General features: G+C 49.4%; 1 protein-coding gene across 1 annotated transcript; it reads right to left on the reverse strand.

The window, feature by feature from the left end:
* Positions 1-45,234: 45,234 nt before the first annotated feature.
* LOC140386750 (eosinophil peroxidase-like) lies at positions 45,235-108,332 on the reverse strand. The gene is made up of 14 exons (XM_072469403.1): positions 108,260-108,332; positions 100,609-100,702; positions 92,988-93,163; positions 91,253-91,385; positions 82,709-82,838; positions 78,574-78,780; positions 76,620-76,974; positions 74,715-74,875; positions 68,813-69,071; positions 66,116-66,286; positions 58,057-58,294; positions 49,349-49,554; positions 47,572-47,733; positions 45,235-47,288 (listed from the first exon to the last, which is right to left on the reverse strand). Exons 1-14 carry the CDS (start codon positions 108,330-108,332, stop codon positions 46,825-46,827), a joined length of 2,829 nt encoding a protein of 942 aa, XP_072325504.1. The 3' UTR covers positions 45,235-46,824.
* Between the last annotated feature and the right edge of the window lie 35,847 nt (positions 108,333-144,179).

A 144,179-nucleotide genomic window follows, 5' to 3' on the forward strand; every position in this document is an offset into this window, starting at 1 on the left:
CTATGTAGAAGCTTTAACAACACTGATAGACAAAAATGATGACCTTTACTCTCAACTTTTTCATGTCAGTCAGAATACTTCACATACAATTAAGTAGTCATGTATCGTCAAGGCAGGTTGATCCCCTATCTAGTAACATAAATCATTTTAAGCAACATACCTCTTTTTTGTTCATTATTAATTTGAGCAATGTTGAATCTTTATATTGTCGCGAAGACGTAGTAAGAAAATGTTAACATTCATGTATAAAAATCAAAGTGAATCCAAACATGACAAACTACAAGACTCCCTTTATCATGGTTTGCTGGGGTGGAAGACCTTGCAGTTGATAAAATGAAAGGATGCTGAAAAATCTGCAGAGATTACTAGACTCCATTTGGGAAGTTTTGAGCCAAACTGTTGCACACAATGTAACATTTTCACGATAAAGCAACTTATCACACCTCTGACATGATCCTAACAACAGAAATAGCTGGAAATATTCAGCAGGTCAGGAAGATTCTGTGGAGAGAGAAGCAGAGTAAATGGGCTGGAACTTGCTGAATCGCCTTTGGCTCTGAGCAGGGCCCAACTTTCCAATGTTGAGTCCCTTCACCAAGCACTGAGTGCCTTTGATCGAGGAACCCCCACTCCCCCACCCCACCCTTGAGGTGGCAAGCCTCTCGTGTGCATCGCATGCCAACAGGCCTCGCTGCAGCTGGATTTATGCCAGTGGTGCTGGGATGAGGCCCTTAAGTGGTTTGAGTGGTCATTAATTGGCCACTTAAGGGCCTCAATTGGTGGCAGAGCTGGAAGCTTGACCATGGGCCTTCATACCCAGAGCTTAAGTCGGGCAGAGGTGGGAAGCTGGTGGCGTTTGGGTACGTCACTATCACGTGTAAGTAGATGCTCTGCCTGCCTCCAAACTCACCACCAGTTAGAGCACAGCTCCCATCCAATGTTACAGGTTGATGACCTTTCATCAGAACTGCGAAAAGTTAGAAACATAATCGAGTTCAAGCAACTTAAGGGGAAGAGATTGCTTGAAAAGAATGACATTTCTAAATTTTCCCATGTCTGATGGGAGGGTATCGACTTGAAACAGTAATCCACTCCATTGATTGACCTGCTGAGTAATCCTTCATTTCCTGATTTCAGATTTTTGACAGCCACTGTCCATGTTGGTTGAGGGAGATTATTTGGCCAGATCACAGGATAAACTGTAATGGATTCTTCTACATCCATGAGGAATGCATGAACTTGGCTTAAACATCTCATCATTAAATATGTCACTGGAGTGTCAACTTAGACCATGTGCTTAAATCTTGGCATGTATAGACCCCACTAGTGGGATAACAAATAATGAATCTGGAGAGTTCTGTTGCCTCTTGTTTGAGATGCGTCTATGATTATATTTATTTATTTTAAATACTAGCAGCTCCAATTTTTTATAGGAATGCAAATTCGAAGCAGTGCTCAAACCATTGAACCTTCAAAGCCTTGGCTGTTTTGTGGTCCTTAAATTCGTTGACTTAAAAATTCTTCCATACAATAAAATATACTAAACTGGACAGTTGGATCATGATGCCAGATTTATGTTTTTTCAAGCACTTGCACAGAATGTTACACCTACACATGCGGGAGCAACATTATCCAGCTAGTCATCCCTCTGTTTCTATAGTGTTAGAAAATGACTATGCAGAAAGTGAAGTGAGAGTAAATTAGTTACAGAAAACATGCAAAGCATTCGAAATGTTGATCTTCAACCCGAATTGCAACCCGCTGAAATTTATTTTCCTACAAATCTAATCTGTGAATATCTGAGTTTGGTGCTCAACTCAGTCACCGTTGCCGATATTTAAATAAGGCGTTCGGTGCAAAGTGTCAAATGTACCATTAGAAGTATATTGGTTTGACTTCATGGAGTGGGCCTCGGGGCGTGTTGGAAGCCGATTGCACGTTTCCTGTGGTTTTATCACGTGCGAATTTGGAGTTAAATACAGCAAAGTGACGGTTGAGGTTCTGCTTACAGAGACAAGAGACCATGGGTTGGTAAGATCTTGACTGGAGCTGGGTAACTGAACATTATACATACCCTTGTATAATGTTATTGCGTTTCGTTCAAACTGGTTAAGATATAATGTTCTTTGTAATTTTTTTAAAGCAGTTGTAACAAGTTGTGACGTTATGCAATTGTTGAAAGTGGTATTTTTCAATGCAATTTGGTATTAATACGAGGAAGTAGATCGTCTGCTGATAATGCTGTGTGGGGGATTATATATATGTATGCAACTTTGCGTGCTTCGTTTGTTAAATTTCGATTGTAAAGGGGCATCCGTGATATGGGGTATAATGTATATCAGTGATAATCCTAAATGGGAAATAATATATATATGTATGTATGTAATTTTTCATGCTTCATTAGTTAAATTTCGATTGTAAAGGGGCATCCGTGATATGGAGTATAATGTATATCAGTGATAATCCTATATGGGGAATAATATATATATATGTGTATGTAACATTTCATGCTTCATTAGTTAAATTTCGATTGTAAAGCAAGAACTATGTTGAACCGGCCCAGTTGGAATGTGCAACAGTCAACCCTAACTTTCGGAATGTCTCGGTTTCTGTTCGGTGATCTTGAGTTCTGCCATTCAATGTTAACTCGGGGTTGCTGTCTAGAGGTCGATGGCCCATCAGTTTGGCGTTGGCTGGGTTCCTGGCAACCGGTTGATGAACTGTTTATTTTCAATGAACATGTTTAATAAATTTGAGATTGGGTTGATGGTTGATTTTTTGGGGGCGGGTGGGAAGTTTGGCCAAAGTTTAATCTGCATAATATAAAACCTAGTAGTGGCGGGTACATTTGAGTTGGGGTTTCGATTCTATTCTGCTCGAACACGTGGAATTAAGCTTTTCGTTTCCAGTATTCAAAAGGTAAATATTTTCTGTGTAAATGAACGAGTAACTAGATGGAAATGTTTTAATGTAAAATGTATGGGGGGGGGGGGGGGGAGGAGCGGAAGTTCGAGACGGCGCTGGAGAGAAGCGGAAGAGGACCTAATGATAGACAGTGCAGTCATCCATAAAGTAGAAAGCACTACTAAACCATTCAACCCAGTGTAGTGTTTCCTACTTTATGGATGAGTGCACTGTGAGCTTCTGAGAGAAGACAAGAACCGGACTCAAAACCAATCAAGAACTTTGAAGAATAATGTGGGGAATTAACCCACGGGTTGTTCAGTGTCTTCCTGTTTCAGTGATGTGTCCTAATGTATTGTCTTTGAAGCATTTTTTTGTTGGATTCTAACCTCTTCAATTTGGCAAAGAAGGAACTGGAGTAAAGATTGTTGCACTTTGCTGGTGTCTTTGTGTGACTTTATTTGGGGAGTGGGTTATCTACACTGACCAGGCTCTCGCTCAGGCACCGCCCTTTAATCAGATTATTCGATGTTATCCATTTCACAGCAACTCACCCTTAGGAAAGATTGGGACCTTGGGGTCACAAACCACATTTCATAGAGGGTCATTATCATTGGGACAAGGGCGACTCCAGAGGGGGAAACGGAGAGAATCTGCTGTTGCCCCTCTCGCCCCCCGCCCCGCTGTGGCAAACAATCCTCCAGCAATTTGGATTTTGACACATAATCTCTTTACTGAACAGAGACGCTGTCGTCTTTGACTTTGAACTCCTTAACACGGCTTCAATTCCACCGGTTTGTTTTAAGTAGGGCGGTTCCACCTCTGCTGTCCCATGACTGGCGGACTCACTGTCTGGGCATTTGCCTTTGATCCCAGCCTGGATTCAGCTGTCACCGAGGTTGGAGTTTCCGAGCTTATACCTGGTCGGTACCAGACAAATTTCTCCCACCACTCACATAAACCACTAGTCAGTCAAACTTCCCTTTACTGGCGGGATGATGTTCCGATAACCAAAATAGTGGGATTAAAATCTGCGAGCTGGAGGGATTCCTCAGGCATTACCTGAGTTCCGGACCTATCCGACCCAGAAATAATGAGTATACAATACAAACCAAAAATAACTGGAATATTGGCCGAGTAAGCCAGGGGGTGCACTTTCAATCTTGGGGACCAATTGTCCCAAATCTTCCAGTCTCCAGAGAGTCGCGGAACAGACGTACCCTGGAAGATGTGCGATGGATGTCCAAGTCCTATTGCAAGAACTCTGTGGACATTGCCCGGCAAGTTTCAACGTTCGACGGACAATTCCGCTGCCCATCCAATAAAGTCTCCAATTTACCTGGATTGTGACCCAGGAAACGTTCTTAAAGGAAACCGGTCTAATTCCTGGGTAACAATGCAACTGATCATCTCCGAGACTCAAATTCCTCCCCGACTATCCAGTCCTGGCTTCCCTCTGACTCGCCCCGCCCCCCACAAACAGCCCACCCAACCCACTGACCTCGCACTCATTCATTATCACAAGTTGATTTAAATTGTCCCAAAGCCTTACAATGTGTTAGTGAGTGAAGCCTTACCAAAATACGGCAGCTGGTGTCATAAGTAATAATAATAATCGCTTATTGTCACAAGTAGGCTTCAATGAATGGGCAGCACGGTAGCCTTGTGGATAGCACAATTGCTTCACAGCTCCAGGGTCCCAGGTTCGATTCCGGCTTGGGTCACTGTCTGTGCGGAGTCTGCACATCCTCCCCGTGTGTGGGTGGGTTTATTCCGGGTGCTCCGGTTTCCTCCCACAGTCCAAAGATGTGCAGGTTAGGTGGATTGGCCATGATAAATTGCCCTTAGTGTCCAAAATTGCCCTTAGTGTTGGGTAGGGTTACTGGGTTATGGGGATAGGGTGGCGGTGTTGAACTTGGGTAGGGTGCTCTTTCCAAGAGCCGATGCAGACTCGATGGGCTGAATGGCCTCCTTCTGCACTGTAAATTCTATGATCTATGAAGTTACTGTGAAAAGCCCCTAGTCGCCACATTCCGGCGCCTGTTCAGGGAGGCCAGTACGGGAATTGAACCCGCGCTGCTGGCATTGTTCTGCAATACAAGCCAGCTGCGTAGCCCATTCTGCTAAACCAGCCCCTCAAAGGTGGGCATGGCATGCCTCCCCCCGACGATTCTGCTCTATGGGGAAGGAGTCCGCGAAGAGGCATGGTTTCGAAATCCGGGCCATGAGGAATGAGGAATGAGGAACTTCTGGGTGAAGGAAGTGGGAGTGAAGGGGCAAACCGGTGGTGATCGACACTCCTTGGAAGATTCAGCCCATGTGTGGCGAGCTCTGCTTTGCACCTAGCTCGGAGCAGGGGCATCTTGACGAGGCAATAAAAAAATATCTGCTGGAGCTGAAAGAGGAAAGTGAACATGGTGCTGAACCAGTTCATGGTCTGGCAGTGAGGTTCTGAATGAGACATTCTGTACTACCCGAATAGGGCCTTGCAAGCCCCTTGATTCAGCAGATAGAACCACAAGAAACGTGATTCTCGTTGAGTTACTGGTAATATTTCAGTTCAAAGGTAAAAACAATGGCGAAACCGAACTGAATTTGTTAGGGATAAAAGTTAACTCCAGGTCTCATCAGTCTCAACCACCCATGTTAATCTCGTTGGCAGTGGAGTCAGGCTTCATGCTTTCTGTCAGCCAGTATGTCCAATTCAGTATCGTCTCCATTCATATTTCACCACCAGATATCAAAGAACGCAAAAAACATGTTTAATTTGAGTTACAAATATAAATTTCAAACTTCTAGCTTAATATTTAAACTATTGTTATCACTGCCCAGGATTGGCAGTGTCGCCACCTAAATTGGCCAACTCCCGATTTAAAATGGCGAACGGCAAAGGCTGAAGGGAAATTCAGCCAACACAGGCAGAAACCAGCAGGTGCAGGTTTGCTGTGTATTTAACTTTGCAAAAGCCCAGACAGCATCGATACCAGCGACCATCAGCATAATAATGTAGCAGCCATCTACATACCATTGAGCAATCCCCGGGAACAATAGCAACATTTGGGACACACAAAACTAAGCCAGACTCCCCGGCACCAGCGGGAGCCAACACAAACAAGGTTAATGAACACCTCAAGACCGCCCATCGATCAGGGAACCGCTCCAGTATTGGAGAACTCGAACCAAGCGATTGGAACAAAGTCCAATCACCTAGAACCAGGTACAGGGTCCGCCCCGAAAGGCGGGAAGCCTCTGGGGACTATAAAGTTAAGCCCCCAAGTTCAACTCGCTCTCTTCTTCCTGCCCGGGTCACCCAGCAACGCGAACCAACCTTGACCGTGACCGGTGCAGTGACCGCCGAAAGACCGTAAGTCTTAATTCAATGTCGCTACGAGATAGGTACCAATCCGTACCAACTTCGAATCCCGCAGACTCAGAATCCGGACAAAAGGCCATTTGTTCCCCATACCTGGTGGGCCAGTCCGAAGCTAAGTATAGGCCTGTTAGTTGTAGAAGTAGCTTAGACGTAGAATTTGTGCATTAGTAGCGATTACTGTGTATAATAAATGTGCTTTGATTTGAATCTTACTAATCGGTGTATTGAGTTATTGATCATTACTTGGACTTGAACCTCGTGGCGGTATCATAAAGATACCTGGCGACTCGAGAGCAAAGGTAATAAAACAGAGCAATTGAACCAAGCGAAAAGTTAGCAACAGCAGAATTCATTTGGGCATTTATAAAGCAGTTATTTACGCTCTTTCCATCCAATTTTCTGATAGACAATGGACGTGATTTACCGACCACACCCCGCCGGAATGGGGATTTTCCACAGCCAGTAAATCCCGCGAGAGGCCTCTTCCGGGATTCCTAACGGTCGTTCTGAGCTGCGAGATCTAAGGAGATCGTGCAAAGAGGTTGGGAGCTGGACCCACTCACAATGGGCAGGATCCAGACTTGCACAGTTAAGTGATCTTACCTGCTCACCAACTATGTCTATGCCTGAACCAACCAGCCCCCGGATCTATCAGCCTTGCTGAGGAGAACCCAGGCAGGCGCCGTTTAGCACTGCTCTCCACAAACAAGGACCAGGCAGAACGGCACTTTTGCGGGGGGAGGCGGGGTCGTCTCCCAGGCAATTGGAGGCTCCTGGGTGATTGGTCTTTGGGAAGGGTTGCACCCTGGCACTGTCACACTGGCACCCTGGCAGTACCACTCAGGTGGCAGCCTGGCACTGCCAAGGTGCCCAGGTGTCATTTTGCCCATATTGGAGATTGGGCCTAGAAGTCCTCTGACGTATGAAGTGGGGTGCGCGGGCCTCGAGGACCCCCAACAGGTGAGTTAGAGGATGGGGGGGTCTAGCGGCCACGTCAGGCAATCGAGAGATTGGTGCACCATTTAAAAATGGCAACTGAGTGTGGCCTCAGTGGGGCATTCCCTGCCGAAATGTGAAAAAATAAGAGAGTCCCATTTGATAGTGGGTTAGTTTCTGGCGCTTCCCTGCTAAACCTGCCCAAAATGGGACTCTTTTCGTTCAGTCACACCCTGTATCTTAACTAGATTATGAAGTACTTGCTTGCCACAACCTCAGTTGATTAGTCCTAATGGGTCACTAAGGTCGTGTCCGTACAGTTCACTGCCACTAATGTTTGCTTTGTTTTTACTACGTGAACTATTGCCATCTAGTGCAGCAAGTAGGTATAAAAGCAAAATACTGTGGATGCCGGAGGTCTGAAATAAAACCAGAAGATGCTGAAATCCTTTCTTAGTAACTGTTTCGAGCAACTTATTCCATGAATCAATTGTAACTGAAATGGCATCCTTTATGAGAGTTCCTAAAAATTCAACGTGTCTTGAACCACTGTTCATGTCATTTCCTGAGAACCATTCTCAATGCCATATGTTACCAGCTGCATGCTCTAGACTTCAGCAACACCAACTCACACTATATCAAAGTTGTCCTGCTCTGCAGTTCCTTTTCATCTTTTGCTTCCTCTGCCACTTTAACAAAACCTTGTTGTTTTCCTTTAAGGTGTGAAGGATCATGTGCTTCAGCAACTTGTGGATACCAAGGACCTCCCTTGATTCTTCTCCTTTACTTTCTGCTGACCCCATCACTTCTTCAAATCTTAGCCCTTGGCATATCTCCACTCGGCCCTCTGATCTCCACCCCCACCCCACCCCACCACCTTGAACAATCAGTCCTCAGCCAAAGATTTCAGTTTTATTCAGTGCCGATTTCAATGAATTTCGAGCTCAGCACAAGGCCCAGTCAATGTTTGGTTGCCCTCACCTTAACATCCACTTTCCTAGCCAGGACTCTTCCCCTTCCAATGTGGACTCTGGCCTTCAGAATTCATATCCCACTTGGACCCCAGCCTCAGGTCCTTTGTTAGATCTTTTCTTTGGAAACTGTTAATGTAATATTGATCCTCTCGATTTCTCTGTTCTCCTCACTCACTCTAACCTATCATCTCTTGACCACTTCATTCTTTCAGGTTGAACCCTAATATTGTCATCAAATCTGTGGTCAAACTAGTAAAGACTGAATGCCAACACTGATTGGTTCTTGTTTGCCTTTCTCACCTTTATCTTGAAAGGTGACTTTACATTTTAAAGCAGTTTGTTCCATCTTATTTCAAATTCCAGAATTTCAGTTGAAGATTTTGAAAAATTATTTTTCAATAACATAAAGAGCTGTAGCTTCATGACACCCTTTACGCATAATGTCCTGGGTCTATCTCTTCCCAAGATGCACAAATTGGTCTGCCCTGGTAGACCCACCATTGTAGCCTGTCCTTGTCTCACATACTGATTTCTTGCTAATTCGACACTTCTTTTTCTCCCTTCCCCAGTCTCTTCCCACCTCAGTTAATGACTTCCAGTGCACTCCAGCAGCTGTTTGGTCGCCCTAACCATCTTTTCACCATGAACGTTCAAGCTCACTACACCTCCATGCTTCACCAGGAGGTTTTCCACATCTTCCTTGATGGCCCATCATCACCCTCCTCCGCCTGGCTGAATTTGTCTCATTGCATTAAAGAGAATTAAAACATAAATACATTGTTTTATGTACGGTAGTATATACCGTCGACAGCTGGACAGTGTAAAAAACGGTATGAAAATTTAAATCCCTCACAAATCTTCCATATGCGAGTGTACTTTGGCATGTCTGGAGGCTCCTGACATGCAACTCAGTGAATGCCTTTGGTGTAAATCAGGCATTCTGGGCCATTATGTCAGATGTCCAAAAAGCTGGCAATTGTTTATTCGTTCATGGGATGTGGGCATGACTGGCTAGGCCAGCTTTTCTTGTCCATCCCTAATTGCCCATGAGAAGGTGGTGATGAGCTTCCTTCTTGAACCGCTGCAGTTCATGTGGTACAGGTGCACCCACAGTGTCGTTAGTGGAGGGAGTTCCAGGATTTTGACCGAGCAACAGTATAGGAACGGCGAGATATTTCCAAGTCAGAATGGTGAGTGACTGAGAGGGGAGCTTCCAGGCGGTCATGCTCCCATGTTTCTGCTGCCCTTGTCCTTCTAGATGGTAGTGGACGTGGGTTTGGAAGTTGCTGTCTAAGTACCATCAATAGCCTTCAATGGTGGAGCAATTGAAATTGGAAATGCACAAAGGGTCGGAATTAAACAAGTGCAGATATCTAGGAGGGTGGTGGGGATGGAGGAGATTACAGAGATAGAGAGGGGCAAAATCATGGAGGGATTTGAGATCAAGGATGAGAATTTTAAGATATTTGATTATGCTTGACTGAGAGCGAGTATACGTCAGTGAGCACTGATGTGACAGAAGAACAGGACTTGATGCAAGTTAAAATATGGGCAGCAGGATTTTGGATGACTTCACGGTTATAGAGGGTAGAATGTAGGAGGCTAGCCAGAAGCATGTTGGAAAAGTTGAGACTTAGAGATAATGAAGGCCTGGATAAGGTTTCAGCAGCAAATGAGTCAATGTTATAGAGGAAATATAGGTGGAAAGAGAAAAGGATGAGGAATACTGTGGTATGTGGCCTCCAGCCTGGTTATCTCAACGCTCTGTAGCTTCTTGCTGAAAACTGTGCTAATGTCTTCTTCCAACTCTATCAGGACCCATTTAGTGGGATTCTACCTTCTGCCCTTGTATTCTCTCTCCTATTGTTTGTCAACTTCTCCTGCATGAAGTCTCCTGTTGAAATAATTTCAAGATATCTGAGGCAGCTCAATATTTGAGTGTGAGAATTGATTGAATCATTAGATGCTGTGAAAGACATTTAATCTATCGGTTGGAACAATTGAGAATTGACCAGGTTAGATATTTATAAGAGAATTTTTGTTGCATCTGAACAGATTGGTTGTGACTGACTCGTGCCATAAACTCTCAGGAGGAGATTTCACTACTCTGCAGAGACTGTCAATCGACCACCAACTTCCAACTAAACGTGCTGGCATAGACATGATGGGATGAATGGCTTTCTTCAGTGTTTTGACGGTGTAGTGCACAAAGACTCCGTGAGACGAATAGAGTGAAGTCGATGAGGCTTTATTAAGCGTGTCTGTTCCCCCGCAGCTCGATAGTAGAATGGCCTGCGGGGGAGGACTCCGGCTTCTTATACTCCGCCTTCAGGGCGGAGCTAGAGGTCAACGGCCAACCAGGACCCGGGATCTGTCAGCCAATGACATTAGGGCTTCCAGTCCCACATGACCCCTAATACATACTACCACATTCACCCCTTGTCAAAAATGAACCCTGCGGGGTGATGCTTCGCATGGTGGTAAGGGTTTACAGGGCTGGTCCTGGGAGGAAAACATTCACATGGCAATACAGTATGTACAATTTTGTCCTGTTTCAACTATTTACAGAAGGTATCGGGAGAAAAGCAAAATGTTCTTGTGAAAAGTCCATATATTGATTTAGATCGATGCCACGAGTCGGTCGGGCGGTCTGGTCGTCCGTGTCGATCGCCTCGGCCCCGGTGGTGGTGGTGGTGCTTGCACCGGTGTTGTCGTCTCCGGGAGCCTTACGGTTTCAGCTTGGGCTTTATTCTTGGTCGGGCCTGAGGGGAGGGGAACCGATCCTCCTGGGAAGGGGGCGGTCGCGGGGTGCGGCGGTGGCAGGAAGGGGGGGGTTGGGTGAATGGTGTCGGGGGGGGGTGTGTGTGTTGCCGGCGGGCGCCAGATCCCGCAGGGAGACCGTGTCCTGTCGGCCGTCGGGGTACTCCACGTAAGGGTACTGCGGGTTCGCGTGGAGGAGGTGAACCCTTTCGACCAACGGGTCCGCCTTGTGTGCCCGCACATGCTTTCGGAGCAAGATGGGTCCTGGGGCCGCCAGCCAGGTCGGCAGCGACGTTCCAGAGGAGGACCTCCTAGGGAAGACAAGGAGACGCTCATGAGGCGTTTGATTAGTGCTCGTACATAATAGCGACCGGGTGGAGTGGAGAGCGTCCGGGAGGACCTCCTGCCACCGTGAAACTGGGAGGTCCCTGGACCGTAGGGCCAGTAGGACGGTCTTCCAGTCCGTGCCGTTCTCCCTCTCTACTTGCCCGTTCCCCCGGGGGTTGTAGCTTGTCGTCCTGCTTGAGGCTATGCCCTTGCTGAGCAGGAACTGGCGCAGCTCGTCACTCATGAAAGAGGACCCCCTGTCGCTGTGGACGTATGCGGGGCAACCGAACAGTGTGAAGATGGTGTTCAGGGCTTTAATGACTGTGGCCGCGGTCATGTCAGAGCAGGGAAAGGCGAATGGGAAGCGGGAGTATTCGTCCATCACATTAAGAAAGTATGTGTTGCGGTCGGTGGAGGGGAGGGGCCCTTTGAAATCGAGACTAAGGCGTTCAAAGGGGCGGGAAGCCTTAATCATCCGGCCTCACCTCATCCGCACCATCCGGCCTGAAAAAATGCGGTTTGCATTCCGCGCAGATGTGGCAGTCCCTTGTGACTGTACGGACCTCCTCTAAAGAGTATGGGAGATTGCGGGACTTGATAAAGTGGAAAAACCGAGTGACCCCCGGGTGGCAAAGGTCCTCGTGGAGGGTTTGGAGGCGGTTAATTTGTGCGTTGGCACATGTGCCGCGGGATAGGGCATCGGACGGCTCGTTCAGCTTTCCGGGACGATACAAAATCTCGTAGTTGAAGGTGGAGAGCTCGATCCTCCACCTTAAGATCTTGTCGTTTTTGATTTTGCCCCGCAGTGCATTATCGAACATGAAGGCTACCGACCGTTGGTCGGTGAGGAGAGTGAATCTCCTGCCGGCCAGGTAATGCCTCCAATGTCGCACCGCTTCCACTATGGCTTGGGCTTCCTTTTCCACTGAGGAGTGGCGGATTTCTGAAGCGTGGAGGGTTCGAGAGAAAAAGGCCACGGGTCTGCCCGCTTGGTTAAGGGTGGCCGCTAGAGCTACGTCGGAGGCGTCGCTCTCGACCTGGAAGGGGAGGGACTCGTCGATGGCGCGCATCGTGGCCTTTGCGATATCCGCTTTGATGCGGCTGAAGGCCTGGCAAGCCTCTGTCGACAGGGGGAAGGTCGTGGTCTGTATTAGGGGGCGGGCCTTGTCTGCGTACTGGGGGACCCACTGGGCGTAGTATGAAAAAAACCCCAGGCAGCGTTTCAGGGCTTTTGAGCAGTGCGGGAGGGGAAATTCCATGAGGGCGCGCATACGTTCGGGGTCGGGGCCTATTATCCCATTGCGCACTACGTAGCCCAGAATGGCTAGCCAGTTGGTGCTAAAAACGCACTTGTCCTCGTTGTACGTGAGGACCGCTTTGGCGGTCTGGAGGAATTTTTGGAGGTTGGCGTCGTGGTCCTGCTGGTTGTGGCCGCAGATGGTTACATTGTCGAGATACGGGAACGTGGCCCGCAACCCATGTTGATGAACCATTCGGTCCATCTCCCGTTGGAAGACCGAGACCCCGTTTGTGACGCCAAATGGGACCCTTAGGAAATGGTATAATCGCCCGTCTGCCTCGAAGGCTGTGTACTTGCGGTCACTTGGGCAGATGGGGAGCTGATGGTATGCGGACTTGAGGTCCACGGTGGAGAAGACTTTATATTGGGCAATCCGATTGACCATGTCGGATATGCGGGGGAGAGGGTACGCGTCTAGTTGTGTGTACCTGTTGATGGTCTGGCTATAGTCTATGACCATCCTTTGTTTCTCCCCTGTCTTCACTACTACCACCTGTGCTCTCCAGGGACTATTGCTGGCCTGGATTATGCCTTCCTTTAGTAGCCGCTGGACTTCGGACCGAATGAAGGTCCGGTCCTGGGCGCTGTACCGTCTGCTCCTAGTGGCGACGGGTTTGCAATCTGGGGTGAGGTTCGCAAACAAGGACGGGGGTTGCACCTTGAGGGTTGCGAGGCCGCAGATAGTGAGTGGGGGTATTGGGCCGCCGAATTTGAACGTAAGGCTCTGTAGATTGCACTGGAAATCTAATCCCAGTAAAGTGGGGGCGCAGATTTGGGGAAGGACGTGTAGTTTGTAGTTTTTGAACTCCCTCCCCTGCACCGTTAGGGTAACTATGCAGAAACCTTGGATCTGTACGGAGTGGGATCCTGCAGCTAGGGAAATCTTTTGTGCGCTGGGATAGGTGGTCAAGGAACAGCGTCTTACCGTGTCGGGGTGGATAAAGCTCTCCGTGCTCCCGGAGTCGACTAGGCATGGTGTCTCGTGGCCGTTTATTAGCACCGTTGTCGTCGTCGTCTGGAGTGTCCGGGGCTGAGCTTGATCGAGCGTAATTGAAGCGAGACGTGGTTGTAGTAGTGGAGTGGGGTCCGTTGTTGCTGTCCAAGATGGCGTCGGGGATGAACAAAATGGCTGCCCCCATACATCGCACATGGCTGGGGGGTCACAAGATGGCGGCGGGGTGGACAAAATGGCCACCTCCACACGTCGTACAGGTCTGGGGTGGTCCAGGATGGCGGCGCCCTTCCTCCCCTCGTGGTGGCCGGGACCCAAAATGGCGGCGTCTGCGGGTCGCACATGGGGCGCTGGGGGGGTTGGGGAGCGTTAGGACCGCGCGGGGCTCCCTCATCTCTGGGGACAGCGGTGGTCGGGACCCAAGTTGGTAGCGCCGGCGGGTCAGACGTGGGGCGCGGGGGGGGGGGTTTGGGGGGCATTAGAGATGCGCAGAACTCCCTCTTCTCCGGGGAGAGCGGTGGTCGGGACCCAAAGTGGTAGCGCCGGCGGGTCATACATGGGGCGCGGGGGGGGGGGGTTGGGGAGCGTAAGCGGCGTGCAGGGCTCCCTGTTCTCCCGGGACCGCGGTGGTCGGGGCCCAGAGCGGTTGCACCTGCGGGTCGTACATGGGGCGCTGGGGGGGTTGGGAGGCGTAAACGGCTTGCAGGGCTCCCTGTTCTCCCGGGACAGCGGCGACCTCGCGGGACCGACACACAACCGCGAAATGGCCCTTTTTCCCGCAGCTCTTGCTGATTGCTGCGCGGGCCGGGCAGCGCTGCCGGGGGTGTTTCGCCTGGCCGCAGAAATAGCAGCGGGCGCCCCCGGTGCGACTTGGCGTTTGGACCGTGCAAGCCTGTGGGGTGTCCGGGGGGGGTGGGTTTGTCGCGACGGGTACGTACGGAGCCCAATGGGCTGCCGCGCGGTCAGGGCCGTAGGCGCGGGTATTACGCACGGCCACGCCTCGGGAGGCTGCTAGGGCCCGGGCCTCTGAGAGTCCTAGCGACTTTCTAGAAGTCTTTGGCGGATTTGGGAGGAATTCATACCTGCCACAAAAGCATCGCGCAGTAACATGTCCGTGTGTTCATTTGCGTTCACCGAAGGGCAGCTGCAGGCTCGTCCCAAAATCAGCAGCGCGGCGTAGAATTTGTCCATCGATTCTCCGGGACCTTGCCGTCTTGTCGCGAGCTGGTAGCGAGCGTAGATTTGGTTAACTGGGCGGACATAGAGACTTTTCAGTGCTGTGAACGCCGTCTGGAAATCCTCCGCGTCTTCGATGAGGGAGAAAATCTCCGTGCTTACCCTCGAGTGCAGGACCTGTAGTTTTTGGTCTTCTGTGACCCGGCCAGTGGCCGTTCTGAGGTAGGCCTCGAAACAAGTCTGCCAGTGCTTGAAGGCTGCTGCCGCGTTCACTGCGTGGGGGCTGATCCTCAGGCATTCCGGGATGATCCTGAGCTCCATAGTCCTTTTTAGGCACGCTTAATAAATTGTAGCGCACAAAGACTCCGTGAGACGAATAGAGTGAAGTCGATGAGGCTTTATTAAGCGTGTCTGTTCCCCCGCAGCTCGATAGTAGAATGGCCTGCGGGGGAGGACTCTGGCTTCTTATACTCCGCCTTCAGGGCGGAGCTCGAGGTCAACGGCCAACCAGGACCCGGGATCTGTCAGCATATGAAATTAGGGCTTCCAGTCCCACATGACCCCTAATACATACTACCACAGATGGGAAACAGGAAGCAGTAGCAAATGTAATAATAATCTTTATTGTCACACGTAGGTTTACATTGACACTGCAATGAAATTACTGTGAAAAGTCTCTAGTTGCCTCATTCTAGCGCCTGTTCAGGTACACAGAAGGAGAATTCAGAATGTGCAAATTACCTAACAACACGTCTTTTGGGACTTGTGGGAGAAAACCGGAATACCCGGAGGAAACCCACGCAGACACGGGGAGAATGTGCAGACTCCGCACAGACAGTGACCCAAGCTGGGAATTTAACCTGGGACCCTGGAGCTGTGAAGCAACTGTGCCACCGTGCTGCCCTCATGTAACCATGAGGACAGGAGCAGGTTTTGAGGAAATAAGTGCAACCAGAAGAGATGCGATGAAGTCTTGCGTTCTGATTTGAGGAAAGGCATGGGAAGTGGGGGAGAGAAGGATTGTTGCTGAGACTACATTGGGATAGTGCAAGGCTGTGGGGGAAAGTAAGCGACCCGCAACTGAGCCACTTTTGACCAATCCTTTTTTTAAAATAAATTTAGAATACCCAATTCATTTTTTCCAATTAAGGGGCAATTTTAGCATGGCCAGTCCACCTAGCCTGCACATTTTTGGGTTGTGGGGGCGAAACCCATGCAAACACAGGGAGAATGTGCAAACTCCACACGGACAGTGACCCAGAGCCGGGATTGAACCTGGGACCTCGGCACCGTGAGGCAGCAGGCCTAACCCACAGCGCTACCGTGCTGCCATCCTTTTGACCAATCCTTAACATTTTGTACATTAATTAATTAAATAAGAACAATGGGACAAGGTACAAGATGACAAACAATAAATTTAAGACTGATTTCATCTGTGGTATAGTGAAGGCTAAAATTCTGGAGCAGTCCCAGGTGATGTTGTGATGGTAGTGTATCGGTGAGTTAGAGTTGGGCGATATTTACCTTGGGTAATGTGTCCAACCAGCCATAGCTGTTTTCAACACGTCTGATAGAGCTCCACAAGGGGTCACTGCCTCCTTTCAGTTAAGCCACACTTCAACCTGTCAAGCAGCTCAACACAAAGCAAGAATCACTGTAAATTTGAATCTTGGCAAAGCAGTATAGCCTATCAATAGTGACCATCATGGCAGGAATCCCTCAGTGATTTTTCCAGTGAACAAAGTACAGAATCCCAATACTGAGTTATCTTACCAGGCCTATAGCACCAAGAGGCCTGATACTGGAGCTAATTCTGAAATGAATGACAGTTTCTGATGAACAAACAGCCACTGTCTTCGGAAGGTAAATTGTTTATTTAAGATTTTTGCTCCATTGCCAGATTTTTTTCACTTAGCAAATATTTCAGTACAAAAATAAATATTTGCCTTTAGTTAATTTTGCCTGACAGACATTACTGGATGACAATGGAAGTTTTTGTAATCGCATAGTGACCAAAATGTAAGCCTTACTACATGTCAAACAATAAGGGCTATAGTGGATTTAATACAACTCTCAGATTGATACATTTCAAGATGTGGAGATGCTGGCGTTGGACTGGGGTGAGCACAGTAAGATGTCTTACAACACCAGGTTAAAGTCCAACAGGTTTGTTTCGAATCACTCGTTTCGGAGCACAGTTCTTTCCTCAGGTGAATGAAGAGGTCTTGTTCCAGAAACATATATATAGACAAAGTCAATGATGCAAGACGATACTTTGAATGTGAGTCTTTGCAGGTAATTAAGTCTTTACAGGTCCAGACGGAGCAACATTACATTCACCCCCCACCATCTGGCCTGGGCTTGCGAAATCCTACCAACTGTCCTGGCTTGAGACAATTCACACCTCTTTAACCTGTGATTATCCCTCTCACCAGTTGCTCCATCTGGACCTGTAAAGACTTAATTACCTGCAAAGACTCGCATTCAAAGTATCATTTTGCATCTTTGACTTTGTCTTTATATGTGTTTCTGGAACCCACCTCTTCATTCACCTGAGGAAGGAGCAGTGCTCCTAAAGGTAGTGATTCAAAACAAACCTGCTGGACTTTAACCTGGTGTTGTAAGACTTCTTACGATACATTTCAAGGGCAACCAAGATATCCCAACAGCTAAACTTTACTTCCTTTATCTTTCCATATACATCACAGGTCGGAAGTGCAAGTATATGGATTCTCTCCTAATGGTTCCAAATTCAACAAGCCTCGCTTATGATATTGGTTGTCTGAATAACCATTCCAAATCAGATGTTGATGTTGCTTGGCAGCTCTGAGCTGATGGCTTCAATTTCCTTTCCAAGCTGTGAATAATTATCTTTCTTCAGAAACCAATGACCGAGATGCATGGGCAGAATTCTACACCCGCCGCCCCCCCCCCCCCCCCCCCCCCCCCCCGCCCCCTCCCGCCCCACTCCAGAAGGCGGATTCTGGGGGGAGGGGAGTGGGTGGGGAGAAGGGAGCTTGTAAAATTGAATGGACAGGATTCCCCGCCAGGAACCCACCCACCTAAATCCAGAAGCAATTTCACCTTTGGGCGGGCAGGGCCTTAGGTGGGAAATCCACTCTATCACTAGCTTAAGGGCCTTATACCGCTCACCCTCATTTTTAGGCTGGCAGAGTGGGTGGAAAAGTAACATTTACGCTTTTTCCCATCTTGCACAGGAAGGGGGGTACCTCGCTCTGAAGGCCACAGAGTCAGGGTATATGCCCTCCTCCCAGGGATGTTGGAGCTCTGTGATCCCCTCCACCAAACTAGCCCACCAAGTACACATTCCCAACCAGATCAGGGGATAACTTCACCACTACTCTTAACTGAATATTCATCAACATAGATGCATCAGGCACATCATGACTCACCGAACTAGTTTAAATGTATCCACTAACATGCATGAGGAAATGTTTTGCAAAGTTGCCCCAGGACACCGAGAGATAAAATACCCAGAAGTCTGTTGCAAATCAACCAATAGAGGCGACAGAAGAGGACTCTGGGAGACGTCAACTCAGTCTTCTGAGTTGACTTCACTGTGGGTAGATGAAGAACCCCTCCAGTGAAAAAGCGCGAGGAGAGCGGCAGGAACACAGGATAAAAGAGCTTGAGGAGAGCGACGGGGACACAGGATAAAAGAGCGCAAGGAGAGCAGTGGGGGCACAGTGAAAGAGCACGAGGAGAACGGTGGGGGCACAGTGAAAGAGAGCGAGGAGAGCGGCAGAGACACAGGCTAAAAGAGCGCAAGGAGAGCAGTGGGGGCACAGTGAAAGAGCACGAGGAGAGCAGCGGGGACAGAGTGAAAGAGCGCGAGGAGAGCGGTGGAGACACAGTGAAAGAGCGCGAGGAGAGCGGATGGGGCACAGGGAAAGAGTGCGATGTGAGCGGCGGGAGCACAGGGAATGAGCGCAAGGTGAGTGGAGGGGACACAGGAAATGAGCGTGAGGAGAGCGGCGGGGGCACAGTGATAGAGCATGAGGAGAGCGGCGGGGCACAGGAAATGAGCGCGAGGAGAGTGGTGGGGGCACAGGGAAAGAGTGCGATGTGAGCGGCGGGAGCACAGGGAATGAGCGCGAGGTGAGCGGAGGGGACACAGGAAATGAGCGTGAGGAGAGCGGCGGGGGCACAGTGATAGAGCATGAGGAGAGCGGCGGGGCACAGGAAATGAGCGCGAGGAGAGCAGCGGGTGCACAGTGAATGAGCGCAAGGGAATGAGTGCGAGGAGAGCGACGGGGACACAGGATAAAAGAGCACGCAGAGAGCGGCGGGGTCTCAGTGAAAGAGCACGAGGAGAGCGGCGGGGGCACAGGGAAAGAGCGTGAGGTGAGCGGTGGGGGCGCAGTGAAAGAGCGCGAGGAGAGCGGCGGGGGCACAGGGAAAGAGCGTGAGGGGAGCGGCGGGGGTGCAGGGAATGAGTGCGAGGAGAGTGCCGGGGGCATAGGATAAAAGAGCACACGGAGAGTGGCGGGGACTCAGTGAAAGAGCGGGAGGAGAGCGGTGTAGGCACAGGGAATGAGCGCGAGGGCGGCAGGGACACAGTGAAGGAACGTGAGGAGAGCAGCAAGGACACAGTGAAAGAGGACGAGGAGAGCGTCGGGGACACAGGGAATGAGCGCGAGGAGAGCGGCGGGAGCACAGGGAATGAGCACGAAGAGAGCGGCGGGAGTATGGGGAATGAGCGCGGGGAGAGCAGCGGGAGCACAGGGAAAGAGCGCGAGGAGAGTGGCGGGGACACAGAATAAAAGAGCACAAGGAAAGCGGCGGGGGCACAGGGAAGGAGCGCGAGGAGAGTGGCGGGGGCACAGGATAAAAGAGCACAAGGAGAGCGGCGGGGGCACAGGGAAGGAGAGCGAGGAGAGTGGCGGGGACACAGGATAAAAGAGCACGAGGAGAGCGGCAGGGGCACAGGGAAAGAGCGTGAATGTTGCTTGGGAGCAGCCGGGAATTGCGGCAACAGTGTCCGGAGGGCAGAGCCTAGCGACCGGTTCACAGGGCAGTATCTCAGCTACATTCTGTTAAGCAGGGAGAAAACCAGGGACAATCCTGGGAAGGTAGGTGATATAAAAACCTACCTTGGCATCTGTGGTGAAATTGAAGGTAAGTGGTATGTGAAGGTAAGAATTTAAATTTTAGAAATTAATGTTTAAAAACCAAATTGGTACAATAAGGAGAGATATAAAAATAAGTTTAAAAAAAACAATAACAGGAATATATAAGTTAATTTAAGGGTTAAGACATGTCAGGAGAACACAGACATGTGCCATGCTCCGCATGTGCAGTGGCCCTGACTCCTTCACGTGCAGGAAGTGTGTTCAGCTGCAGCTCGTGTTAGATCGCTTGACGGCTCTGGAGCTGTTGGTGGACTCACTTTGGAGCATCTGCGATGCTGAGGATGTTGTGGATAGCATGTTTGCTGTGTTGGTCACACCACAGGTAAAAATTTCTGAGGGAGATAGAAAATGGGTGACCAAAAGACAGAGCAAGAGTAGGAAGGCAGTGCAGGTGTCCCCTGCCGTCTTCTCCCTGCAAAACAGATGTACCACTTTGGATACTGTTGAGGGAGATGGCTCACCAGGGGAAGGCAACAGCAGCCAGGTTATGGCACCGTGACTGGCTCTGCTGCACATGAGGGCAGACAGAAGAATGGCAGGGCTATCGTGATAGGGGACTCAATCATAATGGGAATGGATAGGCGGTTCTGCGGACGCAATCGAGACTCCAGGATGGTATGTTGCCTCCCTGGTGCAAGTGTCAAGGATGTCTTGGAGCGGCTGCAGGACATTTTGAGGGGAGGGTGAACAGCCAGCTGTCATGGTGCATATAGGCGCCAACGATATAGGTAAAAATCGGGATGAGGTCCTACAAGCTGAATTCAGGGAGTTAGGAGTTAAACTAAAAAGTAGGACCTCAAAGGTAGTATTCTCAGAATTGCTACCAGTGCCACGAGCTAATCAGAGGAGGAATGTCAGGATAGATATGATGAATGCGTGGCTCGAGAGATGGTGCAAGAGGGAGGGGCTCAAATTCCTGGGGCATTGGAACAGGTTTTGGGGGAGATGGGATCAGTACAAACCGGACGGTCTTCACCTGGGCAGGACTGGAACCAATGTCCTAGTGTTTGCTAGTGCTGTTGGGGAAAGTTTAAACTAATGTGGCAGGGGGGTGGGAACCGATGCAGGAAATCGGAGGGAAGTAAAATGGGGACAGAAACAAAAGGCAGTAAGGGGGAAAGTGTAAGGCAGAGAAGCCATAGTCAAAAATCAAAAAGCGCCACAGTACAGGGTATAGTGACTGAGGAGAACTCAGTGAATAGACCCAATAATACTAAAAGGAATAAAACGGGAAGTAAAAACGTAAATGGAAAGCTAAGCAGCAGGTTATTACATGAAGATATGGGTTCAACGATAAGGAAAATTAGGAGAAAAGTTAAAAGGAAAAATAACTTAGGAGAGGTTACTGATAGAGGTGTTAAGATTTAGAACAGAGGTAAAAAAGCCAACATAAGTGTACTTTACCTGAATGCTCGTAGTATTCGGAATAAGGTAAATGAGTTGATGGCGCAAATCAGCGTGAGTGACTATGATTTATTAGCCATGACTGAAACATGATTAAAGGATGGTCACGACTGGGAATTAAATATCCAAGGGTATCAAACTATTCGGAAGGACAGAGTGGATCATAAGGGAGGTGGTGTAGCTCTGTTATTTAAGGATGACATCTGGGCAGTAATGAGGGATGACATCGGTGCTATGGCGGATAAGATTGAATCCATTTGGGTGGAAATCAGGAATAGTAAGGCAAAAAAGTTACTGATCGGAGTAATCTATAGGCCACCAAATAGTAACATTATGGTGGGACGGGCAATAAACAAAGAAATAACTGATGCATGTAGAAATGGTACAGCAGTTATCATGAGGGATTTTAATCTACATGTCGATTGGCTTAACCAGGTCGGTCAAGGCAGCCTTGAGGATGGGTTTATAGAACATACCCGCAATAGTTTCTGAGAACAGTATGTAATGGAACCTACGAGGGTACAAACGATCTTAGATCTGGTCCTGTGTAATGAGACAGGATTGATTAATGATCTCAGCGTTAAAGATCCTCTCAGAAGGAGCAATCACAATATGGTGAATTTAAAATACAGGGTGGGGGGTGAGATTGTAAAATCAAACACTAGTGTTTTGTGCTTAAACAAAGGAGATTACAGTGGGATGAGAAAAGAGCTGGACTTACATTAAAGTGCACGTGAGCTATATAGGAGTGTGAATAAAGAATAAATATTTGGAGTGTTAAGTGAGAGAAGGTTCTGGGAGATAACTGTGGTGGTTCATGTGTGTGAAACTCTAGAGAACAATAAACAGTTCATGGAATTATTAAGCATGTGTGAGACTGGAGAAGTGGTCTGCATGACTACTGAAACACTTGCCCAATAACCTTAGTACTTACGCACTAACCGCATGTCTATACAATCGGTGGAATTTTCCATTTTTTCTGCACATTCTGCAGAGGACAGCAAAAGTGGCATTGAAGCTGCCTGCCCCAACAGCGACTTTCTACACCCAATTGCCCCGGACTTAGTCAAAAATAATTGAAAGGGCAGGTCCCACGACATGGTGAGATGGGCTTTGATTGCGCCTAACCTGCTAGTAACTTAGTTCTTTAAAGATCGGGGTGTCATTATTATAGGCCACCCCATGCAACACCCACTCGGCACTATTTTTGGCACTGCCCCCGGCACTACCTGGGCACATCCGTCTGGCACTGCCAGGGCACTGTCCCTAGCAGTGTGCCTGGGCAGTGCCAGGGAGCAGTTACCATGTAGTGCAAGGGCCCAGTTGCTGGGCAGTGTCTGGTGGCAGTGCCTGGGTTCTGCCCAGTCATGGTCATCTCCTTCCTGAGTGATGCACTTACCTGAGCTCCTTTGGCTGATCTGCCTGCCAGGTGCATGCCACAGGAGACCAGTCACATTGACATGAATGGATAATCTAACTCCAGGGGGGATAGAAGCCCTATTAATTACATTCAGGTATATTATAATGGTGTTACATCGCTGGGGGAGGGACGGGGACAAGGACATCTGCAATGAGACTTCACATTGACGTAAAATGTAGTTTGGGCCTCGCGTGAGATTTGTCGCTCCCATCATTAAATCCACCCAAGAAGAACAGGAGAGGGAAATCCCTCCCAACATCACGCTTATCTTTCATAATTAATCTCCTTAAAGATCCAGCACACCAGGAAGATTAAATAGCGTTGATGAAACTATCGTCAGAAGGCATGTTTTGCAAAGTGCAGAAGCATTCTTTATTGGTATAAGAAACATCAATGTCTTAGACATTACATGTGCTACTGTTCATTAATTAGTAACGTTTGTTAATTGGCTGTTTCCCCAACTCTTGAATCCATGGCTCATGCCATGAACTCTTGACATCTAACAAATGTCCTGAACTCAACAGTGCACACCAGTCATGGAATCTGTCCAATTTCTTTGGAATTAACATGGGCCAAAACTTTCCAAAACCTTTCACAGGTTGAACTGGAAAACAAGGCGAAGTCACCCAACAACATCAAAAAAGCTGGCAAGCTGCCAGGAAGCTGAAAATTCAAGGACGGACCCAATTCTAAAAACAAAGTGTCACATTAATGAATAGGTGGATTTGCAACCATATTATAAGAATTTTTAAAAAAACTTTTAAATCCTGAGGGGACACGTGGAGAATAAAAACCAACATGGACTAGTTGACTTGAACAACTTATTTCATTTTGATGCAATTCTATGGAGGTGGCAAGGAAAATCCATTGGCGAAGGCACAGAATTGGTGATGTATTTCTAATATGGCTTCAGAACAGACTCATATGTTTGGAAATGGTAACCGTATGGGAAATTTATGTTTTCCAGTTAACTTGAGCTCTTCACAAGAGAAAGATTCAAAGATTTATTGTCAATAAAGGAAAACATGGGTGTGTTTTTCCGAAAGGTCAACCAGATCATCACTTATTCAAAACCTTCCTCAACACTCCACCATCTCATGTCCGAACCCTCACAGTCATTGTCGATAGAGGCGCTCCACCAACTCAGAATACACAGAGACACTGCATCAAAATCAAAGACATTCTCTTTTTCAAAACCTTATGGTTCATACCAACACTTTTCTCTCTTTGATAAATAAAAAGAGAAAATGTCATACACTCTGGTCTCTTGAGCTTCGTATGTTTGATGGCTCCACCATCCATGGCCTTGCCTTCAGCTCAGCTACCCAGGGCCTAAGAGCTCTTGAATTCCCTCCCTGAACATTTCCGCCTCTCTATCTCCCTTTATTCCTTTCAGATTCTCCTTAAGACCAACCATTTTGACCAGGTTTCTGGCCATCAACCATCGAAAGCATCCTATTTGGCTGCATCACAGCCTGATATGGCAACTGCTCGGCCCAGGACCGCAAGAAACTTCAGAGAGTCGTGAACACCACCCAGTCCATCACACGAACCTGCCTCCCATCCATTGACTCCATCTACACCTCCCGCTGGCTGGCGAAAGCGGGCAGCATAATCAAAGATCCCTCCCACCCGGCTTACTCACTCTTCCAACTTCTTCCATCTGGCAGGAGATACAGAAGTCTGAGAACACACAGGAACAGAGTCAAAAACAGCTTCTTCCCTGCTGTTACCAGACTCCTAAATGATCCTCTTATGGACTGACCTCATTAACACTACACCCTGTATGCTTCATCCGATGCCGGTGCTTATGTAGTTACATTGTATACTTTGTGTTGCCCTATTATGTATTTTATTTTCTTCCCTTTTCTTCCCATGTACTTAATGATCTGTTGAGCTGCTCGCAGAAAAATACTTCTCACTATACCTCGGTACACGTGATAATAAACAAATCCAATCCAATCCAATCTGCTCTACTATCATTTTAATTATGATTACAATAAGAAGTCTTACAACACCAGGTTAAAGTCTAATAGGTTTATTTGGAATCATGAGCTTTCGGAGTGTAGCTCCTTCATCAGGTAAATTTTGAAACCTGTTTATTTCAAAATGGCCCCTGGACTGGTATTCCCTGGATGAGCTGTGGTTCCCTGTGACACTATCCGTGATGAAGGAGCTACGCTCCGAAAGCTCGTGATTCCTAATAAACCTGTTGGACTTTAACCTGCCACTGTAAGACTTCCATCTGTGTCGAATGGCAGCATCTCCACATCGTGGTTTATTATGAGACTCAGTGTCTAATTTTCCTTTGTAATGCTCTGCAAAGTGTCTTGTTTTATTGTGTTACAGGTGCTATGTAAATACAAGTTAGTGTTGTAGAATTGTTTCACCCTTTTTCTTTTAGTTGCTTTTGGGATGCCTTTCGAATTCTGGTGACTGGAGAAGACTATAAGAATGAGGATAATAAGGTAGATAAATAAGCTGCAACAACAATGTCGAATTTATTGCAATGTGGTGATAAGCATGAGGAAATGACAGCTTTTAAAGGTGGAAGGTTTCACTTATCAAATTAATTGATTTTATCTGTTGTGAAACACGCAGAATTACAGACTGACGTGAGCGAACATGTTTCTCATAATTATCAACGGTCAAAATGTAAAGTTTTGTCTTGTGTCTGATTAACCCTTTTAGGTTGTAGCATCTGGCACTATAAATGGCTTTGCTGAAATATTCTGAAATGTCTTGTTTCTCCAGCATTCTGTTAAAATATTCAGATCATTCAAATTATAATATAATATTCACATGCTGCAATGAAACAATTGCATGAATTTTGACATCTGTTTTTTTCAAGATGGTCCCTGGAATGGTAGTCCCTGAAGGAGCTGCTGTTCTCTGTGACAATAACCGTGGCCATCCTTCACCCACCCTTCTTCCTTCATTCATTCTCTGTACATCTACTTAGCTGCCTAATCCATCATCTAATAATAAACATTTTTTAACTTTATCTACGAGTTAAAGCCAGCTGAGCCAAAACACGTTTCCCATCACACATACAACTTTCCAGATGATACCTTTCCCAGTGAGAATTTCCAATCCCACTGAGATACTGCTGCTCCGCTGCACAGTCTGCAACTTCCCTGCTGTGACGACCCTGCTCGACATGCAGGGGCTATACCTGCCACCAGTCCACCCAGATACTTGTTTGGTGTAGGAGAATCAAGGGTCCTAGTCTGTCACTGTGCACCCTAGGGCCCTATCTTGTTCCTTGGGTGCCTTTCTGCTATAGCTTACCACTGGAGCACTCTGGAGTCATCTCCTGTCCCTTGAGTAACTGTATGCCCTCGGTTGCCACTGGAGCATCATGCAGCTGTAGCTGTCACTGGAGCAGCCTGGGGCTCTAGCCTGTCACAGCAGTACCCCGGGACTCTAATTTGTCACTGGAGCACCCTGGGGCTCTAGCCTGTCACAGCAGTACCCCGGGACTCTAATTTGTCACTGGAGCACCCTGGGCTCTAACTTGTCACTGGAGCACCTTGGGCCTCTAGCTTGTCACTGGAGCACCTTGGGACTCTAGTCTTCCAATGAAGCACCCTGGGGCTCCAGTCAGTGACTGGAGCATCATGGGGCTGTAGCCTATCACTGGAGCACCTTGGGACTCGAGTCTTCCAATGTAGCACCCTGGGACACTCGTCTGTCACCGGAGCACCCTGGGGCTCTAGCCTGTCACTGGAGCACCCTGGATCCTAGCTGATCACTGAAGCACCCTGAGGTTCTAGCCTATCACTGGAGCACTGTGGGGCTCTAGCCTGTCACTGGAGCACCCTGGGGCTCTAGCCTGTCACTGGAGCACCCTGGGGTTCTAGTCTGCCGACGAAGCACCCTGGGACTCTAGCCTGTCACTGGAGCACCCTGGGACTCTATCCTGTCACTGGAGCACTCTGGGACTCTATCCTGTCACTGGAGCACTCTGGAGCTCTAGCCGGTCACTGGAGCACTCTGGGGCTCTAGCCGGTCACTGGAGCTCTCTGGGGCTCTAGCCTGACACTGGAGCACTTTGGGGATCTAGCCTGTCACTGGAGCACTCTGGGGCTCTAGCCGGTCACTGGAGCACTCTGGGGCTCTAGCCTGACACTGGAGCACTTTGGGGATCTAGCCTGTCACTGGAGCACTCTGGGGCTCTAGCCGGTCACTGGAGCTCTCTGGGGCTCTAGCCTGACACTGGAGCACTTTGGGGATCTAGCCTATCACTGGAGCACTCTGGGGCTCTAGCCGGTCACTGGAGCTCTCTGGGGCTCTAGCCTGACACTGGAGCACTTTGGGGATCTAGCCTGTCACTGGAGCATACTGGGGCTCTAGCCGGTCACTGGAGCTCTCTGGGGCTCTAGCCTGACACTGGAGCACTTTGGGGATCTAGCCTGTCACTGGAGCATACTGGGGCTCTAGCCTGTCACTGGAGCTCTCTGGGGCTCTAGCCTGTCACTGGAGCTCTCTGGGAATCTCGCCTGTCACTGGAGCATACTGGGGCTCTAGCCTGTCACTGGAGCACCCTGGATCCTAGCTGATCACTGAAGCACCCTGAGGTTCTAGCCTATCACTGGAGCACTGTGGGGCTCTAGCCTGTCACTGGAGCACCCTGGGGCTCTAGTCTGCCGACGAAGCACCCTGGGACTCTAGCCTGTCACTGGAGCACCCTGGGGCTCTAGCCTGTCACTGGAGCACCCTGGGGCTCTAGCCTGACACTGGAGCACTCTGGGGCTCTAGCCTGTCACTGGAGCACCCTGGGGCTCTAGTCTGCCGACGAAGCACCCTGGGACTCTAGCCTGTCACTGGAGCACCCTGGGGCTCTAGCCTGTCACTGGAGCACCCTGGGGCTCTAGCCTGACACTGGAGCACTCTGGGGCTCTAGCCTGTCACTGGAGCACCCTGGGGCTCTAGCCTGTCACTGGAGCACTCTGGGGCACTAGCCTGTCACTGGAGCACTCTGGGGCTCTAGCCTGACACTGGAGCACTCTGGAGCTCTAGCCTGACACTGGGAACTCTGGATCTCTAGCCTGACACTGGAGCACTCTGTGGCTCTAGCCTGTCACTGGAGCACTCTGGGGCTCTCGCCTGACACTGGAGCACTCTGGAGCTCTAGCCTGTCACTGGAGCACCCTGGGGCTCTAGCCTGACACTGGAGCACTCTGGAGCTCTAGCCTGTCACTGGAGCACCCTGGGGCTCTTGCCTGTCACTGGAGCACTCTGGAGCTCTAGCCTGTCACTGGAGCACTCTGGGACTCTAGCCTGTCACTGGAGCACTCTGTGGCTCTAGCCTGACACTGGAGCACTCTGGAGCTCTAGCCTGACACTGGAGCACTCTGGAGCTCTAGCCTGACACTGGAGCACTCTGGAGCTCTAGCCTGACACTGGAGCACTCTGGAGCTCTAGCCTGACACTGGAGCACTCTGGGGCTCTAGCCTGATGCTGGAGCACTCTGGGGCTCTAGCCTGTCATTGAAAGATAAAACTAATTAAATTTGAAATGATTTCCTTGATCCTGGAATAAATTGCACTATTAAATTGGTTTCTGGACTTTACTTTGTTCCTTCACAACCTGTACTGCAGTTGATCTTGATAATCTCTATTGCCAAGCTGATGTCTGTTATGTTTTGGATGTATTAGTTGTGTAGATAGAGGGGTATGACATAGTTAGGATTATAGAGATATGGCTCCAAGGTGACCAAGGATGGGAACTAAACATTGCGGGCTATTCAGTTGTTAGGAAGGACAGACAGAAAGTAAAAGGTTGCATTGCTGATTAAAGAAAATATTGATACAATATTGAGGGAAGATATTAGCACAGTTGATATGGAATCTGTATGGGTTGAGTTAAACTCCATGGACCAAAAAACATTTGTTGGGGTAGTATACAGACCACCAAACTGCAGTGGTAATGTTGGTAATAGCATTAGACAGAAAAATCAGAGATGCATGTGTTAAAGGAACATCTGTGATAATGGGTGACTTTAATCTGCATATAGATTGGGTAGGTCAAATAAGTCATAATACAATAGAGAAGGAATTTCTGAAGTGTGTACCGGATGGTTTTCTGGACCAACACATTGGGGAACCAACAAGGGAACAGGCCATCTTGGACTGGGTGTTGTGCAATGAGGAAGGATTAGTGGCAACCTTGTTGTGAGAGAACTCTTGGGAATGAATGACCAAATATGATAGAATTCTTTATCATGTGGATAGTGAGGTAGTTGAATCTAAGACTAGGGTCCTGCATCTTAATAAAGTTAACTATGATGGAATGAGGCATGAGTTACCTATGATGGATTTGGAAACATTATTGAAAGGAAGAACAGTGGACAGGCAATGGCAGACATTCAAGGAATAAATGGGTGAACTCCAAAAGTTGTTTATTCCTATTTGGCGCAAGAGCCGAAAGGAAACCGTGGTTACACCATGGCTCACTTGGAAATTAGAGATAGTATTAGATTCAAAGAAGGGACATAAAAGTTAGCAAGAAAAAGCAATAGACCAGAGGATTGGAAACTGTTTAAAATTCAGCAAAGGCAGACCAAGGGGTTGATTAAGAAGAGGAAAATACAATGTTAAAGTAAGCTAGCGTGGAACATACAAACTGACTGTAAATGTTTCTACAGGTATGTAGAAAAAGATTGATAAAAACAAATTACAGTCAGAACCGTGGAATTCATAATGGGGACCAAAGAAATGGCTAAGGAATTAAATTTGTACTTTGCTTCACAAAGACATGAACAATGGACTGGAAGTTCTGAAAAACACAAGTTTTAATGAGGAGCTGAAGGAAATTAGTATTAGTAGACAAATAGCTTTCGGGAAATTAATGGGATTGCAGGTTGATAAATCTTCAGAGTCTGATAATCTTCATCCCGGAGTACTTAAGGAAGTAGCCCGAGAAATAGTAGACCCATTGGCGGTCATTTTCCAAAGTGGTTCTGGAATGGTTCCTACAGATTGGAGGGTAGCTAATATAACCCCGCTATTCAAAAGGGTGGTAGAAATAAAACAGAAATATAGATTTTGGATTTGGAAAGCAGTGGTATAATTAGACAGCATGGATTTATGAAAGGGAAATCATGCTTGACAAATCTACTGGAATTCTATGAAGATGTATCTAGTAGAGTTGACCAGAGAGACCTGGTGGATGTGGTTTATTTAGACTTTGAGAAGACTTTCAACAAGGTCTCACATCGCAGATTACTATGTAAAGTAAAACGCATGGGATTGCGGTTAGTGTCTTGAGATGGATAGAAAGCTGGTTCGCAGTCAGGAAGCAAAAAGTTGGAATAAATGGTTCTTTTTGTGATTGGCAGGCAGTAACTAGTGGGTACCACAGGGATCTGTGTGAGGATCCCAACTGTTCACATTAGATATTATTGATTTTGACAAGGTATTAAATGTAGTATTTCCAAATCTGACTAAATGTAGTATTTCCAAATCTGCAGATGATACAAAGCTGGGTGGGAGGGTGAGCTGTGAGGAGGATGCAGAGATGTTTCAGCGGGATTTTGGCAGGCTGAGTGAGTGGGCATATGCATGGCAGATGCAGTATAATATGAGTAAATGTGAGGTCATCCACTTTGGTAGCACAAATAGGAAGGCAGATTATTATTTGAATGGGTGTAAATTGAGAGAAGGGGATATTCAGCAAGGCTTGGTGTCCTCGTGCATCAGTCGTTGGAAGTAACCGCAGAGATGCAGCAGGCAGGGAGAATATATTAGACATTTTTTTTATTGAACTTTTTCATTTTATACTCTGTACAATAAACAAAGGTATGTGGATTGGATACAAAATACAAGAACTCTCCATTAGCCTTGCGCAAGTGGAGGTGGAGTTGGCCCTGTTCAGTGCTTCGCTCCAGAGTCCCCACCCTATTTCCATCCTGAGTTTTTCCTCCCATTTTTTCCTTGTTTCATCCAGTGGGGGGCGTGCCCTTTCTAATAGTTGTCCATACAGGTCCCTGCAGTTCCCCCCTCCCAGGTTATCCGTGTCAGTAGTTCCTCTAACATGGTGCGTCTCGGGGTCCATGGGTATGTTGTCATCTCCTTGCGGGGAAGTTCTAAACCTGTAGGTGTTGCAGTTCATTCCTGTTGGGTCGCTGTAGTCTCTCTGTCAGTTCCTCTAAGGTCGCTAGCCTGACCTCTATGTAAAAGTCCCTAACAGTCAGTGTCCCCCCCCCCCGCCATGGTAGTACTATAGGTTTGGAGATGTAGATTGGTGTGGATCTGAACTCGAAGAGGGACCTGGGTAACACGGTCATCTTGATCGTCTGCACTGTCCCCAACAGGGAGAGGGGTCCTTCATTACTTCCTCTGCCAGACTGACCAGGTTCCAGTGGTGGGCAATATGGATCCCCCGTTGGGGAATTTGTTTGGGGCGAGTTTGAATGGTAATCCCTCCAGCTCTGCCCTTCCCCTTTCAGTTCACGGCGAAGACTTCACTCTTACTCAGGTTGAGCTTGCAGCCCGAGAAGGCTGCAACCTCTCTCAGGAGCTTTATGATCCCTTAGATGTCGCTCTGCCGGTCCGAGATGTAGAGGAGCAGGTCATCTACATGGAGTGAGACTATGTGCTCTGCCTCCTCTTCGGATTCCTTTCCAGCTTCTCGTTGCTCTGAGGGTGATCGGCCTTGGTCGATTGCCAGGGCGAATAGGAGCGGGGACAGCGGGCATCCCTACCTAGTGCTACGGCGCTGAGGACCCAGGTTCAATCCCAGCCTGGGCCACTGTCCGTGTGGAATTTGCACATTCTTGCCGTGTCTATGTGGGTCTCACCCCCACAACTCAAAAAGATGTGCAAGGGAAGGTGAATTGGCAACACTACAAATTGCCCCTTAATTGGAAAGAAATAATTGGGTACCCTAAATTTATTTATTTTTAATCCCTGCCTTGTGCCACAGTGCAGCTGGAAGTATTCCGAGCTGGGGGTGTTGGTCCGTATGCTCGCCTTGGGAGCGTTGTACAGGAGTTCACCCATGAGGTGAACCCTGTCCCCAACCCAAACTGCTCTAGTACCTTCAATGAGATACTTCCACTCGACTCTGCCTTCTCTGCATCCAGGGAGATGATCACATCTGCTGTTCTCCCCCCGGATAGGGTCGTTATCACGTTTAGCCTGATGTTCACTGTTAGCTGCCTGCCCTTAACAAAAACCCATCTGGTCCTCTGTGACCACCTCTGGTACGCAGTTTTCCAGCGCCTTAGCCAGGATTTCTGCGAGTAATTTCACATTCACATTGAGCAGTGAAATGGGCCTGTATGATCCGCTTTCCATTGGGTCTTTGTCTTTCTTGGGTATCAGCGATATGGTGTTAGTGTTGGAGGCAGTGTGCTCCTCGCTAGTGAGTCTGTGAACATCGCACGCAAGTGCGGGGCCAGTGCTGTCGCAAATATTTTGTAGAAGTTCGTCAGGAACCCGTCAGGTCCCGGCATCTTCCCCGCCTGCTTGGAGTCAATGCTCTCCATTACCTTTCCCAGTTTGAGCGGTGCTTCCAGCCCCCTCCTTCTATTATTCCCAACCACTGGCAGATCCAGTCCATCGAGGAACCGTTTCATCCCCAGGTCCCCGTCGTGGAGCTCGGAGATGTACAGTCCCAGGTAGAAGGCCTTGAACACCACGTTGACCTTTTTTGGTTTGGCTCCCACTCTGCCTTTTTTTCACCTGAGGTATTTCCCTCGTGGCTGCCTGCTTTCTCAGCTGGTGAGCCAGCAGGCAGTTAGCCTTACCTCCGTGTCCTTAGAAGATCCCCCCATGTCTGGCAGAGTTGGTTTACTGCTTTCCTGGGGATAGCAGGTTAAAGTCCATTTCTAACTTTTTCCTCTGCGCCAGAACTTCCACGGTTGGAGTCAATCAAGTGTTGCTTAGCCACCCTCTCTTCCTTGTCCCTGTGTGCCTTGTAGGTGATCACTTCTCCTCTAATCACAGCTTTCAGCAACTCCCAGAATATGGAGGGAGAGCTTCCCATTTCGGTTGTTAGTTATATACTCATCTGTGGCCTGTGATGTTTTCTGGCAGGAGAACTTCCATAGAATTTACAATGCAGAAGGAGGCTATTTGGCCCCAACGAGTCTGCACCGGCTCTTGGAAAGAGCACCCCACCCAAGGTCAACACCTCCACCCTATCCCCACAACCCAGCAACCCCACCCAACACCAAGGGCAACCTTGGACACTAAGGGCAATTTATCATGGCCAATCCACCTAACCCACACATCTTTGGACTGTGGGAGGAAACCGGAGCACCCGGAGGAAACCCACGCACACACGGGGAGGATGTGCAGACTCCGCACAGACAGTGACCCAAGCTGGAATCGAACCTGGGACCCTGGAGCTGTGAAGCAATTGTGCTATCCACAATGCTACCGTGCTGCCCTGGTGTGGTAGTATGCATTAGGGGTCATGCGCTACACCTGGCTTGAAGGCCAGGAGGGCCGTGTCCAACCGCCATCCTGTTCTCCTGGACCTCCAATCTCTTTCCTACACAGTCGAGGGCAATCTGCATGGTGGCCAGCGCCTCCACCACCACCACCTTGATGCCGCCTTCATTTCGGTCTTAATGCCATCCCTCATCTCCTTCAGTTCCTTGGTGAGGAACGTTTTCCATCCATCGCCTGGCAGAGGGGGAGGGGGAGGGAGCTGGTTTTTCAGATCGCTGGTCTTTCTCTCTCTGTCTCTGTCTCTCTCTCTAGAGAGCGAGAGAGAGAGTGAGTGATTCCTGGGATGGCGGGACTGTCATATGAGGAGCGACTAAATCGGTTAGGATTATATTCATAGGAGTTTAGAAGAGTGAGCGAGGATACCATAGAAACTTACACAATTTTAACAGGGTAGATTCTGAAAGAATGTTCCGGATGGTGGGGGAGTCCAGAACTAGGGGACATAGTTTGAGGACTGAGGTGAAGAGAAATTTCTTCACCCAGAGAGTGGTGAATCTCTGGAATACACGAACACAAAAAGTAGTTGAGGAGAAAACATTGTTTAATTTCAAGAAGGAATTAGATATAGCTCTAGGGGATAAATGGATCAAGGAACATGCGGGGGGAGGGGGAGGCAAGATCAGAGTATTGAACTTGGTGATCAGCCATGATCATAATGAATGAAGGAGCAGGCTCGAAGGACCAAATGGCCTCTTCCTGCTTCTATTTTTTATGTTTCTATGTATGTTTTGTTCTTCCTCTGGTTCTTGCGCTGGAATGCAGTGACTGTGGTAGTAGAGCAAGCCAGAGGCCTGGACTCTCAATCTCTGAGTGGCCCGTTCAGATCCTACAATGGCAGCTGTGAATTGAATTCAGTTCATGAACTAAATCTGGAATGAACAACTGGTATCAGTAACCGGAATTAGATTGTATTAAAGAAGAACCAACTGGCTCACGAGTTAGGGAAGGGAATCTGCAACCCTCAGCCAGCCTGGCCTGCATGTGAATCGTGGCCCACAGCCATGTGGTCAGCTCTTGATGGCCCCATGTAGTGGGATAAGAGTGTATACTGCCACCGTCTGAAAGAGCAATTAGGGATGAATGACAAATTCTGACCTTGTCAGCCTGAAAATAAACAGAAGAAAACCTATTTTTCTTTTGTTCAACCTGCGCTCCTTCACTCGTGATCTCTTTTATTTTTAGTCCCATTCATCATCACTGGGGAGGCCCTGACATTACTTATTCATCAAAGTACTATTCCTGAAAGTGGCATTAGTTACTTTGTGGTTTATGTGACTATACGAATTAGTTTAATTTGTGGTATCATTTCATTCCGATCCGCCTCACCTGTTTTCTGATTATATGGAACAATTGGTTTTGTTGATTTTCTCATAATGTCAAACATGTACACCCCTAATTATACAATGGCATTAAGTCACCTCTTTAAGAATTTTATTGTGATACAACATTTCTATGAGGCAGTTGTTTGTTTTCATTCCACTAACTCTATTGTCTGCATTCTTACTACTTTCTCATGCACTTCAAATACCTCCTTTTGTAATTTAAGTATGAGCACAACCTGTTTGGAATGGCCATTGTAATTTAACAGTGACTCAGTGCGTCACCCATCTATTACGGTAGATTAAAGAGATTTTTGATCCAATATCTTTTTGACAAGCTGTGTACTGAGATAAATGATTCATTGGGTTGAAATTCGGCACAAATTTCAATGAAATTCTTTTCTTCACTATTTTGGATCTGTCAATAATCTTCCCTTGCTGTGAGTAATAAAAACACTTCTGAATCTACTTATGTACTCAAATGTTTCTCTGCCCTCCCAAATTATGAGTCCCTGCGAAAATAAGTAGCTGTGAAACAGGCTCCTCTAATGGCTGAGTGAATGTAGACTCCACCGAGTGCAACTGAGCCCCAAGGGTTAGAATGTCCCGGTTTTTATCTTTTTGAGATGGGGCAGGAGCGAGGAATTCCCTATGATTTGATATATCTCCATTGTCTGACGCCACAGTCGAGATTCCTGATTGGGCAAAAAATGGGGAAATGGTTGAGGTGATGCTCTGGCCACAGCGCGCTACCCGACCCATGCTGGTAGGAGGATGCAAACAAGTTGATTAATGGGCTGGAAGTCCGATTCACTGCACCGCCCCCCCTTCCTATCCCATTATGCACCAATCCCCACAGCGGGAGAACCACAGGGTGGGCTTTGTTGTAAGTTTGCCCAAGAGTGGCTCTGACATGGTGCATCCTGAAGTGGGTTAAAGGGGTCAGTGCATAACTCAGGTGGCTTCCCCCCAGGTTCATTGGAGTGAGCCTCCCACAATCCACATTCTGCCTCCCCCTGCTGAAAAGTAGGAGCATCCAGCCCCCCCTCCCCCACCACGGGAATAACGGGTAACCCCCCCCCCCCCCCCGTCACCCCCACAGCATGCATGTATGAGGGTGACCTGAGCCCTCCCAAAACTGACTCCCAGCCAATTTCCCAAACTGCTTCAATTAATTCTCGGGTCTCAGGAATGGTGGTGCAACAAACTACAGTTTGGGGGGAATGGTCTTGGGAGTTTATCATTGACTCTGAATCATATGGAATCTCATAACTTTAGGTCAAATATGTGCAAGGAAAGCTTTGCTGATTATCACCTACTACCTTTGTTCAACATTGCTTGGAAGAAGCACTGAAGGTAGCAAGGCCACAGAAGCTGGATAAATCATTCCACACTCATTAAATTAATTGTCCCAGATGCAACGGCCCATGACAGTATTGGCTGAGTGACCATTCCACAGATCTTGTGAATATTGTGGGTTGAAGGAGGAAGAGAGGCTTTTCCGGCACTTTTCTGGCTATGACAAGATGGAAAAGTATGGAAACGGATCTTGTGGAGATCATGGTGCTGCAGGAGGAAGAGAGACTTGTATTCCGAGGTATAATATTTTAGAGAGGAGGAACAGACTCGGCAGTCCCGAGTGAATTTTAGGAACTGATTTTGGAGGAAATCGATCAGATTGGCTAACTGGCAACTGATGGGTTGGCCAGGTGTTCTGCCTGACAACAGTTAGTAATTTATAATCATCTTTATTATCACAAGTAGGCTTACATTAACACTTGTAGCCATCTGAGATGGCCACATCCCGATTACAAAATGGACACTTGCAAAGAATGCAGGGAAAATTGGACAATACCGAAAAAGCAAGCAGGTGCAAGATCTGTCTGTTGATTAGAGCCTTAGCTCTCAGACAGGAGAGTATGCTAAGCCATCTACATACTAATGAGCCATCCTCGGGAACAAAAGGCAACATTTAGGTAAACAATGCTAAGCCAGACATCCCGGCGCCAGAGGAGACTAAAACAAAGCAAACCAACGGCCACCTAGGACACGCACAGCAACCAAGGAACCCACCCCTCTATTGGAGGAAAATCGATAAGGACGATTGAGAAACGGCCCAATTAATTGGGGCCAAGTTCAAGGCCCACCCAAAAGCGCGCGAAGCCCTTTTGGGGTATAAAAAGGACTCCCCAAGAGAGGTTCGCTCTCTTGGCCTTGGCTCTCAGCGAGGAGAGATCTTTCTAGCAGCTACACCAGACCAAGTAAGTTCCAAGTCAACGCACGCTACGAGATAGGCGCTCCTAGTTGCTATCCTGTAAACAGCTCAACCCAGCAGCCTCAGAACCGAGCAACGGCCAATGTTCCTCTGACTGAGTGGGCACCCGAAGCTAAGTATAGGCTTTTAGTAATAGTGATAGTTTAGGTTGTAGAGTTTTGTGCATGAGTAGATTTGACTGTGTGTAAATAAATGAGCATTGCTTTTGAACTTACTAACTGGTGTATCGAGTCTTTGATCAGTATTCGGTTTTGAACCTTGTGGCGGCATCGAGAGATACCTGGCGACTCTTGAGCAAATGTTATTAAACAGAGCCAAATTAAGAGACAACAGCAAGTTAGCAACATTTACTGGCGACTCTGCTGGGACTCGACTTAGAAGTAGCCTAACCACTCCGAGAGAACCTAATTTTGAATTGTAATTGAATTGGCACAGAAAAACCACAAGTGTAAGAACAGTACTGATCAAGCCTCCGAGATTCGGAAGTGTGTTAATACATGCGTACTAACAGGCATATAAGGTAACCCTGAGAGATTTTGTTGCTAAAACTGCCGGGAGTTTTGTAGGCCGGAAATTAGCGTAAGCCGTATCCGTGTTTACATCACCACTTTATCACCCCCTGTCCCAAATTCAGTAGAGGACCTAGATAGAGAAAATGGCAATGAAGGCAATGGAACGCCTTATGAACCCCCAGGAATTTGAGGTCGCAGCGACCAGTGGAGGAGAACAGTGTCCCGTTTGAGAAGATGAGATCAGGAAATATCTCAAAGGGAAAGGATGGCCCCTTTGGCGTGAATTCTGCGCCAATGACGAAACATGTCCCGGGAGTATAGGACATACTTGGTGGGAGAACCTGTCAGAGATACATAAGAAGAGCTTAGGGAAAGCTCGCAAGCCAATGGCAATCGTGTCCTGTGGCACAATTGCGAGGCACAGAGGAGGTCGTTAGGACGCTCCGTCGAGAGATAGAATCATAGAATCATAGAATTTACAGCGCAGAAGGAGGCCATTCGGCCCATCGAGTCTGCACCAGCTCTTTGAAAGAGCACCCTACCAAGCCCACACCTCCACCCTATCCCCATAACCCAGTAACCCCACCCAACACTAAGAACAATTTTGGACACTAAGGGCAATTTAGCATGGCCAATCCACCTAACCTGCACATCTTTGGACTGTGGGAGGAAACCGGAGCACCTGGAGGAAACCCAAGCACACACGGGGAGCATGTGCAGACGCCGCACAGACAGTGACCCAAGCCAGGAATCAAACCTGGGACCCTGGAGCTGTGAAGCAATTGTGCTAACCACCATGCTACCGTGCTGCCCTCGGAGAGAGACAGAAGAAGTGAGGTAGACATGAGCGAAGTAGAGAAGGAGAATAGAGATTTAAAAGAGCAGTTAGCAGCAAGGGACAGAGAGGTGGATGATGCCAAGAGGGCATTCTAGTCTTGTCTCGCGCATTTGAATAGTTTCCAAACGCAATATGATAAAGCCTACCAGGACACGTAATGTGCGGTCTGGGTAAGACAAGAGACCGAGCAACAAGTTGAGAAATTGCAGAAACAGTGCAATGATTTGCAAGCAGCCCTACGAGCACTCAATACTTCCACGGCGGAACAAAGGCAGAGCTCCGTAGACCACGCAAAGCGCCGTAAGCAAATTGCAGAATTGCAATCTCTGCTTTCCGTTCAAAATGGGTTTCAAAGCACATTTGGACCCCAGTTAGATCGGGAAAACGGCCCTGATTGGCAGGAATTAAATGAGACTGCCCATGGATACGTACATGGGACATGTACACAGGAAAACCCCCAGAAAAGGAAAGCGCCCCAACCCCCAACCGAACAGGTAGAACACCCCCCCCCCCCCATGAACCCTGTAGCCACACACCGCAGGGCCGCAGGAGAAGGAGAAGCAGATTTCCTTTACACAACCCCGTTAACCGTGACCCAATTACGGGACGCGTGTGGAAAAATTACACCGTTCCTTCTCACATCAGACCCCTACCAATTTTTCGCGAAAGTCAAACAGCAGACGACCATGTGCGGCCTGGACGAAAAGGAACAAGTGAAGCTCACAGTTTTAAGCCTCGACCCTTCAGTCGTGGCAGCTCTTCCCAACCCACAGAATGTAGGAGGAGGCACACGCCAAGAGATGCACACAGCGATCCTTGATGCGATCGGCTACAACAAAGGAGACTCTGTAAAAGGCCTAAACAAGTGTAGGCAAAAGAAAACAGAGCACCCCACAGCGTTTGCTGGACGCTTGTGGATACACTTCACAGCAGTTTTCGGAGAGTTAGCCCGCGCCCATTTGTCCCCAGATAATATGGCCAAATGGACTCAAGTCCTAGTCTCTCACGCGACAGAAGCAGGACAGAAAGCTTGCGCAAATTATGACCCCTCAGATGAGGCCCACAATGAAAAATGGGTTTAGAAGAGATTGTCCCGCGTTTGGGAGCAATCAGTCCAAAGCAAAACCACACTTATAAAACCCGATGAAGAGCAGGCAGACATGAATCCAGTTAAAGTGCACCAGAACCCCGCATGGGTAAATGAGGGCAGAAACAGCCCACCCCAGCCCAAAGCTCAAGAATGTTACAATTGTGGACAGCTAGGATACTTTGCACGAGAGTGCAATGTGCCCCAAAAGCAGCAGAGAAACCAACGGACGGGCACCCTAAACAGGAATAGGGTGAAGTCAACCCATAGCGTTAGCGCCCGTTCAGAGAATGCAGACATGAACGGCACCGACTGACGGTGTTCGGGCTCCCCAACTTGGGTCTGCGACACCGTTTGAGACAAGTCCGGTAGACCGGTAGTGGCAGGCAAAGTTCGGGGACACCCCGTAGAATTCCTTTGGGACACAGGAGGGTCCCGCACCACACTCAATTCCTCCACGATGTTTCAGCGAGACACGTGGCCCACAACAGACACCATCACACTCAGCGGCTTCACAGGCCATTTACAACAGGGACACATCAAAGCCCCTGTAGCAGTACAAATAGGGAACATCACAACTAAGCACCCCGTAGTTTTGGTTGATCTGCCCCAGGCAGCAGAACATATCCTTGGGATCGATTTCATGAGCTCCCGTAACCTTTCTTTTGACCCAGTTAACCAGTGTGTTTGGACAATGGCAAAGGCAGCATGAGCTCCCTCCACGCTCACAGTTGGAGAGTATGTAAACAGGATTTGCTCAGTAGGAGACTTCTGGTTTGACCCTCGAGCCATTAGTGCAGACAAACAGGTTAGGGCAGTCCTGCAGGAACATAAAGCAGCATTTGCACAGCACAAGCACGACTGTGGGAAATTGGCTGGCTTTGTGAACATTACAGGTCCCGACCCTAAACCCCAGAAGCAGTACGGATTTCCCCAGGAAGCAGAGGGAGAACTCTCCAAAGTAATAGAGAGTTTGTTGGATCAAGGCGTACTCAGATCAGTAGCCTCCACAGAAAACGCACCAATTTGGCCCGTCAGGAAACCGGATGGATCATGGTGACTGACCATTGATTACCGGGAACTGAACAAAATAACCCCAGCAGCAGGCCCCACCGTAGCCACGAGTCCCGAGACCATGCTCAAACAGAGACTCCAGTCAAAATGTCTTTCTTTTTTGGACATTAGTAACGGCTTTTGGTCCATTCCATTGGCTAAAGTGTGCCAGTACAAATTCACCTTTACATTCCAAGGGCAACAATACACGTGGACGTGCCTCCCACAAGGCTTCCACAACTCCCCCTCCATTTTGAAAGTGAACCCTCGGAAGGCGAGGGGCCCGGATGGGATCCCTGGTCGTTCACTCAGAGCCTGCGTGCACCAGCTGGCAAAGGTATTCGCGGACATCTTTAACCTGTCCCTACTCCACTCCGAGGTCCCCACCTGCTTCAAGAAGACCGCCATCATACCGGTACCAAAGAAGAACCAGGCAACGTGCCTCAATGACTACCATCCAGTGGCCCTGACTTCAGTCGTAATGAAGTGCTTCGAGAGGTTGATCATGAAGCGCATCACCTCCATACTCCCAGAACGCCTTGATCCACTACAATTCGCATACCGCTGCAACCGGTCCACATCAGACGCCATTTCCCTGGCCCTACACTCATCCCTAGAGCATCTCGAAAACAAGGACTCCTACATCAGACTCCTATTTATTGACTACAGCTCCGCCTTCAACACCATAATCCCAGCCAAGCTCATATCAAAGCTCCAAAACCTAGGACTTAGCTCCCCACTCTGCAACTGGATCCTCGATTTTCTGACCAACAGACCACAATCAGTAAGAATGAACAACAACACCTCCTCCACAATAGTCCTCAACACCGGCGCCCCGCAAGGCTGCGTACTTAGCCCCCTACTCTACTCCCTGTGCACACACGGCTGCGTGGCAAAACTTGGTTCCAACTCCATCTACAAGTTTGCTGACGATATGAACATAGTGGGCCGGATCTCGAATAACGACGAGTCAGAATAGAGGCAGGAGATAGAGAACCTAGTGGAGTGGTGTAGCGACAACAATTTCTTTCTCAATGCCAGCAAAACTGGTCATTGACTTCAGGAAGCAAAGTACTGTACACACCCCTGTCAGCATCAACGGGGCCGAGGTGGAGATGGTTAAATTCCTAGGGGTGCACATCTCCAAAAATCTCCATCTTGAGCAAACGTAATTAAACAGAGCTAAATTAAGAGACAACAGCAAGTGAGCAACACACTGCAATGAAGTAAGTGTGAAAAGCCCCTAGTCGCCACATTCTGGCGCCTGTTCGGGTACATGGAGGGAGAATTCAGAATGTCCAAATTACCTAACAGCATGTCCTTCGGGACGAGTGGGGGGAAACCGGAGCACCCGGAGGAAACCCACGCAGACACGGGGAGAACGTGCAGATGCATGGGCCGGGGTGGGGGGACGGGTTTCATATGACTCCACTCCGATGTCGGTCCGCCGATTCTCCAGCTCTACGCGGCCCCCGCCGGCAATTCTCCGCGCGCGATGGGCCGAGTGCCCGCTGAGATAGGCCGAGTCCCGCCAGCGCCGTTCACATGTGGTCCTACCCGGCGGGACCTCGGCGTTCATCCTGCAGGAGGTGGCCTGGTGGGGGGGGGAGGGGGGATCCGACCCAGGGGCAGGCCTCCATGGTGGCCTGGCCCTCGATAGGGGCCTACCGATCGGCAGGCTGGCTTGTCCTGGTGGGGGCCTATGTTCCCCCACGCCGGGCCCCTGCAGCTCTCCGCCATGTTGCGTCGGGGCTGGCGTGGAGAAGGCAACCCGCGTGCATGCGCAAATTTGCGGCATCCGTAGCGCGCATACGTGAATTCGTGCCGGCCGCAGCGCACATGCGCAGAACCGTGGTGCCCGTTTGACGCTGGTATTGGCAGCTGGAGCTGCGTGAGTCGCTCCAGTGCCGTGCTTGTCCCCTGCAGGGCTCAGGATCGCTGCCCCTAAGGGCCTGTTGGCGCCGTCATAAAACGTGACGGCTGGGAGAGCTTGGCAAAAGTGTTTTAGATCTTGGACGTGAAAGGAACAGTCTTGCTGAAAGAACTGCTTTATTGTTCTAAAACCAATGCGTGGCTGGCACATGCTTGCTGTAAACTTGAAATGATCTTGAATCTACAGAAAAAGTAGACAAGCTGACCAGAAGCCTCCAGACCCTCGAAGGAAGAGTAGCTGTGTTATCTCCCTCTCTCTGCTGCTGGTTGCCTGCTGTCTTTGTGAGTCGATAGTGAAGATCATTACAAGCTGAAGGAAAAGAAAGTGTCCAATTGGAGGCCTAACCATCAGACAGGCAGCACGGTGGCGCAGTGGTTAGCACTGCTGCCTCACAACGCCAAAGTCTCAGGTTCGATCCCGGTTCTGGGTCACTATCCACATTCTCCCCGTGTTTGCATGGGTTTTGTCTCCACAACCCAAAGATGTACAGGGTAGGTGGATTGGCCACGCTAAATTGGTACTTAATTGGAAAAAATGAATTGGGTTCTCTAAATTTATATAAAAAAAGAAAGAACTAACTAGGACTCTTCCTAGTGCTTCAAAGAGCCTGGGCGGGATTCTCCGCTGGCCGATGCTGAAGTCGGGAAATACGATTGGGCGGAGAATACCTTCCGACCCCAAGAATGCGGCAAGCACCGATTTGGTGCCAAATGGCAATTCTCTGTCACCTCAAATGGTGTCAATGCGTTTCTCTCCGCACGTACAGTAGACACCGTTTGCATATTATTAGCGAGCTTGACCCAGTACTCTCCTGGGCCTCCGTGATTCTCCGCCTATGGTGGGCTAGGTTCCCGATGGTGAGGTTCACTTGTGCTTTTAAAAATCATGAAACAGGCGTGGCGGCTGCTGAGGGAGAGAGGGGGTATGGAAGGTGGCCAACATCTCCATAGTTTGCTGAAGGTTGTGCCGCTGGCCGGGGGGCTTCTGCCATGGCTGGGGGGAGTAGTGAGTGGTGTCCAGGAGGTGGGCCGCGGGGTCGGCATGGATGGGCATGGAGCACCGTTGCCGCAGCCGGCAAGGTAGTCATGCTGCTGCGCACACCATTAACAGCCTTTGAACCTGGTGCCAAGAATTGTATAGATATCCCCCAGGGCACCCCCCCTCTGGCCCCAGACAACCCATCAGTGGTATGGGCGCTCCAGCACAACCAGTACCATCTTTTTGGCTGGCATATGTGTGTGTGGGGAGTGTAATGTTTATGTGCAGCTGCAGCTTGTCAGCCTCCTGAGTGTCAATCATGGACCCGGCGAATACCGCACCATTTTTCATTAAAATCCATTATGTTCCACGCGGCGCTGGTGCTTGCCCCTCAACCATAACAGAATCGGTGCAGGTGTGGCGCAGACGTTCCTGCGTGAAAGTCCACGGAATCTCCGTTGGAGTCAACACTTAGGGCTGAATTCTCCGGTCGGCGACGCCGAAATCGGTTCGCCGATTGGCCGGAGAATCACAGTTCCCGACTGAAATGGGGGCGGTGCCGCTTTTGTGATGCTCCGCCCCCCCCAAAGTGACGTACTCAGGGAGTATGCTGCGCGACGTATCGACAGCCTCTGGACAATGCCGGAGGCCTGCGCCCCGATGCTCCGCCCCCGACCGGCCGAGTTCCCGACTGTGTGGGTCCCTCATGGACCCATCCGTCGCGAACTCGGCGTGGCGGCTGCGGACTCAGTCCAGTGCCGCCACAGTCAGGGAAGGGCTGATCCGCGGGCGGGGGGGACTTTATCAGGGGCTGGCGGCATTGTTGCAGGGTGGTCTGGGGTGTGCAAGCCGATCAAAGGGGGGCACTATTTCGCGGGCCAGATCCGCGAGGGGCCGCCACCATGTAGCACGGCACGGCTGCTGCGTGGCCACGGACCCGGCAATTCTCCGGGCCATATCAGTAGATAGAGCCAGGTGCTCTATGCTGCAGGCATGCCAGCCCCCAGCCTAACGGAGAATCGGTGGCCGTTTTGCGCCACCTTTGCCATGCCGACATCTCAGAAACGGAGAATCCCGCCCCCTTTGCTCCTTTAATTTTATTAGTTTTTTCTTTACCTTTCAACCACCCTTTGTCATAATATACACCAGGAGATCAAGGTGCAGACACACACTGATGGACACACAGTGGGACCAATCAACACACACAACACCGCAGCCAATCACCAGGGAGAGCACACGCACTATAAAGACAGGGGGCATCAGAGTTCCCGCTCATTCGAGTTGCAGATATCTAGGAGGACAGAGCTCACAGCCTGCAGCACAGACATTCACCATGTGCTGAGTGCATCGACTGGTTAGGACAAGGCAAAGGTCTTTAGTTAAAGCTAGTATTGTATTCACCCACAGTCTGAGTACGTTGAAACAGTTAATGATTCAATAAAATAGTGTTGCACTGTTTCACGTGTTGGTGACCTGTATGTGGTCCAGAACACCCAACACGTCACCCTTTTCCCTCTGTTGTTTGCCTGTGTGTGTAGAAAGTGGGGGTAGTTAGAAAGGGGGACTCAGATAGTCGATAACCAGTTATATTTTTTGCCTATTGTAATTACTGTTTATAATAGAAGGTTAAATTCCCCGCCAGTACCCTGGCATCCCCCTGCCCCCAGCAGTTAGTGCCATGGGGCATTGTCGGGGGGGGGGTGCGGTCTGGAAGGTTGCCTATATCATTTGGAGGGGGGTCCACTTGTGTGTCGGGAGGGTCCCTTCTGTGCATGGGGGTATGGGGGTCTCCATGTGTGCGTATATGTGCAGGTTGGCTTCCTGTGTTTTATATCGGAGAACTGGGCGTCCTTTAAAAATGGTGCCTTGATCTCAGGATTACCGGATTTCTCTGGCCCTATCACACCCGGTGGATTGTGATTTTCTTGCCTCACCCAGCACTCTGTGCACAGAATGGAAAGTTCCGCTCTCTACTTCTTTTTTTTTTGCTTCTCATCTCAACTTTCTAGATCCGCCTGGCTCTTACTGGGGTAACTCATTGCAAATTCCCACCTCTAAAGAGAAGAGAAAGGCAACAAGAAATGAGTGACACTGAGGTTAGCAGCCAGAGTTTATTGTCTATTTCATAGAACCAAGATTTCAAATTTTCATACAATTGAATTTTCAAATGAATAAACATTTTGAAAAGGCAGTTCTGCCAAGATGCTTTAGAATGCGTAGCCACTGATTTCAAAACTGGTTCATTAAAATCATTCAGAATATGAATGAGACTCATTTTCTAATTTAACCCCATAAGAATTATATCCAAATTAATAATTGGATCCAATCATCACTATGCAAACAACTGGGGGGTCATTCTCCGACCCCCCAGCGGGTCGGAGAATGGCCGTTGGCCGCCGTGAATCCCGCCCCCGCCGGTTGCCGAAGTCTCCGGTACCGGATATTCGGCGGGGGTGGGAATCGGGCCGCGCCGGTTGGCGGGCCCCCCCGCTCGATTCTCCGGCCCGGATGGGCCGAAGTCCCGCCGATAAATTGCCTGTCCCGCCGGCGTAAATTAGAGTACCTATTTACCTGCGGGACTAGGCGGCGTGGGCGGGCTCCGGGGTCCTGGAGGGGGGGCGCGGGGCGATCTGACCCCGGGGGGTGCACCCACGGTGGCCTGGCACGCGATCGGGGCCCACCGATCCGCGGGCGGGCCTGTGCCGTGGGGGCACTCTTTCCCTTCCGCCTCCGCAACGGTCTCCACCATGGCGGAGGCGGAAGAGACTCTCTCCACTGCGCATGCGCGGGAAACTGTCAGCGGCCGCTGACGCTCCCGCGCATGCGCCGCCCCTACATGTCATTTCCACGCCAGCTTGCGGGGCAACAAAGGCCGTTTCCGCCAGCTGGGGGGGCGGAAATCCCGCCGGTGCTGGCCTAGCCCCTCAATGTTGGGGCTCGGCCCCCAAAGATGCGGAGCATTCCACACCTTTGGGGCAGCGCGATGCCCGTCTGATTGGCGCCGTTTTGGGCGCCAGTCGGCGGACATCGCGCCGTTTGGGGAGAATTTCGCCCCTGATTGTTGCAAAGCAGAAAATTACAATTCCCGTGCATATAATGAAACAGGATCAATTGTCAAAGTTAGTGAAGGGTCTTCCTTGAAGAAACCAGAAACAATGTACAGTTCACACACTGTGAGGGGTGGAACTGATTGTGGGGCCGAGAGAGTGGGGGCACTGGAGCTTCAGTCGTTCGTCTGGATTTTAAACTAATTGTTTACCTGATGATTGATTATTTATCACATCGTAAATCTCATCTTTTGTACTTCCAATCTTTGGGTTATTGGTGGGCATGAAGGAGAGTTGTCATGGGCCACGAGCTGTCACAGGAATTCATATGACCCCTGACAAAACAACTGCTGAGAAGTTGGTTTGGCGGGATTCTCCGGTCTGCCAGTCACCTGTTTCTAGGTGGCGTGCTGTTAGGTGGAGGCGGGATTCTATCTTCCCACCGCTTGTCAATGGGATTTTCCATTGTACCCACCCCACGGTGCCAGAAAACGCACTGGCCGGGGTGCGCTGCCGGCAGGAAAAGTGAATCGTAATAACCGGAGAATTCCGACTCCCAGCTCAGATTTTAACTCAGGAACAGATCCCTTTAACATTCTATTGTAAAGATCCTTGTTTATGCCTCGAAAAAGGAAGAAGATTAAACTGTAAAGAGTAAATGGCCCAGAAAATAGCTGTATTTGCTTAAGGAACCTCTCCTTAACTCTAACCACACTTGGTCACCAGAATTCAACTGAATGATGGTGCTTCCTGATATAATAGAATTCCCGTATCTATTTGACACATCTGAGATGATCACCTGAGAACGATTCTTTCTGAGCGACAAGGTTACTTGTTTGCTCCCTCCACAGTGATACGAAAATTGATATACTCCTGCTATTTGACAAGTGAATACTCCTGTTCGACCATTGTAATCTCTCTGGCCATTGTAGAACTCCTTTATACATGGAATTGGGTTCCCTCGTTTCAGATTTCTTACATTAAGTTGCGCAGAAAAGGCTGACTTTTTTGGAGCACTGAGAGATACTGGAATAGGTTGACTGCAATTTCCTGTAGGTCCTCCAATGCCATTTTGAGCAACTTGAGATCCAATAGACTGGGGTTCTGAAAGAATTGCAAGAATAGATCATCATGTTTAAATGCACTTTAGGATCTATGATTCATTTAACAATACTGCCTCCCTCATTTGAAACCAAGGCTAACATTTACAGAAAGGGAAGAGCAATGAGAGTCAATGGGGGAGGATTTGATAGGTAACCTCCTCTTATAGTTTAGAGCTCAGATGATGAAGGTGAAAATTACAATTGTAGTGGTTATATTCAACCCTTCTCACCCTATGCCAACCAATGACACTAGCTATTCCGAGGTGCTGGATTTTGGCTCTTACCTTCACAGCCAGGTGGTGCAATGTTCCACTGCCCATTACTCAGACAAGTTAGCGTATCTCCTCCCACCAACTTGAATCCGGACTCACAAGTGTACCTGACCGAGGATTTACAGATCGAGAAATGGCCGTGGTCCACAACAGGGATTGAGCCACAGGGGGTCACTGTAAAAGGTAAGAAAAAAGACACTAATTAGGAGAAAGGAAACCCAAAGCTATGGAGAACATTATGTTGCGTACTTCCAATGTTCTGAGCACTTGAAAATAAAACAGGCAAATTAGTGAGAAGAGAACAGAAAAGTAAATAAATGCAAAGTTAATCCCTGTGGAAGGGTGATGTGGGAAATGGAGACAGCTTCAATTCCACTGAGTATTCCACTAAGAAAAGAAGCAACTGTGAAATTTAAAAAGTCCATCCCGTCAATTAGTACAGAGAAACAAGATTGTAAGGCGCCAGCACACAACCATTCAATCCCCGAGGGAGCAGCACAGGGAAAAATTGAGTGGCCTTTATTCTTGACCCAAGAAAGTAACAAAACACCTCCTCTAGAGATTATTACACTGTCACAGCTGAATAAGAACTTTCTTCTTTCTAATAATAATCAGTTTCTACCTTAGGGTAAGTTGTGCATCTGCACAAAGAAAGTACCGATCATTATTTATTTTATCTAAACTGAGTAAACACTACCATCTGTGTTGAGGGAAGCGATGAAACACTCTATCCAGAGAGAGATTTGCAAACATGTGGTGATTGCCCCTTTAAGGGCAATACAGTAGAGTAAGTGATCAGGACTCAGAGTGGGGAATCACCCCAAGAAGAGAGGTATATTGGAACTAAATGCAAGCATGTCCTCCTGAAGATCGCTTATCAATAAATCCCTTTTTGTTCTACTAACGGAGCCTTCTAAAGTGCATCATTGCAAAACAATACCAGTTAATCCTGGTAACATTCACTCTGTGTGAGAATATTATGGCTCAAGTTCCACTACAGAGCCTTCAGTATATAAAATCTAGATAGACATTTTAATATCATACTGAATAAGTGTTGTACTTTCAAAGATGGGCAGGATTTCTCCCTGCTGTTAGTTGTTCAATTTTCCATTACCACTCATTGGTTACAGCAGGACTGCCAAGCTTTGACCTGATCCATTGAGTGTGGAAAGGCTTATCTCTGTGTACAGCATTGTGCTTACGATGTTTAGCATGCATGTATAGTCCTGTGTTTTAGCTTCACCAGTTTTTAGATATGCCTGTTGCTGCACCTGACATGCTCTCCTGCACTATTTAACCAATATTGAGCTTTGCGGCTGATGGTAAAGGTGGAGTAGAGAATATTCTGTGCTGTGAGGTTATAAGAAGAGAAGATAAAAATGGAGAGCAAATAGGCTAACAGAGTTGTGCAATAAATAGTCAAGAAAATGTGGAAGACATTAATGGGTGCTGGAGAGAAAGGAAAGGATTGAGCGATTGAGTGAGATGGTTATGTAGAAGATGAGACAATGGTTCAGTGTGCTTGAGTAATAGAAGAAGAAGGTGAATAGGTAAAGTGATCCATATTGATAAGTCTAAGTTTCTGGATTCTGAAGATATTGCCCTTAACCCCTCAGAGTTTTGATCCCTGTGCCACGAGAGCAGACAGAAAAGGTTGTTAATGGAGTTTAGCTCGGGAGTGTATTTATGTTCTTTTCTTACAACATCAGATTTGCTTAGTTTTACCTTCAAGCATAAATGAACTGTTATATCAGCATTCTGATGGCTGGAGATGGCAGTAATACCCTACCTTGCACATCCTCCTTCCAGGCACGCAGGTCCACCTTTGGTATCTGGTTGCAGTTTACGTATCCTCGTGGGAATGTTTCAAATTTAAAAGCATCCCGAGGAAGAAATTGGATCCCGGTGTTATCACAGATTATCCTGGACATAGAGATTTCAGCAAGAGCCGAACGTTGGCGAACAGTAAAAATGTCTTTATTTTCCCACCAGAATCTGAAATACAAAGAGAAACGTCATTGGTAATTCTCGGAAAAGTACAGATTTAACCCATTGACTACAAAGAGTCCATCTGCATTGCTGAGTATAGGAGCAACAGAAAAGCCTGGGAGGGGGAAGAGGTTTAAAAAAATGTTTTAAATGCCCAATTATTTTTTTCCAATTAAGGGGCAATTTAGTGTGGCCAATCCACCTACGCTGCACATCTTTTGGGTTGTGGGAGTGAGACCCTCGCAGACACAGGAAGAATATGCAAACTCCACACGGCAGTGACTCCAGGCCGGGATCGAACCCGGGTCCTCGGCACCGTGAGGCAGCAGTGCTAACCACTACGCCACCATGCCACCCATGGGGGAAGACATTTACTGACACCGACATTCAATAAGTTTATGATGAAGTGTGGGATTGGGGAGGGGATTTGTATTTTCTGCAACTTAAGGGACAGATTCAGTTTCTCAGTCTGAAGATCTAATTCGGGTTCATGTCCATAGTCTTGATTAAGGCCTCCTTTTTCCTTCCCTGTGATATTCACTCCTCTCCAGTCCTCCTAATCACTGCCTTGGGCAGTAATGTGTCACAAGCAACAGTCAGCAGTTCCTAATTTTACAGCCGATTTTTAATTTTGTCTGCACTATTTCCCCTCTTTATACGCGGTCATCTGTGAAATTTTCCTAATCTTACCAAAGGCTAACGACCTGAAATGTTAACCCTACTCTCCTCAGTCCACGAATGTTGCCTAAATTGCTGAGTGCATTCAGGAAGGACTGTGTAGCAGAGCAGGTCACCATGTTTGTTTGCTGATACCCGTAGTTAGACAATAACTTCAAACAAGTTACTTACGACCCTGGTTGCTGAAGCCATAACATTTTAGATCAAAACCGTAACAAACTGTGGGTATATTAACTCTGGAGTTCGAAGGATTGACCAGCAGACAGAATGCTTAGCTATTCAAGCTGGCACATGACTGACCTCATTATCGTGGTATGCCATCAAACTGCATATGAATATGAGAAATAGGCCATTTGACCCCTCAAGCCTGCTCCGCGATTCAATAAGATCATGGTCGATCTGTTTGTGTTGAGTTCCACATTTTCCATGTACCCCCTATAACCGTTGACTCCCTTACCAAACTAGAATCTATCTACCTCTGTCATTAAAAATATCTAATGATCCGGCCTCCTCTGCCTTCGGAGGCAGAGATTTCCAAAGTTGCACAATTTACTGAGAGAAAAACATTCTCTGTCCTATAAGGTGACCCTTAATTTTCAAACCATGCCCCCTAGTTCTGGACTCACCCATATGAGGAAACACCCTTTCCGTGTCCACCTTGTCAAGACTGTTCAGGATCATACAAACTTCAATCAAGTCACCCTTACTCTTCTAAACTCTGGTGGAAATAAACCAATCTTTCCTCAAGACAACCTGGCCATTCAAGATATCAATCTAGTAAGCCTCCTCTTGACTGGCTCCAATGCATTTACATCCTTAAGTAAGAAGACCAAAACTACACACCGTATTTGAGATGTTATTTCACCAATGCCCTGTATAACTGAAACATAACAACCTTACTTTCCCTTTCCCTCCACTCCCTCCTACACCAGACCATCTGATTCTTGTTCTTAAGTTTGCTACATCTTCTTGCAATCTCTCACAGCTACAGTTTAATATCTAACACATTCTCTCTCTCTTTAGTCCTGATGAAGAGTCAAACGGACTCAAAACGTTGACTGTTTTCTCTCCCTGCAGATGCTGTCAGACCTGCTGAGCTTTTCCAGTATTCCCTGTTATGGTTTCAGATTCCAGCATCAGTATTTTGCTAATCCTTACTTTTATGTTCAATTCCTCTTCTAATAAAGGATAGCATTCCATTAGCCTTCTTGGTTACATGCTGCACCTGAATACGAACGTTTTGTCACTCATGCACTAGAACTCCTAAATCCTGCTGCCCCTCAGCATTCTGCCTCTCCATTTAGGTAATACTCTGCTCCTTTATTCTTCCTGCCAAAGTGAACAACTTCACACTTTCCCATATTATAACCAGACCAGGTTTTTCTTTTTAGGCGATCAGAGAGTCACCGGCAAGACCAGCATTAATTGCCCTCGGGAAGTGGTGGTGAACCAGCTTCTTGACCTGTTTCAGTCTATGGTTAAGGCACATCCATAGTGCTGTTAGGAAGGGAAAGAGAGAGGAAAGTGTCCCTCTGCAACAGAGTCCTATGCGATCATAGTACTGAGTACTGAGAGTCCCTCCTGAATCTGGAGAGTACCTGGGCTGCTTGAGAAGCTCCTCAGAAAATTGAGGCCGCATGGGATTGGAGCAGGAATGTGGCAGTAACTGCAGCACTGGAACTTTAAGTTTTCTGCTGCCATAAGAACACAAGTTAAAATCAGTCTTAAAAGCTCCACTTTTTCGCATTTTTACTGTGGACATGTCTCACTCGACTTTGATTTGTTTTACCTTCCCAATGAACTTATCTCCAGCCATTTAACGTCAGGTTGTTTCACTTTTGTTTACCTTCAAGCTTCCTCAGGAGATCAAGTGGTTGAGCTAATTGACATCTTTGTGGTCTGGGGACCTTATATTTTTTTTAAAAATATATATTTTATTCAAGATTTTTTGGCCAAACATAACAGTACATAGTGTTTCTTTTAAACAACAATAAAGCAATATAAATAACAGTGGCCAGTTTTAAACAAGTAAATAAATAATATATAAACAGAAACAAAAACCAAACTAAATGGCAACTGCCTTGTCAAAAATAAATACTCTCCAAAGATACAATCCAACAGTCCAATATACATTACCTAAAACAAGTGCCTATACATATACAATAACATCCCTGAGAGTCCGTCCGATTCCTCCCCCCCCCCTCCCCCCTGGGTTGCTGCTGTAGTCTTCTTCTTTTCCATTCCCTCTATCTTTCTGTGAGGTAGTCGACGAACGGCTGCCACCGCCTGATGAACCCTTGAGCCGAACACCTTAGTACGAACTTAATCCGTTCTAACTTTATAAACCCTGCCATGTCGTTTATCCAGGCCTCCACACCCGGGGGTTTGGCTTCCTTCCACAATAACAATATCCTGCGCCGGGCTGCTAGGGACGCAAAGGCCAAAACATCAGCCTCTCTCGCCTCCTGCACTCCCGGCTCTTCTGCAACTCCAAATATAGCCAACCCCCAGCTTGGTTCGACCAGGACCCCCACCACCTTCGAAAGCACCTTTGCCACCCCCACCCAAAACCCCTGTAGTGCCGGGCATGACCAGAACATGTGGGTGTGATACGCTGGGCTTCTCGAGCATCTCGCACACCTATCCTCTACCCCCAAAAATTTACTGAGCCGTGTTCCAGTCATATGCGCCCTGTGTAACACCTTAAATTGTATCAGGCTTAGCCTGGCACACGAGGACGATGAGTTTACCCTACGTAGGGCATCAGCCCACAGCCCCTCCTCAATCTCCTCCCCCAGCTCTTCTTCCCATTTCCCTTTCAGCTCATCTACCATGATCTCCCCCTCGTCCCTCATTTCCCTATATATGTCCGACACCTTACCATCCCCACCCATGTCTCTGAGATCACTCTATCCTGCACCTCCTGCGTCGGGAGCTGCGGGAATTCCCTCACCTGTTGCCTCGCAAAAGCCCTCAGTTGCATATACCGAAATGCATTCCCTTGGGGCAACCCATATTTTTCCGTCAGCGCTCCCAGACTCGCAAACGTCCCATCCACGAACAGATCTCTCAATTGTGCTACCCCTGCTCTTTGCCATGCTCCAAATCCCCCATCCATTCTCCCCGGAACAAACATATGGTTATTTTTTATCGGGGACCGCACCGAGGCTCCCGTCTTTCCCCTATGCCGTCTCCACTGCCCCCAAATTTTCAATGTAGCCACCACCACCGGGCGTGTGGTGTATTTCTTCGGTGAGAACGGCAATGGTGCCGTCACCATAGCTTGTAGGCTAGTCCCCCTGCAGGACGCCCTCTCCAATCTCTTCCACGCCGCTCCCTCCTCTTCTCCCATCCACTTACACACCATTGAAATATTGGCGGCCCAGTAGTACTCACTTAGGCTCGGTAGTGCCAGCCCCCCCCCTGTCCCTACTACGCTGCAAAAATCCCCTCCTCACTCTCGGGGTCTTCCCGGCCCACACAAAACTCATAATACTCTTCTCGATTCTTTTGAAAAAAGCCTTCGTGACCACTACCGGGAGGCACTGAAACACAAAAAGGAATCTCGGGAGGACCACCATTTTAACCGCCTGCACCCTACCTGCCAGTGACAGGGACATCATGTCCCATCTCTTAAAGTCCTCCTCCATCTGTTCCACCAACCGCGTTAAATTAAGCCTATGTAATGTACCCCAATTCTTGGCTATCTGGATCCCCAAGTACCGAAAGTCCCTTGTTACCTTCCTCAACGGTAAATCCTCTATTTCTCTGCTCTGCTCCCCTGGATGCACCACAAACAACTCACTTTTCCCCATGTTCAATTTATACCCTGAAAAATCCCCAAACTCCCCAAGTATCCGCATTATCTCTGGCATCCCCTCCGCCGGGTCCGCCACATATAGCAACAAATCATCCGCATACAGAGATACCCGGTGTTCTTCTCCTCCCCTGAGTACTCCCCTCCACTTCCTGGAACCCCTCAATGCTATGGCCAGGGGCTCAATCGCCAGTGCAAACAATAACGGGGACAGAGGACATCCCTGCCTCGTCCCTTTATGGAGCCGAAAATAATCAGACCCCCGTCCATTCGTGACCACGCTCGCCATCGGGGCCCTATACAGCAACTGTACCCATCTGATATACCCATCTCCAAAGCCAAATCTCCTCAGCACCTCCCACAAATAATCCCACTCCCAAAATGCTTTCTCGGCATCCATCGCCACCACTATCTCCGCTTCCCCCTCTGGTGGGGGCATCATCATTACCCCTAGCAGCCTCCGTATATTTGTATTCAGCTGTCTCCCCTTCACAAACCCAGTTTGGTCCTCATGAACCACCCCTGGGACACTATCCTCTATCCTCGTTGCCATTAACTTGGCCAGAATCTTAGCGTCCACATTCAGGAGGGAAATAGGCCTATAGGACCCGCATTGCAGCGGGTCTTTTTCCTTCTTTAGGAGGAGCGATATCGTTGCCTCTGACATAGTCGGGGGCAGCTGCCCCCTTTCTCTTGCCTCATTAAAGGTTCTCATCAGTAGCGGGGCCAGCAAGTCCATATATTTCCTATAGAATTCAACTGGGAATCCATCTGGTCCCGGGGCCTTCCCCGCCTGCATGCTCCCAATCCCTTTCACTACTTCCTCCATCTCAATCTGTGCTCCCAGTCCCGCCCTCTCCTGCTCCTCCACCTTAGGAAATTCCAGCTGATCCAGAAAGCACATCATTCTCTCCTTCCCATCCGGGGGCTGAGCTTCATATAATCTTTCATAAAATGCCTTGAACACTCCATTCACTCTCTCCGCTCCCCGCTCCATCTCTCCCTCCTCATCTCTCTCCTATCTCCCTCGCTGCTCCCCTTTTCCTCAGTTGGTGGGCCAGCAACCTGCTCACCTTCTCCCCATATTCGTACTGTACACCCTGTGCCTTCCTCCATTGTGCCTCTGCATTACCCGTAGTCAACAAGTCAAATTCTACATGTAGCCTTTGCCTTTCCCTGTACAGTCCCTCCTCCGGTGCCTCCGCCTATTGTCTGTCCACCCTCAGAAGTTCTTTCAACAACCGCTCCCTTTCCCTACCCTCCTGCTTTCCTTTATGTGCCCTAATAGATATCAGCTCCCCTCTAACCACTGCCTTCAGCGCCTCTCAGACCACTCCCACCTGAACCTCCCCATTATCATTGAGTTCCAAGTACCTTTCAATACACCCCCTCACCCTTAAACACACCCCCTCATCTGCCAATAATCCCATGTCCATTCTCCAGGGTGGACGCTGTTCTTTTTCCTCCCCTATCTCCAGGTCCACCCAATGTGGAGCATGATCCGAAATAGCTATAGCCGTGTACTCCGTCCCCGTCACCTTCGGGATCAGTGCCCTTCCCAAAACAAAAAAGTCTATCCGTGAATAAACTTTGTGGACATAGGAGAAAAACGAAAACTCCTTACTCCTAGGTCTACTAAATCTCCAGGGGTCTACTCCTCCCATCTGCTCCATAAAGTCCTTAAGCACCCTAGTTGCAGCCGGCCTCCTTCCGGTCCTGAACCTCGATCTGTCCAGCCCTGGGTCCAGCACCGTATTAAAATCTCCACCCATTATCAACTTCCCCACCTCTAGGTCCGGGATACGTCCTAACATACGCCTCATAAAGTTGGCATCATCCCAGTTCGGGGCATATACGTTCACTAAGACCACCTCCTCCCCTTGCAATTTGCCACTCACCATCACGTATCTGCCCCCACTATCCGCCACTATGGTCTTTGCCTCAAACATTACCCGCTTCCCCACTAGTATAGCCACCCCCCTGTTTTTTGCGTCTAGCCCCGAATGAAACACCTGCCCCACCCATCCTTTGCGTAGTCTGACCTGGTCTATCATTTTCAGATGCGTCTCCTGCAGCATAACCACATCTGCCTTAAGTTTCTTTAGGTGTGCGAGTACCCGTGCCCTCTTTATCGGCCCGTTCAGCCCTCTCACATTCCACGTGATCAGCCGGGTTGGGGGGCTCTTTACCCCCCCCCCCCCTTGTCAACTAGCCGTCTCCTTTTTCAATCCAGCTCCTCACCCGGTTCCCACGTAGCCGTATCTCCCCCCAACGGCACCCTCCCGCCCCGACCACCCCACCCCATACCAGCTCCCCCTTCTCCCCAGCAGCAGCAACCCAGTTAACCCCCCCCCCGCTAGATCCCTCACTAGCGTAATTGCACCCCCCATGTTGCTCCCAGAAGTCAGCAAACTCTGGCCGACCTCAGCTTCCCCCCGTGACCTCGGCTCCCACTGTGCGAGGCCCCCTCCTTCCTGCTTCCCTGTTCCCGCCGTGATTACCATAGCGCGGGAACAAAGCCCGCGCTTCCCATTTGGCCCCACCCCCAATGGCGGGTGCCCCCAGCTCCTCATCCTCCCTCCCCCCCCTCCCCCACGACATGGGGAAGAGAGAAAAGTTACAGGGTCGCAGGATTAACAACTTGGGAAATCATCTCTTCCCCCTTTTCCCCCTCTTCACCCCACATATTCGCCCCACCATTTTGTCCCAAACGTTCGTTTTCTAGCCCGCTTATTCCAGTTTCTCCTCGACAATAAATGTCCACGCCTCTTCTGCCGTTTCAAAGTAATGGTGTTTCCCTTGATGTGTGACCCACAGTCTTGCCGGCTGCAGCATTCCAAATTTAACCTTCCTTTTGTGCAGCACCGCCTTGGCCCGATTAAAGCTTGCCCTCCTTCTTGCCACCTCCGCACTCCAATCTTGATATACGCGGATCACCGCGTTCTCCCACCTACTGCTCCGAGTTTTCTTTGCCCATCTGAGGACCATCTCTCTGTCCTTATATCGGAGAAATCTCACCACAATGGTTCAAGGAATTTCTCCAGCCCTCGGTCTTCGCGCCATAACTCGATAGGCTCCCTCCACCTCCAACGGGCCCGTCGGGGCCTCCGATCCCATTAACAAGTGCAGCATCGTGCTCACATATGCCCCGACGTCAGCCCCTTCCGCACCTTCGGGAAGACCAAGAATCCTAAAATCTTCCTCCTCGCATTATTCTCCAGCACCTCCAGCCTTTCCACACACCTTTTGCGTTGTGCCTCGTGCATCTCTGTCTTCACCACCAGGCCCTGTATTTCGTCCTCATTCTCAGCAGCCTTTGCCTTCATGACCCGAAGCTCCTGCTCCTGGGTCTTTTGCTCCTCCTTTATCCCTTCAATCGCCTGTAATATCGGGGCCAACAGCTCCTTCTTCATCTCCTTTTTAAGTTCTTCTACGCAACGCCGCAGGAACTCTTGTTGGTCAGGTCCCCATATTAAACTGCCTCCTTCCGATGCCATCTTGCTTTGTGCCTGCCTTCCTGGCCGCTGCTCTAGAGGATCCACCGCAATCCGGCCACTTTCCTCTCCTTTTTCCATCCGTGTCCAGGGGGGGATTCCCTTCTGGTTTACCGCACAGTGTTTTTAGCTGTTAAAATTGCTGTTGGGGCTCCTATTAAGAGTCCAAAAGTCCTTTCCACCGTGAGCTGCCGAAACGTGCGACTTAGCTGGTCATCGCCGCACCCGGAAGTCCTGGTGACCTTATATTGACTGACACCAGACACTTATGGAAATTTAAGGAAAGGTAAAGAACAGTGACTAAATCTTTCTGCACAGTGATCACTACAATGTCAACCTGTTCTACTCGACAACACAACTATTAATTGACTGAATCTGTAACCACCCTGGCTAAGAGAGTTCAGCATCAGGTAGCTCCCTGGCTCTGATCTCCAATCCCTTTATGGTGAAGTGTAAGCACACAGCTCAATGGATGTCAAAGCTTTCAATTGTTTTTGTGCTGCTAATAATGTCCATTACCTATCTCCATCTCTCAGGTTCTTGAATTGTTGTCCCATTAGACAGGCAAACAAAGGGCCCACTTTTCCACCTTTCACAAAGGGTTCGGAGATCCCTCCCATCCACACATCGATGTTGTCAGGAGTTCTATACAAGGCCATGAGTTTTCTTGTCAATAAACGATTTTTAAGGACTTGGAAAAGATGATATGCATTCTTGGGTTGCGAAAGGCCACAGAATCTCCGCCAAGCATTGTAACCTGTGAAATTCAGAGGGCAAAATGTTAAAATACACGTGTCAGCTAATGTGTTAGTTTATACTAAAAGATTGTTTTATTGCCACAGAACACCGGAGGTTCAAATGTTTGGTGGGTGATCCATCGCTATGACAATACCTTTCTGAAGCTAACCAAGCAGAGTTTTGTAGAATGTTTGTGAGGGGCTCCCCCTCTCTGTTCTCTCACTCGTTATGGTGAGAGGTGTGTGCGGGGGGAATTAAATGGTTTCTGCTTAGTGTCTACCTCTAGTGGCACTGCCGAGGTTAAAGACTCATTTTGTTTATGGGCATTGCTGGGTCAGCTAGCATCCAAATTGCCCTTCAATTGAATGGCTTGCTAGGCCAATTCAGCGGGCATTTAAGAGTCTCCCATATAATGGTGGATCTGGAGTCAGCCAAGGATGGCGGATTTCCTTCCCTAAAGGGCATGAGTGAACCTGATGGATGTTTACTACAATCGACAATGGTTTCATGACCATCATTAGATTGTTAATTCCAGATTTTTATTGAATTCGAATTTTACCATCTGCCATGGTTGGATTCGAACCCAGGTCCCCAGAGCAATACGCTGGGTCTCTGGATTACAAATCCAGTGGCAATTCAACTGCACGCGTTAGTGACTGCAGAATATACCAACGTTATTCTTCAGTAATCAAGCATATAATAATTGATCTGCAGTAACAGAAGAATGTGCCATTATTTTTCTGCAATAATGAATCCACGATCATCACAGTAGTATTTTGTTCTGCAGGAGTAATACTACATGGAATAGTTACTCTGTATTTTGGATGAGAGATTAAACTTAAAACCTCTCAAGAAGAATCCATGCTATTACTAGAAGAATGGAATTGGACTTCTCCCTTAGCAATATTTATTCCTCCACCAACATTGATGAAAAACTAATTATATAGTCATTTATGTCATTCCTGTCAGACTTTACTGTGAGAAAATTGATTGTCACTATTCTTTTCGCAATATGTGGGTGCCGTTCATTAGGCCAGCATTTGTTTCCGACCCCTAACTTCCCTCGAAAAGGCGGTGGTGAGCCACTTTCATGATTGGTTTCCCGAATTCCTTTTTGTTGACTGCGGTCATTGCCCAGCACTTGTGTTGCATAAATGTTACTTGCCACTTGTCTGCCAAACCTGAATATTGATCGGGTCTTGCTGCTTACGGACACGGACTGCTTCAGTATGTGAAGAATTATGAATGGTGCTCAACATTGTACAATGATTGTACAGTGAACATAACCGGTTCTGACCTTATGATGGAAGGAGGGTCATTGATGAAGCAGCTGAAGATGGTTGGGCCTAGGACACACCCCTGAGGAACACCAGCAACATTGCTCTGGGACTGAGATGATTAACCTCCAACAATCACAAACATCTTCCCTTGTGTTTTAGATATATCTCCAAGTTCCAACAGTGACTGCATTTCAAAAGTAATTCATTTCACAGAATCACAGGAACTACCTTGCACAAGACACCCTTTGGCCCTTAGAATCTGCATCAACACATGAAAAACATCTGACCTACCGACCTCATCCCATTTGCCAGCACTTGGCCCACAGCCTTGAATGTTATGACGTGCTAAGTGCTCATCCAGGTACTTTTCAAAGGATGTGAGACAACCCACCTCTACCACCCTCCCAGGCAGTGTGTTCCAGACTGTCACCACCCTCTGGGTAAAAAGGTTTTTCCTCAAATCCTCCCTAAATCTCCTGTCCTTTACATTGAACTTGTATCCCTTTGTGACTGACTCTTCAACAAAGGGGAACAGTTGTTGCCTATCCACCCTGTCCATGCCCCTCATAATCTTGTAGACCGTGATGAGGTTGCCCCTCAGTCTTCTCTGTTCCAGCGAAAACAACCCAAGCCTAACCAACCACTCTTCATAACTTAAATGTTCCATCCCATAGAACATCCTGATAAATCTCCTCTGCATCCCCTACAATGCAATCATACCATTCCGAGAATATGGCGACCAGAATCGCGCACAGTACTCCAGCTGTGGCCTCACAAAAGTTCTATTCAACTCCAACATAACCTCCCTGCTTTTGTAATCTATGCCTCAGTTGATAAAGGCAAGTGTCCCATATGCCTTTTTCACCACCCTATTAACCTGCCCTTCCATCTTCAGAGATCTATGGACAAGAAACACTAAGGTCCCTTTGTTCTTCCTTCCAAAGTGTATCACCACATATTTTTTGGAATTAAATTCCATCTGCCACATATTTGCCCGTTTGATCATTCTGTCAATATCTCCTTGTAACCAAAGACATTCAACCTCACTGTTAACCACCCAGCCAATCTTTGTATTATTGCCAACTTACTGATCCTAACCCCCACATAGTCACCATGTTGTTTATATAAATGACGAATAATAGTGTACCCAGAACAGATAGATCCCTGTAGCACACCACTGGACACTGGTTTCTAGTCACTAAAACAGCCTTCTATCATCACCCTCTATCTCCTACAACCAAGCCAATTTTGAATCCACCTCATCAAATTACCCTGTATCCCTTCTCTTCTTTATAAGCCTCCCATGTGGGACCTTGTCAAAGGCTTCGCTGAAATCCATGTAAACTGCATCAACTGCACTACCCTCATCGACACACCTGGTCACCTCCTCAAAACACTATCAATTCTAAAGCATGACCTTTCTCAAAGAAAGAAATGCTGACAATCCATGATCACACCTTGCCTCTCCAAGTGGAGATAGATTCTCTCCTTCAGGAGTTTCTCCAATAGTTCCCCACCACTGATGTGAGACTCACTGGTCTGTGGCCCCCTGGTTTATCTCTACCACCCTCCTAAATCGTGGAACCGCATTAGCTATTTCCCAGTTTTCTGGCACCTTCCCTGTGGTCAGAGAGGAATTAAAAATGGGTCAGAGCCTCGGCAATCTCCTCCCTCACCTCCCGTAACAACCTGGGACACAATTCATCTGGACCTGGAGATTTCTCCACTTATAAGCCTGCCAACACCTCCAATACCTTGTTACTCCCTGTGTAAATGTGCTCAAGAACTTCACAGTCTCTCTCCCCGAGTTCCTTATCAACTTCCTCATTCCTTTGGGTGAAGACGGATGCAAAGTATTCGTTCAACACCCTACCAATATCCCTTGACTCAACCCACAGATTGCCACCTTGGTCCCTAATGGACCCTAATCCTTCCATGGTGATCCTCTTCCCATTGATATACTTATAGAATATTTTGGGATTTTCCTTACTTTAGAGAGCTTTCTCATATCCCTCTTTGCTCTCCTAATTGTTTTCTTAAGCTGCATCCTGCACTTTCTTTACTCCACTAATGCCTTCGTTGATTTTCTCCCAATGTACTTGCAAAAGGCTTTCCTTTTCCTTCTCATCACATCCCGAATATCTGGTCACCCATGGTTCTCTGGGCTTGTTACTCCTTCCCATCACCCTAGAGAGGACATGTGAGATCTGTACCCGCCCCATTTCATTTTGAATGCCCCCCCCCTCCCCCCCCAACCCAACTGCTTTTCTGTAGGTTTCCCCACAAGTAACTCTTCCCAGACTATCTTGGTCAGATCCTGTCTTACTTTACTAAAATCCGCTCTCCCCAATCCAAAACTTTTATTGCAACTTGTCTATTTCTTTGTCCATAACAAACCTAAGTTGTACCACGTTGCGCTATCCTTAAAATGCTCCCCTACCATCACCTCAACCACCTGTCCAGCTTTATTCGCCAGAAGTAGGTTGAGTACTGCACCACCCCTTGTTGGATCCTCTACTTATTGAGCTAAAATGTTCTCCTGTATACATTTTAAGAACTGCACTCCAGCTCAGCCCTTAACACTATCCCAATTAATGTTGGGGACATTGAAATCACCTAATATAATTACCCTATTGTTATTATTTTTACACACCTCTGCAAACTGCACATTTACTGTATTATGCTGTGCCCTTATTCTGCTAACAGTCTGTGCCCCCCTCCCCCTGCCAAATTAATTTAAACTCCTCCCAACAGCATTAACAAGCCCACCGGCAAGAATGGTTGTCCGGCTCTGGTTCAGATGTAGACTATCCCACTTGTATAGGTCCCACCTTCCCCAAAAACAGCCCCAGTGATCCAGGAATCTAAAACTCTCCCTCCTGCACCAACTCCTCCTCTGCGCTATTCTCCTATTTTTTTGCGGGACAGCACATGGCACTGGGAATAATCCAGAGATTACAACCCGAAAGGTCTTGCTTTTTAGTCTACTGCCTAGCTCCCGGAATTCTTGATGCAAGACCTCATCCCTTTTTTTTAAACCTATGCCATTTGTACCAACATGGCACCCACATACACCATGACCTCTGCCTTATCACCCTGCCCCTTCAGGATGGCCCTGAAGATGTTCAGTGACATCCAGAAACCTGGCACCAGGGAGGAAACACACCATCCTGGAGTCACATCGATGGTCACAGTAGCACCTATCTGTTCCTCTGACTATGGCATCCCCTATTACTATTGCTCTTCCTCTATTCCTCTCCTCCTGTGCAGACAGGCTGCTTGTGGTGCCAGAAGCTTGGCTCTATCTGCACTCCCGGGAAGAACCAGCATCTTCACCAGGCTCCAAAATAGAATACCGATTTGCGAGCAGGACCCCAGGCGACTCCTGGACTGCCTGGTGGAAGTCCTGTCATCTGCACTATGACCACCGTTCTAAGTGTGCCAGCCACGATGCTCTCGGATGCTCCACAGTGTCCCCAGCCGCCGTTCCAACTCTGAAACTTGAGCTTCCAGGAGCTGCAGCTGGACATACTTTGTTGTAAAGAAATTTGGGGCTACATGAGGTGATGAAAATACTACCTTGATGCGCAAACCTTCAAACAAATATCAGTAAACCCGGTAAACATTCCCAGATGAATATTGTCTGGTAAATGTTGCCAAGTAAATACTGCCTAGTAAATGGTACCTGGTAAATATTCCCCAGGTGAATATGGTCTGGTAAATCTGATTATGAGAGGGATTCTCCGGTCCCCCAGGCACCGGTTTCTCGGCAGCATGCCATTCGCTGTTGGCGGGATTCTCTACTCCTGTTGCGTGTCAGTGGGATTTTCCATTGAATCTACCCCATGCCGCTAGGAAGCCCTCGGGTGTGGGTGTACTGCAAGTGGGAACAGAGAATCCCGATGACTGGAGAATCCCGGCCTGTATACTTTAAAAATTATTTCACAGATGTGTGTGTCGCTGGCTGTGCCAGCGTTTAATGCTCATTCCTAACTGCCCTCCATTTCAGACCAGGTAAGGACGGCAGATTTCTTTCTCTAAAGGACATTAAAGAATCAGATGGGTTTTTATGACAATCAACAATAGTTTCATGGTCATCGTTAGACTTTTAAAATCAGATTTTTTGTTGAATTCAACTTTCGCCATCTGCCATTGTGTGATTTGAACCCAGGTATCCAGATCTTGCCTTGGATCTCTGAATTACTAGTTCAGTGAAAATGTAAGTGCCTCCCCTCAATATTGTCTGGTAAATAATGCCTGGTAAACACTGTCTGGTAAATATTGTTTGATAAATACTGCCAAGTAAATAGGGTGTGATTTAATGGGAGAAAAAACAGAGTTTCATTTTCGGCGTGTATGGCGGGGTGTTTTTCGGCGCCTACAGCACTGGGAACGACTCCGCTACCAAACCCGACTCTGTTTTCTTTGCCCCGCTGAGGCTGCACTTACCTCACTTTTTTTGACCCCCCTCAGACTCCTCACCATGGCCCCCGGACCTCCCATCACCCCAAATGGCCTGTTGGGAGGTCCTTGAGCCCCTCCCATCCCATTTCATAACGGCAGGGCACCTGGGTTCGAACTCTGGCAACAGCTACCAGGCACCCGGGCACCTTGGCACTTCTAGCTTGCCATCCTGGTGTTATATTACTTGGAGTAATATATGTTACTCATTTGTTTATGCTGAGATGTACTTAACTTTGATGATGATGAATACTCAAAGTCGTCCAGTGATGACAAATAATTTATTGAGTAACTAATCAATTAACTTGTGACTTTGATTCTTCAATACTTTTACAAGTAGTTAAATCAAATAAGATAGAATTAGATTAACTATGAATATTATACTTTACACTCTGAGTTAACTGTGCATCTGTTCTCCAGCCACAACAGATTGAGCTTGTATTTATACTCCCTGTTAGTGTTGCCCTCTAGTACCGACCACACATTAACCCTTCATGTATATACATATACAGAGATCACTACACCTGGCAGTGGCCCTGCCAGCCTGGCATGCCACCCAGGCACTCTGGAAGTACCAGGGTGACACTACCATAGTGCCTGGGTGGTAGTGCCAAGGTACCAGGATGCCAGTGGGAGTGCCAGAATACCACACTGCCCAGAGCCCGACCATCAGCCAATGGCCTGGGTGACCCCCCCCCCCAATTGCTGTTACGCTTAAACCACATTTGCGTGGATAAGTGCTAAACTGCGCCACGGCGAGGTCTCCTAGGTGTGGACGTTCGTTCTCCAGCCTCGGGGGCATCAGGCGGCGACATATGTATGTGAGCCTAGCTGCTCACTTAAATATGTGAATCTGGTGAGATCCAGGTCGTGATGTCTCGTGAGATCCCATTAGACCTTGCGAGGCATCCCGAGCATCGGAAAGCATGCAAGAGGGCTCTCAGAAGATTTAACGGCCTCTTCTCCCCGAGTCGGGCACGATGAGGCAGTTTGATCGCGCCCATTGTCTGGTAAACACTGCCTGATAAATACGGCCTCGTAAATATTGCCTGTAATCCAGAGGCACAGGCAAATGTGGTGGAGGCCTAGGTTCATGTCCCATTGTGACAGCTGGTGGAATTTAAATTCAATTATTAATTTGGAATTGAAAGATCACAAGACTATCATCGATTGTTGTAAAAAAAATTCTGCTGTTGTTACCTGTTCTGGCCTACATTTGACTCCAGACCCACAGCAATGTGATTAAATCTTAACTGCCCCCTTTAAAAAACAGATGGCCTAACAAGCTAACAAATGTGGCCTTGCCAGTGACACTCATCCTATGAAAAAAAATAAAGAAAAGAAAAGCCTTTCCACATCGTTTCCAGTCAGTGAGTGAAAATGATCCTGCTGACTTCTTGATAACCTTGTGGTGATATGCCTATGGACTATATCATAGATGGATGGTGTGCGACCTCCAACCAGCAGGTGGCGGTACAGGCACACCATGCGGTTTCCGGACCAAGGTCATGAGACCTGTGACTACGCTATAAGGGGAGACACATCCGGCCATCTTCAGAAGAAGTTTGAGCGGGTAATAAGACATACATGGTGATGCACTATCAATTACGACGAGACGAGAGTAAAGAGTAATCGAGGCTTTATTAAGCAGAGATGTGTTGCCTCCTGCAGCTGCTGCCGAAATGGCTGCAGCTCGGTGAGCACACACATTTATACTCCGCCTACTGAGCAGAACCAGCAGGCAGGGATCTACCCCCGTACCTGTAGTACAGGAGCCTTACCGTATTACCTCTCATATGCATATTATACAAACAGTGGTGACTACCACACATGTGAATGGTCAGTGCGAGGTGCAAGTTCCAGAGGAGTAGTTAGCAGATTGCATGATAACGTGCTCTGTATCAGATTGCTATCTTACCACACGAGACTCAATAAAAGATTCTGGCTTAGACAATTCGCAGTGTTTGGTGGATTCCTTCGTACTGTACAAAGGACCAAACACAACAAGCGTGAATCAAAGAAACTAAATTATTATATTAACTGACATTTTATCAGCTTGTTTTGAGTTAGACTCTACCGCATGTTGGTTTTCTGTTTACCTGGGATTCCGTGATCCCGGGAACGCTGCAGATTCAGAGAACCCAGATCCATGGCCAAATGAGCGGTCAATTTAAACAGCTTCTCCCTCAATTCGTCCGGCAACATCTTGTTCTGTGTCTGCAGTTTGGAGGGTTTGCCCAACAATCCTCGCATGATGGGATCGACTCCACCTAATACACACACACACACACACACACACAAACAAGAGTAAGACAGGAATTCTTAACGCATCTCCTAATTTTTCACCCTACTCTTTAATCTGCAGCTGGTGGTAGGGAGACCGATAGTTAAGGATCTCTAATCGAGCAACACAGTAATATCTGTGACAATGAATTATTACTCAACAAAAACACAATTGAAACAAACTACCCAAGATCACTATGCCCCTCAATGAACTGGAGTTCCAAGACCAACCTCGATATAAGAGTGAACAGCAAAGCTGTGAACAGCCAGAGGAGTCAGAAGTGGTTTGTTGCTTTCCAGCTGTAAACTGTAACTATTTGTTATCAGGTAACATCCTGCAATCACGCCTGAGGGCAGTTGAAGGGACAAGGCAGAATTTCACTCTGAATCACCTCCTAAATTATGACTGCGCTGAACATTGGCAACAAACAATAACTTGTTGCACAGTAAAATAAAGATACAAGCTTCTACACAGTTAAATGCAGGGCAGAGTCCTTTCCTTGCCTGTGTTGCGAAGTGATCATTGATGAACATGACGTCCATTAAATATTACAATCCAAGCAAATCAGATCAAAGGTAATTTCAGACATAGAAACGAGCCAATTGAAAGTTTGAACTAAAAACAGAAAATGCTGGAAATACACTGCAGGTGTGGCAGCATCTATGGAGATAGAAACAGAGAAATGTTTGTTAACTGTTTTTCTCTCTCCACTGATGCTGACAGGCCTGTTGAGCATTTCCAGCATTTTCTGTTTTTCAAAGGGGCAGCACGGTGGCGCAGTGGTTAGCACTGCTGTCTCACGGCGCTGAGGATCCCGGCTCTGGGTCACTGTCCATGTGCAGTTTGCACATTCTCCCCATGTTTGCGTGGGTTTCACCCCCACAACACAAAGATGTGCAGGGTAGGTGAATTAGAACATAGAGTGCAGGAGGAGGCCATTCGGTCCATCGAGCCTGCACCGACCCACTTAAACCCTCACTTCCACCCTATCCCCACAACCTAATAACCGCTCCAAACGTTTTTTTGGACACTATGGCAATTTAGCATGGCCAATCCACCTAACCTGCATGTCTTTGGACTGTGGAAGGAAACCGGAGCACCCGGGAGGAAACCCACACAGACACGGGGAGAACGTGCAGACTCCGCACAGACAGTGACCCAGTGGGGAATCAACCCTGGGACCCTGGCGCTGTGAAACCACAGTGCTATCCACTTGTGCTGCCCAATGCTAAATTGGCCACACTAAATTGCCCCTTAATTGGAAAAAATGAATTGGGTACTCTAAATTTTTTTTTTGAATTCTGTTTTTTGTTCAGATTTCTAGCGTCCGCAGTATTTTGCATTTGTTGCAGCAACAGAAGTGTGTGTGTTCCATAAAAATCAGGACCTCACAAGTCAAATTAAACTGTCAAAAAATTCAGATGACTCATTGAAGACAGCAGCGGAGGAAATCAACTAATTTAGAGCAGATGATGAGCACCTTCGCTTCTTGAAACAAGGTTGAGGGGCTGGTTTAGCACAGTGGGCTAAAAAGCTGGCTTGTAATGCAGAACAAGATCAGCAGCATGGGTTCAATTCCCGTACCGGCCTCCCTGAACAAGCACCAGGATGTGGTGACTAGGGGCTTTTTACAGTAACTTCATTGAAGCCTACTTGTGACAATAAGCAATTATTATCATTATTATTATTATTATTATTGGGTTTAAAACCTCATGTTACTAAATGGAAAAGGAGAAGGCATGGTAGCACAGTGGTTAGCACTGTTGCCTCACAGCTCCGGGGTCCCAGGTTCGATTCAGCTTGTGTCACTGTCTGTGCAGAGTCTGCACATCCTCCCCTTGTCTGTATGCGTTTCCTCCGGGTGCTCCGGTTTCCTCCCACAAGTCCCGAAAAACGTGCTGTTAGGCAATTTGGACATTCTGAATTCTCTCTCTGTGTACCCGAACAGGTGCCGGAGTGTGGTGACTAGGGACTTTTCACAGTAACTTCATTGCAGTGTTAATGTAAGCCTACTTGTGGCAAGAAAGATCATTTTTAAAAAAGTGTTGTTATCCCACAGGCTGATGTTCAAAGCAACAAGGGGAGGATTTTTGTGTTAATATATGGCTTGTACCTAACTGACCTTGTTAGTAAAATGACAGGCAGAAATATGTGTCCATTTACATAATCTCACCAGAACCTGACAATGAATGCTGGAACAAATTCATCAGCTAAGACTAAAGTGGTGCCCCTTGGTCTTCCACCAAAATCCTCTTCTGTCCTCAACCCGAAAACGTGGGAAGGAACAGTTTAGTTTGGACATGCTGCTCTCATCTGTTGCTGAGGCATGTAGGGGCAGAAAAAATGGCATTTTGGTCAGTCCTCTGTCATATACCATATTCACAAGCATTTAAAATCTAGTTACTGCAAACGCCACACTATTTGCCCATTCATGAAGTCGAATGTTGCTTTCTGTATAAGTGCAGTGTCCCAGGATGAGTGTGTTGCAATAATATTAGAGATTGTGGCCTACCTTCCCTGATCAGTCTCCAGGGACTGAAGAAAGTCTGGTGCAGGTCCATGTTTTTGAATTGAGGGTGTTCCTGGTAGTTTGCACCGAAGCGGAACAGCTTTGGCTGAATGCTGAGATGTCCAAAACGGAAAACTGCGGTTGAGAAAACATTGGCAATACTGGGATTTACAGATTCATCGTAGCCTTTGTAAGCTGGGAGATATTTCGCCGTTGCCGCCGGCCCAATTACCAGTGGAAGATAGTCTCTGTGGTTTATTATCTGTGGCAGTGAGAAAAATTATCATTCAGTGCAGTTTGATCTAAAAACAATAAACTAAAAAGGGACCATTAAATCTTGTGTTAGAGAATGGCATGTTCAGCTGTATGCATTGCTTACAGAACTGGCACAGGCAGACAGATTCAAGAGTTCTGCTAAGGTTATGGTTTAAACACAATTGGGAGTGTGCTTGGCAGGAAAGTTCCCTTAAATCTTGGAACCTGGCCAAGTAAAAGGAGTTCAGATAGTAATAATCAGATTCAGAAGGTCCAATCAATAGGTCCACTCCATTCATCCTCCTGTGAGTGGTTTCGCGTTGGCCAGCCTTTTATCACAGAAAGGGGAAATGACTTGAAAATAACAGGTAATCCAACTCCAGAGCTTGGAGATCCTACTGTTGACCCCAGAACAGGGAGATCCCACTGTCTGACCCTAGAGGGAAATCCCACTGTCGTGTGAAGAGTTAATGTCATGTTACAATTGAAGACAGATGGATAATTCCAGTGATGCTGAATGCCACATTAATCAACTGCAAGCTCATCACGGGAAGGAGTGCCTATTTCCTTAGCTTCTCTGATTTGAACGGAGAGTTCAACTGACAGTTTTTGATCGACCAAAACGTGGGCAACACGGTAGCACAGTGGTTAGCACTGTGGCTTCACAGCACCAGGGCCCCAGGTTCGATTCCCGGCTGGGTCACTGTCTGTGCAGCATCTGCATATTCTCCCCGTGTCTGCATGGGTTTTCTCCGGGTGCTCTGATTTCCTCCCACAAGTCCCGAAAGACATGCTGTTAGGTCATTTGGACATTCTGAATTCTCAGTGTCCCCTAACAGGCGCCTGAATGTGGCGACTAGGGGCTTTTCACAGTAACTTCATTGCAGTGTTAATGTAAGCCTATTTGTGATAATAAAGATTATTATAAAATGGCTGATCACCTATAGTGGGAGTGAGATTGAAACTCTAGGAGTATGTAACCTTGAAGCTTGGGCGCACAATCAAAGTCACATTGTGCAATTCGCTATTGTAGACACAGAGCGAGAATCCATATTGGGAGCGAATGCGTGTGAAGCCCTGAACCTCGTTGAGTGACTGTACGTTCAAGACGGGGTAAAGACAGAGACTATTAAGGTCTATCTAGTTTATTTGCGACTAGTGACAAAGTGTTCACAAGTAGCATATAAGCTGTGCAGGACAACGGCGAGACTGACAGATCTCAGCTAGATGGTACAGAGGCTGACAATGGAAGTGCAACAGTGAACACATCAATTGAGAGCATATCAAACATCCAACATCAAAATGAAGACATCTTGGAGAAGTTGACTCCAGATGAAAAGCACAAAGAGCTCTAAGATACGTCAGATAATCCAAAGGGAATCGATATTAAAAAGCTCAAACTACATCTGATAAGCCAAAAGGAACTGATCTTGAGAACACAAAGAATAACTGCAGATCAACAGAATGTACTCAAAGGTATGACTTTGAAACCAAAGGACAACTAACCAGTGTTCCATTGCAATTCAATGGAAATAATGTGTTAGGACTTGCAGTCACAATTGACAAACCATACAGTATGGAAAGCAATCCAAATGGCAACCGAGCAAGGGACTGTAGGACAATGTGTGGAAAACATCTAACATTCGTGATAGCACAGACAGGTGTGTGTGTAGACCATACCAAGTTCAGGTCTGTTGGTGCTGATGCCAGGAAGAAACAGAGAAAGAAAAAAACGTCATTCCAACAATCTAGAAGAGTTAGTCCTGGGTAAAAAAACAGAAAGCAAACAAGCACAGGAAACAAGAAATCGACACCACAAGCACAGAAAAAAGATAAGTCAAGAACCAATATATCCTACCATTGACTTTCGTAAAGTTTTGTTGTCAAATGTAAAAGAAAATTCCAATGACAATACTATGCCATTATGAAGGTCCACAAGGCAAAGAAAACCAGCAAATTTGTAAACATTTCACAAATATAACTCTGTAATTGTAAACACGATGTGTGACATCTTTACATAGGAAATGTATGCACATTCAACACCTTGTATGTAAAAAAATGTCAGAAAAGATTCAAAATTCTTTTTCAAAGAAAGGGGGTTGTGGCATTATAGGAATGCACAACATGTGAAGAGTTAATGTTATGTTACAATTAGCCACTATATGGAGCTAGGGACAGTATCATAAAAGGCACTGACTCTTATGCTTCTAGGAGAGAGAGTGGAATAGGGGAGAGGAGACTGGAGCGAAGTGCATAGTAAAGCGAGAGAGGATAGAATATAGTTACAGTTAAAGTATAGAGATAGTGTTAGTGAGTGTAGTTTAATATAATCTATTTGTTTACTGCAGGAATAAGTGTCAAACGTTAATTTAGGTAGTGTAAATAAATTTAGCTTTGTTGATGAACATTGCTTCAAGTGTCTTTGTGAAAACTACGCCTTCCATCCTGAAGTCAACCTCATTAAAATCGCCACACCACTGCCTGACCCCAGAACAGTGATATCCCACTGTTTGACTCTGGAACAGGAACACCCCACTGTCTGACCCCAAAACAGGGAGACCCCACTGTCTGACCTCAAAACAGGGAGACCCCACTGTCTGACCTCAAAACAGGGAGACCCCACTGTCTGACCCCAGAACAGGAAGACCCCACTGTCTGACCCCAGAACAGGAAGTCCCCAGAACAAGGAGACCCCACTGCCTGACCCCAGAATAGGGATCCCCACTACATGACTCAAGAACAGGGATACCCGATTGTCCATTGCAATTTTCATTTCTGGTAAATTCTCCAATTCCATTCAGTATTTCCCATAGTTCCCCTACTTACTCTTAACTTCATTAGCTTTAACTTGTATCTCCTGGGATTTTAATCTTTCAACAAAACTAGCAACTTGCATGAGTTTTTTCAATTCCATTCATGGTTTTCTTCACAGTCACCTGGAGCAGGCTCCTTTTCTCAAAGTAAACAAATTTAACTTTCTTAATCTTTCCTTTCCATTGTTCTCTTTGAATCTTCCTCCTATGATCAAGTGACTGCTGTTCCCAATATCTTATCTGACCAAAACCTGATACGACAGTATAAGGGATAAGACCATAGACCATAAGACATAGGAGCAGAATTAGTCCACTCGGCCCATCGAGTCTGCTCCGCCATTCAATCATGGCTGATATTTTTCTCATCCCCATTCTTCTGCCTTCTCCTCATAACCCCGATCCCCTTATTAATCAACAACCTTTCTATCTCTCTCTGAGGTACTCAGTGATTTGGCCTCCACAGCCTTCTGCAGCAAAGAGTTCCACAGATTCACCACCCTCTGGCTGAAGAAATTCCTCCTCATTTCTGTGTTAAAGAATCGTCCCTTGAGTCTGAGATTGTTTCCTCTGCTTCTAGTTGTTCCTACAAGTGGAAACATCCTCTCCACGTCCACTCTATCCAGGCCTCGCAGTATCCAGTAGGTTTCAATAAGCTCCCGTCTCATCCTTCTAAACTCCAATGAATACAGACCCAGAGTCCTCAACCGTTCCTCATATGACAAGCACTTTATTCCAGGGATCATTCATGTGAACCTGCTCTAGAACGTCTCCTAGGCCAGCACATCCTTCCTTAGATACGGGGCCCAAAACTGCTCACAATCCTCCAAATGGGGTCTGACCGGAGCCTTATTTGGCCTCAGAAGTACATCCCTGGTCTTGTACTCTAGCCCTCTCGACATGAATGCTAACATTGCATTTGCCTTCCTAACTGCCATCTGAACCTGCACGTTAACCTTAAGTGAAATGTGAACAAGGACTCCCCAGTTACTTGTGCTTATGATTTCCTCAGCATTTCCCAATTTAGAAAATAGGCCATGCCTCCATGTCTCCTTCCAAAGTGCAAACCTCACACCTTTTCACATTGTATTCCATCTGCCACTTCTTTGCCCACTCTCCTAGCCTGTCCAAGTCCTTCTGTAGCCCGTCTGCTTCCTCAATACTACCTGCCCCTCTACAGATCTTTGTATCATCTGCAAATCATGAAAGATCACCACCAATGACTCCACAATCTCCTCAGCTATCTCTTTTAGAAGCCTGGGGTGTAGTCCATCCGGTCCAGGGGATTTATCCAGCTTCAGAACTTTTAGTTTCCCCAGAACAGTCTCCTTAATGATGGTCACTGCACTCACCTCTGCCCCCTGATCCTCCTGAAGCTCTGTCATCCCACTGGTGTCTTCCACCGTGAAGACTGATGCAACGTAACTATTCAGTTCCTCTGCCATTTCTTTGTTTCCTATTATTACTTCTCCAGCCACATTTTCCAGTGGTCCAATGTCCATTTTTGCCTCTCTCTTACCTTTTATATATTGAAAAACTCTTTCTATCTTCCTTTATATTACTAGCTAGCTTGCACTCATATTTCATCTTCTCCCCCCTTACTGTTTTTTTAGTTGTCTTCTGCTCGCTTTTAAACACTTCCCAATCCTCTGGCTTCCCACTAATCCTCACCACTTTGTATGCTTTTTCTTTTGCTTTTATGTTGTCCTTGACTTCCCTTGTCAGCCATGGTTGCCTTTTCCTCCCCTGAGCATGTTTCCTCCTCCTGGGGATAAATTTCTGTTGGGCCCCTCGAATAACCTCCAAAATCTCCTGCCATTGCTGTTCCACTGTTTTCCCTGCTAGGCTCCTTTTCCAATCTCTCTGGCCAGCTCCTCCCTCATGTCTTTGTAGTTACCCTTATTTAATTGTAATACCGTTACACCTGATTGCAGTTTCTCCCTCTCAAACTGCAGGGTCAATTCTATCATATTGTGGTCACTGCTCCCTAAGGGTTTCTTCACCTTAAGTTCCCGAATCAAGTCTGCCTCATTACACATCACCAAATCCAGAATTACCTGTTCCCTAGTGGGCTCTGTCACAAGCTGCTCCAAAAAACCATCTCTTAGACATTCCACAAATTCCTTTTCTTGGTATCCACCACCAACCTGATTTTCCCAGTCCACCTGCATATTGAAGTCCCCCATGATTATTGTAATACTGCCTTTTTTTCATGCTCTTTCTACCTCCTGTTTTATTTTCTACCCATATCCGGATTACTGCTTGGGGGCCTGTACATAACACCCATCAGGGTTTTTTTTACCTTTGCGATTCCTCAGTTCTACCCACAGAGATTCTATGCCTCCTGATCCTATAACGCTCCTTGCTATCGATTTAACTTCATTGCTTACTAATAAAGCAACCCCGCCCACTTTGCCCACCTGCCTGTCCTTTTGACACATATCCTTGGATATTTAGGTCCCAGAACGTGCAGCCACGTCTCTGATGCCCACAACATCATACCGGCCAATATCAATTGGCGCAACAAGCTCATTTACCTTGTTCCGTATGCTGCGTGCATTTAGGTAGATGTGGGTAACACTGACAAGGCAGTATTTAGCATTCATTGCAATCTTTGCCCAAGCACATTTAGAGTTAATAACAGAGTGTGGGGCTTATGTCACATGTAAGCCAGTCCTGGTCAGGGCGGCAGGATTACTTTCTGTAGGCTGGGGCTTTAGAAACAAAATAATCTGGTATTTGCCAAAAATGACTAGGTTTATTAAACTCATGATGTTTCCCAACTTGCATGATCAGTCAGCCACAGTACCATAACTTTATCAATCACATTCTCTCTCTACCTGTTGAAAAGCTCCCAGGATTTTTCTTGCTTCTAGGTATGTTGTATCTCCGCTCCAGTGAGGGTTCAGTCTCTTCAGCTCTCTCGTTAAGCGATTGTGTTCCCGTAGAAATACCGTATGGAATGTTAACACGCCTAACTGTTCATTCACACGGACATCACCTGCAGTGAACATGATGTGTGTTGGTAAGTATTACCATCATACTGTTCAATGAAGGCAGCCAAATACATCAAGAAACATCCAATAGAGCAGACACCTGAGCATGGATTACCGGGTGCAGTATGATCAACAGTAGTTTCATTCAGTGCGCGAATGATACTCACGGAGGATTATGGATCCCAAACAATAAGATGGTGCACTATCCTGGGCAGCACGGTGGCATGGCGTTGAAGACCTGGGTTCGATCCCAGCCCCGGGTCACTGTCTGTCTGGAGTTTGCACATTCTCCCCGTGACTGCATGGGTTTCACACCCACAAATCAAAGATGTGAAGGTTAGGTGGATTGGCCACTAAAATTGCCCGTTAATTGGAAAGAAATAATTGGGTACTCTAATAAAAAATGATGCATTATCTGGTCAATAAAAAAAAACAGTGGATAATCCTTGACATTGTTTATGGGGAATCAAAGCAGCTGGTCTTTCACACTGTGGTTAACTAAAGCCAAACAACAAAGTTGGCTTCCGCATCCCCAGAAAGGTAGAAATCCTTTCTTCACAATGACCAACAATATAGCTCTCTCCTCCTGCTCAGAGTCTTTCTAACTCTTTTTATCGTACACCTCACCTCACAGGAGTTCTCTCCATTTCTTTCACTTATCACTCTCCTCAAAAAGGTACTCTTATTTCTCAATATTACTCATTGAGTCCAGAAAGTATTGGCTTGGAGAATTGTGGAGGGCAAAATTGGATCTTGTTGGCCTATTTTCTGGGTGTAAATAGGGGCTCGAGGGGTTATTTTAAAGGGTCAAACTCACATGTCCAAATAGCATCAGGAACATGTTTGACATCAGATTGGTTGGGCTGTTGCAAAGGTTCTCCTGACACTGGCCTAATTTAGACGTTAGGACCCTTAAATATGCAAAAGAGTTGAATGTCTGTTTTAGGACCCTTCACAAACTAGTGAACACCAAGCAGGAACTTTCCTTCTGAAAGCTGTAGCAATTGGTTGCAGTTTTAATGTGGAAGCAAGGGAATGCAGCATTTGCTTCGACAGCTCTGCCTTGGATCCACCCCCTATCTCCAGTCCCACCAAGACCCAACTGAGGCATCACTGATATCCATCCTCACCTCACTTTTGAGCTGTGCCAGACCTTCGCAAAATGAAGCCCGAGGCCTAATATCGACCAGGCTTCTGTTCTTTTCATTACTTTGTAAATTAATCAATCAACATAATTTTTATCTTTGCACCAATAAGAAACGACCTTATAAAGATGATCTAGGGGTAAGTTGATTTCATTAAAAATTCTGATCAGTCAATGCACACTTGGTTCTGCAAATGATTGGTTGAAGTCTCCTATTCATTCCACGGAGAACTCACAGGAATTCTACAGGGCTTCCTGCGAAACAGGATAAACATCTGAAGATCCGAGTTAGAGCGAGAGATCAGGCTGAACCACTGTGGAATTCTGGGAACAGTGACCTAGAAATTGGCCCCTCTTTCTCAGCCCTTGCTAATATGCTGAGTTGCACTCCTCCAACTCAGAATGTGCATAAATCAGCTATGTTGGAAGCGTTTGTGCCCACTTAAAGTATTGCATTCAATTTGTAGACCAGTATCTTCCAACACCTTTCATCTAAATTCCTGTAATGTGTGTTAAACAGTTGCAAGGGGACACCGTGCAGGTGAAAGGAATGCCCCGTAGGAAGATGACATGGGACACGATTTCTGGATTCAGCCATTACTCACCAGCTATAAAGCATGGAGTTGAATTTTGACCAGTGACACAGCCTTCCTCCATTCTGCCGCAAAGGTTGTTTGAAATGGTGTTAAATGGTAAATATTCTCGTCCATTGTCAGAGAATTCATGATTGACAGCTAACTGGCCAAGCTCATTGGTGAGGTTCCTGAGTTTGTTGGCCAAACAATCTGTGCTGCCGTAGACTTCATTAACATCAATGAAAGAGGTCAGGGCATTGATCTGCTGACGGGTGTTAAAATCTCCGAACAAAGAACCCAGTTCACCGCTTCCACAGGCAGGAGCTGATCGGATGAAAGGGAAGCATTTGGTGCGATCCGTGATTCTGGAATCCCTTGGTGGCATCTGTCAAAAAAGATCAAGAGCATTTCTAGTATTTGTTCACCACTAACTGTGTTACAGACATTAATAAGAGGAATATGAAGCAGATTAGGAGTTTCACTGAATTGGTGGTCAGATAGTAGACTGGTTTGGGATTAGAACATAGAGTGAAAGTAAATGGTTTTCAAATTAATGGGTGTGACATTAGGGCACACAGCAACAGTCTTCCTCATGTTAACCTTCACTGTGGTGAATAGGATGTAGAAGAAATAGGTATTAGACTATCTGCATATGCAAATAAGAGCCCCCCACCCCCGCAGCTCTTAATTAATCTGCTCATAAATTCTCAGGAAACCAGACCCACATTTGGCCTATCAGATTGTTAAACTGGAAACAAGAGTTATAATAACTTTGAGTGGAAGAGTTTGAGGGGAGGTTTAAATGAAATTAATAAACTTATGAGGGCCCCAGGTCAAGTGGACAGGAAGGATTGATTTATCTTATTTGATACATCAATAACCCAGGAGACAGAGGTTTAAAGTAACAGCAAGATCAGAGGGAAGTTCTATGTTCTATGTAATCTATGTAATCTATAAAGGGTATGTTCTATGTAATCTATGTAAAAAGTTGAGGAGAACTTGACTGGCTGAAATTTTCATTGCATTTCTTTAAAAAAAGCTTTAATATGCACTTGAAGTGATAAAACCGACAGAGCTAAATACCTAGAGATGGGATACAGCTCTGGCTTGCTCTTTTTCTATATATTTCTAAAAAGGTTTTCAAAGTTACTTTTCTGATTGAGAAACATCTGTGCACCCTCTGACACCACATCTGAAGGTTACCAGCTGCTGATGAACACCAACTTTCATAGAATTTTCATAGAATTTACAGCAGAAGGAGGCCATTCGGCCCATCGAGTCTGCACCGGCTCTTGGAAAGAGCACCCTACCCAAGGTCCACACCTCCACCCTATGCCCATAACCCAGTAACCCCACCCAACACCAAGGGCAATTTATCATGGCCAATCCACCTAACCTGCACATTTTGGACCGTGGGAGGAAACCGGAGCACCCGGAGAAAACCCACGCACACACGGGGAGAATGTGCAGATTCCGCACAGACAGTGACCCAAGCCGGAATCGAACCTGGGACCCTGGAGCTGTGAAGCAATTGTGCTATCCACAATGCTACTGTGCTGCCCTTAACCTTGACCAACCATCTCCGATCCCTGCAGCTGTCCCCGCCTGATGGACTCTGATCCAATTGCAGCCCCATTCCCCATGGCTAAGGTTGGATGCAAAAGATTCAATGCCATTAACTCAAGAAAAAACTGGGGGGTTTCAGAAATGACCCAAGAGGTCTGTAACTAAACACTTTCCTCCTTAACCAGGCAGGTGGGAATATTTGGCCCATTTCAACCTTCTGTCCTTGGGAACACAATCCCTCAAACCAGCACCATCAAATCATATGATTGAGTCACTTATACATTTCTTCTTTGTGGGATTATTTTGTCCAACAGCACTTTGATAGATTGTTGGTCCAGGATTTCTTTCATTCTATTCTGGGCACAATAGCAAAATCTGAAACACTACTTCAGAATGAAACAGAATTGGGAGGTTTCACCTTTATTGGGAAACAAGGACTTCTCTGAACACACGTTCTCTCACAGTCGATGCCATCATTGAAGGTTTGGAGGCTGCCAGACACGGGACTTAAACTCATGTCGTGATCGATCCACTGACCCCACTGCATAAACAAATTAGTTGTTTCCAAATCTAAGGGCACATTTTCATTGGATGTTTTCAGGATTTTGTTGGACACGGCTCGAACCTGGAGCAGGAGTGCAAAGCATTCATTAGACAAAAACTAGACAATGGGCAAACCTCTCTGTCTCGCGTACTGCAAACATGAACCCCGATCAGGCGGAGAATCGGGCGTCCGACCAGAATCAGAGCCTGCGCCCGATATTGATTTGGGCGCCATGCTAGTCTCCCTCGCTGGTGGCAACGAGGTTCACGCCCCACAGGGGCATGCAAAACTGGCATTTGCATTTTTTCAAATGTATTTAGCGTGTTTGACCCACTATGCTCTGGGCCTCCGCGATGCTGCACCCTCTCAGGCGGGAGTCAGGCAGTTCACTGCAGGTATTTACAAATGAGGACTGGGCGCCATGGCTGCTGAGGTAGAGAGAGAAGGTTAGCAAAGTTTGAAAACTGTAAAAAATTGTAGCGCTTGCTGGGTTGTGGCTGCCAAGTCTGGGGGGAATAGCGAGGAGTGACTTGCTGACGGCTCCGTAGATTTGGGGTCTGGGTGGCCTGTCTCAGGCTCCTATTGCTACAGTATCTGTTTTAAACACACCCATTTGGTACAAGTTACAGGCCCCTGGCTGCTCACTCTGCTGACTTCTCACTGTGACCTGTAAATGTTTACAGAGCCTCTGGTCGTTTGGCAGCTCACCCAGGCCTCCTCTCTGGAAACCTCAGACCCCAGTTGACCACCAATGGGATGGGCGTGGCCAAGCTCAATCAGTGGCACACCAGGTGCTGGCAGCCCTTAGTGGACTCATCAGAAGCACAGCCCCACTGCAGAGGAAGCAGAGCTCACCCCAAACAAAGGACACATGCACCGTGCCAATTTGGCACCCTGCCTGGCACACTGCCCCTCTAAGGGCAGAGGCCTCAACAGTTACACTATTAGATGGCCCACTCCACCAGCTGTTTCCAATCCCTGCCTGTCCACCGCGCCTCTGCTCCCATCCATCCTGCCCCCGGTCAGGTTGTCACAACCTGTGTGTCACACCCAGAACCCACATCACACTGCAGCTACACGCCCAGTAGACGCACACCTCCCTGCCTCACCTTCATCTGTAGAACCTGCCCACACGCCTCTAAGCATGGAGGCGATTGGTGGCACACGGTTACCTTCTCCACCCCACAATCAGGTGCCACCCTACTTGTGGGATAACACATGGCCCACCCAATAAGGACACCAACAGTCGACCCCACTGGGGAGACAGGACAGGGTCCACAGAGCCTATTGCTGACATGGGTTGTGACAAGGAAGAATTGGGCATGGAGACCAGGCTGGCAGAGCAGGCTGCTCAAAGTGTGCTTCAGAGCCGCCGTACCCTGGACAACCTTCTCACCTTATTGCCGACTTGGAGGCTTGACCACCAGCAGCTCCACTACCCTGTCCTACCTCTCCATACTCTTTCCCCCCCTCTATTGCGTCCAAGTGGTGTCCCTTCCCCATAGCTGTTAACATCCTCCCCTGTCATTCCTCGCTTCATTTGTCCACCCCGGTCCCTCCTCCTACCACTCTCATCACTCCAGTTCCCCCTCCCCCATTTGCGGGTCCTACCTGTCTACAGGACGGCGGATGATAAATACATGTCACATCTTCCATCTCACGGACCCAGATATTCTTAGGGGTAGTGGTGGTGATGGAGGGCTGTTATGGAGATGGTGAATGGTAATGTGTCACTCACTGGGTGAGTTGTCCCGCAAGGCAGTCTCACACTTCTGGCCCCGTTCCCTGCCACCTCTGAGGGTGACCCCAGGTGAAATGTTTAATTGTCCTGGGAGTCCTGCTCCGTGCCATCCTCCCACACACCCCTACCCGGCACATCCTCTACACTAGCCCAGCCCACCCATCACACCCTTCAGACAGAGGATTGAAGCAGGTCGGGATGTGGTGAAAAGGTGTTTAATCGTGAATATATACAATTGTTGTGTGCTGACTCTTCCTTCTAACCTGTGCCAACTTAACTTTCTTATCGCTCCTTCTAGGTGTGACCCCAGACAGCACTTTAGACAGGAAGGCGGCATGCTGGATATCTTGCCCTCTGACAGGTAATGACTTTGGTGGTCGTACTCTAGAGGGCCGGGACCTGATTTTGGATGTCACAGGTGATGAAATGTCACCCTGTTCTGCCCACCAGATGTGCCAGTGTCAGGTGTGGGGGGATTCAGAAGCGTTGATGCGTTCCAGCAGCTCCCCTGTGGGGAGCACCAGCATGGTTCCCATCACTTCCTCCTCCCTCGAGGTTCTCAATTTCCCATGGGACAGAGGTGAGGCCGAGTGAGCTCCAGAGGCTCCACCGTTACCTGGCACTGCCACTCCTGGAGGCCCGCTCTCGTCTCAACCAGCCCTTAACCAATGAGCACTGAGACTGGGCCATGTCTCTTAGTGAGTGAGTCATGTCCCTCACTGCCTTACTCATGTCCCTCTGTGACTGGCCCAGGTCAGTAAGCACCCAGCCAATGCTCTCGACGCCCTCAGCCATGACCCTTTGTGACTGGTCCAAGCTCTGAAGCGCCACAGCAATGTCCATGTGGTCCGGGTACATGGCTGCCTGTGACTGGGCTCCTCTGAGCTTTAGCCATTGACTGCACAGTGTGCCCCAAGCCTTGTATGTTTTGACCCATGGCAGTGACTTTTTGACCCAAGGCTTCCACCGCAGATGCCACCCATTCAATGTTTGTCTGGGTACCATGCATTGTCGGCATCATCTCTTGCACCTGAAGGCATTTGGGCTCCTCCAGCTGCACCTGCAGGCACTGGAAATTTGCTGACATCCCCCCCTGTAGATCCTGGTTCTGCATTTGCATCTCCACCAGCGAGGGGATCATACTTTCCAGAAGCGCGATACCTGTCTGGACTACAGCTGTTTCCTGGGATTGGACAGCCCTCCAACTGTCACTCCCTCGGGATTCCCTACATCCACCTGGTGTGCTGCAGCATGTGTGATGTGCACACCAGAATGTGACCCAGGAGCCTCCTCACTAAAATGCCCCACTGAGGTGATAATCTCTGTGATGGTGGAAGCTTCAGGTGAATGCATGCCAAGATGTTGGTGTTGTCCCCGGGCTGGTCCTCTGGGGTGTGCTGGCGTTGTGGTTGGGGGCGAAGTACCCCAGATGGGCCGGCCTCGTCTGTTGGTGATCCTGCAAGACACAAGACAACACATGGTGAGATCTTGGGAAGGAGTGGTCTGGGGGAGAGGGTTGACTCACTTGCTGTAGAGAAATCATTTTGGATTAGGGGCTCACTTGGTTGTCGCACGCCTGGCAAGCGCAGTCGCAGAAAACTGGCTGGCCAGCCTTCATTTGCGTGAAGCCCGTGGGGCCTCATGAAGTAGATCAATTTGCATTGCATTGTGGTGACAGTCTCGCAAGTTCCAGCGCCGGGAAGCTCGTGGCAATTTCCGCTCACTACCACACTTAGAAATCTTTCTGGAGAATTGTTCCCTTAGTCTCCCCAATGGATCTCCCCAATAGAGATTTTCATTTAATATTTATCCATCATAGAGCCACCTTCACTGCATTCTCAGTTGCTCCTCTGTGACATGTTAGTAACCTAAAATGGAAGCGAATAAAGCTGAAGACATAACAACAACAGAAAGACAGTGCAACTATAGGGACAGCCAATAGGAAAAGATATTTCTATCCTGTCATAGTCAGTCATTTCATACACCAATCAGCATTCCATACTTTCAAAAGTGGTGCCGCAAAGCTACAATGTACTAAGGAATGGTTTTGTACTATGTGCTGAACCCACGAGGAACTAGGTTGACTCAATGCAAAGGTAACTCATGGAGGAATGTTAAAGGGTGAATCCTATCTGACTGGGTTGGATTTGCTTCAGGACTCTATAATCCATTGCACTGCCTGTGCTCAGTATTGTGGGGTTCACAACTGATGACAGGACGTTTTTCACAGTGAGTAGCATTTGTTTGTGTTTGATTGTGGACTGTTACCAGTGGCAGAGTGTATCTTGATACTCTTTTGCCTGGAGTCCAGCCCAGTGGAAGTGAAATTCCATCTTCATAGCGAGCTGGGAGCCATCGGGTGAGTGCTGTGTTCGACGATCCGAGTCGAGGATGCATCCTGAAATAAGGAAAACATAACATTCACTTCTTTTCTCCAATTCACCCAAGCCAAATGGTAACTTGATTTGAATAAAACTCACACGAATAGCATCACTATAAGGCCAGGACTGATAGTAACATTTGAATTTCAACTTCTTGGGCAGGATTCTCCGACCCCCGCCGCCGGGTCGGAGAATCGCCGGGGGGGGGGTGGCGTGAATCCCGCCCCGCCGCCGGCCGCTGAATTCTACGGCGCCTGGGTTTTGGTGGGGCGGGAATCACGCCGTGCCGGTCGGCGGCCGCTGGCAGCAGCCACCCTGGCGATTCTCCGTCCCGCGATGGGCCGAGCGGCTGCCCGTTTTCGGCCGGTCTCGTCGGGGTAAATCAAACCAGGTCGGTACCAGTGGGACATGGCTCTACGGGCAGCCTGCAGAGTCCTCGGGGGGGGGGGGGGGGGGGGGGGGGGGGCGCACGGGGGGGATCTGGCCCCGGGAGGTGCACTCACGGTGGCCTGGCCCGCGATCAGGGCCCACCGATCCGCGGGCGGGACTGTGCCGTTGGGGCACTCTTTCCCTCCACGCCGGCTGCTGCCAACCTCGGCCATGGCCGGCGTGGAGAAGAACCGCCCCGCGCTGGGATGACGCCAGCACACGCTGGGGCTCCCACGCATGCGCCAACGCACGCAGGCCGGCGGAGGCCCTTTGGCGGTGGTTGGCACGGCGCCAAGCCCTTCAGTGCCGGCTGGCGCGGCACCAACCCCGCCGACTTGATACAGTTAAGAATTTTTGAGGTCAAAATAAAGGTTTGGCACAATTGAATGAAGTCATTCTTTGTGAATGCAACTTCAGGATTCGAGGCAATATTGGACATCCATCTAAGATGAGAGGACATAGTGAGGTCACAGACGTTAATAGCTGAAGAAGAACTAAGATGAAGACAGCACAGGTAAGATATGGGAACGATTAGTTTGCCTTGTTGGGAATAGGTGATTTTGGGACCTTAAATCTACTGGATTGGGGAATAGCAGGGAGGGTGAAGGATATAGTCCAATGTGTGTGTAGAAAGACATCTGTCTTCACCTCACACTTATAACTAAAGGAATAGAGTATAAAGGTAAGCAAGTGTTGTTACATACTGTACAAGGCATTGGTAAGACCACACCTGGAGTATAGTGCACAGTCTTGGTCCCCTTATTTGACAAAAGATGTGGTGGCATTGGAGGGAGTTCAGAGGAGGTTCACTAGGTTGATTCCAGAGATGAGGGGGTTGTCGTATGAAGAGAAATTGAACAGTTTAGGCCTAGTTTAGAAGAATGAGGGGAGAACAAATTGAGGTATACAAGTTGATAAAAGGTATGGATAAAGTAGACGTGGAGCAGATGCTTCTTCGTGTGGGGCTTCTAGAACGAGAGGTCATAGTTTTAGGATAAAAGGTAGCAAATTTAAAACAGAGTTGAGGACAACTACTTCTCCCAAAACATTGTGAATCTGTGGAATTCGCTACCCCAGAGTGCAGTGGGTGCTGGGACAGTGAGTTAATTTAAGGAAGAGTTAGACAGATTTTTAATTGGTAATGGGATGTGATGTGTTGGGTGTTCTGGATCACATACAGGTCACCAACACTTGAAATAGTGCAACACTATTTTATTGAATCATTAACTGTTTAAACTTACTTAGACTGTGAGTTAATACGATACTAAAGACCTTTGCCTTGTCCGAACCAGTCAATGCACTCAGTACATGGTGAATGTCTGTGTTGCAGGATGTGAGCTCTGTCCTCCTAGCTAGCTGCAACTCGAATGAGCGGGAACTCTGATGCCCCCTGTCTTTATAGTGCATGTGCTCTCACTGCGGTGTTGTGTGTGTTGATTGGTCCCACTGTGTGTCCATCAGTGTGTGGCTGCACCATGATATACTGGTGTATATTATTACATCCCCCCTTTTATAAAAAATGTACATGCGTGGCAATAAATAGTGTATGGTGAATGTTCCTGACTATGTGTGTGTGAAATATTTATAGGACTATGTACATAAAAACTAAACTATTTACATGGGAAGGTACCTGGTGCAGAAAAACAGTGTGTCACACAAATAACGAGATGAAAACTATATACAAAACACTTGAACGATTAAACGGAAGAACAGAACAAATCAGAAAGTCCGTAAGTCCACAAAGTTCACAAATTAAGTCTCTGAGGTGGGCGACGAATTCTGGTTGACCGCCTCAAGGGTGTGTCGGGAGCCGCCGGTTGAGGAGCGGGCTGGACTGCGTCAGAGTGAGGAGGATGCAGAGTGGCCGGAATCTCTGCATAGTCCAGGTCAGGGTCAACAGGTGGGTGTGGCAATGGTGGAGGATCACGTAGCGAGCGCGGAACGAGATGAAGGGCACGTCGATTGCGGCGCAGAATGGAGCCATCCGGTCTCCGGAAGATGGATGTGGACCTTGTCATCTGGAGCCAGAGTAGGGAGATCAGCTGCACGGGAGTCATGAGCCGCCTTGTGCTGTGCACGAGACAGTTGCATTCGTTGAGGGACCAGAACGTGGTCGAGGTCTGGGACATGAATGGACGGCACCGTCGTCCTCAGGGGGCGACCCATGAGCAGCTGGGCTGGCGACAGGCCAGTGGACAGTGGGGCCGAGCGATAGGCCAGCAGGGCGAGGTAGAAATCGGACCCAGCATCGGCAGCCTTGCAGAGGAGCTGTTTGACTATGTGGATGCCCTTCTCCGCTTTGCCGTTGGATTGGGGGTACAGGGGACTGGATGTCACATGCACAAAGTTGTACCTCCTGGCAAAGTTGGACCATTCCTGGCTTGCGAAGTAGGGGCCATTGCCCGACATCACAGTGAGTGGGATGCCGTATCGAACAAAGCTGTCCTTACAGGTACAGATGACTGCAGACGATGTGATGTTGTGTAAACGTACCACCTCTGGGTAGTTTAATAGTCTACAATCAGGACATAGTCCCTGCCCAGCGCGTGGAACAGGTCGATGCCGACCTTGGACCAAGGGGACGTGACCAACTCATGGGGCTGCAGGGTCTCACGTGGCTGGGCCGGCTGGAACCGCTGACAGGTGGAGCAGTTGAGCACTGTGTTGGCGATGTCGTCATTGATGCCGGGCCAGTACACTGCCTCTCGGGCCTGTTGGCGGCACTTCTCCACGCCAAAATGGCCCTCGTGTAGCTGTTCCAAGACGAGCTGGCGCATGCTGTGCGGGATGACAATGCGTTCCAGTTTCAGGAGAACACCATCGACTACCGTCAGATCATCTCTGATGTTGTAGAACTGCGGGCATTGGCCCTTGAGCCAACCGTCTGTTAGGTGGCGCATGGCACGCTGTAGCAAAGGGTCAGCCGCTGTCTCGCGGCGAATTTGGATGAGGCGTTCATCTGTGGCAGGTAGATTGGAGGCCACGAAGGCCACATGGGCGTCAACCTGGCAGACAAATCCCGCTGGGTCACACGGAGTGTTGACTGCCCTGGACAGAGCGTCGGCGATGATTATGTCTTTGCCCGGGTTGTATATCAGCTGGAAGTCGTATCGCCGGAGCTTGAGCAGAATACGCTGGAGGCGAGGCGTCACGTCGTTCAAGTCTTTCTGTATTATATTGATGTGGAGATTGACCAGCGGGCGATGGTCGGTCTCGATCGTGAATTGGGGAAGGCCGTGCATATAATCATGAAACTTGATGACACCGGTCAAAAGGCCCAGGCACTCCTTTTCTATCTGCACGTAGCGCTGTTCCGTGGGGGTTATGGCGCGTGACGCAGATGCAACGGGGGTCCATGATGAGGCCTCACCGCATTGCAGGAGCACTGCCCCAATGCCAGATTGGCTGGCATCGGTCAAAATCTTTGTCTCTTTCGCTGGATCAAAAAAAGCTAAGACCGGGGCCGTGGTGAGTTTGGTTTTGAGTTCTCCCCATTCGCGCTCGTGGGCAGGAAGCCATTGGAAGTCTGTCGTCTCCCTGACCAGGTTCCTGAGAGCCGTGGTATGAGAGGCAAGGTTAGGGATGAACTTCACTAGGAAGTTGACCATGCCCAGAAAACGGAGGACCGCCTTCTTTTCGTCTGGCGTTTTCATGGCTGTGATAGCAGCCACCTTGTCCGCGTCCAGCTGCAAACCCAACTGGGAGATGTGGTCCCCTAGGAAATTGAGTTCCGTCTGACCAAAGGAGCATTTGGCTCTGGTGAGGTGTAGGCCCTGCTCCCATATGCGTTTGAACACGCGCTGGAGGCGACTGACATGCTCCTGGGGGGTGGTGGACCAAATGATTATGTCGTCGACATAAACGCGAACACCTTCAATGCCTTCCATCATTTGTTCCATGATCCTGTGGAACACTTCTGCAGCCGATATGATCCCAAACGGCATCCTGGTGTAACAATATCGGCCAAAGGGGGTGTTAAAGGTACACAGTTTCCTGCTGGATTTGCCAGAATCATTTTGAGGCGTCAAGTTCGGTAAAGAGCTTGGCGCGAGCCATCTCGCATGTGATCTCTTCGCGCTTGGGAATTGGATAATGCTCCCTCATGATATTGCGATTCAGTACCTTGGGATCAATGCAAATTCTCAGCTCGCCGGAAGGCTTTTTTACGCACACCATGGAACTGACCCAGTCGGTTGGTTCTGTAACTCTGGAGATCACTCCTTGGTCTTGGAGGTCCTGCAGCTGCTGCTTGAGGCGGTCCTTGAGGGGTGCTGGGACTCTGCGAGATGCATGCACCACAGGCGTGGTGTTTTGTTTGAGGAGGATCTTGTAAGTATATGGGAGCATGCCCATGCCTTCGAAGATGTCGCGGTGCTGGTCGATGATGGCGTCGAGTTGCGCCCTGAAGTCAGCGTCCTGGAAGGCGGGCGTGTCATCAGGAGAGAGAGAATGAACTCTTTGAATGTGGTTCAACAGCTTGCATGCCTGTGCGCCAAGCAGGGAGTCCTTCGAGGAGCCCACAATCTCGAAAGGAAGGATGGCTTTCCGTGACTTGTGCGTCACTTCAAGTTGGCATGAGCCGGTAGCAGGAAAGATGTCGCCATTGTAGTCCAATAGCTGGCAGGCCGATGGAAGGATGGCTGGTTTGACACAAAGGCTTTGGAAAGCAGACCACGCCATGAGATTGGCGGAGGCACCAGTGTCCAGGCGGAATCGTATTTGGGACCGGTTGACCGTCAGGATGGCACACCACTCAGTCAGGATCGATGCTGTATACCGACAGCGGCTGGTGTCTTTGCTTCGGGCACAGCCTGTTTTTCGTTACGACACCGACTCGAAAAGGTGCCTTCGGGTCCTCGGTGTCACTGCTGTGTGGGAGGTCCGCATCGGACTCGGTGACCATGGGATGAATTGCCCGAACATTCCTGCGAGGCTGGCTGAAGCGATATGAATTGGAAGGCTGAGCTGCTCGACAGCAGGCAGCATAGTGGCCAGGTCTTCCACGTCGTAGACATTGTCGAGATTTTGGGGGGCATTGCCGCTTTAAATGGGCGGAGCAACAGTTGTTGCACGTCGTTATGTCAGCACGTTCGCTGTGCCACCGCGCATGCGCGGTGCGGTCGTGCATGGTGCGCGCCTGCGCATTACGTTCCTCAATGTCACCGTCCCCTCGTTTGGTGCGTACAAGCGCGGGAGTCCGTGAAAAGTGCGCGAAATGGCCGCCCTCATCCAGGCCGAGGCCCTGGAGGTGCTCAATCGCTTGGACCCTTTCCGTCTCGTGGGGACCTTGCCGCGCTGTTTCAGCCGCTTGTATATGGGAATACCGACTTGTGGCGTTTTCATGTAAGACACAGATCTCGATGGCAGTCGCTAGGGTGAGTTGCTTTACTTTGAGGAGCTGCTGACGTAGGGGGTCCGACTGAACACCAAAAACGATTTGGTTGCGTATCATGGAGTCGGAAGTGGGCCTGTAGCTGCAAGATTGCGCAAGGATGCGGAGGTGCGTAAGAAAGGATTGGAAAGGTTCATCCTTACCCTGCAAACGCTGCTGGAACACAGAGCGTTCGAAGCTTTCATTCACCTCTACCCTTCAGTGAGTGTCAAACTTGAGGAGGACCGTCTTGAACTTCGCCTTGTCTTCATCATCTGCAAAGGTGAGAGAGTTGAAAATGTGGATGGCATGGTCCCCAGCCGTGGAGAGGAGAAGAGCAATCTTTCTGGTGTCCGATGCGCCCTCCCTGTCCGTGGCTTCGAGGAAGAGCTGGAAGCGATGTTTGAAAATCTTCCAGTTGGCCCCGAGGTTGCCGGCGATGCGGAGTGGCGGCGGCGGGCTGATGTTGTCCATGTCGCAGGATGATGGAATGCTGGCAGAAGGCAGATCACTTGCAGGTAGATCTAAGAAGTGCTAGTATCCCACCACTCCTGGTATCATGATGTGTTGGGTGTTCTGGATCACATACAGGTCACCAACACTTGAAATAGTCAACACTATTTTATTGAATCATTAACTGTTTAAACTTACTTAGACTGTGAGTTAATATGATACTAGCTTTAACTAAAGACCTTTGCCTTGTCCTAACCAGTCGATGCACTCAGCACATGGTGAATGTCTGTGTTGCAGGCTGTGAGCTCTGTCCTCCAAGCTAGCTGCAACTCGAATGAGCGGGAACTCTGATGCCCCCTGTCTTGATAGTGCGTGTGCTCTCACTGGTGATTGGCTGCGGTGTTGTGTCTTGATTGGTCCCACTGTGTGTCCATCAGTGTGTGTCTGCACCATGATATACTGGTGTATATTATGACAGGATGAAGGGTTATGGAGAATGGGCAGGGCATTGGAGTCAAGGCCAGGATGAGATCAGCCATGATCAAATGGAGGAGCAGACTCGATAGTCCAAATGGCCTAATTCTGCTCCAATGAACTTATGAACTTATATTTTCAACAGACACTTGCATCACTGGAGGGGCATCTCATATTTCTGAAAATGTCCAGTCTGAACATAATAGATGGATGTACAACAACAACTAGCATTGTACATTTCACATTTATCACAGATAAACAACCAGAGGAGTTGGAGAAGATTACAGGAGTGGTGGGTCATGGAGGGATTTGAACATGAGAACATCAGTTCCAAACTTGAGGCATTGTGGGGCAGGGACCAAGGCAATTCAGACAGCATGGGGTTAATGGATTAATTGGACGTAGAACAGGTTAGATTATAGGCAGCAGAATTTTGGATCGGCTCGATTTTATGGAAGAGCAAGATTTGATGGCAGCGAGGAGGGAATTGTATATTTGAGTCTGAGCATTTTGAAAACATGGGTGAGGGTTTCAGCAGCATGAATGCTAAGGCAGGAGCAAAGACGGCCAATGTCGCACAACTGCGCGCACTTTGGAAATGCATAGTAGTTTTACTGAGACTCAAACATCAAGGGTGGTTTCTTTGTTTCCTGAATCTTTAGTTCTGATTTACAGCATCGGGAGCATTTTGCTTTGGTTTTCGTGAAGCTTCAAGATTGTAGGAATGATGACAGATTTGAAAAGGTTCCCTCGTTTCAGGCACTGGTCCCTTTTTTTTCAAAATAACTAACATTAGTAATCTTCAAAGAACACACCTCTCTATCCTCCCCTCTGTATATCATGGTTTGCCATTTTTTTCCAAAACATTGGGCGGGATTCTCCAATCCCACGGCAGAGTGTCCACGCCGTCGTAAACACATTGCATTTTACGACGGCGTGAACGGGCCGCTCCATCTAATTCTGGCCCCTACAGGGGGCCAGCATTTTAAAAATTAAATAACTTGGTTGTTTGGTGCATTTGTATGCACTGGGAAGCATCCTAAATTCATCAAGAACCTTGCAGGCCCATCCTTTGTTAATTATTTAAGTCTAAAACCCACCTTCCTGTCTGTGAGAAGGCCTCATCCAATATGATTTTAAAAATTGGGTGGGATTTTATGCCCCAGCAGAGGTAACCCAGATCTTCTGGTCCCGCAGGTGTCTATGAGCCTTTGCATGACCCGCACCTTCTGCCGCCGGTGAACACACCACGGGGGTCACCATTGACGGGACTGGAAGATCCTGCTGGTGAGGACAGCCATTGCCAAAGCCCTGCAGAGACTGGAGACATTTAATTTATATTCAGAAGTGTGTATCTGAGCTTTCTTCACTGGATTCTCCAAACAGAATGTTTCTGTTAACACAGCCCATAGTTTACTATTAATAAATGTTAATCAAAATCAAAGTAAAAAGCATTTAGTGAATGGTTATATTTATTTAGCAGTGATTATTCAGTAATTAGTAAATCACAAAGCAGAGTGGACAATGGTTACCAGTGCGTTTTGGGGCTTTGGAAATGCAGTTTTGTACTGCATAAGCAACTGATTTTCCATGGTCATCTGATTTTGCAGAGGCAAACATCGTAAGATCTGTTTAATAAAAACCTCTCACAGAACCACATTAAAGAAGTACAGCTATCCTTATACTTGCAACATCCGTTCCTACCTGTTGTTGCAGACAGCGGTGAAGGTCCTGTATCGATTTGACCAACAGTCATCTTTACAGATTGGGGGCTGACGTATGGCGCGACAGCCCGTGACTTCTGCAATGGTGTTCAGGTCACTCGGTGTTAACAAATCTGCAGGAAACATACACTCTTTATCGGTTGCAATCACTGAAAAATTCACACACAAATTGAATCGGTGAAACAACAATCTGACTTTCTGCTACAACGGAGCACCAACAGATACAGTCAGTAAAGTCCTGGTAGTGTGACAGGTGCTCACCACACTCCAGGTTCTGTGTTTATTGGTTTAAATTACAGTCTGGTTTATTGTGGAGTGTCGCGGCCTGCTTGATCACTGATCCACACAACTACACATGTGAGACCTTCACCGGTTCTCAAACATGTCATAATATGGCATTTTCGTGTTGCTGTGGTGGGGTCTCATTAATGAGGTCTTGAGCCTTGTGTGTTTAATTTGTCTTAAAAAAATTTAGAGTACCCAATTACTTTTTCCAATTAAGGGGCAATTTAGTGTGGCCAATCCACCTATCCTGTACATCTTTGGGTTGTGGGGGTTAAACCGACGCAGACACGGGGAGAACGTGCAAACTCCACACGGACAGTGACCTAGGGCCGGATTCGAACCCGGGTCCTCAGCGCCGTAGGCAGCAATGCTAACCACTGTGCCACCGTGCTGCCCTTCCTTGAGTGTTTAAACGTGAAAACCTTTATTCAGTAGACTTTAACTATTTACAGTTCCAAGTTATGGTCACGCATGGTGCCACTCCACAATGCAGACTAGCTGCTTACAGCTCCTATCACGTGACTGTATATATCATACCATGGGTGTCCAGTCCCACATTAACCCTTACTCTGCCAGGCACTTTGATACTATAATGCATGCAGAGACATATAGATTACATAGAACATAGAACATACAGTGCAGAAGGAGGCCATTCGGCCCAACGAGTCTGCACCAACCCACTTAAGCCCTCACTTCCACCCTATCCCCATAACCCAATAACCCCTCCTAACCTTTTTGGTCACAAAGGGCAATTTATCATGGCCAATCCACCTAACCTGCCCATCTTTGGACTGTGGGAGGAAACCGGAGCACCCGGAGGAAACACGGGGAGAACGTGCAGACTCCGCACAGACAGTGAACCAGCTGGGAAACAAACCTGGGACCCTGGCGCTGTGAAGCCACAGTGCTATCCACTTGTGCTACCGTGCTGCCTATCACAAAACAGACTGCTTACAGGGTATTGTTTTGAGTGTACAGCTTCTCACATTGGAGGACAGATGGCGATGACACCATCTGCCATCCCTTCAGAGGATATCCACCCGCTCCTCCTGCTGCTGAAAGGATATGTGACAGAATTAACAATAACAGAGCATCACCACAGGACTCCAAAACATGTAGCAAGGTGTGCACTGAGCAAGTCAATAAAATATTGGGTAAATCGCCTTAGGCTGGACTATGTAGCAAATCTGAATTCAAACACCAGCACTATTCTGCCGTGTCTCACCACCCAGACAGGCCTCTATCTGCACTATCCTCACGCAGACACTGCTTTTGTGAATGGATGTCACCCTTGTATGGTTCAGATTGTAACATATTTGCAAAGTCAAAGTAGTGTCCAGAAAAGCTGAGTGGTAATGAGATAAGGAAACTGGGCCAAATGGAACACTTTAATGTTGCTCCAGATTTCTCTCACTTGTTCACCAACTGACCTGATGCATTCAATGAGCGTTTGTGGACTCGATGGACATGGTGTTGGATGAGGCGCAGAGTACTTTCCATGTACTCTGCAGACCGCACTGCAATCCTGGTCTCTGCCATTGGGTGCTTGAAGAAACGCAGCAGGTCACTGGATCTCAAGGATCTTTTGCTCAGCCGCTCTTTTTGGCTGGAAGGGAATAAAAGGAGATAATGCGTGGATCCGAGGCCAATACTGGCGACTGTAGTGGAAAACCTTGCGCATTCAGGGAATGAAACACCTTCCTGTTAATATCGGGCACTCCCTGATGGTCTGGTGCGTGCAGGGTGACATGCGTGCCATCGATCGCCCCCTGGACCTGGGGCACCCTAGTGATGGCAGAAATACCTGCATTCCGGGCATCTTGGTGGGTCTGATCCAGCTCGAATGTGATAAAGTCTTATGCCTGGGCATACAGAGCAAATCTCCGCCTGAACCCCAGAATGACCCGGTAGCATAAAAGATGATGGCTGCGATCGAGCCCGAAGCAAGTGGTGCGGGAGGAGCGTGGCCTGAGGTGAGGCCTGATTCCAGCACAGATGTAGAGGGGGAGTAGTGCACACCGGGTAGCCCACCGCTGAAAACAAATGTTTGGGATGTTTGAAGTCCGGTCCCCGGAGAAGAGATGTTTTGAACTTTGATTTTTGAAAAAAATATATATTTTTATTATAATTATTTTTAAATTTAATTTTTTATTTTGTTTATTTATTTTATTATTTTATTTTATTATTTTTCTCGAGATTGAAGAAAGAAGGCGAAAAATACTAAGTGGTTAAGGGATGCCAAAAACAGTTGTGAAGAAGGGAGGAAACGCGGGTTCGCCGCCAAAGGAGAGGACCAGTAAAAGTGCCGGCAAGATGGCGGATGCTGGACCGCTTGGTGGGGCCGCACTATTTACAGTGGAAAGGTTGACTGAGGTGATGGCTGTGGAGCTGGAGAAGCAGTTTGTGAGGCACATGGAGGCGTTGAGGAAGGAGATGGCGGTCGCACTGAGATCATTGGTGGAAGAGGCAATTGCCCCGATGAGGGTGGATGTGGCAAAGACATCGGCCGAGGTGAGAGAACAGGGTGAAAGAAGTGGAGGAGGCCATAACGCAGCACAGTGACCACCTCACCTCGATGGGAGATGAACTACAGAGAGTGGTGAAGGTCAACAGAGGACTCCTAGCAAAGCTTGAGGACTTTGAGAACCGCTCGAGGTGGCAAAATCTGAGAATTGTGAGCTTGCCTGAAGGGGCAGAGGGCTCAAAGCCAACTGAGTACTTTGCTAAGAGGCTGGCGGAGTTGATGGGTGAGGATGAAGACTCCACCGGTATGAACTGGACTGAGCTCATTGGTCGTTAAGGCCGAAACCCAAAGTCAATGAGCCGCCGAGAACAGTAATTATCTGCTTCCATAAATACCACATGAAGGAGAAGGTATTAAACTGGGTGAAGCAGAAGATGGGAGGTGCAGTGGGATGGTGCTAGAGTTCGGATTTACTAGGACTTGACGGTAAAGTTGGCAAAGAGATGAGCAGCGTTCAGCTGAATGAAGAGGCACTGTACAACAAGTGACTGCGATTTGGTATGGTATACCCGGAAAAGCTGAGGGTGACATACATGCCAAAGATTTTTATTTTGGAACAGTGGAGGCGGCTGAGGAGTTCATGAAGGCAGAAGGCTTGGGACAGACGTGAGGAGCGGAGCCTGAAGAGAGATTGTGGACCGTGATTGGGGAGCTGGAAAATGTATAAATGCTATAACTTTCTTTTCACTGACCTGTATTGTAACTTACTTGACTTCACATTGTTATAGAGTTTAAGTTTTTGTTTGATTTGATTGGCATTTTTGCTCCTTTTTTTTGTTGCAAAGGTTATATGTTATTTAATTGAATTGCATGGGTTAGATTGTTTTTCTTTTCCTTCTGGGACTGGGTGGGACGGGACAGTATGCCTTTTGGGGAGGAGGGGGACTGCCCGCGCTAGCTAACTAAAGTTGGCTAGTGAATGGAGGTGAGGTGAGAGGAGGGCTGCGGACATTGGAGCCTGTGTAGCAGGTTTCGATGGACCTACGAGGGGAGCAAGTAGTGGTGGGACGATCAATACTGGGTGAGATTTATTTGAGGGGAAGTGCAGGGGGGGATTCTGGGAGGGGGTTCGATGTTAATAATGGAAAGGGACAGGTCAGGCTCCTGGGGCAGGGCCCTGTGGTATGATGAGGGTGGATAAGGGGGGGGGGGGGGGGGGGGTGAGAGACCCCCAGTTAAGATAGTCACGTGGAACATGAGGGGGCTGGGATGCCCAGTCAAGAGGTCAAGGGTGCTTTTGCATCTTAAAAGTTTGAAGGCCGATGTAGCAATGCTGCAGGAGACTTACCTGAGGGTGAAGGACCAAGTGAGACTTAAAAAGGGCTGGGTTAGTCAGATGTTTCATTCTGGATTTGACGGAAGAGCTCGAGGGGTAGCGGTAATGGTCAGCAATAGGGTATGGTTCCAGATGGAGAAGGTGGTGGCAGATCAGGGGGGTAGGTATGTGATTGCGACAGGGGCGCTGGAAGGGAGGCTAGTGGCGCTGGTAAGTGTATACGGCCCCAATTGGGACGATATGGGATTCGCAAAGAAGGTGTGGGGCCATCCCCGACTTGGACACACACAAACTGATAGTGGGGGGTGGACTGGGACTTGGTGCAGGAGCCAAAATTGGACAGGTCACGGCCACGCTCGTCAGGGGGGGCAAAGGCGCTGGCTGGGATAATGGTGGAAATGGGAGTGGTGGACCCTTGGAGGTTTCTGCACCCGAGGGAGCGGGAGTACTCATTTTTCTCAGCGGTCCATAAGGTGTACTCACGGATTGACTTTTCCATGGTGGGGAAGGCGCTGCTGGCTGGGGTTAAAGGGTTGGAGTACTCGACAATTGCAATATTAGATCATGCTCCGCATTGGGTGGATATGGTACTGAAGAAGGGGATGGTACAGAGACCAGAGTGGAAGTTGGATGTGGGAGTGTTGGGGACCGAGGGTTCTGTGACAAAATTGAAAAAGTAATCGAGGAATATGTAGGTTTTAACTGCACGGGTGAGGTGTCAAAGGCAGTTGTCTGGGAGGCTTTAAAGACAGTGGTGTGGGGTGAGGTGATCTCATTCAAGGCTAGGCTAGACAAAGAGGAGAGATTGGAACGTCAAAGGGTAATCAATGAGATGCTGGAGGTGGAGAGGAGGTATGTAGAAGATAGGGACCCAGCGCAGTTGGAAAAGAGGAAGGAACTCCAGGCGAGCTTTGACCTCCTATCTACCAGGAAGGCGGTACGCCAATTGAGGCGAGCAAGGGGGACAGTTTAAGAGCATGAGAGAAGGTTGGGGTATGTTGGCAGGTCAGCTCCGTAGGGAGGCTGCGGTAAGGGAAATTGTCCAGATGCGGAACAGGGCAGGGAAGTTGGTGGTAGCTCCAGATCAGATTAATAAGGTCTTTAAGGAATTCTATGAGAGGTTGTACAGGTCTGAGCCACCTGGGAGAGGCCGGGAGATGCAGGAATTTCTAGATGGGCTGGAGTACCCGAGGCTAGGGGAGGGGGACAGGGCTTCATTAGATGGGGCGATAGTGGAGCAGGAGATAAAAGATGCGATTGGGAGGATGCAGTCGGGGAAGGTGGCAGGGCCGGATGGGTATCCGGTGGAATATTATAAAAATTTCAAAAATAAGCTGGTACCACTAATGGAGGATGTTTGAGGAGGCGATAGGGAAGGGGGTGTTACCACAAACTTAGGGGCAGGCATCGATTTCCCTGTCACTTAAGAAAGATAAGGATCCAACGGAGTGTGGGTCGTATAGGCCCATATCACTTTTAAATATGGACGCAAAGATATTGGCGAAGGTACTGGCAGGTAGGCTTGAGGGGTGCATCCCGAAGGTGATAGGTGAAGATCAGACAAGGTTTCTGAGAGGGAGGCAGCTCTTTTCGAACATTAGGAGGGTATTGAATGTGGTTATGGTACCGGCGGAGGGGAAGGAAACAGAGGTGGTTGTGGCATTGGACGTCGAGAAAGCGTTTGACTGGGTAGAATGGGGGTACTTGATGGCAGTTCTAGAGCGGTTTGAAATTGGACCCAGATTTGTGGACTGGGTAAAGCTATTATATAAGGAGCCAAGTTCCAGCGTCCGCACAAATAACATCAGCTCAGAATATTTCCCTCTCCACCGTGGGACTCGGCCCTGCTGTTTGCACTCGCGATTGAATCATTGGCCATCGCATGAAGAAGTTTGGGGGGATGGAAAGGGATAGTGCGGGGGAGGAGGCGATAGAGCATAGGGTGTCCTTATATGCCGTTATTATTATACGTGTCGGAACCAAGTGTGGCTAGGGGGAATACTGGAGTTGCTTCGGGTGTTTCGGTCTTTCTCAGGGTACAAATTGAATCTAGACAAGAGTGAATATTTTGTGGTATCTCAGCCAAGGATGGGGGCAGGGGTGGGGGGGCTGCCATTCCGTAAGGCAGGAACTCACTTTAGATACCTGGGAGTGCAGTTTGCTCAAGATTGGGGGGGCTCCGTAGGTACAACATTTCTAGTTTGTGAGGAGGGTGAAAGCTGATCTGGCAAGGTGGAATGGTTTCCCTCTGTCACTGGCGGGTTGGGTACAGGCAGTTAAAATGAATGTGCTGCTGCGATTCCTGTTCATTTTTCAATGCCTGCCGATTTTACTGCCAAAGGCATTTTATAGAGAGATTGAAGGGATGGTTACCTCGTTAATATGGGGAGAGAAGGTGGCCAGATTTAAAAAGGTGCTACTGCAGAGAGAAAGGCAGGCAGGGCGTTTGGGTCTTCTGAACCTGATGTATTATTACTGGGCGGCCATATTCGGGGTGTCGGACCAACGCGGAGGCAGATGATGTAGCCTTCGCCTCACTGATCGCCCGAAGGCGGATCCTGTTAGGGTGGAGATCAACCTCTCCACTCTGTGCCCTGGCGTGGCGGGGGGACCTGCTGGAATTCTTGATGCTTTAAAAGGTCAAATTTGAACTGAGGGGAAGGATGGAGGGGTTCTACAATTACATACATAGATACATAGAACATACAGTGCAGAAGGAGGCCATTCGGCCCATCGAGTCTGCACCGACCCACTTAAGCCCTCACTTCCACCCTATCCCTACAACCCAATAACCCCTCCTGACCTTTTTGGACAATAAGGGCAATTTAGCATGACCAATCCACCTAACCTGCATGTCTTTGAACTGTGGGAGGAAACCAGAGCACCCGGAGGAAACCCATGCAGACACGGGGAGAACGTGCAGACTCCGCACAGACAGTGACCCAGTGGGGAATCGAACCTGGGACCCTGGCGCTATAAAGCCACAGTGCTAGCGTGCTGCCCCATGGCGTTATGGTGTGTCCATGGGCGTTATTCATTATGCACTTTCAAGAATTGGATCACGTCGAACATTAGTGGGGGGCGGGTGGGGTTTGGGAGGGTTACTGTATGAGTTAATGGTGACTGTCATGATATTCATGTGAACATCACAGCACATACACACACCCATAATGATGGACAGATCAACGGACCAATCAACACACACAACACGACAGCCAATCATGGAAAAGAGCATACACAGCACAAAGCAGGGAACACGACATTTCCTGGGCACTCGAGCAGGAGAGAACTCAGGGCACAGACCTCATTGTCAGCCACTCAGAGGTTCACCACGTGCTGAATACCAGAGTTTAATATGTTTATAGTTCAATGAAATAAAACTGCGTTGTACCATACGTAACCGTGTTGGTTTGTCTGTGTGTCAGAGGACCCAACACTTCAGTGACTATGGGCGATTCCTGATTCCTTTTTGTCATTTGTTTATGTGAACATGCGGGCCAATGTCTGGGGTTTGGTGGGAGGATGGGATCGTTGTTATTGATATGGGGATTGACATTACATTCGTTACTGATTATTGTTTATTGCTGGGTGTAAATTTGAGAGAAAATGTGAAAAAGGAAGAGAATAAAAAAAAAAAAAAAAAAAAAAAAAAGATGATGGCTGCAGTGACCTTCACGGCCACCAGGAGCGGGTGTCCTCCTCCACCACAGGGTGACATGTTCGCGAGGGCATGGCACAGGTGCACACTGTCTTCTGCAGCATATGGTGTCCCTCATCTCATTAAATGACCACCGGTACACCTTGGGCCATCGATGGCCTACCCTACTGGGTCCCTCCTCAGCCTGATGGGTGGCCGGGTCTTCAGGGTGTGAGGCAGCCCCCTGCACATGGGGTGCCACCTCCAGCCTGTGATGTCGTTGCTGCCTTCTACAGCCTCTGTCCGCATCAGCTGCCGCAAGCAACGTGAAGGCAGCCTCTGCGGGAGCCACACCAGCAAACATTGTTATATCTGTAAGGAAGGGCAGAAGGAGAGAGACTGGCAATCAGTTAGGGCTTCCATTCTGGGACCCTCAAATCGCCTAAGCCTCCCCCACCCTTACGTGTTCTGCCTCTCTCAGAGTGCCATCCAGCGAGCCAGTTGTGCTGGCAGACCTTGCTTTGCATACTTACTCATGGCCACATCAGGAGCCCCTAGATCTCAGACCTCTGCCGGGAACTTTAGAAAAACTGTGTCCAGGTGCCCTCTCTTAATCCAGACACTTCCCTTTGGTCGCGAGAGGGTCACCATTGCTGAAGCCCAGCTCTTTAGTGTTTGGTTGTTGGCAGCTGCCTCTCTGGTGCTGACACTCCCAGAGTTTAGGCACACTGTTTAGGCATCAAAGTTTGCTGGACATGCAGTCCACTAATCTTCTTCTGATGCATGTGTGCCCTCGAGGAGAAACTTGAGAGTTGAGGGGTGTGAGATGCTATCCCAACTAACAAGGCTAATCCCTCATTTGAAAAGGTGTTCAGCTGTAAAGCTGGAGGCTGCTCACAGTCAAAGGGAGTGAAATTGAATTTCAGGATAGAAGCCGCAGCAGGGCTCTGCCATGGAAGTGTTTGGTAGGACAGACAGGCAGCAGTTGTGTTGCCCCTGTTATGCGTCTCCACAATATTTAAAGATGGCTTGAAGGCCTCACAGATGCAAAGCCCCTCACTCCCCCGCCCAGGGGCGACCTCCGATCTAGAATGCTTCACTCCCCTGACTAAGTCCAACCCCCCTGAGGGCACCCCAGAGCACTGGGGCTGCTTCTCTGGTTCCCTTTAGCTGCATGTCGGAAAATGGAAATGGCTGCTCACCTCCTCACTTCCGCTCAGAGGCTATAGCACCAACTTCATGTTTTTAAAAAGGAGTACTAAATGCGCCCACATGATTTCTCGCTGGGGAGTCGGTTAATTCCCAGGAGGCCGCTGCATTCAACTAATCTCGCTAATGAGATTGAAGTGAATGCAAATGAGGGTTAATGATATTTTTATCATCTTTGGTGAGATCGGGACATCGCCATTGGGAGTGGGCCAGATGAATTGTAAACTGGTTCGCCCTTGGCGCAAAGCTCCATTTTGGCCTTTCCCGCTATTCACCCAGTGCACCCCGATTTGCGCCGGGCACAATGAGGCAATTAAATGGTCCCCCTTATTTCACATGAATTCAATAAGTTGATTCCTTCATGAAGAGCCCAGTCTGATAATGATACTGTGTTAAAAAACCTACTTTGCTCGGGTCTCCTTATAAGCTTTGTCCACCTGTTCAATGGCTTCACGTACAGATCTTTGTAAGAATGGACTGCCCAGGGGCTCCTCGCCATCTACAACAGAAACACAGAAAAACTCTGAGTCACACAACTTGAGAAATACCAGGTGGCTTCAATCTGAAATTATTTTTCCCCCAATTAAGGGGCAATTTAGTGTGGCCAATCCACCTAATCTGCACATATTTGGGTTGTGGGGGCGAAACCCACGCAGACATGGGGAGAATGTGCAACTCCACACAGTGACCCAGAGCTGGGATTAGAACCCAGGTCCTCAGCACCGCAGTCCCAGTGCTAACCACTGTGCCACATGCCGCCCTTTTCAATCTGAAATTGGCTTCACAATGAGGCACACAGTGTAAATGGATCCGCAAGGTGCATCAATGCATTTCTGGAGTTAGAAATGATTGAAGGATTGATTAAGAAGGTGAGTACATGAGGCTGCCATAGTTAAAGGGAGAGTAAACTATCTTTTTCTGAAACATTTTTGCCAATTTCCTTATATACTTGGTTGGAAAACAAGACAATGCAACTTGAGGACAAGTCATTCAAGAAAATAGTGGAGTATAGGAAAAGGCAGAGAGATGGGTGAATGTGGGAAATAATTAAGTTCAAATATAAGGTTTATAATTACTGAGCTACACCCCTCATCAATGAGCTTAGCACACAATCCAACTGTTTCTTCAATGGGAAGTGTCATCATAAATTGCACAATTAAACAAAATTCTGGGCGTGATTTAATGGCCACATCGCGCTCAAGCGGCCGTTAGATCACAGGAGAGGCCAAAATCGGGAATCGTGCCATGCGCCGATCGCTTGCCGATCTAACCAGCCCGCTCCCATTAGCAAGATGAGGATCCTGCCATGGTCTGGCGAGAAGCCAATAATCGGCAATTAAATCCAATTTCTATACATTATGATCCCCTATCGAGCAGCCTCCCGTGATCTAACTGCCTCCCCAGCAAGCAGTTCCGTGGGTGCCGATTAGAACACCTTTTTTTAAAACGTGAAGCAGGCCAAACGGTTGCTGTGGGGATCCAAGAAGGACAGTCGCCATCTTCAGTGAGCCCAGGGACACTGGAGTTGCTGGCCCAGTGCTTGGGGGAGGAGTCCCCAGGGAGGACGGATACAGGGTGGGGAGAGGGAGGAAAGACCCCAGTGGGGAATGGCCATGATTGGGGTGGGGTGGGGTGGACTTCCATTCCACCTCCTGGATCGCCTTTACCCATAATGGGGGGCAGTTCCACTGACCACTCATAAATCATGCTGACCGTGGTGGCCACTGGGCGCACAGCTGAAGGCCATTGCGAATAGGGTATGGGTAATTGTAGTAACGTGAGCTCGTCACTGCTCCCAAGTGGATTTCCGTGGTACACCTGCCATGTTGCAGGTGAGAGTTACTGCCTCACATCCCAACCAGACCTTGAGGCCTGAACACTCTGCCTGAATACTGGAGGCTTCAACACCACAGAGGCAGAAGTCAACATCTAAACACCCACGAGCTGGGTCTCAGCACTGGGGACATTCCCAGAACCAGAGGGTGAGTGTGTGCACTGGGGAGGGAACCAGTGCCCGGTCCAGGTAACGTTACCAGCGGATGTCTGGGGTACAGGTTCTGGGCTCTGGTGCCCGGGGGCTCCCGCAGTGGGCGAGGCTGCTTGAGCAGGGTATGTTAGATAGCACCCTGAGAGATGTCAGGGGATGTGAAGGGATGCCATCGGGGACGGGAAGATACCAGGCTGGGAGCCATAGCGGATTGTCTGTCCCTCAGCCTCGTCAATTCCTTACAGATATTACACTATGGATGACATCTTAGAACATGCGGAAGCTGCCCTCGTGGTGCTGTTGGTAGGCCAGGCGGCCAGATGCCAGAGGAGGCGGTGTCAGCAACGTCGATAGAGGCTTGAGGTGGCAGCCCATTTGCAGGGGCCCACCCCAGACCCTGAGGACCCGGCCGCCCATCAGGCGAGGAAGGGACTCAGAGGCCGAGGTGGGCAGGCAACGTGTCGCAGGAGGCACTGCCTCAACAAGGGGTTGGTGAGGCATCTGTGCCATGCCCTAGCAGACTTGGCACCATGTGGAGGAGGAGGATACCTGCTTCCAATGGCTGCAAAGGTCCTGAACCTTTACTCCTCGAGATTCCAGAGCGCGAGTGTGGACGTATGTGGCATATCCCCATCAACAGCACACAAGTGCATCCGTGAATCAAGAATGCCCTATTTGCCTGGGCAGCTAGTTATATAAACTTTGACTTGGACCAAGCCCAAGAGGATGCCCGGGCAGCAGGATTCTCCACCATTGCCGGGGTGCCCCAGATCCAGGAGTTAATAGATGGCATGCATGTCGCCGAGGGCGTGCCAGGGCATCAGGGAGCACCCTTCACCAATGAGAACTATCAAATGGGACTCTTTTCGCCCTTAGCGAAGAACTCCCCACTGAGTCCGCACTTACCTCACTTTCTGCACTGAAGAGATCCAGAGGCCTCCATTGGCTTGGGAGACCCTCCACAGGTGCCGTTACGCCTGGTCCACGTATGTGGACCATTGCTAAAGGGCGCCATGGCGAGGTCTCCCAGGCATGGGCTGTCATTCCTGGGCCTCGGGCGAATTGGGCGCCAACATATTTAAATGAGCCTAATGGCTAACTTCAATCTGTAAATCTGGATCTCACCCAGCGAGGGCGAGGTCTAGATCGAGACAACTCGCAAGATCTTGTTCGATCTCGTGAGGCATTCCGAACATCACAAATCCCTTGAGATGCCTCTCGGGAGATTTAATTGCCTTGTTATGTCACCGGTCAGGCGCGAAGAGGCCGTTCGCTCGCGCCCAGTATATGTTAATTACTTGGAGGAAGGAAGCGAATGCACATTGGCCAAATTTGCAGACGACACAAAATAGGTGAACAGGCAAGTTGCGAGAGGGATACAAACAGTTTACCAAGAGATATTGATGGGTTAAGTAAGTAGACAAGGGGCGGAATTCTTCGGAAACCGGCGGGGCAGGCAACTCCGGCGCGAAGGAGTGGCGTGAACCACTCCGGCGTCGGGCCGCCCCGAAGGTACGGAATCCTCCGCACCTTCAAGGGCTAGGCTGGCGCCGGAGTGGTTTGCGCCACGCCGGCCGGCGCGGAAGGGGCTTGGCGCCACGCCAACCGGAGGCTTCAAAGGGGTGGGGAGAAGAGTCTGTGAGGGGCAGAGAGGATGCGAGGGGGGGAGGGGGGAAAGAGGCTTCGAAAGGGGGGAAGAGAGGAAGGCTACGATAAGGAGAGCGAGAGGCTGTGGTGAGGAGAGAGGGGGAGAATGTAAGGGAAGAAGGGCTGCAAAGGGAAGAGAACAGGGGAGCGATTCTTCCAAATGGAACCCAAGTGCTCGCGCCGTCGTGAAGGCACAGGGATGACCGATTCTGGCCCCAACAGTGGGCCAGCACAGCGCTGGAGCGGTTCACGCCGCTCCAGCCTCCCTTCCCGGCGCCAAATGGGCGCTGTGCCAACCCACGCGTGCGCATTTGGGCCGCGCCAACTTGAGCATGCGCGGGGGACTTCTTTAGTGCACCGGCCCTGACTCAACATGGCGTCGGTGGTCAGGGGCTGGCCGCGCAGGAAAGTAGGCCCGGGGGGGGGGGGGGGGGGGGGAAAGGCCGGCCCGCCGATTGGTGGGCCTCGATCGCGGGCCAAACCCCATCGGAAGCCCCCCCCCCCCAAACAGGCCGCACCACTGACCGTTTGCGCAGAGTTCCCTCCGGCAACGACCACGGGTGAACAGCGCAGCGGGACTCTGCCGAGCCAACCACGCTGGCGCAAATTCACCGCACCCCGGAGAATCGCTCGCCGGCGTCGTGGCGCAGTTGCGCTGATTCTCCGGCCCGGCACGGGGCTCGGAGAATCGACCCCCAGGTTTTAAAACCCGTCAACCAAGGAACATTCAGCTAACTGTGAGCCAGGAAAACCTGCAATGCCAAGGTAATGAAATCTTGGCAAATGAATGTGTGAAGTTTCCAGCTTCTGGTTGTGTAAATTCAGAGTGTAGAATTTCAATTATCACATTTACATTGGAGGTGGAGGTCTGAAATGCTGTAAAAAAGACAGTCACTGCCTTGTTTAAATCTTCCAGTTTTTCCAGCTGAAATGAAAATCGCCTATTGTCACAAGTAGGCTTCAAATGAAGTTACTGTGAGTCGCCACATTCCGGCGCCTGGTACGGGAATTGAACCCTGCTGCTGGCCTGCCTTGGTCTGCTTTAAAAGCCAGCTATTTAGCCCAGTGTGTTAAACCAGCTGTGACTGAAGCTGTGGCCTCAGGAGTACATGGGAGGTGTGTTTAGGGTGATGGAATTTTGTGTGTACAAGAGTGACTCATTTATTTTGAAAAAAAGTATTGGTGCTAACTAATGGTTGTTGTTTTCTTCTGCCAATTTAAATAGGAAATTGATTCTTGCCTTGTTTGTTGTGGTTTAGGTTTAATGGAAGCGTGATGATTTTGAGGATATTGTACAGATTAGCTGGATTGGTCGTGCTAGAAAATTGTCCCCGAGTGTCCACGGTGTGCACGTTAGGTGTGGTTATGGGGTTGCGAGAATAGGGCGGGGGAGTGGGCCTGGGAAGGGTGCTCTTTCAGGGGGTCGGTGTAGACTCGATGGGCCGAATGGTCACATCACCACTGGAGGAATGCTGTGGTTCTAATTCTACTACTTTGGCTTCTCTGCGAATCCAATAACCCCATATGTCAACACAAATGCAATGTAATATTAATCCATGACTGTATCACCTAATGAAGGAGACAGTGAGAATGGAAAAAGGAGCTGCTGCGAACCAAAATGTACTGCAGCTAAAGGGAATCTCAACAATGCCCTCCAAAAAAATGTTTTTGACCTCTTTCAATCATTCCTTGCATATGTAGGAATTCTGCCACTTTTGGAATAAATAGCTCACTCTCTTTGTTTATCTGATTCCATTGGGGAAATCATGTTGTTTTGCATCTTTCCTTAACTTCCTGATGCTATGGTGAGAAGCTGCCTGGCTAATAATGCAAAGTTAAAGCTGCTGCTTAGAAGGATCCGGTAGCCAAATAATTCAGCTCGGTGGAGAGTTTGATTGATTCAGGCAGCACTATTTCCTCTTTGGAAATGACATGACGGTCTTCAGACAACAGATGGACTGTTTCTCCATTAATCTCCAGGGAATGCACAGCCTTCTGAGATACACATGGGGAACAACTGACTTGGGAGAGGTCTCAATCTAAAGCTACTTGCATGCTCCCATTATTTTCCTCTTCGCAGTATAAGAACAGAAGGATTCCCTTTGGAAAATCTATGTTGCCACCAGGAGAAAATGGCATCAGTCAAAGACAACACTGCCATGACTTTCTTTTTCAGTTCTGTCCCTCCCTACTGCCAATTGCACCCACTCCCCTTGTCAATTCCACCCGCTCTCTCCGCCCGCCGTCAATTCCACCCGCTCTCCCCGTCCACCGTCAATTCCACCCGCTCTCCCCGTCCACCGTCAATTCCACCCGCTCTCCCCGTCCACCGTCAATTCCACCCGCTCTCCCCGTCGACTGCCAATGCCACCCGCTCTCCCCGTCCACCGTCAATTCCACCCGTCCATTGTCAATTACACCCACTCCCCTTGTCCACAGTCAATTCCACCCGCTCGCCCCGTCCACCGTCAATTCCACCCGTCCATTGTCAATTTCACCCACTCCCCTTGTCCACAGTCAATTCCACCCGCTCGCCCCGTCCACCGTCAATTCCACCCGCTCGCCCCGTCGACTGCCAATGCCACCCGCTCTCCCCGTCCACCGTCAATTCCACCCGTCCATTGTCAATTACACCCACTCCCCTTGTCCACAGTCAATTCCACCCGCTCGCCCCGTCCACTGTCAATTCCACCCGCTCTCCCCGTCCACCGTCAATTCCACCCGCTCTCCCCGTCGACTGCCAATGCCACCCGCTCTCCCCGTCCACCGTCAATTCCACCCGCTCTCCCCGTCGACTGCCAATGCCACCCGCTCTCCCCGTCCACCGTCAATTCCACCCGCTCTCCCCGTCCACCGTCAATTCCACCCGTCCATTGTCAATTTCACCCACTCCCCTTGTCCACAGTCAATTCCACCCGCTCGCCCCGTCCACCGTCAATTCCACCCGCTCGCCCCGTCGACTGCCAATGCCACCCGCTCTCCCCGTCCACCGTCAATTCCACCCGTCCATTGTCAATTACACCCACTCCCCTTGTCCACAGTCAATTCCACCCGCTCGCCCCGTCCACTGTCAATTCCACCCGCTCTCCCCGTCCACCGTCAATTCCACCCGCTCTCCCCGTCGACTGCCAATGCCACCCGCTCTCCCCGTCCACCGTCAATTCCACCCGCTCTCCCCGTCGACTGCCAATGCCACCCGCTCTCCCCGTCCACCGTCAATTCCACCCGCTCTCCCCGTCCACCGTCAATTCCACCCGTCCATTGTCAATTACACCCACTCCCCTTGTCCAGTCAATTCCACCCGCTCGCCCCGCCCACTCCCAATTCCACCCGCTCTCCCCGTCCACTGTCAATTCCACCCACTCTCCCCGTCCACCGTCAATTCCACCCACTCTCCCCGTCGACTGCCAATGCCACCCGCTCTCCCCGTCCACCGTCAATTCCACCCGCTCTCCCCGTCCACCGTCAATTCCACCCGCTCTCCCCGTCCACCGTCAATTCCACCCGCTCTCCCCGTCCACCGTCAATTCCACCCGCTCTCCCCGTCCACCGTCAATTCCACCCGTCCATTGTCAATTACACCCACTCCCCTTGTCCACAGTCAATTCCACCCGCTCGCCCCGTCCACTCTCAATTCCCCCCGCTCTCCCCGTCCACTCTCAATTCCACCCGCTCTCCCCGTCCACCGTCAATTCCACCCGTCCATTGTCAATTACACCCACTCCCCTTGTCCACAGTCAATTCCACCCGCTCGCCCCGTCCACTCTCAATTCCACCCGCTCTCCCCGTCCACTGTCAATTACACCCGCTCGCCCCGTCCACTCTCAATTCCACCCGCTCTCCCCGCCCGTCCACTGTCAATTCCATCGCCCGCTCCCTGTCCACTGTCAATTACAGCTCCTCCACCTCTACATGGCCAGTTACAGCTCCTTCTCCAAACCACTGTTCATTACAACCCCTCCACTGTCAATTGCAACCCGTCCCCATTTCTACTGCCAATTAAAGATTCCCCCATTGCCACCGTCAATTACAACACCTCTCCCTCTCCAGCATCAATTATTCCCGCCCCGCCCCCCGACTGTCAATTAAGAAGGTATCATTAGAAGGTATTCTTCTCTTTCGGCTTATTTGACCACGTTTAAACTCACCGTGCATCGTGATCAATGCTGCGATAAGTAGCAATAATAGAAGGAAAACTCAATACATCTTGTTACAGAAAATCTGCCCTGTATCTTAACAAGATTGAGCAGCCAGAGTCAGGATTATCTTGTCTGAGGTGAAGTGCGATGGATCTGAAGAGTCAGTTTCAATCTCTCCTAATCTGACAGGTTACATGAGAAAGATTTGAGCAGCTGGACTCAGTATTTCCTACTCATTGAAATTACACAAGACTGATCTGGGGAATCAGGGTTAGTCTCTTACCTGCATGAACCCCATCAGTCTGAAGCAAGAACAATCCAGCAAGAAGCATGCCCAGTGACCACAGAGGTGCCATTCTGAAAGAAACACGTTCAGCATATGAGTCAGGCATTGGACTGAGAGATCAATCATTTATTAAAGCTAGAAGACTTAAAATGGTAAAAATCACAACTGGACATACTTACAAGGAGATACACGTTTACAGATACAGACATAAATACACCGGCACACACATGCAGGGAGACATGAATAGATTGAGAGGCACAAAGACACATAATTGCCTGCACCTGTAGAGTGCAGATTTTCATTTCTTTGTATTCATTTTCAGAAATGGAAAATGGATGGGTGGCACAGTGGTTAGCACTGCTGCCAACGGCACTGAGGACCCGGGTTCGATCCTGGCCCCGGGTCAGTGTCGGTGTGGAGTTTGCACATTCTCCCCGTGTCTGTGTGGGTTTCACCCCCACAACCTAAAGATGTGCAGGTTAAGTGGATTGGCCATGCTAAATTGCCCCTTAATTGGAAAAACAATAATTGCAAACACTAAATTTATGAAAAAAAGAAATGGAAAATGGATTTCTCAAAATAACCACATCTGAACAGCAATAGTAATGGTGAACTTCAGTGACACAGTCAGGGGGTTCTCATTAGAATTAAAGGACAAAACTGCAATGCAAAACCCACCCAATTACTGGATTCAAAGCATGAAAACTGAACAGGACAATACGACTGATGATGTATTTTATTTACAAGATGTGCCAGCAGTCAGACACAATGTGATTTAGATACCAGCAGCTCTAATACTCAGATGCAATAACATTCACAGTCCATTTAATTTCCCCCTCCGTCTTAGTTAATGAAAGAGAAAATATGGTTGGGCATCACTGGCTCGGCCAGCATTTATTGCCCAAGGTGGTCATGAGCTGCCTTCTTCACCCATGCAGTTCCTGGGGTATAGGTGTGCCCAAAGTGCTGATAGGGAGAATGTGCTGATACATTCCACCCATGTTTAATTTCATGCCCAACAGAATTTCTATACGTCCTGCGCTATCTATCAGAGATAATGTAATTCCTGAAGAAAGAGTACAGACTGTTGGAGACTGCAGTAAGTGCAAGGCTAGATGTGAAATCATCCTAACTTACTAAAATGACAGCCAGACCAAGGCTAATATTTGTGTCTGTTGTAAGTCCCACAATGCTTCACAAGCCGCACACTTTTTCTTTAGGGTTCCCTCACTCCTTTGATTACTTTTAAATATGTTCCTGCACATCCTTACATTGCTTATTGCTGTTCCCTTCCCTAGACTATTTGCTTTTACAGGATAAGGGAGTTCTAGATTTCATGGGGGATAGTGAGGACAGAATGATCAAGTTCAGGAATGTGATATTTAGCAAAAAAGGGTTAACTTCAAAGAAGTGAATGTGGGGATCGTCTTACCAATTTTTACAGACGCATCGTTGAAAGCGTCCTATCGGGCTGCATCACAGCCTGGTATGTCAACTGCTCGACTCAAGACCGCAAGAAACTACAGAGAGTCGTGAATACAGCCCAGTCCATTGGCTCGTGGGAAAGCAAGCAGCATAATCAAAGATCCCTCCCACCCGGGTTATTCTCTCTTCCAACTTCTTCCATCGGGCAGGAGATATAAAAGTCTGAGGATACGCACTGTCAGATTCAAAAACAGCTTCTTCCTTGCTGTAACTAGACTTCTGAATGACGTTCTTATGGACTGAACAGATCTTTTCACACCTTCTTTACTGAGTAGTACTACACTCCGTATGCTTCACCCGATGCCTGTTTCATTGTATTTACATTGTGTATTTATCTGTATCCTATGTTTTCTCATGAATGGAACGATCTGTTTGGGCTGTATGTAGAACAATACTTTTCACTGTATCTCGGTACACGTGACAATAAATCAAATCCAAAAGAAAGAACCAATTAGGAGAAAGGATTGGAGTTTGTGATTTAATGGTAAGTGGAATACCTTTCAAGATATAATGTTGAATATGCAAGTTAAATACATTTCTTACCAATAAACAAATATATTCCTTAATGGATAATCAACTTTGAAGACAAATAAAGAACAAATTGACTTCTACAATCCAGGGAAGAAAATTGCGAAGACATAAATTGGATGATTAGAAGGTTACAGCTGGAACACATTACAAACCATGGCCAGACATGCAAAACAGAACATAGAAATAAGCACAAGAGCACAAACTGAATAGAAGAACAACAAATTATTTTAGTACAGCGGTCAGAGGGGAATCAAAGGAAAACTGAAATCTCTAAATGATGTGAAATATTTGAAACTGAGAATGAATGCAAAATGGTAAGCATTCCAAATGTTTGTCCCTCTCTCCAAATATTCAAAACAGAAAACAAAAAATCCAAGAACACCAAGCAGAGCTAACGTCAGAAAATCGGACAACACTCACCTTAGAACCACCAGCACCTTCTGTAAGAATACTTCAGAAACGTTCACTTATATATGATTCTAAAAGGTTAAATATTTGCATAGAAGATTGATACTTTCCCGTTTGACAGGATCCCAAAGTAAATATACGTCTAATATCAATCTAAAATATATGTTTACCATTTATCACGTTGGAATGAGGATATTTTGATTTTTACGTACATTCTTGTTCTTGGAAACATATATTGCAGGGAAAAAAATCAATCAAGTATCTCAACAATCTTTAACACTTGCAACACTGCTTTTTGTCACCTTAGGTTTAAAGGGAAACTGACTTAACATGCTGGTGTTGAAGTTCTTCCGGTTATCATCTTGCTCGTTGTGTGGGGATCATGCCAACTGGGATCCATGTACATAGATCCCTGAAAGTTGCCACCCAGGTTGATAGGGTTGTGAAGAAGGCCTATGGAGTGTTGGCCTTTATTGGTAGAGGGATTGAGTTCCAGAGTCGGGAGGTCATGTTGCAGCTGTACAGAACTCTGGTACGGCCGCATTTGGAGTATTGCGTACAGTTCTGGTCACCGCATTTTAGGAAGTACGTGGAGGCTTTGGAGCGGGTGCAGAGGAGATTTACCAGGATGTTGCCTGGTATGGAGGGAAAATCTTATGAGGAAAGGCTGATGGACTTGAGGTTGTTTTCGTTGGAGAGAAGAAGGTTAAGAGGAGACTTAATAGAGGCATACAAAATGATCAGGGGGTTGGATAGGGTGGACAGTGAGAGCCTTCTCCTGCGGATGGATATGGCTGGCACGAGGGGACATAACTTTAAACTGAGGGGTAATAGATATAGGACAGAGGTCAGAGGTAGGTTCTTTACGCAAAGAGTAGTGAGGCCGTGGAATGCCCTACCTGCTACAGTAGTGAACTCGCCAACATTGAGGGCATTTAAAAGCTTATTGGATAAACATATGGATGATAATGGCATAGTGTAGGTTAGATGGCTTTTGTTTCGGTGCAACATCGTGGGCCGAAGGGCCTGTACTGCGCTGTATTGTTCTATGTTCTATGTTCACTCCAACGAATGAAAATGGGGTATTTGGACACAAATGCCTTTGGGCTGAACATCTGGTTAATAGGCTATCGCTTCCAGCACAGAATTGATGTTGTTACCTCGACTGGTCGATACGTGTCCCTGTCACACACTAATGTGCTTGATTCTTACTTTTCTTCGAAGTGGCCTTGCAAGCTATTCGGTGAAGGGAGTATAAGAGGGACGTCCGGTGATATCATGCATGAGCCAAACGCACGGAAAGCTGCTCCCGGCAGGGTCTTTGTTTTTGATTCCTTTTACCCATTTTTTCAGGTGACTTTGGTGTCCAAACCCCCTTCGTTGATCTGGACTCTCGCCTGACGGAGACATGTTGAAAACGTTGATGAAGAAGCCCAATGCGAAGAAAGCTCAGGAACGGAGACCATTGAAATAACTTGAAGGAGGCTGCCGCGCCCGTTACATTAGGCACACTGGCTGGGAAAAGTTCAGCAAACAGACAGATAAGTAGTTCGAGTGGCAGGGCAAGAAGATAAAGGATTCATTTAAAAGCATTGTTGAGGAGGCTTTGGGCTCAATTCACAAACTGATTGAATGTGGTGAGAATGCAAGGTGAGACGTTGAAGAGTGTGGAGGAGGCCTCGTTGCAGAATGAGATTCGGTTTGCCTCGCTGGAAGCAGAGTTGCTGCTCGTGGCACACAGCAACAAAGGCCTGAGGTTAAAAGTGGAGGATCTTGAGAACAGGGCAAGGCAGTTGAATCTCAGCTTGGCGGGGCTGCTGGAGGGAGTGGAGGACCCGCAGCTGACCGAGTATCTTTTGGAGATGTTCTCTTGGCTAGTGGGTGGGAATGAGTTGTTCTACCCCCAGGAGTTGGGTGCTCAGGCAGGAGACGAGCAGTGATGATCCGTTTTCACAGCTATCAAAGTAAGGAGAGTGTCATAACCCAGGGTTAAGTAGATCATGGGACACAAATGAAACCTTAAGCAGGTCACGGGACACTTATGAGACTGGGGGGTTGATATTCCCAATGGATATGGGGAATTCACACTCCCCCACTGAGGTGCCCCATCCCCTTCTACATACTGTGTGAAGCTGGAGGGCCATGAACTATGAGCTGGCTCCTTTTTGGATTGGATTTCTTTATTCTCACGCATATCGAGGTACAGTGAAAAGTATTTTTGTGCAAGCAGCTCAACAGAGTTTCCTGAGGAAGTATAGGCGCTGTTGTGCTTTCTTGATGGTAGCGTGGATGTGGTTGGACCAGGACAGATTTTTGGAGATGTGCATCCCTAGGAATTTGAAACTGCTAACCATCTCCACCTCGGCCCCGTTGATTCTGACAGGGGTGTGTACAGTACTTTGCTTCCTGAAGTTAATGACCAGCTCTTTAGTTTTGCTGGCATTGAGGGCGAGGTTGTTGTCGCTGCACCACTCCACTAGGTTCTCTATCTCCCTCCTGTATTCTGACTCGTCGTTATTCGAGATCTGGCCCACTATGGTCGTATCATCAGCAAACTTGTAGATGGCGTTGGAACCAAATTTTGCCACGCAGTCGTGTGTGTACAGGGACTAGAGTAGGGGGCTAAGTACGCAGCCTTGTGGGGCCCCGGTTTTGAGGACTATTGTGGAGGAGGTATTGTTGTTTATTCTTACTGATTATGGTCTGTTGGTCAGAAAATCGAGGATCCAGTTACAGTGTGAGGAGCCAAGTCCTAGGTTTTGGACCTTTGATATGAGCTTGGCTGGGATTATGGTGTTGAAGGTGGAGCTGTGGTCAATAAATAGGAGTCTGATGCAGGAATTCTTGTTGTCGAGATGCTCTCGGGATGAGTGTAGGGCCAGGGAAATGGCGTCTGATGTGGACCGGTTGCGACGGTATGCGAATTGTAGTGGATCAAGGCGTTCTGGGAGTATGGAGGTGATGAGCTTCATGATCAACCTCTCGGAACACTTAATTACGACTGAAGTCAGGGCCACTGGACGGTAGTCATTGAGGCACATTGCCTGGTTCTTCTTTGGCACCGGTATGATGGTGGTCTTCTTGAAGCAGGTGAGGACCTCGGAGTGGAGTAGGGACAGGTTAAAGATGTCCGCGAACATCTCTGCTAGCTGGTCCGCGCAGGCTGTGAGTGCGCGATCAGGGATCCCGTCCGGATCCGTCGCATTCCAAGGGTTCACTTTCAGGAAGGCCGATGTGGAAGCTGTGTTGGTGGGTATGGGTGAGTTACGGACTGCAGGGGCACTCGACTGCGGATTGTTGGTTACCTGCTCGAACCGAGCATAGAATGCATTGAGTTCATTGGGGAGGGGTGCGCTGCTGCCGGAGATACTGCTCGGCTTCGCTTTGTAGCCCGTTATGTTGTTTAGTCCTTGCCACAATCGCCGAGAATCTGTCTGTGACTCTAGCTTGGCTTGATATTCTCTCTTGGCATCTCGGACGGCTTTGCGGAGGTCGTACCTGGATTTCTTGTATTGGTCAGGGTCGTCTGACTTGATCTGTCCTTCAGTAGGGAGTCAATCTCCCGACTGAGCCATGGTTTCCGGTTGGGGAACGTACGTACTGCTTTCTTTGGCACACAGTTGTCCACACATTTGCTGATGAAGCCTGTGACGGTGGTGGCATACTCATTTAAGTTGGTCACTGAGTTTAAAAAAATATATATATCTTTATTCAAATTTTCAACAGATTTTCAATAAACCACCCCTACAGAAAAAAGAAACAAGAACATAAGAACACCACCCGCAAGAATTATACATAGAATTTCCCCAAACTACAATAACCCCCCCATATAACAATAAAAACACAAATAGGCAAATACCCCACCCTAACCCAAACGCCACCCCAGAAGAAATGCCCACCCCCGGGTTGCTGCTGCTGACCTCCTCCTAATCTAGGAACGGTTGCCACCGCCTGAAGAACCCTTGCACAGACCCTCGCAAGGCAAACTTTATCCTCTCCAGCTTGATGAACCCTGCCATGTCATTTATCCAGGCTTCCACACCAGGAAGCTTCGCATCCTTCCACAGTAACAAAATCCTCCGCCGGGCTACCAGGGATGCAAAGGCCAGAATACCGGCCTCTTTCGCCTCCTGCACTCCCAGCTCGTCCGATACCCTAAATAATGCTACCCCACAGCTCGGTTTGACCCGGGCGTTCACTGCCTTGGACATAGTCCTCGCAAAGCCACTCCAAAACCCATCCAGTGCCGGGCACGTCCAGAACATATGGGCGTGATTTGCTGGGCTCCCCGAGCACCTCCCACATCTGTCCTCCACCCCAAAGAACCTACTCAACCTCGCCCCTGTCATATGCGCTCTGTGTACAACTTTAAACTGTATCAGGCTGAGCCTGGCGCAAGAGGAGGAAGAATTAACCCTACTTAGGGCATCAGCCCTCAGACCCTCATCTATATCCTCCCTGAGCTCCTCCTCCCATTTGCCCTTTAGCTCCTCCACTGAGGTCTCCTCCTCTTCTTGCAGCTCCTGATAAATTGCCGAGTCATTGCCTTCTCCAACCCATACCCCCGAGACCACCCTGTCCTGAATCCTGCGTGCTGGAAGCAGCGGGAATTCCCTCACCTGCCGTTTCACAAACGACCTCACCTGCATATACCTAAAAGCGTTTCCCGGGGGTAGCCCAAATTTATCCTCCAGCGCTCCTAGTCTCGCAAACGTCCCATCAATGAACAGGTCCCCCATTCTTTTAATCCCTGCCCGATGCCAGCTCAGAAACCCCCCCCATTCATCCTTCCTGGGACGAACCGATGGTTCTCTCGAATCGGGGACCAAACCGAGGCTCCCACCTCACCCCTATGATGCCTCAACTGCCCCCAAATCTTCAGAGTCGCTGCCACCACCGGACGCGTGGTGTACCTTGTCGGCGGGAGTGGCAACGGTGGCGTCACCAGCGCCCTCAGACTCGTGCCCACACAGGACGCCATCTCTAGCCTCTTCCACGCCGCCCCCTCCCCTTCCATTGCCCACTTACGGATCATCGCCACATTGGCTGCCTAGTAGTAGCCACATAGATTCGGCAACGCCAGCCCTCCTCTGTCCCTGCTACGCTCCAGGAAAACCCTTTTTACCCTCAGGGTCTTATTCGCCCACATGAATCCCATGATGCTCCTGCTTACCCGTTTAAATAAGGCCTTAGGGATCAGAATGGGAAGGCACTGAAATACAAAGAGAAACCACAGAAGGACCGTCATTTTTACCGACTGCACCCTACCCGCCAGTGAGAGTGGCAGCATATCCCATCTTTTAAAATCCTCCTCCATCTGCTCCACCAACCGCGTCAAATTGAGCTTGTGCAGGGCCCCTCAACTCCTAGCTACCTGGATCCCCAGGTACCGAAAGCTCCTTTCCGCCCTCTTCAGCGGAAGCTCGTCTATTCCCCTTCCCTGGTCTCCTGGGTGCACCACAAAGAGCTCACTCTTCCCCACGTTAAGTTTATACCCCGAAAAGTCCCCAAACTCCCGAAGGATCCGCATGACCTCCGCCATCCCCTCCACTGGGTCCGCAACATACAATAACAGGTCATCTGCACACAGCGACACCCAGTGTTCTCTCCCCACCGAACCAATCCCCTCCAGTTCCTGGACTCCCTCAATGCCATGGCCAGCAGCTCAATTGTCAGTGCAAACAACAAGGGGGACAGGGGACACCCCTGCCTCGTCCCCCGGTGTAGCCGAAAGTACTCCGACCTCCGCCGGTTCGTAGCCACACTCGCCACCGGGGCTTTATATAGTAGCCTAACCCAACTGATGAACCCGTCCCCGAACGCAAACCTCCGCAGCACCTCCCAAAGATACTTCCACTCCACCCTATCGAAGGCCTTCTCCGCGTCAATAGCCGCCACTACCTCCGCTTCCCCCTCCACCGAAGGCATCATAATTACATTAAGGAGCCTCCGCATATTGGTGTTCAACTGCCTACCCTTCACAAATCCCGCCTGGTCCTCATGAATCCCCCCCGGGACACAGCCCTCAATTCTCGTGGCCAGAACCTTCGCCAGCAACTTCGAATCGACATTGAGGAGCGAGATTGGCCTGTACGATCCACACTGTAATGGGTCCTTGTCCCGCTTCAAGATCAAAGAGATCAGCGCCCTGGACATTGTCGGGGGCAAGGTCCCCCCCTCCCTCGCCTCATTGAAAGTCCTCACTAGCAGCGGGCCCAGCAGGTCCACGTACTTCCTATAAAATTCTACCGGGAACCCATCCGGCCCCGGGGCCTTCCCTGCCTGCATGCTCCCTAGTCCCTTGGTTCTGACCAACCGCGATATCAGAATTAGACTGATTTTGGACAAGGAGAATGGAAAAGGGCCCACAATGTAAAGCTGGAAAATTACCGCGCATTGATTTTTCCCCTCTTCTTTCTTATGGTCTGATTAGTCTGGTCACTCGCGGTTGGTACGGAAAGATCGTCTCGATGAAATCAAAGGTCAGTCTGGGGATTAGAAATTTAACTGATGGGATTTCATAATTGATGATTCGGTTTTGGGTTAGGTTTTGGAATTGATGTGACATCAAAAAATGATGGTTTAATTCCATATGTGAGTGTTTTGTGAGAACTGATGGGATTTCATAATTGATGATTCGGTTTTGGGTTAGGTTTTGGAATTGATGTGAAATCAAAAAATGATGGTTTAATTCCATATGTGAGTGTTTTGTGAGAACTGATGGGATTTCATAATTGATGATTCGGTTTTGGGTTAGGTTTTGGAATTGATGTGACATCAAAAAATGATGGTTTAATTCCATATGTGTGTGTTTTGGAATTGATGTGACATCGAATGAGGGTTTAGTTCAATGAGTGTTTTAAAGTTTATAGTTGATTATACTAATATTGTAGACTTGGACTGTAGTGGCGAGAAACGATAAATTTTAAAACAAACTGGATGCTGCATGTTAGATAAAGCAGAAGTCTCTCAAAGGGTTAACAGCAGCTTGAGATAAAAGGCAGCTTGTAGTGTAATTGGATATCTTTCTTTCGAGTCAGTGAAATTCCCGCAAAGTTACGTTTTGAATTCATTAAAGGAAACCAGTGGGTTTCTCCACTTCTTTGATAAAAGTTTATTATTTTCGCAAGCAACTGATTGAAATTGCCAGAATCTTCAGTTTTAATTACTTGAAATAATGTTTCTCTCATTTTATTTGTGAATTAATAGAAACTTAAAGAAACACACTGACACCATTTTAAAAAAAAGTTTAAATCTGGAGATGACAGTTGACTTTGCTCCGGTATAAATCACCGCAGCTAACTGCTCCCTCATTGATAGCAGCCAACATTTTTGTGAATGTAAGAAAAACTTGTTAAAAGAAAAATTGTTAAGATAAAGAATTAATTAAGTTGTAAAAGTTATACAAGTTTGTGTTAAGCAAATCGTAAATTTAGTTCTGAGTTGAGATCAGAGCTAAGCTTGCAGGTTGCAGTAATTCAATTTGAATTTTCAAACATTTTAAGTTTTAAAAGAACACTGTTAAAACCTTTTCAATAATTTTGTCAAGTAGCAAAAATTGCCATTGGTTATAAATAGGCAAATAAATTAAAAAATAATAATAAAAAAGAAAAAGCCAAAGTATGAAAGCTAAAGAGTTAATTAGATTATGGAGACAATATTGTCAACATGTGAGGGATAAGATCATGTAATTAAGTTGGCAAGAAAATGCCCTTAAAATGGGGATTCCAATTAGTGAAGGGGGAAACCAGAAAACGAGAGAGATCTTGAAAAAGGAGTGTGCATTCAAAAAAACGCGCAAATAAAGAGGGTGAAAAATAAAAACAATGGGCTACGTAGTTCAATGGCTGGCCTTGCATTGAAAGAGGATGAACTAGAGAATTGGACCGACTGCACCGGTAGCATTGTCTGCACTAATTCCAGAACCACCAGAGTATCATAATTTATATCCAGTCACTGCTCCCCAGATTCAAATCATGCCAGCCTCTTCAGCCCCTTCGGTTGATAGCGTGGGTCCTATTTTACCATCTTCACTGTCTGCGAGAGAAGGGGAGCTCTGTTCCACAAGCCCAGTTAGCTCTAGGACCCGATCTCGGACAGCGAGAGAAGGGCCTGATCCTATCCAGAAGCAATCACGAATACCACCTAAATCCCTTCAGACCAATATAGTAGGACAAAAAAAGTACGAGAACAAAGGAAGAGGATAGGGATGGTTCTGAGGAGCTGGAGCTCCCTCTAGTGACAGGGAAGGACGTCAAAGTCTTGGAAGAGCCAGAGGAATCAGCTAGAGCGCCCCTAGTGAGACTCTGAGACAGTTGCCGATTAGGAAAATACCAAACCCTGACACTGTGATGGCGGCGGCCCAGCCCACGATAGACGTTTATTTCCCATGGAGACCCAGTGAGATGATGGCTATTATGGCTGCAATCCCAGACAGGAAGAAATCTCCTGCTGCTTTCGTGGATCATCTGAGAACTACCATCTCAGTTTATCAAACTGATTCTCGGGACCTCTGGGCCCTAGTCCAGCAGGTTTTAACCCAAGCAGAGTACCGCAATCAGCTCAATCACTTGAATTATGCTAGCCACGCAGCACACCAGCAGGCCCATGCGTTGGACGATGATAGACGGACACAAATCCTGAATGCGTTGAATAACACATTTCAAAAGCCCATAAACATTTCTGCTACATTAGACCTCAAACCACTAAAAAGACTGAAGAGCCAGAGGAATTTCTGGAACGTTTTAATGAAATCTACCGTGGGCAGTCAGGCGACTTGCCATATCAAAATGGTCAGAATTCCCCTCAATATTGTGCTATGTTAATGCATTGCCTACCACCTTCCATGGCTACTGCCGTGAAATGTAATAACATGAATTGGACAGAGAACGACGCTTCTCAAATGGCCAGGGCAGTTGGATTTTATTGGAATGAGGGTGTAGGCCAGGCAGGAGGTTCAGTTACAAAGATTAAGACTGAGTATGTAATGAAAAAGGATGATCTGAGACCCCAACCAGCGGCAGAAACGGTGGCTTACCAGCTGGAACCCCAATATTGTGACTTTGGGTGGGTGGATCAACACTGGGAGGATATCAAACCCACCCAAATGGACCTTCACCCCCTCTTTATGGCCCACCGTATGCACCAACAGCTTTACAACTGCCGCCCCCTCTGAGGGGCCATTGGTCTACTGGGAAAAGAGGACGGGGCAGATATAGAGGGAACAATGCATGTTTTAATTTCGGCCGTGCAGATCACTGGCAACAGGAATGCCCCTTTAAAAGATGGGCAGCAGAAGGAGACTACCCGAACCAAAAGGAGGGGATACCCACCAAGGGGAGGACAGATGAGGTACACTGACTTCTCCCAGGCAAACCCTTTTCCCAACACAGGATTGACTAGCTAATTTAGTCATAAGGACTCTCCAATCGGACAGGGAACCTATTATTTCTCTGCAGATAGGAGATCAACATTACCCATTTGTAATCGACACTGGAACAGCCATGTCTTCAGTGCAATCAGAACTTCCACTCCCACTATCCGACCACACCCAGCATTTGTCGGGGTTCCAAGGACAGGTGTGTGAGTATCCTATTTCTTAACCTGTGACAGTCACTTACGAGAATAAGTCTGCGGATCATCAGTTTGTAGTGACTACTGGATTGGACTGTAACTTGTTGGCCCGAGATTTACTGTGTATCTTCCAGCTACAGCTAGAGTGCGGAGACGAAGGGGTAATGGTTCAATCATGGAGGATGAGACAACAGTGCTATATTTCTATCACTCCCCAGTGGTGGACGTTAGACATTGAACATTCACAGCATCACGTTACCCCGGCCTATGACAGAACCGGACAAAACAGGGTGTTGGAGGACAAATACTGGCCGTTAATTGGAACCGAATGGCCAGTCAAGGTTACAGCCACAGTCACGGGAAAAGAAGTATAGCCGATTTTGTTACAATACCATCACATTTATGGCCACAGTCAGCTTCGGTAAGCCCTCATATTACACGTCAGGTCCACGACCAGTACCATGCCAAGGATCTGGGGCCTATGGTAAGGAGGGCAGTGGATCATTCGGATCCAACAGAGTACGCACTTCAAGTCACGCCAGACGGCACTGCCTTAAAACATTTTGAGGCCCCTGAAACGATTAACACTCGACTGCAGCATCACCGGGGACGTGATGTTTTGGAATATGTCAATCCACAGGTCTGGGCGGAATACCCATCACAAGTGGGAAAGACAAATGTTACACCTATTAAGGTAACGATTAAGGACCATGTAAAGCTGCCTTCCATTCGGCAATACCCCCTGAAACCCCAAGCTGCCCTGTCTATAGACAAATTAATCCGAGAGCTGTTGCAACAGGGTATTTTGGTCCCTTGCCAATCAGAATGTAACACCCCCATACTTGCTGTGCCTAAACCAGCCAAGCCAGATCAGTACCGATTAGTACAGGATTTACTTTCAATCAACGCCATCGCACAGCCGTTACATGCTCTCACTCTCCAACAGGATATTACGGTGTATAGCTCCCACTCGGTCATCGCACTACTGAGGCAACTGCAGACTCAGCATCTTACCGCAGCTCGTCAGAACAGGTATGAGATATACCTTTTGAACAATCCACGTCTGACATTTAAACACTGTACCACTATCAATCCAGCCTGTTTTCTTAGTGGTCCCCCTGTCCATGAAGACGCACCTGGCCACGACTGTTTAGCCTTGATTCAGGAAACTACCACAATAAGGGACGATCTGAGTGATATTCTGTTAGAACAACCTGACATGATTATGTATGGTCAATATCCCACCGGGGTTTAGTTAATGACCTACTACAGGCCCTCCTTATGCCCGCGCAGATTTCCGTCACTAAATGCGCTGCCCATACCAACGGTAAGACCCCAGCTGACGTTGGTGATGAACAAGCAGATTGTGCAGCGCGGACAGCCGTGCAAATTCAGCAAGTGATGGTGCCTAAAATGTTAGGTCAGACTAAACATTCTGCAATAAATAGGTCTGCCTCTGACAAGCCAATGCCAACCATTCAAGACGTCATAAGGTTACAGGAGGACGCTCCTGAGAGTGATAAACAAATGTGGAAACGATTAGGTTGTACATATGATTCTATTTCTTCTTTATGGACCACGCCAGCACATCAGACTTGTATGTCTGATGTATTGGCTTGATGGGTCATCGAATGTGTACACTTTGCAACTCATTGTGGGGCTCGGGGGATTAGTGATTTGTTGCTGGACACTTGGTGGCACCCTAAGATGCAGGGGTTGGCCCAGAGTATCAGTAATCGGTGTTTGATTTGTCAGCAATATAACACCGGCAAAGGTATCCCTTGTGGTATGGGCCAAACCACGTTGCCCAGTGGTCCCTTTGAGACACTCCAAATGGATTACATTGAGTGGGAAAGGTGTCAATGTTATAAATATGTTTTGGTTATTGTGGATGTGTTCAGCAGATGGGTCGAGGTGTATCCGACTACCGATAATAAAGCTGCAACTGGGGTTAAGGTTCTGAGGCGGGAAATCGGCGTTCCAAAGCTGGATAAACTGGGCTACTGTGGGATCCCTACGCAACCGATATACTGATTGTGATGCTAGCCTGTACACGGAGCAAGGATACTACTTTTTATTTAATGGCACAGCGACCAATGTTTTGTCACCCCCATTTCCCCGCCAAATTGCTATCGAAACTCTAGTCCCTACCACAGTCCCCTGCCCCTCTGCGTGGATGCTGCATAATCAGTTCGCACGCCGGGCAGTCTCAGCTGAATTCTGCGAGAACTGGAAAAAAACTCAGGTTCTCGCACCCAACCGGGGCCACTCAGCCAGATGGGGAATTCTGAGCGCCTTGACACTGGGAGGTGTGTGAGGTTCCTTGGCGGTCAGCGATAGGAATTATTTTATTTGTGGCCTTACCATCCTGGGAAACGAAACCTCGGGAGCCCTCGGGGCAATAACCAAGGAATTGTCTCAGCTGCGGTTGTTTGCACTGCAGAACCGGTATGCTCTTGACTATCTTCTGGGCCGTGAGGGTGGGGTATGTGCCATAGTGCAGGGCAAGTGTATCATGGGAGTTCAAGACTTAACCGCTAACTTCACTAATTTATGGATCGCATACGGGATCACCTGGACGGAATGCAGGACCCTGGCTCTTGGGGTAACTGGGGATTTGGAAGTTGGAAGGACTGGTTGATAAATATGGCCATGTATTTAGCAGTGGCACTCGGCTGCATCTTTGTGGGCCTGGCTGTAGCGCACAAGGACTCCGTGAGACGAATAGAGTGAAGTCGATGAGGCTTTATTAAGCGTGTCTGTTCCCCCGCAGCTCGATAGTAGAATGGCCTGCGGGGGAGGACTCAGGCTTCTTATACTCCGCCTTCAGGGCGGAGCTAGAGGTCAATGGCCAACCAGGACCCGGGATCTGTCAGCCAATGACATGAGGGCTTCCAGTCCCACATGACCCCTAATACATACTACCACATTCACCCCTTGTCAAAAATGAACCCGGCGGGGTGATGCTTCGTATGGTGGTAAGGGTTTACAGAGCTGGTCCTGGGAGGAAAAAAAACATTCACATGGCAATACAGTATTGTACAATTTTGTCCTGTTTCAACTATTTACAGAAGGTATCGGGAGAAAAGCAAAATGTTCTTGTGAAAAGTCCATATTTTAATTTAGATCGACGCCACAAGTCGGTCGGGCGGTCTGGTCGTCCGTGTTGATCGCCTCGGCCCCGGTGGTGGTGGTGGTGGTGCTTGTACCGGTGTTGTCGTCTCTGGGAGCCTTACGGTTTCCGTTTGGGCTTTATTCTTGGTCGGGCCTGAGGGGAGGGGAACCGATCCTCCTGGGAAGGGGGCGGTCGCGGGGTGCAGCGGTGGCAGGAAGGGGGGGTTGGGTGAGTGGTGTCGGGGGGGCGTGTGTGTTGCCGGCGGGCGCTAGATCCCGCAGGGAGACCGTGTCCTGTCGGCCATCGGGGTACTCCACGTAAGCGTACTGTGGGTTCGCGTGGAGGAGGTGAACCCTTTCGACCAACGGGTCCGCCTTATGTGCCCGCACATGCTTTCGGAGCAAGATGGGTCCTGGGGCCGCCAGCCAGGTCAGCAGCGACGTTCCAGAGGAGGACCTCCTAGGGAAGACAAGGAGACGCTCATGAGGCGTTTGATTAGTGCTCGTACATAATAGCGACCGGATGGAGTGGAGAGCGTCCGGGAGGACCTCCTGCCACCGTGAAACTGGGAGGTCCCTGGATCGTACGGCCAGTAGGACGGTCTTCCAGACCGTGCCGTTCTCCCTCTCTACTTGCCCGTTCCCCCGGGGGTTGTAGCTGGTCGTCCTGCTCGAGGCTATGCCCTTGCTGAGCAGGAACTGGCGCAGCTCGTCACTCATGAAGGAGGACCCCCTGTCGCTGTGGACGTATGCGGGGCAACCGAACAGCGTGAAGATGGTGTTCAGGGCTTTAATGACTGTGGCCGCGGTCATGTCAGAGCAGGGAATGGCGAATGGGAAGCGGGAATATTCGTCCACCACATTAAGAAAGTGTTGCGGTCGGTGGAGGGGAGGGGCCCTTTGAAATCGAGACTAAGGCGTTCAAAGGGGCGGGAAGCCTTAATCAGGTGCACACCATCCGGCCTGAAAAAATGCGGTTTGCATTCCGCGCAGATGTGGCAGTCCCTTGTGACTGTACGGACCTCCTCTAAAGAGTATGGGAGGTTGCGGGACTTGATAAAGTGGAAAAACCGAGTGACCCCCGGGTGGCAGAGGTCCTCGTGGAGGGTTTGGAGGCGGTTAATTTGTGCCGCGGGATAGGGCATCGGACGGCTCGTTCAGCTTTCCGGGACGATACAAAATCTCGTAGTTGAAGGTGGAGAGCTCGATCCTCCACCTTAAGATCTCGTCGTTTTTGATTTTGCCCCGCAGTGCATTATCGAACATGAAGGCTACCGACCGTTGGTCAGTGAGGAGAGTGAATCTCCTGCCGGCCAGGTAATGCCTCCAATGTCGCACAGCTTCCACTATGGCTTGGGCTTCCTTTTCCACTGAGGAGTGACGGATTTCTGAAGCGTGGAGGGTTCGGGAGAAAAAGGCCACGGGTCTGCCCGCTTGGTTAAGGGTGGCCGCTAGAGCTACGTCGGAGGCGTCGCTCTCGACCTGGAAGGGGAGGGACTCGTCGATGGCGCGCATCGTGGCCTTTGCGATATCCGCTTTGATGCGGCTGAAGGCCTGGCACGCCTCTGTCGACACGGGGAAGGTCGTGGTCTGTATTAGCGGGCGGGCCTTGTCTGCGTCCTGGGGGACCCACTGGGCGTAGTATGAAAAAAACCCCAGGCAGCATTTCAGGGCTTTGGAGCAGTGCGGGAGGGGAAATTCCATGAGGGCGCGCATACGTTCGGGGTCGGGGCCTATTATCCCATTGCGCACTACGTAGCCCAGAATGGCTAGCCGATTGGTGCTAAAAACGCACTTGTCCTCGTTGTACGTGAGGTTCAAGGCTTTGGCGGTCTGGAGGAATTTTTGGAGGTTGGCGTCGTGGTACTGCTGGTCGTGGCCGCAGATGGTTACATTGTCGAGATACGGGAACGTGGCCCGCAACCCATGTTGATCAACCATTCGGTCCATCTCCCGTTGGAAGACCGAGACCCCGTTTGTGACGCCAAATGGGACCCTTAGGAAATGGTATAATCGCCCGTCTGCCTCGAAGGCTGTGTACTTGCGGTCACTTGGGCGGATGGGGAGCTGATGGTAGGCGGACTTGAGGTCCACAGTGGAGAAGACTTTATATTGGGCAATCCGATTGACCATGTCGGATATGCGGGGGAGAGGGTACGCGTCTAGTTGTGTGTACCTGTTGATGGTCTGGCTATAGTCTATGACCATCCTTTGTTTCTCCCCTGTCTTCACTACTACCACCTGCGCTCTCCAGGGACTATTGCTGGCCTGGATTATGCCTTCCTTTAGTAGCCGCTGGACTTTGGACCGAATGAAGGTCCGGTCCTGGGCGCTGTACCGTCTGCTCCTAGTGGCGACGTGTTTGCAATCCGGGGTGAGGTTCGCAAACAAGGACGGGGGTTGCACCTTGAGGGTTGCGAGGCCGCAGATAGTGAGTGGGGGTATTGGGCCGCCGAATTTGAACGTAAGGCTCTGTAGATTGCATTGGAAATCTAATCCCAGTAAGGTGGGGGCGCAGAGTTGGGGAAGGACGTTTAGTTTGTAGTTTTTGAACTCCCTCCCCTGCACCGTTAGGGTAACTATGCAGAATCCTTGGATCTGTACGGAGTGGGATCCTGCAGCTAGGGAAATCTTTTGTGCGCTGGGATAGGTGGTCAAGGAACAGCGTCTTACCGTGTCGGGGTGGATAAAGCTCTCCGTGCTCCCGGAGTCGACTAGGCATGGTGTCTCGTGGCCGTTTATTAGCACCGTTGTCGTCGTCGTCTGGAGTGTCCGGGGCCGAGCTTGATCGAGCGTAATTGAAGCGAGACGTGGTTGTAGTAGCGGAGTGGGGTCCGTTGTTGCCGTCCAAGATGGCGTCGGGGATGAACAAAATGGCCGCCCCCATACATCGCACATGGCTGGGGGGTCACAAGATGGCGGCGGGGGTGGACAAAATGGCCGCCCCACGTGTCGTACAGGTTTGGGGTGGTCCAAGATGGCGGCGCCCTTCCTCCCCTCGTGGTGGCCGGGACCCAAAATGACGGCGTCTGCAGGTCGCACATGGGGCGCTGGGGGGGGGGGTTGGGGAGCGTTTGGACCGCGCGGGGCTCCCTCATCTCCGGGGACAGCGGTGGTCGGGACCCAAGTTGGTAGCGCCGGCGGGTCAGACGTGGGGTTAGGGGGGCGTTAGAGACGCCCAGAACTCCCTCTTCTCTGTGGGGAGTGGTGGTCGGGACCCAAAGTGGTAGCGCCGGCGGGTCATACATGGGGTGCGGGGGGGGGGGGGGGTGGGGGGGTTGGGGAGCGTAAGCGGCGTGCAGGGCTCCCTGTTCTCCCGGGACCGCGGTGGTCGGGACCCAGAGCGGCTGCGCCTGCGGGTCGTACATGATGCGCTGGGGGGGTTGGGGAGCGTAAACGGCTTGCAGGGCTCCCTGTTCTCCCGGGACAGCGGCGACCTCGCGGGACCGGCACACAACCGCAAAATGGCCCTTTTTCCCGCAGCTCTTGCAGATCGCTGCGCGGGCCGGGCAGCGCTGTCGGGGGTGTTTCGCCTGGCCGCAGAAATAGCAGCGGGCGCCCCCGGTGCGACTTGGCGTTTGGACCGCGCAAGCCTGTGGGGTGTCTGGGGGGGGGGTGGGTTTGTCGCGACGGGTACGTACGGAGCCCAATGGCTGCCGCGCGGTCGGGGCCGGAGGCGCGGGTATTACACGCGGCCACGTCTAGGGAGGCTGCTAGGGCCCGGGCCTCAGAGTCCTAGCGACTCTCTTTCTAGAAGTCTTTGGCGGATTTGGGAGGAATTCATACCTGCCACAAAAGCATCGCGCATTAACATGTCCGTGTGTTCATTTGCGTTCACCGAAGGGCAGCTGCAGGCTCGTCCCAAAATCAGCAGCGCGGCGTAGAATTCGTCCATCGATTCTCCAGGACCTTGCCGTCTCGTGGCGAGCTGGTAGCGAGCGTAGATTTGGTTAACTGGGCGGACATAGAGACTTTTCTGTGCTGCGAACGCCGTCTGGAAATCCTCCGAGTCTTCGATGAGGGAGAAGATCTCCGTGCTTACCCTCGAGTGCAGGACCTGTAGTTTTTGGTCTTCTGTGACCCGGCCGGTGGCCGTTCTGATGTAGGCCTCGAAACAAGTCTGCCAGTGCTTGAAGGCTGCTGCCGCGTTCACTGCGTGGGGGCTGATCCTCAGGCATTCCGGAATGATCCTGAGCTCCACAGTCCTTTTTAGGCACGCTTAATAAATTGTAGCGCACAAAGACTCCGTGAGACGAATAGAGTGAAGTCGATGAGGCTTTATTAAGCGTGTCTGTTCCCCCGCAGCTCGATAGTAGAATGGCCTGCGGGGGAGGACTCCGGCTTCTTATACTCCGCCTTCAGGGCGGAGCTAGAGGTCAACGGCCAACCAGGACCCGGGATCTGTCAGCCAATTACATTAGGGCTTCCAGTCCCACATGACCCCTCATACATACTACCACACTGGCCATCCTTAAATGTGGGATGGGTAGAATGCAGGGTGCACTGGAACAGACAGACGCCCCAAGAATCTTGGCTGTTCGGATCCACGAGGGTGCAGTGGATGAGGGGGGGCTACAACAGGAATTGGAAATTCAGCGACAAATCTTTTTAGATGAGGGGCTGTAGCTACGGATTGAATAGCTAGGTTATCATGAAATGATAAAAGGAGGGAATGACGAATGTGATATAAAATAGTTACTTTAAATATATTAGTTACTGTAATGTAGATGTAGGCCGGTCTAATTCATGTTAGTTCACAGACAAAGGATTTCAGAGAGCATGGCAAGGAAGGGTGGATGGGGTGTTTAGAGTATGGGGAGAAAAGGATGCTGGGTAAAAAGAGGCCAGGGGAAGGAATGAGAAGTGAGCCAATTGGGATGTATGGCCAGGTCAGAAGGGGTATAGGATGACCTATGGGAATCATGTATGTGAAACTTGATGCCATTTGAATGTGTTGGTAGAGATTTCTTTGTTCTCCAGAGGCACTCGATTCTGGAGAGCTAGGAGACTAGTTGTGTCCTGGGTTTTTGTGAAACGAGTCAGACTTGCAAGTCGAATAAAAATAACTAATGCTATACCTACAAATCCATCTCGAGTTTTATTGAGGCCAGGCTGACGGGTAAAGAATTTATTAATTCTCACCTCCCTTTATCCCTAACGCCACCAATCTCCCTCGCTGACTCCCTCTTCCGAAGCTGATGTGCCAGCATCCGACTCGCCTTCTCCCCATACTCATACGCCGCCCCCTGCGCTTTCCTCCACTGCACCTCTGCTTTCCCAGTAGTGAGAAAATCAAATTCCGTCTGGAGGTTCCGTCGCTCCCTAAGTAGTTCCTCCTCGGGGGCCTCTGCATAGCTCCTGTCCACCCTTAATATATCCCCCACCAGTCTCTCCCTCTCTCTTTTCTCCCTATGGGCCCCAATGGAGACTAGCTCGCCCCGACCATCGCCTTCAACGCCTCCCAGACTACACCCACCTGCACCTCCCCATTGTCATTGGCCTCTAAGTATCTTTCAATACACCCCCGAATCCACCCACACACCTCCTCATCCGCCAACAGTCCCACATCAAGGCGCCACAGCGGGCGCTGGTCCCTCTCCTCCCCCAGCTCCAGCTCCAGCCAATGCGGGGCAGGATCTGAAATGGCTATGGCCGAATATTCCGTGCCCTCCACTCTTGGGATTAGCGCCCTACTCACAATGAAAAAATCTATCTGGGAGTAGGCTTTATGGACGTGGAAAAAAAGGAAAATTCCCTGGCCACCAGGCCTGGAAAACCTCCATGGATCCACTTCCCCATCTGGTCCATAAACCTTAAGCACCTTGGCCGCAGCCGGCCTCTTACCCATCCTGGATCTAGACCGGTCCAGTGCTGGGTCAGCACCGTGATGAAGCCCCTCCCCATTATCAGGCTCCCAGCCTCCAAATCCGGAATCCGATTCAACATGCGCTTCATAAATCCGGCATCATCCCAATTCGGGACATATACGTTCACCAATACAACCCGCACCCCCTGCAACCTACCACTCACCATCACGTACCGACCTCTATTATCTGCCACAATGTTTAGCGCCTCAAACGACACCCGCTTCCCCACTAGAATCGCCACCCCTCTATTCTTCACGTCCAACCCTGAGTGAAAGACCTGCCCTAACCACCCATTTCTCAGCCTAACCTGATCCGCCACCTTCAGATGTGTCTCCTGGAGCATAACCACGTCTGCCTTCAGTCCCTTTAAGTGCGCGAACACCCGGGCCCTCTTGACCGGCCCATTCAGGCCTCTCACATTCCAAGTTATCAGCCGGATCAGGGGGCTTCCCCCACACCCCTGCCGACTAGCCATCACCCTTTTTAGGCCAGCCACGTGCCCGCACCCTCCATTCCCCCAGGCGGCGGACCCCCGCCCCGACTCCCTCTCCTAGCTCCAGCTTCCCTTTGGCCAATGCAGCAGCAACCGAGTTCTCCCCCCCCCCCCCCCCCCCCCCACCCCCGCCCCCAGCTAGATCCTCCTCTAGCCGTTTTGCTCCCCCCATGGCAGTCCCGTAAGTCAGCTGACTCCTGCTGACCCCGGCCTCTCCCGCCACTCCATCGACCCCCCCCAGTGTGAGAATCCCTCCACCTCCCCTTGGCAATCAGTGTGTGCTCCTCTCCAACACCGCCCTTCCCCCGGCCCCGCCCCCTTCCTTCCCTAGCGCAGGAAAAAGCCCGCGCTTTCCATTCAAGCCTGCCCCGCCCCCTCTGGCGCAGCTCCCTTTTTTCGGCCTTGTCTCAACTCTCCATCTCCGGGCCTCCAAAGCCCCCCCGTGGGGCCCTGTCCTTCCAACACCGATGCCCACATCACACAGACCCCACATCGAACCATTTTGCCCAACCCCACCCAGCACCAAAGAAAACAGAACAGAACATCCCCCAAAACACAGTAACCCCCCTAGGCACCCCCTCCCATCAAACCCTCAGTTCGAGTCCAACTTTTCAGTTTGGATAAAGGTCCACGCCTCCTCCGGCGTCTCGAAGTAGTGGTGTCTATCCTGAAATGTGACCCACAATCGCGCTGGCTGCAGCATCCCGAACTTCACCACCTTCCGATATAGAACCGCCTTAGCCCAGTTGAAGCCGGCCCTCTTCTTGGCCACCTCTGCGCTCCAGTCCTTGTATATTCGGATCTCTGTGTTCTCCCACCTGCTGCTCCGTTCTTTTTTGACCCATCTCAGGACACACTCTCTGTCCACAAAGCGGTGGAACTGCACCATTACCGCCCTTGGCGGCTCGTTGGCCTTGGGCCTCCTCGCCAGGACTCGATGAGCCCCATCCAGCTCCAGGGGCCTCGGGAAAGCTCCCGCGCCCATCAGCGCGTCGAGCATTGTGACCACATATGCCCAGCATCAGACCCCTCCACTCCCTCCGGGAGACCCAGAATCTGGAGATTCTTCCTCCTCAAATGATTCTCCATGTCCTCAAACTTTTCTTGCCACTTCTTGTGCAGCGCCTGGTGCGCCTCCACCTTCACCGCCAGGCCCAGGATCTCATCCTCATTCTCCGATGCTTTTTGCCGCACCTCCCGGATCGCCGCCCCTTGGGCCTTCTGGATCTCCACCAACTTGTCGATCGACGCCTTCATCGGCTCTAGTAGTTCTGCCTTCAGCTCCGCAAAGCAGCGTTTGAGGAACTCCTGCTGCTCCTGCGACCATAGCGCCTACGCTGCTTGGTCTCCACCCGCCGCCATCTTGCTTCTCCTCCCTCGCACTTTTCGCTGCACTAAAATCATTTTCTTGACCGCTCCACTCCTGGTCCAATCCATACAGTGCCGGGGGAACCGTACTGTCACCTTCCCACGCTGAGAACCGTCGAACAATTGCCCCTCAAAAGAGCCCAAAAGTCCGTTTCTGGCGGGAGCTGCCGAACATGTGACTTAGATCAGCGTAGCCGCACCCGGAAGTCGGCCACTGTGTTCTTAAATATGGACAAGTCCACTGTCTTTAAGCAGTCATATAGGAGCTCTTCTGTTTCCTTGGACTAGCACTGCACGACCTTCTTAACTGGATTCTCCCGCTTGAGTTTCTGCTTGTATGCCGGGAGAAGGAGCACCGTCTTATGGTCTGATTTCCCAAAGTGCGGTCGGGGGATGGAACGGTAGGTGCCCTTGATTTTTGAGTAGCAGCGGTCAAGAGTGTTGTCGCCCCTGGTGGGACAGGAGATGTGCTGGTGGAACTTTGGCAGTGCACTCTTGAGGTTGGCCTTGTTGAAGTCCCCGGCCACGATGAACAAGGCCTCCGGGTGTCCTGTTTCGTAGTTGTTTATAACTGTGTATAGTTCGTCCAGCGCCTTCCTCACTACTGCCTGGGGTGGGACGTAGACTGCTGTGACAATGTCTGAAGTGAACTCACGTGGATGATAGTATGGGCGGCACTTCACGGTCAGGTATTCCAGGTACGGGGAACAGTAGGTCGGCAGGGTCGCCACATCCAAGCACCAGGAGGAGTTGATGAGGAGGCACACCCCTCCACCCTTTGCTTTGCCTGATGACGCCGTGCGGTCTGCCCGGTGAATTGAGAAGCCTTCGGGTTGTATGGCACAGTCCGGTGAGGCGGGGGTAAGTCATGTCTCTGTGAAACAGAGCACACAGCAGTCTCTTGCTTCCCTCTGAGAGGTATGTCTGGTGTTAAGATCATCAAGCTTGCTTTCGATCGCTTGGACGTTTGCCAGGAGTATGCTGGGAAGAGGGGTCTTGAAACCGCGTTGCTTCAGTCTAACCTGCAGACCACCCCGTTTCCCTCGCTTCCTTGGTCGGCGGCTATGGCTGGAAAGTCCTGGGATCTGATGGGAGAAGTCTGACCTTGTGGAAGGTAAATGGTTGCATCTGGCGCGGTCCAGGGCGCCGGCGAGGACCAGGGCGCTGGTTATGTTTCCAGGGTCACACCTGGCAGGGTCCCGGGCACTGGTTGAGGTAGAGGGGTTGCTAGGGGGGCATGTTTGCGAACCGGATGGTACCGGTGTTCTGCGGGCACGGGAATACCTTGCAGCGCGTCCGGGTCCTCGCGCGGGGTCTCCGCCATTTTGGGAGTCCTGGGTGGTGGGCAGGGGCTTTCTGAGGCAGGTTGGGCTGAGTCCCATGGTCTGTTCCCTCTCTGGGCGCTCCTGGGGTCGGGCCTTGAAGTAGGCCCAGTCGGGCCTCCACCATATCCAGGTAAGTTGGGTTGCTGGGCGGGCCTCTACGGGTTGGGTCGTTGGGCAGGTCTCTTGGGGTCGAGTTGGGCCAGGTCTCGTCATTGGAGGGCGGGTCGGGAGCTCCGGGGACTGGGCCGGGTGATCCGGGGGCTGGCATCGGTTGTTAGGCCGGGTTGGGAGCTCCGAGATCCGAGTCGGCTCTAAATCGAGAATGGGGCTTCATTTCATGTTTGGGCCCGATCCACTTCCAGGTCGTGGAGGTCAGGTCGGGTCGGGTCAAAAGGTATCCACGGGCCTCGGAGGATGTTCAAGCTTGCAAGAAAAGATAAAAGAGAGAGGTTAGTAATAATGTTAGTCAAAGAACAAAGAACAAAGAAATGTACAGCACAGGAACAGGCCCTTCGGCCCTCCAAGCCCGTGCCGACCATACTGCCCGACTAAACTACAATCTTCTACACTTCCTGGGTCCGTATCCTTCTATTCCCATCCTATTCATATATTTGTCAAGATGCCCCTTAAATGTCCCTATCGTCCCTGCCTCCACTACCTCCTCCGGTAGTGAGTTCCAGGCACCCACTACCCTCTGCGTAAAAAACTTGCCTCGTACATCTACTCTAAACTTTGCCCCTCTCACCTTAAACCTATGCCCCCTAGTAATTGACCCCTCTACCCTGGGGAAAAGCCTCTGACTATCCACTCTGTCTATGCCCCTCATAATTTTGTATACCTCTATCAGGTCGCCCCTCAACCTCCTTCGTTCCAGTGAGAACAAACAGAGTTTATTCAATCGCTCCTCATAGCTTATGCCCTCCATACCAGGCAACATTCTGGTAAATCTCTTCTGCACCCTCTCTAAAGCCTCCACATCCTTCTGGTAGTGTGGCGACCAGAATTGAACACTATACTCCAAGTGTGGCCTAACTAAGGTTCTATACAGCTGCAACATGACTTGCCAATTCTTATACTCAATGCCCCGGCCAATGAAGGCAAGCATGCCGTATGCCTTCTTGACTACCTTCTCCACCTGTGTAGCCCCTTTCAGTGATCTGTGGACCTGTACTCCGAGATCTCTTTGACTTTCAATACTCTTGAGGGTTCTACCATTCACTGTATATTCCCTACCTGCATTAGCCCTTCCAAAATGCATTACCTCACATTTGTCCAGGTTAAACTCCATCTGCCATCTCTCCGCCCAAGTCTCCAGACAATCTAAATCCTGCTGTATCCTCAGACAGTCCTCATCGCTATCCGCAATTCCACCAACCTTTGTGTCGTCTGCAAACTTACTAATCAGACCAGTTACATTTTCCTCCAAATCATTTATATATACTACAAAGAGCAAAGGTCCCAGCACTGATCCCTGTGGAACACCACTGGTCACAGCCCGCCAATTAGAAAAGCATCCCTCCATTGCTACCCTCTGCCTTCTATGGCCTAGCCAGTTCTGTATCCACCTTGCCAGTTCACCCCTGATCCCGTGTGACTTCACCTTTTGTACTAGTCTACCATGAGGGACCTTGTCAAAGGCCTTACTGAAGTCCATATAGACAACATCTACTGCCCTACCTGCATCAATCATCTTAGTGACCTCCTCGAAAAACTCGATCAAGTTAGTGAGACACGACCTCCCCTTCACAAAACCGTGCTGCCTCTCACTAATACATGGAATTAAATTTTATAAGATTGAACCAGTATAAGTTAAGTAAAAAGTGGATCTGTTGGAGAGAGTTCGCAGAGAGTCTCCTCGCTCCGGCGCCATCTTCTGGACTTCTCTATCGAGTAACTGCTCTGTACTCTTGTTCTGTTGCATTGAACTTTTTTCCTTTGACTCAACCTGTTCAGTTTGATGTGTGTGGTAGTCTGTATTAGAGGTATTACGGTACCCAGGTTGATGCTGTAAGGCCATTGGTGTGGGAGGTACCTGAGACAGCAATGTCATTGGTGAAGCCTGCCTGCTGGTTCCGCACAGTAAGGCAGAGTATAAGAGCATGTGTCTCCCTAGCAGCCGCATTCTGTACCTGTGCTGCTGGGGGAAACATTTAGTCCAATAAAGCCTTCAATTGTCTTCCAATCTCGCTTCTGGAGTTATTGATCGAGCATCAATTTATTTTAAAGAATGGAGCTCCGAATCAAGCCGGACTGTTTGCAACTCAGCCCACACGCGGCAAACTCAGAGGCAACCTTCAAACACTGGCTGGTGTACTTCAAAGGGTACCTCAGGATGGCCACGACTGAACCTACGGAGGACCAGAAACTGCAAGTTCTCCACTCGAGGATGAGCCCAGAGATCTTCACCCTCATCGAGGATGCGGACGATTTCGAGGCCGCAATGACCCTGCTGAAAGGACACTATATTGGCCCAGTAAACCTGGTCTACACCGGACATCTGTTAGCGACGAGGCGACAAATCCCCGGGGAATTGCTGGAGGAATTCTACCGTGCGCTCCTGGTGTTAGACAGGAACTGTGACTGCCCACAAGCTTCAGCCAGCGACCACACAGAACATTTGATCCGGGACGCATTCGTTGCAGGTATGCTGTCCTCCCAATTCCGCCAGCGGCTGCTGGAAAAAGAGACACTAGGCCTCAAGGAAGCACGGGCCCTTTCTAGCTCCCTGGATGCGGCCTCCTGGAACGCCCGCGCATATGTACCCGACCGCGCGGCGGCCCCTTGGGCAGCGTGGAACCCCCCGCGGCCGACTCCAATACCTCCCCCATCCCCCCACAAGCTTGTGCTGCGCGACTACCAGGCAACCCCAGGGGGCCACGCTATTATTTTTGTGGGCAGGCCAAGCATCCCCGGCAGCGCTGCCCGGCCAGCTCCTCCACCTGCAGAGGGTGCGGAAAAAAGGGCCATTTTGTGGTGGTATGCCAGGCCCAGGCAGTCGCCGCGGTTTCCAGGGGCGAACCGGGACCGCCAACCCAACCCTTTCCACGAGCCACGTGCGGCCAGCGGGCGCTGCCATCTTCCTGATCCAGAGCCATGTGCGGGCCCCTGGCACCGCCATCTTGTTCCCCAGGGACCACGTACGACGGATGGGCGCCGCCATCTTGCACACCCCCAGCCATGTGCGTCCTGTGGGTGCCGCCATCTTGGCTGGAGTCTCAGGACCCCGGTTCGGATGACCACACACCACCCGAGGAAAACCTCCAACTTCTGCCACGACTTGCCTCGGTGACCCTGGACCAGTCTCGGCCTTGAACACTCTCAACCGCGACAACAACCGTGCTCATCAATGGGCACAAAACATCCTGCCTGATCGACTCCGGGAGCACAGAGAGCTTCATACACCCCAACACGGTAAGGCGCTGTTCTCTTCCCATCCACCCAGCTAATCAAAAAATCTCCCTGGCCTCCGGGTCTCACTCTGTAGAGATCAAAGGGTTCTGCGTAGCGAACCTCACAGTCCAGGGAAGGGAATTTAAAAATCTCCGCCTCTTTGTCCTCCCTCACCTCTGCACTGCCACGCTCCTAGGGTTAGATTTCCAATGTAACCTCCAGAGGTTAACTTTTAAATTTGGCGGCCCTTTACCCGCCCCCCCCCCCCCCTCACTGTCTGCAGCCTCGCGACCTTCAAGGTCTTCCCTTTTTGCGAACCTCACCCCGGATTGCCAACCCGTCTCCACCAGGAGCAGACGGTACAGTGCCCAGGACAGGACCTTCATTAGGTCGGAAGTCCAGCGGTTACTGAAGGAAGGCATTATTGAGGCTAGCAACAGCCCCTGGAGAGCTCAAGTAGTGGTTGTAAAGACCGGGGAGAAGCACAGGATGCTCATCGATTATAGTCAGACCATCAACAGGTATATGCAGCTCGACGCGTACCCTCTCCCCCGCATATCTGATTTGGTCAATCAGATTGCACAATACAAAGTCTTTTCCATGGTGGACCTCAAATCTGCCTACCACCAGCTCCCCATCCGGGTGACCGAAAGTACACTGCATTCGAAGCAGATGGGCGGCTCTACCACTTCCTAAGGGTTCCCTTCGGTGTCACAAATGGAGTCTTGGTCTTCCAACGGGAGATGGACCGAATGGTTGACCGGTACGGTTTGCGGGCCACGTTTCCGTACCTCGATAACGTCACCATTTGCGATCACGACCAGCAGGACCACGACACCAACCTCCGAAAATTCCTCCATACCACAAAAATCCTTAATCTAACCTACAAGGATAAATGCGTGTTCAGCACCGACCGTCTAGCCATCCTCAGCTACGGTGGGCAGCACGGTAGCACAGTGGTTAGCACAATTGCTTCACAGCTCCACGGTCCCAGGTTCGATGCCCGGCTTTGGTCACTCTGTGCGGACTCTGCGCGTTCTCCCCGTGTGTGCGTGGGTTTCCTCCGGGTGCTCCGGTTTCCTCCCACAGTCCAAAGATGTACGGGTTAGGTGGATTGGCCATGCTAAATTGTCCTTAGTGTCCAAAATTGCCCTTAGTGTTGGATGGGGTTACTGGGTAATGGGGATAGGGTGGAGGTGTGGGCTTGAGCAGGGTGCTCTTTCCAAGCGCCGGTACAGACTCGATGGGCCAAAGGGCCTCCTTCTGCACTGTAAATTCTATGAAAATGATGGAGTTATAGGCCCTGAGCCCGAACGCATGAGCCCTCTCATGGAGTTTCCCCTCCCCCACTACTCCAAGGCCCTGAAATGCTGCCTGGGATTTTATTCATATTATGCCCAGTGGATCCCCAACTATGCGGACAAGGCCCACCCACTGATTCAATCCACGGTTTTTCCCCTGTCGGCAGAGGCTCGCCTGGCCTTCAGCCGCATCAAAGCGGACATTGCAAAGGCCACGATGCACGCAATCGCTGAATCCCTTCCCTTCCAAGTCGAGAGCGACGCGACTGACGTAGCTCTGGCGGCCACCATCAACCAAACGGGCAGACCCGTGGCCTTCTTCTCACGCACCCTCCACGCTTCAGAAATCCGCCATTCCTCAGTTGAAAAGGAGGCCCAGGCCATAGTAGAAGCTGTGCGGCACTGGAGGCATTATCTGGCCGGCAGTAGATTCACTCTCGTCGGTTGCTTTCATGTTCGATAATGCACAGCGGGGCATGATAAAGAACGATAAGATCTTACGGTGGAGGATCGAGCTCTCCACCTACAACTATGATATCTTGTATCGTCCCGGGAAGCTAAATGAGCCTCCTGATGCCCTATCCCACGGCACATGTGCCAACGCGCAAGTGGACCGACTCCGGGCCCTCCACGAGGACCTCTGCCACCCGGGGTGTCATGATATCCACATTAACATATCATGGTGCAATTACACACACACACTGATGGACAGGTAGTTGGACCAACCAACACACACACAACGTCGCAGCCAATCACCAGTGAGAGCACACGCACTATAAAACAGGGAACACTACAGTTCCCGTTCATTCTACCAGGAGATAGCTCAGAGCACAGAGCTCGCAGCGTGCCACTCAGACATACACCATGTGCTGAGTGCCTCACTAAGACAGTGCTAGGGCTGGGTCCACAGGTTAGCTGGTGAAGTACGAACCACAGCCAGAAGTTAATAGTTATTATTGTACAGAATAATAAAACAGAGTTGTACCATCTTCAACCGTGTTGGTTCGTTTATGTATCGGAACACCCAACACGACATGATACCAGGACTGGAAACTCACCAGCGACTGTGAGACCTACCTGCACCTCTTCAGAAACCCGCCATCCTGCGCCATGGAAACCATCTGCCCGCCGCAGCCGCTCCGGATCACTGGAAATCTTGGCGTCAACTGGAAGCTGTTTAAACAGTGCTTCTAGCTCTTCCTAGAAGCCACAGACAGGGAGAATGCATCGGACACCAGGAAGATCGCCCTCCTCCTCTCCACGGCAGGGCAACACGCCATCCACATCTACAACTCCCTGGCATTCGCGGAAGGCGAGGACAAGACGAAGTACAAGATGGTCCTTCTAAAATTTGAGGAACATTTCAACGTGGAAGTTAATGAGAGCTTCGAGAGGTACCTCTTCCAGCAGCGCCTGAGGGTAAGGATGAGCCTTTTCAATCTTATTTGACACACCTCTATATCCTCGCGCGGTCCTGCGGCTATGAGGCCACCTCCGACTCCATGATTCGGGATCAGATAATTTTTGGGGTCACCTCGGACACCCTACGCCAGCAGCTCCTCAAAATAAAGCGCCTTACCCCAGCCATCGCCATCGAGACCTGCGTCCTCCACGAAAACGCGACCGGCCGGTACTCCCAATTCCAGGCGGCCGAATCGGCATGGTAGGGGTCCTACGAGCCCGAGCGGATCCAGTCGATCGAGTTCCTCCCGGCCCGCGGCCCGGAAGAGGGCGGCCATTTCGCGCGCTTTCCGAGGCCTCCCGTGCTTGTACATGCCAAAAGAGGGGACGTCGACGCAGAGGGACGGGACGCGGCGCAGGCGTGCTCTACGCAAGACCGCACCGTGCATGCGCGGTGGCGCAACGAACGCCATGTCGTTATGACGTACGGCAACTGTGGATCCGCACACTTAAAGCGGCAATGTCCGGCCAAAGCGCGACAATGCCTCCGCTGTGGCAGGATGGGCCACTACGCTGCCTGCTGTCGAGCAGCTCAACCTGCCAACGCTCCGCAATTCCGCCAGCCTAGCAGGGACGTGCAGGCCATTCAGCCCCCATACACCGAGTCATACCCTGACGACGTGCTGACCGGTGATACCGACGACCGGGAACCCTTCCGCGTTACGGTAATAAACAAGAACCGGATGTCCCCAAGTCGGACCCACCAGCCGATGCCAGTGCACAGCATTCATCTGAGCGATGAATGGTGTGCCACCCTAACGGTCAACCAATCACCAATCACATGCTGCTTAGACACTGGCGTCTCCGCCAATCTCATTGCATGGTCAGCCTTCCACACCTTGAAGGTTAAACCACCGATTCTGCCATCCCACTGTCAGCTGGTTGATTATAACGGAAACGTTATCCCGGCCATGGGGTCCTGCCAGTTCGAGGTTGCACACAATTCACAGACAGCCACACTGTCTTTTGAGATAGTTGGATCCTCGAAGGACTCTCTGTTAGGCGCACAGGCTTGCAAGATCCTCCACCTCGTTCAGCGGGTACACACTTTGTCTCCAGAAGGCACGTCCAATTTCCCGGATGCAGACTTTAGGGCGCAGCTCCACTCGCTCCTCGCCCACAACCAGGAGGTTTTCGAGGGCATGGGCACACTGCCCTACACTTACAAAATACAGCTCAAACCGGACGCCACCCCGGTCATTCACGCACCTTGTAGAGTCCCAGCACCACTCAAGGACCGCCTCAAGCAGCAGCTGCAGGACCTGCAGGACCAAGGAGTGCTTTCCCGGGTCACGGAGCCATCGCCATGGGTCAGCTCCATGGTGTGCGTAAAAAAGCCCTCCGGCGAGCTCCGGATCTGCATCGACCCGAAAGACCTGAACAACAACATCATGAGGGATCACTACCCCATACCCAAACGGGAAGAGATCACGAGCGAAATGGCCCGGGCTAAAATTTTCACCAAGATTGATGCCTCAAAGGGTTTTTGGCAGATTCAACTGGATCAGTCCAGCAGGAAGCTGTGCACTTTCAACACTCCATTTGGCAGATACTGCTACAATAGGATACCATTTGGCATCATCTCGGCATCCGAGGTGTTTCATCGCATCATGGAACAGATGATGGAGGGCATCGAAGGGGTATGAGTCTATGTTGACGACGTCATCATCTGGTCCACCACACCACAGGAGCACATCAGTCGTCTCCAGCGTGTCTTTGCACGGATACGAGATCAGGGCCTGCGCCTCAACCGAGCCAAGTGCTCTTTTGGCCAAACTGAGCTAAAGTTTCTGGGGGACCACATATCCCGGTCAGGGGTGCGGCTGGATGCCGACACAGTGGCAGCTATTGCAGCCATGCTGCAGCCAGCAGACAAGAAGGCAGTGTTACGCTTTCTTGGGATGGTCAACTTCCTGGGGAAGTTTATTCCCAACCTTGCCTCGCACACAACGGCTCTTCGCCACCTGGTCAAGAAGACAACGGAATTCCAGTGGCTGCCCGCACACCAGAAGGAATGGGAGGAGCTCAAGATCAAGCTCACCACTGCCCCGGTATTGGCGTTCTTCGACACCACTCGGGACACAAAGATCTCGACTGATGCCAGTCGTTCCGGCATTGGGGCGGTACTCCTGCAACGGGACGACACTGCATCATGGGCCCCGGTTGCCTATGCCTCGCGGGCCATGACCCCTACAGAACAGCGCTATGCGCAGATTGAAAAGGAGTGCCTGGGTTTGTTTACCGGCATCGACAAATTCCACGATTATTGGTATGGTCTTCCGCAGTTCGCTGTGGAGACCGACCATCGCCCCCTGGTCGGCATCATTCAGAAGGACCTCAACGATACGACCTCTCGTCTCCAGCGCATTCTGCTCAAGCTCTGGAGGTACGACTTCCAACTTGTCTACACCCCGGGAAAGGACTTCATCATCGCGGATGCCCTGTCCAGAGCAGTGCACACACTGCCCGAATCGGAGGGGATCGTTTGTCAGGTCGACGCACAAGTAGCCTTCACATCGGCCAATCTGCCAGCTACTGATGCACGTCTGGCCCACATTCGCCGTGAGACTGCGGCTGACCCCCTTCTACAACGTGTGATGCGCCACATGACGGAAGGGTGGCTCAAGGGGCAATGCCCACAATTCTACGATATCCGGGACAACTTGGCCATTGTTGATGGTGTCCTCCTAAAGTTGGACCGGATTGTGATCCCACACAGCATGCACAGGCTTGTCCTCGAACAACTGCACGAAGGCCATCTCGGAGTTGAAAAGTGCAGGCGGAGGGCCAGAGAAGCTGTGTACTGGCCGGGCATCAGCCACGACATCGCCAACATGGTGCTCAACTGCCCCACCTGCCAAAGGTTTCAGCCAGCGCAACCCCCTGAGACACTTCAGCCCCATGAGTTGGTCACGTCCCCCTGGGCAAAGGTGGGTGTGGACCTCTTTCATGCGCTCGGCAGGGACTACGTCATTATAATTGACTATTTTTCAAATTATCCGGAGGTCCTACGCCTGCAGGACTTGACATCATCAGCTGTCATCAGAGCATGCAAAGAAACCTTCACTCGCCATGGGATTCCGCTCACCGTCATGTCTGACAATGGGCCCTGTTTTGCGAGCCAAGAATGTTCTTCTTTTGCCGCTTCATACGACGTCACACACGTGACGTCCAGCCCTTTGCATCCCCAGTCCAATGGCAAGGCGGAAAAGGGCGTCCATATCGTGAAGCGGCTCCTCTGCAAGGCTGCTGATGCCGGATCTGACTTCTGCTTAGCCCTGCTGGCCTATCGCTCGGCCCCACTGTCCACGGGCCTCTCGCCAGCCCAGCTGTTGATGGGTCGCACCCTCTGGACTACTGTGCCGCCCATTCATGTTCCTAAACCCGACCATGCTCCAGTACTGCAAAGGATGCGACAGCAGCGTGCTCAGTAGAAGGTGGCACATGACGCTCGGGCAACTGATCTTCCTGCCCTGGCGCCTGGAGACAACGTCCGCATACACCTACCGGAGGGTGGCTGGTCGGCAACCGCTGAGGTTCTCCGCCACATGGCTCCCGCTCATTCCTGGTTCGCCTGCCTGATGGCTCCATTCGCCGGCGCAATCGGCAAGCCCTTCGGCTGCTTCCGCGCTCGCTACATGATCATGCACCGGACTGGACTTATGAGCCTGTTTGCACATTGGACTCACTGAATTGTTTTACAGTACTGTTAACGTGTTTCTTTCTTGTCGTTCCAGGAGTTCTCTTTCGATATTTGATGATTGCACTTGTTTTGTTATTGGTACAACCTCGTTGCTCTGTTGCACCTGACACCTTCCTCTGTATATAGTTTAGCCTCATGTACATGTTGTAAATATTGCACACACATACTCAGTCGCACTCAGTACACACCAATATTTATTACCATGTAGGCACATATCCTTGTGAAAAGGGGGGATGTCATGATATCCACATTAACCTATCATGGTGCAATCACACACACACACACTGATGGACAGGTAGTTGGACCAATCAACACACACACAACATCAAAGCCAATCACCAGTGAGAGCACACACACTATAAAACAGGGAACACCACAGTTCCCGCTCATTCTACCAGGAGATAGCTCAGAGCACAGAGCTCACAGCGTTCCACTCAGACATACACCATGTGCTGAGTGCCTCACAAAGATGGTGCTAGGGCTGGGCCCACAGGTTAGCTGGTGAAGTACGAACCACAGCCAGAAGTTAATAGTTATTATTGTACAGAATAATAAAACAGAGTTGTACCATCTACAACCGTGTTGGTTCGTTTGTGTATCGGAACACCCAACACGACACGGGGGTCCCTCGATTTTTCCACTTCATCAAGACGCGCAACCTGCCCTACTCCATCGAGGAGGTCAGGACAGCCACCAGGAACTGCCAAATCTGCGAGGAGTGCAAGCTGCACTTCTACAGGCCAGAGAAAGCGCACCTGATAAAGGCTTCCTGTCCCTTTGAACGCCTCAGTATGGACTTCAAAGGGCCCCTCCCCTCCACCGACCGCAACACGTATTTCCTGAGCGTGATTGAGGAATACTCCCGGTTCCCATTCGTCATCCCCTGCCCCGACATGACCGCAGCCACTGTCATAAAAGCCCTCCACAGTATCTTTACACTGTTCGGTTTCCCCGCCTACATACATAGCGATAGGGGGTCCTCCTTTATGAGCGACGACTGCGTCAATTTGTGCTCAGCAAGAACATTGCCTCGAGCAGGACGACCAGTTACAACCACCGGGGAAATGGACAGGTAGAGAGGGAGAACGGAACGGTCTGGAAGACCGCCCTACTGGCCCTATGGTCCAGGAATCTCCCAGTCTCCCGCTGGCAGGAGGTCCTCCCGGATGCTCTCCACTCCATCCAATCACTGCTATGTATCATGACCAACCAGACACCTCACGAATGTCTCCTTGTCTTCCCTAGGAAGTCCTCCTCCGGGACCTCGCTCCCAACCTGGCTGGCAGCTCCTGGACCCATCCTGCTCCGCAAACAGGTGCGGGCGCACAACTCGGACCCATTGGTCGAGAGGGTCCACCTCCTTCACGCTGACTATACCTGCGGGAAGTGCACCCAACTTCAGCTCCTCAAAGACCGTGTTAGGGAACTGGAGCTGAAGATGGATGAACTTCGGATCATCCGGGAGGCAGAGGGGGTGATTGAGAAGAGTTACAGGGAGGTAACCACACCCAAGGTACAGGACAAGAATAGCTGGGTTACCGTCAGGGGGAAAAAAAACAAACAGGCAGACAGTGCAGGGATCCCTCGTGGCCATTCCCCTTCAAAACAAGTATACCGTTTTGGATGTTGTTGGGGGGGATGACCTACCGGGGGAAGGCCCTAATGGCCCGGTCTCTGGCACTGAGTCTGGCTCTGGGGCTCAGAATGGAAGGGGGGAGAATAGAAAAGCAATAGTTGTAGGAGATTCAATGGTTAGGGGAATAGATAGGAGATTCTGTGGTCGCGAGCGAGACTCCCAGAAGGTATGTTGCTTCCCGGGTGCCAGGGTCAGGGATGTCTCGGATCGTGTCTTCAGGATCCTTAAGGGGGAGGGCGAGCAGCCAGAAATCGTGGTGCAC

Source organism: Scyliorhinus torazame, chromosome 12, assembly GCF_047496885.1.
Source record: "Scyliorhinus torazame isolate Kashiwa2021f chromosome 12, sScyTor2.1, whole genome shotgun sequence".
NCBI classification, from domain to species: domain Eukaryota; kingdom Metazoa; phylum Chordata; class Chondrichthyes; order Carcharhiniformes; family Scyliorhinidae; genus Scyliorhinus; species Scyliorhinus torazame.

What these genes read in the sequence shown, in the direction of transcription:
- LOC140386750 (XM_072469403.1), bottom strand. Translation starts at nt 108,332, where the DNA reads ATGGCACCTCTGTGGTCACTGGGCATGCTTCTTGCTGGATTGTTCTTG. An exon ending in GTCCTTGTTTCCCAATAAAG is followed by an intron (nt 76,975 to 78,573) that starts GTGAAACCTCCC and finishes CTTTTTTGACAG; the next exon opens with ATGCCACCAAGGGATTCCAG. An exon ending in CCGGGATCACGGAATCCCAG is followed by an intron (nt 58,295 to 66,115) that starts GTAAACAGAAAA and finishes TGAATTTCACAG; the next exon opens with GTTACAATGCTTGGCGGAGA.